The sequence below is a fragment of the Phaenicophaeus curvirostris genome, chromosome 1, assembly GCF_032191515.1.
Source record: "Phaenicophaeus curvirostris isolate KB17595 chromosome 1, BPBGC_Pcur_1.0, whole genome shotgun sequence".
Classification (NCBI taxonomy): domain Eukaryota; kingdom Metazoa; phylum Chordata; class Aves; order Cuculiformes; family Cuculidae; genus Phaenicophaeus; species Phaenicophaeus curvirostris.
The window spans coordinates 46,402,299-46,546,477 of NC_091392.1; the positions used below are offsets into that span (position 1 = coordinate 46,402,299).

At 39.2% G+C, this 144,179-nt stretch overlaps 4 protein-coding genes across 9 annotated transcripts in view; all 4 read left to right on the forward strand.

Moving 5' to 3' along the window:
* Positions 1 to 396: 396 nt before the first annotated feature.
* Positions 397 to 31,365, forward strand: SLC17A8 (solute carrier family 17 member 8). The gene is made up of 12 exons (XM_069849804.1): positions 397 to 903; positions 7,710 to 7,965; positions 10,967 to 11,085; positions 16,969 to 17,083; positions 17,537 to 17,624; positions 20,395 to 20,481; positions 20,998 to 21,137; positions 22,648 to 22,797; positions 24,852 to 24,984; positions 26,402 to 26,512; positions 27,990 to 28,117; positions 29,518 to 31,365. Exons 1-12 carry the CDS (start codon positions 761 to 763, stop codon positions 29,854 to 29,856), a joined length of 1,809 nt encoding a protein of 602 aa, XP_069705905.1. The 5' UTR covers positions 397 to 760; the 3' UTR covers positions 29,857 to 31,365.
* Positions 31,366 to 40,877: 9,512 nt separating this feature from the next.
* On the forward strand, positions 40,878 to 88,504 carry NR1H4 (nuclear receptor subfamily 1 group H member 4). Of its 4 annotated transcripts, none has more exons than XM_069857037.1 (10): positions 40,878 to 40,911; positions 55,525 to 55,664; positions 63,657 to 64,019; positions 68,568 to 68,720; positions 72,954 to 73,087; positions 74,664 to 74,762; positions 75,815 to 75,914; positions 77,096 to 77,242; positions 86,580 to 86,693; positions 88,091 to 88,504. In XM_069857037.1, the coding sequence occupies exons 2-10, from the start codon at positions 55,580 to 55,582 to the stop codon at positions 88,327 to 88,329; spliced, it is 1,434 nt and encodes a 477-aa protein (XP_069713138.1). In that variant the 5' UTR covers positions 40,878 to 40,911; positions 55,525 to 55,579; the 3' UTR covers positions 88,330 to 88,504. The 4 variants fall into 4 exon arrangements, with proteins under 4 accessions (XP_069713138.1, XP_069713133.1, XP_069713146.1 ...); XM_069857032.1 differs by lacking the exon at positions 40,878 to 40,911 and adding an exon at positions 49,684 to 49,787; XM_069857045.1 differs by lacking the exon at positions 40,878 to 40,911 and adding an exon at positions 49,684 to 49,787 and having other exon boundaries at positions 68,568 to 68,708; positions 88,091 to 88,503.
* Positions 88,505 to 94,272: 5,768 nt separating this feature from the next.
* GAS2L3 (growth arrest specific 2 like 3) lies at positions 94,273 to 109,220 on the forward strand. 2 transcript variants are annotated; one of them, XM_069857068.1, is made up of 10 exons: positions 94,273 to 94,318; positions 95,263 to 95,308; positions 95,449 to 95,496; positions 96,463 to 96,631; positions 97,032 to 97,150; positions 98,582 to 98,723; positions 101,985 to 102,048; positions 102,714 to 102,852; positions 104,285 to 104,392; positions 105,127 to 109,220. In XM_069857068.1, exons 3-10 carry the CDS (start codon positions 95,467 to 95,469, stop codon positions 106,510 to 106,512), a joined length of 2,157 nt encoding a protein of 718 aa, XP_069713169.1. In that variant the 5' UTR covers positions 94,273 to 94,318; positions 95,263 to 95,308; positions 95,449 to 95,466; the 3' UTR covers positions 106,513 to 109,220. The 2 variants fall into 2 exon arrangements, with proteins under 2 accessions (XP_069713169.1, XP_069713161.1); XM_069857060.1 differs by lacking the exon at positions 94,273 to 94,318 and having other exon boundaries at positions 95,155 to 95,308.
* A 15,176-nt stretch (positions 109,221 to 124,396) lies between these two features.
* The window catches only part of ANO4 (anoctamin 4), a 212,602-nt gene continuing 192,819 nt past the window's right edge, over positions 124,397 to 144,179 (forward strand). Inside the window, exon 1 of one of the 2 annotated variants that reach the window (XM_069857110.1) lies at positions 124,397 to 124,468. The gene's annotated coding sequence lies outside the window, so the exon portion shown is untranslated. Of the gene's footprint in view, positions 124,469 to 142,027; positions 142,507 to 144,179 lie in introns of those variants that run through there. The other variant, XM_069857086.1, reaches the window with a different exon arrangement.

Below are 144,179 nucleotides of genomic sequence, written 5' to 3' on the forward strand. Positions count from 1 at the left end.
CAACGAATTTATTTTATTGCCAGTCTTTCATCACTTATTCAAAGAGCATCACATCAATGCACCTCTGCATCTTTTTGCCCAAGGGCCCAGGAACATCAATAATGAACAGTCTGGGGAAGGTGGTTCTGGGTTCAAACCAGCAGGCGCATTGGGGTAGGAGATCTCATCTGGGCAGGGGGTGCACAGTGAATGGGAACTGTAGCTTGCAATAATTCCCTGCCTGCAGAAAGGACTCATAAATGTTTAATAAACTTCTTACCCTTGCCATAATTGAGGTCTTATTAATGAACTGGAGTGACTCGAGGACAGGTATTGTGTCCGTTACTATAGCACCACCTTGCACAGGATCTCTGTGTGAAAGAGGCAGGGGAGGGAGGGAGGCACCGAGGATGAGCCCCAGCGAGCCAGCCTGAGGTTTGCCCGTGGAGCAGGCAGCTGCTCCAGGGATACCAGCCCTCAGCAGCACCTCCAGCTTGCCAGCTGCAGCCTCTGGACTAGCTGCCCTCATACAGGTACTCGACCTCGCACGCACGCACAGCAGAGCCACTGCAAGTGCATTGCCGAGTCCCTAAGTGCTTCCAAGGGTATTTCGCTCCAGAGCTCTTCCCAACTGACTTTCTGGCTTTGGAAGATTTGGTTTCATTTTTTGCTTTTCCTTCCATGCTCCTTTCTTGAGCAACTGGTTGTTATTGCAGAGGTCACCGAAGGGACTGTCAGAGGCTCCTGTGTCCAGCATCGGGAAATATGACAGCAGAATTGAATGCTTGTTAACATACAGGATTTACTGAAGAAGAAAGACAAAATGCCTTTCAAAGGGTTCAGTTCACTGAAGGAAAGATTTTTTAATCCAGGAAAGGAAGAGGTGAAGAACGTTGTCAGTGACTCGCTGGGGAATCTGAGAAGGTAAAATCCAACAGAAAATTCCCAGACAGGTCCATTGGTTCAATTTATGAAAGAGAAATGAAGTGTAGAGAAATGTATAAACATAAACCAGCATTTAGGCTCACAAAATTAATATCTGAATTCAGATAGTGAGAGACACCTTGCTGTGAGACAGAAGATGTTTAAGGAGCACTGTTATAACAGCATATGAGTATAGATGATAGAATACTTATACTGAACAAAAAAAAAGAGATGAAAATAAATTTTAGAGTAGTGTTCTAGTATTACAAAGAGCATTAAAGAGTGTTTTGTGTTTTAACTGAAAAACTTCTAAATAATTAAATGTGAATAATTCTGTGGTTTAACTTGCATGAGAAAACCTGATGATTTAATGGGAATTAACATTCCCAAATGATGTCACTCTTGACATTAGACTTAATGTTCCTAAATTACAGGGGCTTTTTTGAAAATCTTGTTCTGAATCAGTAAGAGAAAATGTATTAAATAGAGGTGTGTGTGCATGTTTTCACTGACACTAACAAATGAGAAAGATAAAAAGGTGAAGCAGCTGTTTGCTAGCTAAAAGAGAAAAAAGATTAAAGATTTTTATCCTTATCTGCTACTTTATGAAACAACAAACTGAAAGATTTTTATTTTTTCATAAATGAAAATATATGTAACAAATAACCTGTTTGATAAATGGAAAGAGATTTCTCATTTAAATGGAAGATTATTTCTATTAGTAATGGCACTGACAATGTTTTCCTATGTAATCAATTGATGAGAGCCAGAGGGTTCAGTGGTGTTTCTTGCATGCTTGATGTTAAGTGTTTTAAATCTCTGTATGGATCGGGACAACATTTCAACTGAATCCATTTGTAGTGATTGAAGTATACTTGCCTTCACATCCATTCCTTTACCTGCTTTCGGGAATACTATTTTGAGTCAAGACAGAGTTCTTGGCAAATCTAAGCATGCTTTTGATCACTAGAAAATATATGACAATTTACATGTACTGGACTACAGCATGTATATGCAAGAAAATAAGCATGTAGACCTTTAAAGAAGTTACTAATATGCACTGGTAGAAGGCCAGTTACGCTATTTCTATACCATGTGAACAGAGTATCTGTGTCCCACACAGTTTATCCTAACTTTTCTTCATTGACAGTGTTATGGGTGAAGCCAGACATTTTGCTTTTCTTACTTTTATGATACTCCACAGCAAATTCCGGGGATCCTGTTTTTCTTTCAAAACTTGAAGTTATGCAAGTCATTTATTCAATCACAAATTCACTTTGCTCAGAGCTCTGCTGGCCAATTTGACCCAATACATGTAGCTTGTATTCAGTGAGTATGTGATGTAGCAGTGCACTGGGTTTGCTATGTAGAGATGATATGCAAACTTTGAAATATCCAGACTACTCTTCTCCTGTGGCCACGTATCAAGGATATCATGCTGGTTGCTACACAGCTCACAGTACTGGCATCTAACTTCAACAACACTGCTACTGGATCAAACCAAACCAAATCTGAGCTGTGATACAAGGAAGTTTGCTGGACTTTCTGTTCCAAACATGTATACCAATGCCTTTCTTAGATATACTGGCCTGTGGATGAAATAATCTAAACAGAGGAAGTTTTTTCACTACATCTGCAATCAGCTCTAAGGAAGAATAGCTGCAAGTTGAGCAGGCTCATAGGAAATATGCAGTCATATACAAAGGGTCCTGTAAGGAATTAAATATGCATGGTTTTAACTTAAACTTCATTCACTACAGCTTAGCTTACAAACAAGAGCATAAACTTCTGTTTTCACGTGACGGCACATATGTACCAGCTGCAACCTCGACTTTGCTCTTCATCCAATCCAATTTGTTTTGATATGGTATAAATCAGCAAAGAATTCAGTTCCTCTTCTAGTATTTAATAGGTGATTAACTGTATTAATGCACATTCTTGACTGGGCTTCCAAGTGCGATTTCACTGACAACTATGTATGGATGTGGGATCAAAACTAGGAGAGAGGGTAGAGAAATACTTTTAAACTTCCTGCCACATTTGCTTTGTCTTGCAATAACAGCGCAGATTCAGAAACCAGTGTCTGGCAAAGCCAGCTGCCATGTATCAGCTGTTCCATAGCGAATGTCCATTGACCAGTTTAGGTGCTAAAGCACAAGCAGCATAAAGCGACTGACTGCCTCCTCACAAGTGTGTAGCAAGCTCGAATTATTTTATGGGTGCTGCAAAACAAAAGTCTGCCTACAGGAGGTTACTTTAGGGTAGCTGGATCTTGGAAGGGATGAAAGGGGAACCGAACTAGTGAGACCTGAGAGCTTTCCTTTCTTTAGATTATTGCCAGTAGTTTCATTTGTGAGATCTTAGAAGATATTTTAGAAAATGTTTTAGATGTTTTGTACAAACTAATGCAAAACTGGATTTCTTCTTAAATAGTTAAATACAGTGGGGCAGCCAAAAAAAAAAATGTATTAGAGGATTCAAGGCTTGGGGAATGGTTATCAGAGCTGGGGTTCAGCAAGCCTTATAAGTTTCCCAGGAAAGAAAGGATTTCTAGCAGGGCTTCTTGGCATGCCACAACACATTGGTCCTTCTGTGAACTTAGTGTAGTCAAAGAAAAACTCATGAACTGAAGTAAAACTTCAGGTTCTGCGTACTCTGAGGATTTCAGGAGTCTTGGACCAGTCAACAGCAACTAGTTTTAGTCTCATTTTTAGTCTCACACTTTTCCTTTGCACACAAGTACAGAGACTTTAGTGCACTGCAGACCATGCAGCACTGTGAATACAATGTGGGGGGTCCAGAGTCAGCAGTTCTGCGAGTTGTGCAAGGTCCCTTGTACCACAATGTCAATGCAAGGGCACAATACACACGTGCAGTGCTGCACTGCAGCACCCATGGGGCATCCCTCCAGTGCATTGAGGAGAAACTGTGAAGCTGCCCTGGAGCCTGAAAGTGCATCAGCTGTGAGATGCAGTCCCATGACTGCATACGTTTGAGACATGCCATGAGTTTTATGAAAATACCATGCAGAAAGCAGCTAGAGAGGTCCCATGCACTGAGCAACTTAAGAGGGTTTGCCTGTCTGCAGTGTGACTTTGTGCCAATGCATCAACAGCAGGATTCAGTGTGGACAGTTATCACCTAGGCAAATCCCCAGGGAGTAAATGAGATCTCAGATCATATCTGCTTTTGGATAAATGATATTTTTAGATAGTCAGTGTGTAGGTGTCTGAAGTTATGCCAAGATTTTGAATAATTGTTGCATGTGATGAGCGATTCTGGATTTGTAGAGGTGAGGTCTGAACATTGCATATGACTGTGCATCTGCTGCCCAAGAAAAACTGTAATATCTGGTAAAAGCCATTCTACAGTGTGCTCTAACATATACCAAGTATTAACATTTGCCCACTATTGTAGAATCTGTATGTTTTTAATTAAATGAAATGAAATTGTATGATTCTAGCCACTTACTTTATCATTTGAAGAAATAAGTAATTCCTATGCTAAAATATTATAAATACAGATTGCTGAATGTACATGTGTTCTTGAGACTGTATTTATTACTGATAGGAATTTTTCAAATTTCTTCCATTCTTCCAAAATTCTGCACACGCCAGTCATTCAATAAAAAACGAAAATTTCACATAAAGTTATTATGACATGCAGATATCTTCAAACAGCCTAGCTCTTCTTACTTGCCAAGCAGTGTATGGTTGCTCAGAAGAAGGAAATATATTGATATAAAGACTGAACATTTCCCGTGCAGCAAAATGCTGTCCTGCATTAGTGAGATAATTAGAAGTGCTGGCTCTGGAGCCATTTTCTTCTAAGTTGTTGGTGTAGAGCAAGTGAAAATTTACAGAAACATACAGATCAATTGGAAAATATTTCTCATCTTTTCATGGAGTTGCCGTACCTTCATTATATATTTGATCAATAATATAAAGCCGAAAAACTAGGTCAAGCACTGGCTCTGTGAATGTCTGTGCTGCTAATGCTTTGTCCTCACTCCATTTTTGGAATGCTATTGCAAAATAGTTTTCTCCAAGATGATTTTTTTGTAAAGGGGTTAACATTGAGCCATAGGGGCATGAAATGTACCATGTGCATTTTGGATCATGGATCAGTCCTCAACTTTCTTTTATAAATGAGTAGTTGAATACAACAGCAAAACAGTTAATTTCTCCTCAGTGGCAATGTTGGCCCACAGTGCTGGTCCTGGCTTACCAGTTTTAGGAATGAGTTTGGAGCAGAAGGATGTTTTCATGCCTATCTGAATTGACAGCCAGCTGAAAATGTCTGGATATGAACAGATGTTTTGCCTTTCCATGATTTATCTAATCTTTGCCAGCTGTCCAAAACAATGCACCAGTTAAAGTCTAGTGTCTCTCTTATAAATAGAGAGCCTGGTAAAGGTACTTCCAATTTGAGGAACTGTGCTTTGATTTAATTCAATCAGTATCTCAGATTATGTTAGAGGAAGTTAATTAAATTCCTTCTTTTGGTTTGTTAATAATTGTTTTGAGATGACAACTGTTCTACAAATATAATTATTCATTTGTCTTTTCACTTCCTGAGGTCTTTATTTTTGATATTTTATTCATTTTACACCTATCTATAAGAGCACACAGGGTATGGAATATATGGCGTCTTCTTTTTAAAGTGGCTGACTACCTTAGTCTCTGTACTCTCATTTCACTAACAAAAGCTGTTTCCCTGCCAGTGAATCATAAGATCTCAATCCCCTTCAATAACACCACAGTAATATCGGATTTCCTGTGTTACCTTGCTTTAATGCAAAGTCTTCCTTCCAGCCTGACAAATAGCTAATGATCTAACTTTGCAGTTACAACTGCTTTGAGCAAGGGGTTAAATAAACTAAACCTCAGACTTCCATTCTGGCCCAAAACACTTCATTTCTAGTGTTTCTTGGAAATGTGAGCTGATGGACTGTAATATGCTTTTTTTCTTGTTGCTAAGAAAAAAGGCTGGAGGAATGGTTTGATGACATGATGTAAAAAGGAGGAATACATCAGATGATGCAGCAGTTAGTGTAGCTCTAAAACCTAGAAATGCTGAGATTTTTAAGTGAAATTTCATATTGGAAAGATATATTTAAGTCCATAGGAAACACCCTAGGAGTAATGCATACCATGTATTTGTGAAAACTTTAGTATGGAGCATTATGCGAACTATTAGGTTATGAGAAGTACATTTAGATTTACACAACTGGAGAAAGCTGTGATTAAATCAACACTGTTTTCCTAAAAATCCCAACCAGCTACTGTGCAAGTCGGCCAGGTGTAGCCCATCCATATGTGCTCTGGCAAGATTTCTTTATAGCTGATTTTTTGTATGGAAATTTGAAGCGCATTAGATGTCAAACGCATTCAGCCAGATGTGTGGAAGAAGGAAATAAGTTACTCCTTATCAGAAAACAGTGAATGGAATCATTTCATCATCTTATATGGCAAGCTGGGCTTCCTTTAGATTAAGTGACTGTTCATATTTTCACAGTACTGAGAGTAACACCATGGCAGACACAAAACGATCTGGATCCGGAGCTCACTGCTTCAGAGCAATGCTGAAACAGAAAGGGTTCATAATGTAACTGCTGATCGCAGCCATCCTTTGAACACTTAGTCTTAAGCTCAGGGGTAGTGTTTTGTGGGGGAGTCATGTATTCACAGCTAATCATCTGCTTAAGTGTTTCAGCACATCAGAAACCCATATTCTGCATTTAAACCAAAGGTATGGGAAGCTAATATGAGGAAAGAAAGTATTTAACTGTGTTCAGTTATTTCTGACCTCACTATTTCTACCAGAGACATTCCCTTGTCCTACAGCATGGGCTGTTAATATCATTAATCAGGCTGGGAGACCAAATTCATTTTTAAATGTACTATCATACAATGCCAGATAACAGGGAAGTGCCATTTTGTTTGCATCTCTCAGCTGGAGTGCTTGTAGGAAAAGGAAAATCTGGGTATGCAAAGCCAGAGGAGCAGCCCTCTCATGTTAGCAAGTAGCTGGTGGGCAACCTCTTACAAGCTAAAGTGGCTGGATACCATTTACTCCTATCCCTAGTAAATGGAAGAGCCCACATTCCTGGCCCTTTCCCTCTCAGTTCCTCTGAACTGCACTGCAGGTGTCGCACCAAATTTGAGAAGATATTTCAGAGAAGAAGAGAATTGTGGCTTCAAATCCCTTCAGGCAGAAGAAGTCTGGGGCTGGCTCTTTTACATCTTAAATTGGTACTTTGACACCAGAGTCTCTTCTCCTCTTCAATGTAGCCCTGATTTTTGTCCCAGTGGTGAAAACAAATTCACAGAGAGTTTTTGGCTCAGTGAAACCATACTGTATTTTCTCTTTTCTTGAAACCTACTGCGAGCTCTGCTTAGTGGAATAGGTAGAAATTATGACAAATGTTTTCCTATGTGCATTAACTCTCATAATAAGGTCAGGAATAGCCTATGTACACTCCTCCAGCTAGCTGTCCAGCCAAGTGTCTTGGATTTACAAACCTCAGAGTTCTAGTGAGGCGTGTCCCTGCCCATTGCAGGGGGGGTGGAACTAGATGATCTTCAAAGTCCCTTCCAACCCAAACTATTCTATGATTCTATGATTTATGAAAAAGTGCAGAATGCTAACCTTTCAAAGCCTGCCCAGCATTAACTCATCACACCGCTGAGTGGCAAACATCTCACAAGGAGATGATTTAGCAGCTGGCTGGAGCACAACTGTGTTTCAGCAGATTTTACTGAGATAGTAAGGCTTTTTAATTTTCTCTTTCTTCACCTGTTTAGGAAAATTGATGGCACTAACGTAGAGGAGGAGGATCACCTTGAGCTGACGGAAGAGGGCCGTCCCGTGCAGGCAAGCACCCGCAAGTTGGCACCTTGTGACTGCTACTGCTGCGGGCTGCCCAAGCGCTACATCATTGCCATAATGAGCGGTCTGGGCTTCTGCATCTCCTTTGGAATTAGGTGCAACCTGGGTGTTGCCATCGTAGAAATGGTGAACAATAACACGGTTTATGTTAATGGAAAACCAGAGCTACAGGTGAGAAACTATCTTCCTTTCACTGTTCTGAGCAGACTCCATTTGCAAAATCATCGAAGTGACATATACCAAAGAACTGTATATACATAGATAAAAAACAGAGGCAGGGAAACATGTGAGTCTGGATTCACATAGATGTGTAGATGCTTAGTTCCTATTCAGGTCTCTAAGTCACATGAAAATTTGTAAGATCTGAGGATTTGCAATGTCTTACAGGATGTAAATAAAAATAAGAACTCAGTCGGCTTGCATGCCTATAAGTACTAAATGGATTTTATTGTGGTAACTGTCTCTTGGGGATGTATACTTTGATGTTGCTGCTGAAAGAATGAGTAATTGCTGTACATAGCACTGCACTCACTCTATTCAGATCAGTAGATGACTTCCAAGATCTTAAAGTAGTCACTGGCTATAAGACAATAGGTTTTTACAGGTTATTGACAGTGTGGATTGCTGTCTACAGGTATTCACAATTAGGTACCAAGCTATTTTCAAAATTGCAGTAGATACCATGTGGTGCACAGCCGAGATGTCTACAAACCTTTAACAATGCACCCTAGGAACTGCAGGTTGAATCCATACCTTAGTTTCCCCAGTATCTGCCCTGGTACCTAGCTGTGATACCATGAGTACCTTTAAAGACTTTATGAATTTAAACCTCATTTATATTTGCTCTCCTTGCTGACTTTTTTTTTGCTATTTTTTGGATATTTTCATCCTAACAAATTATTCACAGGAATGCTGACTCTTACCTGATAATTCCTCATGTGCTGAGGTCTAGGAGGAAAACCACTACAAAAGAAAAAAAAACATCATAAGGCGCCCCCATGGAACGAGATCGCTCAGCCCTGGGATATTCTTTGCACATTCCCTAAACCAAAATGCATGTCCCAGAGAGGTAGATCCCTTCTGTCATGTCTCTAGAGATGAATGAAAGTCTGTGCAATTATCCATACATTTTTCTCTGTAATATTTTAACTTTTGGTAAAGAAAATTGCAGGAAGTGTCTATAGCAAGTTTCCAAAGTTATAAGTATTCCTGCCTGAACAACTCATGGTCATAGTGGCTATTGATCTTCAAAGACCAGTGATGATGCTTATGATTGTCAGGCTACAGATTAAATGAATCTTCCTTCTCATCCCAAATTATGCCATAGTCAGTACTTCAGTGTTTTTCTCTCCCCTTCATAGCTACCAAACGGATTGTTTCTAATCAGACTCAGTAAATCCCAGAAAGATTTACCCAAGCCAATGAAGAGTTTTCTAGTTCTTAAGCATTTGCAATCTCCTCTGACCAGCTCCTGTTGCTTAGACTTGCTGCTGAATTTGTATCTATGCAGTCTAATTCTTGCTTTCTGGGGTTCTCTCTGTGACTTCTTGGTTCTGTGCTTCACCCTGAAGCAAGAGAAAGGATGTGCCTGCATAGGCTGCGAGGCTCAGAAGAGGTAGCTAGGAAATTAGGACAAACGCATCTAATAAATCTCAAGCTACTCTGGGCATGAGCACCTCCTGATACAGGAACTTTTCCCATCTTTTAGTATCTTTCTGCTATCAGAAATTAACATTACCTAGAAACTAAGCTGGAAATCACTGGCAAAAAACTAGATATTTAAATCAGAAATGTAGCTTGGCACAGGAAAGTGGGTCTCTTGTCAGAAGGTATACTAATAGTGAGGGATATCCTTTAGTCCCTTGTAAACATACCTGGCTAATTAGTACCATCTTTCTCCCCTCAGGTAAAATGATGAGCTATTTCTTTAGTTTGTTTGTTTGAGAAAAAAAGAAATAAACCTACTGATGGAAAAAGGTTCACACAGAGAAAGTAATACAGAAAACAGAATTGTTAAGTTTTATCACTTTAGTTTTCATATTTCTTTAGTATTTTAGTGACAGTTTTCATTCAGAATCTAAGAGACATCTGTGCTGCTTCCTCATATCATGCTTAGCCACCTTTCCTTACTATGTAGATAGCATAAAACTGATCATGAAGCACAGTGTCACAGTTCTCTTTGCTCCGAAACAGCTCTTCTGAACTGAGAGTTCAAGGAAGAAAAGTTGGCATTGACCTTATATTAATGTGTTTATACTGAGCCAGGCCCTGTCTGAACATCCCAGAATGAAGGGCAGGAGGGACATCTTGGTTCCACCTTTCTTTTCTTCACTTTCTCTGTTTTGCCCTGAACTTTAGCTGTCCACCCTCTGAAAAAAGTATGTCAGACAGGCTCATCAGAGGAATGTCCTTGTTCAGGAAGAGCCTTGAGAAGACTGGAACTGCTTGGTATCTGAGGATGACATGTATGGCAAAAGCATTTCTCTTGGCTGCAGACATTTTTGGCTAGGAATCATCCATAACCAGCCTGTGGATGGCTTTCTGTATCCCAGTCCAACCCTACAACTGGCTTCCCTTTTAATAAGAGAGAAACTAATCAGCTAGCTAGCGCTACCTAGTTTTCTTTTCAGATTTCCTTTCTTCCAGGGGCCACCCACCCTCACACCCGCTTCCACCCCCATTTTCTGTTCCCACACCACTTAATGCAGATGGTGGATGGTTGGAGTTTGGTCCTGACAAGGGCAACTACAGATAACACAGGACCAGCCTGAGCAGGCAGCTGATCAGCCCAAAGGACCTGGGTAACTTTGATAATCATAGGAAAATGGATGCAGTGATTAAAGGCATTGGATCCTCGTTGTAATGCTGAGCATGTTTCAGGACTAAGCAGCCTAGGAAGAAGCAGTGACAAGTGGCAAAGATGAAGATCCAGCATTTGCTGCCTTCTAGCTGAAAACTTTCACACCTCCTGTGCACTTGACTGAAAGATAAGAGCAAAAGCATGGGAATTTTATGTCCCTTTGCCTTAACTGAGGGGTTTCAAGCTCAGCAACACTGGTGTAAAGAGTCTGCCTTGATACAGAGGATGAATGACTTCTGTGTGACTTCAAAATAGCGGTTATCTTGCAATTAATATGCTTCATTTAACAACATTTTTCTGATTCCTCTACAGAAAGCCCAATTCAACTGGGATCCAGAGACAGTGGGACTCATTCATGGCTCTTTTTTCTGGGGTTACATTGTGACACAAATACCAGGAGGGTTCATCTCAAACAAATTGGCTGCTAACAGGTAAGAAAACAATAATCAAAAGAATTGAGGTTTACAGCCTGATGACTGTTTTACACTGTTTAAATTATAACTACCCATATAGTGAATTAAAATGTTTCAGGAATACATATCTAAAATTGGACACGCACTATTTTTGTTTATAACCAAAAATGGAACTAGACTTTCACTATGGGTCTATTTCTGATTCTCACAATATAGCTTTTTCACGCCAAATATTTGCACATTTCTTGTTCTATAAATAACAATGCTCTCTGGTGAGTGTTAGGACAATCAAAATGCTTTGGATAAATGATTGTATTATTTGCCTTTCAGAAGTTGTCTTAGTGCTTTTTAGATCAATTTAACATGAAAGAAAAATTTTCCAACAAATGTGTCTTTTCCCCTTTAAAAATCCCCTGTGGACTGAAGCTGGGCATATTGGTATTACAGAATTATTTATGTTCTGAAGGCACAAATCCATCCTCACGCACATGGATAGCCTCACCCTGGCTGGATACAGTACTGATGTCTGTAGTTAGGATTGCCCTAATTACTTCTCATAGACCTTTATGATTTCTGTTTGGTGAACTTCAAGCATCTATACAGATTTCTTCTATGCTTGTGTTTGTGAGCTGACTTTTTAAATTAAACTGCTTTCAAAAACAGAGACAAGAGAAGTAGTTAATTTTGCCTAAGCTAACTTTGGATTTGGGATTTACTTCAAAAAGTCTTCAGAACTTGGAATATAACCACAACAGAGAGAGGCAGATGGTCCGAAGACAGCTGGTTGTGAATGAGCTTAAGAGATGCTTATGTTAAGGGTATTTAAGATCTACAGACAAAAAAGATAATTGGTACTCATTTCATTCTCTGTAAACAAGGCATGACTTATCTCCAAACAATTTCAGAATTGGAAAAGGTCTTTAAGACTAGTCATATACTGTTCTGCCCCAAATCAAACTGCCTTGCTCTCTGCAAGACTGCCCGGGAGATCTTCCCAAACAATGCCCTTATGGAAATTACTCCAGAACAGAGTCATCCCATAGAATTGCACAGAAATTCAGTCCCAACTCCTCTCTGTCCATAACCAAAAGTTACTTAGAGTTCAGTTTGCACTGCTTCTTCAACACTACTAGCATCCTTAATTATTCATTTCTCCACCACATAAAAATGCGTTAAGTACGGTATTTTTCCATCTGCTGAATAAGTCAAGCAAATTGGCTAAACTTAATCATTTCCTTAGCCTTTCTACTCCTGCTACAACTTTTGCAGCAGAAGGGCCTCAAAACACAGATGTGCACACTGTTGGCTGAATAAACCAGCATATTATTAGTTTGATGTTTGTTTCTCTAATTTTCTTGCAAACAGTAAAATCAACCATAAATACCTCGCAACTCAATGAATTCTGTCAGTTGACTACTATGTGTTGTGCGTATGACAGAGAGCTGTATTTCTGTCCCCATGAGACTTCCAGATTCAATCTAATACTGTAATGCAACACCGTAAAATAGAATCCATAAAATTACGGATTCAACTATCGTAACTGGGATTAGGAGTAGAATTTGCTGTGGAGCAACAATTTTAAAAAGGCTAAGTTCAGAAAGAAATTCTGTTTGTACCAGTAATATTCACATGTCTAGCTAATACTATGTTTTGCCATAATTCCTTGTCAAACAAATCAATTTCAGCTTGGGTATCTTCAACAATGGTGCTTAGTTTCTGTTTCGGAGGGATTACTTGCTTGGTAAGACACAGGAAACCAGGAGATCTGGGACCAGTGTGTGAACCTACCTCCCTCAGAAAGATAAACATTTTCATCCCAGCTGCACTCTGGTAATGAGATATATTATTATTCTATCCTATTATTGACATTATAGGTTTAGGTATTGAATCTTTTTCATACGTTTAAATCATGCTTGATACTGGGCAACCTTGAGCATATATGGATGCCCTCACTCCAGGCACTCCTCTAATGCAAGAAGTAATGAGGGCTTCAAATGGATCTCAGAACAGCTGAAAATATTGAGTCCTTTATGGTTTTGCTGCTAAACCATTAACACCATATGATTTGCTTCATATATTTGTCAAAATTAGTGTAGGTCTGCATTCCACCAAAGTTCATGAACCGTTTAGTGACAATGTATCTTTAACATGCTGCTTATTCTGAAACATGCATTCAAATGTAATTTCATCATTGTTTGATGGTGACAAGGATATGTGAAACATAAGGCATCTGCTGATATCGGTTTTCAGTAACAGCATCCTGCAGGGCAAAGGAGTCCATCACTGAAGAAGTCTGTTTTGATCCTAGAGTGGCAGCTGGCAGGGGATCATGACAGAGAGGAGTGAAGAATTCGTGAATGAATTGAACAGAACTGGGATATTTTCAGTCATGGTGGGGACCAACATCTTTGGGATAAATGTCAGTGAACTACTAGAAAGATGCTAGCTCTTTATGGAAGCACTACTCACTCTCATAAATAGTAGCAGGAGAGTGGATGGTTCTAACTCAGTATAAATGATGCATTTACAACCTAGGCATCTTAAAAGCTGGCACTAAATGAAGTAGCAGAGATTGGAAATTCAGTCTTCAGAGCCAGCTGTTTGGATAATTAAACATGTTCACTTTCTTATGGTTTATTCTTTCATGTGCTTATTAATTTACATAATTTGCTGCAGTTCCCTGAGACTGTCAGTAGCATTACAATAATCTGATACTTCTATAAATGGCAAGGAAGCAAGGTGCAAAATTCTTTTCTTCACTTGTCATAATAGAGAGCTAAACAATACTTATTTCTCAGCTAACTGTTTACTTGGCTTTGAAAGCAGTCTCCTAAATGTCAAGATATGATCATAGGTTTTGTATTCCAGTTCAGATTTTCAGGCTGCTTTCTATATAAATCCATTCTTTTGTCACTTCTCTCAGTCAGCATACCCAGCCTTTTTGCTGTTGTGTCCATCTGTTGAGTGCTTTCTTGTCATTCAGATTATGAGCTGTCTAGGCATGGACTGTTTTGTCAATTGGTATACAGAATACAGACAAAAGAGTGTTGATCTCTGACTGTATATTCTTCACGCTATAATACTGCCATTAATACTACTGTGAATAAGAAGCCCAGATTCAAAAAATGAGGTGGCATATATTTCCTGTGAATAAGTTTTCAAAAAGAGACTGAAAAGTAAACAACTGAAATCCTTATTTAAAAAACAATAATAACCAAAGAATGGCAACAAAAAGTTTACAAGTTTATAAATATTTTGAAGCACAGCATTCTAAACAGCTATGCATAGTAAGATCTGTATCTGTCTTTGGCAGAAAAATCAAAAGGGAGATGTTGTTGTCCAAATGTTGTTGTCCAAATCATATGATTTCAAACCAAAAATATATCTAATACCATTTGTATATCAGAATGAAGCTTAATGTATCTTTTTGAAATGCCATACGCATAACAAGGCAATTCAAAACTCCTTAAATGCTGCTGAATTTGAGTAATTTGGAAAAGGAATATAAGTGACAGTCCACAAACAGCAGCATGCTGCTAGCTAACATCAGTGTAGCTAGGATTTGAGGGCCTTTAACAAAATGGGCTGCTTTATTCTCAGGGTGTCACCTTGAGTCTTGGAGCATGATAGGGCAGTTTTGGGTTGACCTCCTGTTTCCTAAGTGTTGTGATCTCCAGGGACACTAACTGCTGCTATTTTCTATCTGCAGAATGAAAGATTTTCCTCATGAAGGCAGGCTGTAGGAAGCCAGACATGGTTGCTTTGATTGCAGACAACACAAAGAAGACAATAAACTACTATGGGTTAGCAGTAATCCATTAAATCTGAATGGTGCTTGGTAGCTGTGGAGAACTCCTACTCTCCTATTGCCAGTTCTGATATTTTCAGTGCTGTAGCAGGACCTTAGAGGAGATTTTCATATCTATCAGCTTCTACAGATGGCGGAGTAATGAATTCTTGATACTCAGAGAGTGTATGATGCAGCTATCAAACTCCATTCATTGCACAGAAAGGAAACCTAAGGTTTCAGTCAACCAGATGCGATGATACATGAAATCTAATAAATCAAGAATGGATCATTTCTACTAATGGTAGTAATTTCAATGACAGTTTCAACTGTTTGTTCCCAGTCTCTTGGTTTGCAGTAGTGTGTTTCATATTGCAGCCTCAGTTTTCAAATATGCTCCCCGGATATCCTTTCCTGAGCTGGGCACGCAAGGACACTTTTTGCTTACACTGCAGCATCAGTGCCTGACAAACCTACAGCCCATGCCGTACTGAAATGACTGCCCTGTAGCCCAGCTATCTTTCACACCTACTGTCACTGTTGTTTATTATTGATACAGGGCAGTAAGTGTGTTGCATTCTTCAGTGAAACACAGGAAAGTGTGTCTGTGCTGGGAAAAGCTCCCACTGACAGCAGTGAGTCAGGCAGACATAGCTTTGAGACCTACCCCAGTGTCTCTGAGTGGCCTGGACATTCAGGAATGCTGATTGGATCCTTTACCGCTACACAGAGGTTTCTGCTGCCTATTTCTCTGACTGGTGCTAACATTTGGGAGGCTGCACATGACTTCCCACAAGCACTGGGGCTCAGGTGCATTTAGAGCTTCAACTGACTTGTGCCTAGCTGACTTGTGCAGCAGCTGCAGCAAGTGCTCTTCCCAAGCAAGGCAACAAAATGTTTATGCTTTGTTTTTCACAGAATTTGTCTTGTAGAAATGCCCTTTCTATGTCATAGTTACAAAGGATACTTGTAGCTGTTGTTTAGAGAAGTGAGGTTGGTAAGGAGCTGGTCTTAAGCAACCACGTTTTAGCAACAGCAAGTGGAACTAACTAGCACATGCAGATGTTCAGAGAGGGACTTAAACCTGACTTTACCTGATTTCATAGAATCGTAGAATCATAGATTGGTTTGGTTTGGAAGGGACCTTAAAGATCATCTAGTTCCAGCCCCCTTGCCGTGGGCAGGGACATCCCACTAGATCAGGTTACCCAAGGCCCCATCCAACCTGGCCTTAAAAATCTCAAGGGGTGGGGCATCCACAACCCCCCTTGGTAACCTGTTCCAGTGTCTCACTACTCTCATGGTAAAGAAATACTTCCTAATGTCTAATCTAAATTTGCCCCTCTCCAGTTTATACCCGTTCCCCCTTGTCCTATCACCACAAGCCTTTGTAAACAGTCCCTCTCCAGCTTTCTTGTAGCCCATTTCAGGTACTGGAAGGTCACTATAAAATCTCCTAGGAGCCTTCTCTTCTTGAGGCTGAACAAGCCCAACTCTCTCAGCCTGTCCTCATAGGGAAGGTGCTTCAGTCCTCGGATCATCCACGTAGCCCTCTTCTGGACCTGTTCCAACAGCTCCATATCCTTCTTACACTGAGGATTCCAGAACTGGACACAGTACTCCGGATGAGGTCTCATGAGAGAGGAATAGAGGGGCAGAATCACTTCCTTCACCCTGCTGGCCACGCTTCTTTTGATGTAGCCCAGGATACTGTTTGCCTTCGGGGCTGTGAGTGCATGTTGCTGGCTCATGTTGAGCTTCTCATTGACCAGCACCCCCAAATCCTTCTCCGCAGGGCTGCTCTCAATCATGTCATCCCCCATTGTGTACTGAAAATGGGGATTGCCACGACCTAGGTGTAGGACCTTGCATTTGGCCTTGTTGAACTATGACCTTTGTTTAACTATGCATAAAACTTCTGTTTCTTACAGAGAAAAAAATATATTTACCATATGGGTATTTATCCCCTTTTGCCATTAAGGAAGCTTTACAAGTCTTTGGACTGGTGAGATCGTGTTATAGAATATTGCCACTGCGACTGTACCCAAGAACAGCATCACTTCTGAAAAGCAGACATTAACTGTATTCCCTTTCACATTACTTTTTTTCCACAGGGTTTTTGGAGCAGCTATCTTTCTAACATCTACACTGAACATGTTCATCCCTTCTGCAGCAAGAGTGCATTATGGCTGTGTGATGTTTGTAAGGATTCTGCAAGGTCTGGTGGAGGTACGAACACTTGCCATGTTGGTCCTTTCATAATCATTTGGATTTGGAGATTTGGTTGTAAAAAATCAAGATCTGTCAGTCAAGATTTCTGACCAATTTACATTTTTACTTGTTATTCATACTTATGATGACAATTTTTTAATCATAACAATTGACTTTCTAAAGTTTACTTAAAAAGAAATTAAAAGTTTAGGCTTCTGGTCTTGTGGTTTAGTCTATTTTAGTTTACTTTTGTCATCCACTGCATCTAAACAGGATTTTTATCCCAGAACACATTATCCAAATTAGTATTGACATCGTCATACCCAAACAACAGGGCTCTTCCTGGCCCACCTCACCCTCCCTACATTATTCCACGGTGACAGAAAACTAGGCAGGGTGGACAGTATCAGCAACTACTTGAAGTAGGAATGTAGTTAATGCAAATTATATGATGTGTGAAATGTCTGCCAGGGTGTCACGTACCCAGCCTGCCATGGGATGTGGAGTAAGTGGGCTCCTCCGCTGGAGAGAAGCAGGTTGGTCACCACATCATTCTGTGGTAAGTTGACTTACAAGGCTTATGTAAGTACATATTTCCATTAGACTTATTTTATTCATTTCGCTATTTAAGAGAGAAATGCAAATGCTCTGCCCTTTGTGGCATTCAGCTTCTACCCCGAACTCAAGCATTTGAGAGTCTTTTTGTTTAGCATGTCACCGTTTTATCATTTAACGCTAGCACTCAGAATGATTCTCATAGTAAACCAAAATGGCTCTAGATGTGCTACATGAGAAAAATCAAACCTTCTTTTTTCTTTTTCTGTTTGCTCTGTCTGTAGGGATTCCATTTATTATACATATTGAATTGTAAATTCAATAAACAAAAAACAAATATGCACTTAAACTCCTAAACAAATATGCACTTAAAAAAATATTTTAAAAGGATTTGGGTACTTTAGGCTGACTGCTCAATATGTTGCAGTGCCAGTGATGTAACTTGTTGCCACTGGCTATTCTGCTTCACTTTGTTTTGAATTATAATCGGGCTTGTACTTTGGTCGCTTCTCTGTGTCCCTTCCCAATGCTGACAGATGGCCTTCTGGAAGATGGCTTGTGGGAAATTTCAGAAGACTTTGGGGAGAGAAACTCCATGGAAACTCCATTCTCTCATTCCATTTGGAATGTTTCTAACTTCTGGCAAGAGTCTTAAACCTTGTTCTGAAAGAGAGAACAGGAAAAATGCTGAGGTTTTCCACCTTATTCTTCAAGAAAGATACCCTCTTCTTTTGCCTACAGACACAATAATAAAAAGGAAAACAAACAAACATACAGCAAAGAGTTTCCTGCTTTTAATTCCATCCTTCAGTTAGCAGTTTTTGCCATAGGTTGCTCTGTGCTATCACAATTTCTGGCCTGAAAAGAGTACTGTGAGTGTCACATCTGTCTGGTGACACTCTCCCACCTACTGTCTTCAGCTTCTCCTGCAGTCTTCAATTAAACGCTAATTCCAGGAAAAATGGTAAATGCTAGTATCTCCTTCCCAGCTCCAGGCTGGATTTAGGTTGATGCCTAAATGTAAGGAAGGTAAAGCATAATCAATATGTACTGCCTCTACATTTTTACCCTAAAAAGTACAGATATGCAAAGTACAGGGCAGAAATGATTCTGCTGTAATTTCAAATGCACTGTGTTGGCAGTGAAGGAAAAGGCACTGCCTGTTACTTCACTCTATCACTTCCCTCTAAGACACCCTCATCATCTGCCTTTGGTGTGTTCCTTCCCATTTGTGACAGGGAAATCAGAATGGTGAGTGGATGTCTAATAATACCGGAGAAAGATCAAAAACAACAGGAATTTGAAGAATAAGCAGTTGAGAAAGGTGGAAGAGAAACCAATAAAAATAAATGCAGGTTGTGGGGTAAACCCAGCTGAAGATGAATATCTGTAAGAGTGAATATTCAATAGAAAATATAAAAGTCAGTGTTACAAACAGTCTGTCCACCAGCAATGGAACTGAAAGGCTAGGGAAAATATGGCACTAAAATACAATAGAAAGGGTAAAAGGAAGAGTGAAATGAGAAAAAAAAAACCATAACTTTTCTTATTATGAGAATTATAGTTTTACTACAGACGACTCTGGGATTTCGTGTTTAGGTTTTTCAATTTTCTGTAGAAGAACAGATCAAAAAAGAAACCCCTCCAACCTCAATGTTCTCTCCTTAAAATCCTAGCACTGGGTAGAGAAAGATCTGCCCTGCAGCCAAGCACCCATGCCAATTCTTGCACTCCAAAACTGTACAGGAACAGTGGAAATATTAGGAAACACCATGTTAACCAGGTTCCTTGTTTCTCTCACTATGTTCTTTCCTGGGGCTTTGCTATTGCAGTAGGAAAAATGAATTGCACAGGGATGAGGGGAAAGGGTCACTGTGAATCATTGCAGAGACTTATTTACTAATGAGTAGAGCATTAACAAACACTCATTAACAAAGTATGTTATACTCTCAAAACTACAAGTATCTCATTTCCTAGAATAACTCAAGGCAACGTTTCTCGCATGTGACACCGCTGGAGCTGTCTTGCACTGGACCCAAATGTGCAGATTGCATGAATTCTCCCAAGGGTCTTTGTGAAAATTCCTTTCCAAGCACTTAAGTACTCAACTCTTTCTACAAGTCACTCAGAAGTATGTTTCACCAGTATTATATATTTCCCAAACCTTGGCACAGACCACTTTTTTATCCTTTATTTTTTCCCTGTCAACTTTTGCCTATTTATTCCAGCTGTTTGTTCATGCAGTGGATGTGAACTAAACATGGTTAAGCAGACTCAGGGTTGGTCTGAACACTCCCTCCACTAGTAGCGCTTGTGGGATAATGGAGCTAGAGCCATGACAGGAGCTTCCCAGCATACCTGCAATCATGAGGATTTTTTGGACACTAAGAACGTTTCTGGAATTTAGGCTATTAACTTCTCTGGAGCTCACCTCTTATGCCACAGGGTTAGGAGGGATATCCCACTTCAGTGCATGTATTTTATGCCTGAGTCATGGTTTACCATGAGTTTCAACATTGCAAATCCCATTCACCTACAGGGCACAGCCCTTCTGGAGACTGGTGTTCCTACACCAGTGAGGGCCATACCTTCCCACCACCCCAAGCTAAATTACAATTGACATCCCATTCCACATGCTAACAAGAAAGTATGATGCCAATCAGCCACAGGAGTCCCTCCAGTTCTGTCCCTGAGCACCTGCCTGATCATTTGCACTTGAGGCTAGGCTCACTTATCACAGCTGACATGTTTTCATAATCCTTTTTTCTCCTCAGGGTCTTATGCAGGTGCGGTGGTTGCCATGCCACTGGCAGGTGTGCTGGTACAGTATATAGGATGGTCATCAGTCTTCTATATTTATGGTGAGTTGCTTAATATAAAGGATCTCTGCAATTAGACTGGCACTGCTAGCAGTCTTATTAGACCTGTTTAGCAAGTATGGATCAAAGTCATTTTGGGAACTGAAGACATTGTAGATGGATATTCTAATTTATTCCCTACTTATTGCAGCTTCTAAAAGATTTCATTTTTTAATCATCTGTTGTAATATGTTTTAAAATTGTAATGACCAGGCTACAGCCCCCCACCCCCACCCCACCCCCACTTTCTTCCTTTCCCAAGCCCCAGAGAAAGCTGTGGCTTTGCCTTTTCTCTGCCCCATGCATATCATGTACTACAAGTGACAAAATGCACAAGCACTTTGCAAGCAGGCATGCAACACACACAGAGTTAGTTGTCATATTTTCTTACTTCCCTGGGCATATTTTCTACATAGATTTGGTTTAATTTGCTCTTTAAACAAACTTCAAGGTCTGCAGATACTGAAGTGTGACTCTATTGGCTTTTAAAACCAAGCTTTGCTTTTCCTCCCTCTGCAGGAATGTTTGGGATTGTTTGGTACATGTTCTGGTTGCTTCATGCCTATGAGAGCCCTGCTGCACATCCATCAATAACCAGTGAAGAAAAGATATATATAGAAACAAGTATTGGAGAAGGAGCCAGCCTAGCTAGTGCAAATGTAAGTAAAAAGGATTTTCTGGTTATGATTTGTGAACACTTGCACAATATAAGCATATGACTGGATAGGTACTGTTTGCTGTGTAAGAGCAGCAGAACTATTTGCTGTTGATGTTAGGGGCTTTTCCTTTTATGACAGGATGAGTTCAGCTACAAACAAAAGACAGTGCTGTTTCAGCTTTCAGAGTCTTCATAATCTAGGGAGGGAAAGGAGTAGGGAAAGAGAGAATCAACACATTCTGTTCTCCTGCTCTTGCGTAACTATCAATCATGTGTGTTCTAAAAAATATTAATGGAAAGAACTAAATAAGAAACTGGTTACAGTTGTTAAATTATCCAGCTTGCTATTTGAGCACTTGGTAAGGAGGACTGAAATGCTCATTGTTTTAAGACTTCTCTCCTCTCTCTGAGATACTCTCTCTGAGTATCTTCTCTCCTGGAAGATACTGGAAACTTAAAACTAAAACTTATTTTCCCATCAAACTTCTCTCCATCTTCTTAGATAACTCATTTTGACTAGTGGTGAAAACCAAAGCTGTTTCTTGATAAACTGTTCCTACTTGGCTTTTACTCTAGAACATTGTGGAGCAAAGTAACTCCTCATTCTTTTCTCTACATGTTTTGTGTATTAGCCTTGCTGACTGTATAAAGTATCAGAGTCTCCTTAGGCATACTCCTGAAGTTTGACTGAAGTCAGTCAGGTCTTGGCTGGAGACATACATGCTTGTTCCAGGTCATGGTTTTCTCCTTGCTGTACAGAGGGTTTACTGCAGAGGACACTAGTACCACCACTATGTGTTTACATGCAACCACAGGCATACAGTTGCCTGTAGAATGCAACTACCACTTCAAAAAAAAAAAAAAAAGAATGTCAATGTATATTGCCATGGTTACGTATTTTGGCTTCTAATTTGAATTCTCTTATAAGTGAATAGGGTTCTGAAGTGTTTTTTTGTTCCTGCTGTATGGAGTATCAAGGCATAAATAGAATCTGGAAACGCCAAAAGCAAGCTACAGAAATTAAATTCTCTACCACAGACTTTCTTTTTGCTGAAGAAAATCAATTGGGTTGAAGCAGGTAGCTACCTGTTGCTGCGGTACCACATATTTCTTAGCTTGGATAATCCATCTTTCACAGTTCTGTGAGTGGAATGTCTCAAAGTGCATCATGCCAAAAAGTGGGGGATGGCACAAGGTTTTCTCTAGTTTTTGTAGAGTTTGTTATTGATCCTGTTATCCCAATAGCAGGATTCTAGAATACCTTGTATAATTTCAGTAAGCAGAGCAGTAATAGTACAGTAGTCATCTTAAAAATCCTAACTATTCTAAGAAAGTTTCTCTACTTATCTTGCACCACTAAACAAGGAGACATCTTTCTCTTGCATTGTAAGTGATTTGCAGTGTAAATTGGATGCAATGTACTGGATAGTCCTTACATTAAAAGATACTGGGCTCTTTGTCCTGCTTTCTGCCTAATAAAAAATGTCTTCTAAATCTTTTTTTTTTCCTAGAAATTTAGTACTCCTTGGAAGAGATTTTTCACTTCAATGCCAGTTTATGCAATCATTGTGGCAAACTTTTGCAGAAGCTGGACCTTCTATTTGCTCCTTATAAGTCAGCCTGCTTACTTTGAAGAAGTCTTTGGGTTTGCAATAAGCAAGGTAAATGTCTAAGATGGAATGGTGACCTTCAGACCTCACCCTAGGAGATGACAGATTTGAAGATCCCCAGATATCTCTGGAGTCATTACAATGGTTTGTTCACAATTGGGATGAGATACTTCTGGTGATTTGATTAGAAATAAAAGATTGCTTGCAAAAAATAATTAGCAAAATGAAAGAACTGAAAACTTTTTTTCAGGAATGAGTTGGTTAAAAAACAATTATCATGAAGACCACAAGATAAGTAAATAGACATGTATATTTTGTTTAGTGCTGCTTGTTTAGTATTACTAATATTTATTCCAGTAGAGATTTCCCAACGTTCCTTTAAAAAACCTATTTGCTATATTGTAAATAATTTTCAAGCAAGCGTAATCCCACAAACTGATAATGAACATGATGTGATCTGGGAGCACCAGTGTGCCCAGTTTCTGCAATGCTGTTGTAGCAGCAATGACTCTCTGAACAGCCAAGCACATCATTGAGATGAAGAACAGGGGTATTAGTCAAAAGATGTTTGTTTATCCTGAATCACCTTTCTTAAATGCTAGAGCTGCACCTTTGTGTTGCCTCACTAGATAAAAGCTACTGTACACTGACCCAGTGTCAGTCTGAGGAGGTTGCATATCCTAGAAAATAAACTCAAACTTCTGACTAAATAAGTTCCGCAAGGACAAGCTTCTAGAAGGTGACGTGCTGATCACTAGAACTCTACAAAATAGTCTTTTTGCCTATCTGGGATAAGTACCAGGGCTAACAGAAACAGTAATAACACTTTAGCAGAAAATTCACCAAAGGAAAGTGATGCCTGACCAACTTAATAAATTTCTATGATGAAATGACTGGCCTGGTAGACAAAGGGAGAGCAGTGGATATTGCCTAGGTAGACTTCAACAAGGCCTTTGACACAGTCTACTGTAAAATCCTTGTAGACAAGCTTTTGCTGTATGGGCTGGTTGAATAGACTGTGAAGCGGATTGAAAACTGACTGAATGGCTGGGCCAAGAGGGTGATGATCAGTAGGATGAGGTCTAGTTGGAGGCAAGTAACTAGTGGTGTACCCCAGGGGTCAATACTGGGCCTGATCCTTTTGAAATCTTTGTTAATTATCTGGGTGATGGGGCAGAGTGTACCCTCAGCAAGTCTGCAGATGACACAAAACTGGGAAGAGAGGCTGATATGTCAGAGGGTTGTGCTGCCATCCAGAGGGACCTCAACAAGCTGGAGAAATGTTCTTGTCAGGAACCTCATGACATTCAACAAGAGTAACTGCGAAGTCCTGTGTCTGGGGAGGAACAAGCCTATACACCAGTACTTGCTGAAGGGCCACTTAGCTGGAAAGCAGCTTTGCACAGAGTTCTGGGAGTCCTGGTAGACAGCAGGTTGAGCATGAGCCAGCAATGTGCCCCTGCAGTAAAGAAGGCAAACGGTATCCCATGTTGCATTAGGGAAAATATTGCCAGAAGGTAAAGGAAGGTGATCTTTGCCCTTTGCACAACACTGATGAGGCCATATCTGGAGTACTGTATCCAGTTCTGGGCTCCTTAGTTGAAAAGAGACTTGGACTTACCAGAGAAAAATCCAATGAAGGTCCTCAAAGATTATTAAGGAACCAGGACTTTTCCAGTTCCTATGAGGAAATGCTGAAAGCTGGAGAAGAGAAGATCTCATCAATCTATACAAATACCTGAAGGGAGAAGAAGACAGAGCCACACTCTTCTCAGTAGTGCCTCATAACAGGACTAGAGGCAATGGGCACGTCCCATCTGAACATCAGGAAACACTTTTTTATTCTAAAGGTGACCAAGCACTTGCCCCGGTTGCCACAGATTGTGGAGTCTCCATCCTAAGGTCACCCAGGTCTGGATTGCAGGTTCTGTTGGAGGAAAGGTCTGCAATCTTCCCCCACAACAATCCAGGATAAAAAATGTGTCCAACGAGGGGGATGGGGATGACAGGGGAAGAGAGACGAAGAAAAGGTATGATTTCTGTTCTCTTCCCCATAGATCTCAAGGGAGGACACAAGCAGTAAGTACTCATTTGTTTAATTGCAGGTTGGCCTTTTGTCAGCAGTTCCTCACATGGTCATGACAATCATTGTACCCATTGGAGGGCAGCTAGCTGACTTCTTACGGAGCAGGAAGATTTTAACCACTACCACTGTAAGGAAGGTCATGAATTGTGGAGGTACTATTGGATTCTGAAAATACGATACCTCAATTGTATGCTGGAGCTGATGCAGACATCATAGTTCAGTCCATTTTACATTGTAACAAGAGACTAATTACTCTAGATTGCATTTGCAGCTGGTTTGTCTGAAACATTTAATGGAGAGTTAATGTTAGATGGCCTCATGGTATAACCCTGGAGGTGTTTAAGGCACGGGTGGACGAGGTGCTGAGGGATATGGTTTAGTGTTTGGTAGGAACGGTTGGACTCGGTGATCCGGTGGGTCTCTTCCAACCTGGTTATTCTGTGATTCTGTGATTCTGTGAAATCCTTACTCGTATGAGCACACTTTTAAATAGGGAGGAGGCAAGAAGCCTGGTTAAGAATGAGAAGGTTAATAAGAATTGACGCGGAAGACTACTGTGATGAAACAGGCCTCATCCTGCAATTTCATAGGCAAATGTAATGAGATACTTTGGTGCCAGAGAGAACCTTTCCCACCTGATACAGCCTTGCAATAACTGGCCATGTTCCCATGTGCTATTTCTAGCAGAACCCATTGGCAACTTTAGGCCAGAAGGGCTGGGTAAAAGGAAGGCGGGGGATGGACAGAGTAATTTTTACTCAGCACAAAATAATTTGTTTCCAGTTCAGTCACTGAACTGAAGAGTCAATGACATCTACATGTAAGGAAGATGATAAATTAGGCAAAACTTTCAAGCCAGATATCCCATGGAGTTGCTCTCCTCTGCCAGTTCCTGGTTTACATTATTTATGCATGATACAGGCAGCATGAAATAGATGCCTGCAGTCAGAGAAGCCATGAAGCTTGGCTGTTCATCTTCAAAAAGGGTTCTCAGATTCATTGTCTTTTCAGGGCATATTTACAGTGTCATTAAAAAAAAAATAAACTGAAGGTCTATAATGTTACACACTAGAAAATGTTAATTTGCAGTAATGGCAGAGACTGGAAGTTCTCTGTGATACTCAGGGATGCCTTGTTGTCCCAGTGGCACATTCCTCTGGAAAATGTTCTTTTGTTCCACTTGCCAAGAATATCTCACATCAATGCAACCAAGAGAAATTGAAAGCAAGAAGTATTTTTTGCCTTTCCCCAACATGTTTGCGTGTTTGTGAATTTTTCAGAACTTTGCAGAGTCATTTTCTCCTTATTTTCCTGTACTGCTCAGTGAGTTAAGTTTTCAAATTGCTTGGGTCATTTACACAGCAATGAGGAGAAAAGAGTATATTCTCAAACAATAAATATTCAAATATTTCTGCTAATCCATAAAGCTACTAAATATGCTCAAGAATGACTGTAAGAGATGAAATAATTTTGGCTCATTTTAAGCTGCTATTCTGGCTAGACCTTAATAGTATCTCCATGACCAACAGTAGCTTAAATGTAATTTATTCCTGTATGTTTTATTTGAAGGCTTTGGGATGGAAGCAACCTTGCTTTTGGTGGTTGGTTATTCGCATACAAAAGGTGTGGCTATTTCCTTTCTGGTGTTAGCAGTAGGCTTCAGTGGCTTTGCAATTTCGGGTAAGAAATAATACTATTGGTTTTATCTTTGTGTTAAATGTGGTGTTATTACCCTCACTGTTGTTATTGTCACAATTTCTATTATTCTGTTTGCTCTTAGTGTGATTGCTTATGAGGTACTCCCTGTTTCTTCCTATATCCAAAATAATTTACTTCAGTATCTATGGAATGTGTTGCCCATAGGACTTGAAACTTTGAAAAACCTTTGCTTTATTGATTCCAGTATATACCAGCTTTGTGCTGTTATTTTCTAATATGCTTTCACGGTGTCAGCCACAATTTCTTCTTCCATAAACAGTATGCCTGAAAGGGGAGAGAGATAACTACTCTGGAATGAATAGTTACTCAGAAGCTGTCAGTCACAACCCCACTTGCAGCCCTACCTGACAGTTTCTGCTTTCTAGGTCAGTCCTCAATTCGTTGTGTCATGTAACCAGCCCTTCTCCAGAACTGCTTTTTTCTAACAGTTTCATGGGTCTCACCAGTCTCAGACTCACTTGTGTAGATCCACCAGTACCATCATCTAAAAAAAACCCCTTTTACTACGAAGATGGAAGGCCATCAGCTAGCAGACTGACAAGAAGATGGATCTATTGAGCAAAATTGACTGGCAAAGTAACTCCTGGTCTTCAGTTTCAGGATTATGCACATGGGAAGTAATTTTGCTACTCTGTTATGATCTGCTTTCTTAGCAGGCCATTTCTATCAATCAATTTTTTATTGCAGGATTTTCCCAGCACTCAACTTTCTACTGTGTTTATTCCCATGGACTTGGAATTCATCATCTTTTCTTGTGATTATCCATAGCTCATATGACTAATTTTCATTACCTAAAACAAGATAATTATCTGAGGTGACTTTTACTATCATTTTTTTTATTTCTTAGTAAAATAGATAGTCATATGATAAGCTTCACTAAGGGTAATTATTTATTAGGTAATTTTCATTGCCTAAAACAAGATAATTATCTGAGGTGACTTTTACTATCTTTTTTTATTTCTTAGTAAAATAGATACTCATATGATAAGCTTCACTAAGGGTAATTATTTTTCCTACTGGTTTATATTCTGGTTTTTTTTAATCACGTTGTTAAGATGCTACTTAAAGTGCAAGAAAATGTGTATTAAAAATCACTGCTATTTAAATAAAAATATATCAGACATTTGAAAAACATGAGGCTTTCATTCCTTAATTAAAAATATTTGCTGAGTGAATTGTTTCAATATGAGAAGATAGGAATCACAGACACTTTTAACAAGGCCAAAACAAACTATATTTCCTACACAAAATGACCTCCATAGGTGGTGCAAAAAGAGGTTTTGAAAAAGAATAGAGTTGCAACATATCTTCCATCTGTTTCACCAAGAAAATACTACTTTTCTTTCTGATGCATATGGTAATAGGGTTTCCTACAATTTTCAGGCTTGCCTGCTAGCACAAAACTCTACAGCTGACTGTTTTCTCTCATTTGTTACAGGATTCAACGTGAATCACTTGGACATAGCCCCACGTTATGCCAGTATTTTGATGGGGATTTCCAATGGTGTGGGGACACTGTCGGGCATGGTGTGCCCGCTCATCGTTGGTGCAATGACAAAACATAAGGTAACATTTCTCAATGTTTTCTAGCAAAAGGATTAGGTAATGCAATTAGGCTGGATCAATGGGCTGTGACCAATGGTATGAGGTTCAACAAGGCCAAGTGCCAGGTCCTGCATTGGGACACAACAACCTCATGCAGCAATAAAGGCTTGGGGAAAAGTGACTATAAAGGTGTCTGGCAGAGACAGGCCAGGGGGTGTTGATTAACAGCTGGCTGAATAGGAGTCAGTAATGTGCCCGGATGGCCAAGAAGGCCAATGTCATCTTGGCCTGTCTCAGAAACAGTGTGGCCAGCAGGACCAGGGAAGTGATTGTGCCCCTGTACTCAGCACTGGTGAGGCCGCACTTTGAATACTGTGATCAGTTTTGGGCCTCTCAGTACAAGAAGGACATTGAGGTGCTGGAGCGAGTCCAGAGAAGGGCAACGTTACTGGTGAAGGGGCTGGAGAACAAGTCTTATGAGAGGCAGTTGAGGAAACAGGGTTGTTTAGCCTGGAGAAAAGGAAGCTGAGGGGAGACCTTATCACTGTGTACAACTACCTGAAAGGAGGTTGTAGTGAGGTGGGTGTTGGTCTCTTCTCCTGAGTCACAAGTGATAGGATGAGAAGAAATGCAAGTTGCACCAAGAGAGGTTCAGATTAGACATCAGGAAAAATTTCTTCACCAAAAGGTTTATGAGGCACTGTAATAGGCTTCCCGGGGAAGTGGTTGAGTCACCATCCTTGGAGGTATTTAAAAGATGGGTAGATGAAGTGCTTAGGGATCTGGTTTAGTAGTGGACAGATATGGTTGGACTCAATGATCTCAAAGGCCTTTTCCAACCAAACTATTCTATGATACTATGAAAAGAAGGCATTTTGAAGTTTCCTGGGAACTCCATTTCATCAGTGATCTTTGCAGCTTTTTCTATTATTGCTTGGTTTAGATATTCACTTTTACAATATCATGGGGGGCAGATTCTTTGATATTATAAACTAATCAGCTGTGTAGGGAGATATTGTTGTATTCCACCTGAGGCTAGGTCTCTGTAATACCTCCATGCTACTGAGCACTGACTATAGGACTTAGGAAACTCCTCTGCAATGCATCCCTGGTAGGATCCTTAAGCAATCACTGATCCACAATAAGATAAACTTAGTTGTTAAAGAAATCCCTGGATTTCCAGCTCTCAATTATTTCACATGCAAGAAAGAAACTTCATTGAGAGAAACATAATCCTGTGTTTTATTGTGTTAGCCATTGTTATGAAGAAAAAATCTTCACAATGACTCATAAATTCTTCTGTCTCTAACATCAGGAATCAAATCACGGTCTTTGTTCAATATGTGCTAATTCATTATTTAATTCATAGGGTAATATCTCTTTTTACTGCAAACTTAATGAGACCTGCATCATTCTTTCAGACCCGGGAAGAATGGCAAAACGTCTTTCTGATTGCAGCCCTGGTGCATTACAGTGGAGTGGTATTCTATGCTATTTTTGCTTCTGGGGAGAAGCAGGAATGGGCTGACCCTGAAAATCTCAATGAAGAAAAATGTGGTATAATTGATCATGATGAACTAGCTGAAGAAACAGAGATGAACAATGAAACTTTTGTAAGTCCAAAGAAAATGTACGGTGCTACCAGTCAAAACAGTGAAGTTCACAGGAGGGAGTGGAGAAAGCAAAAGCAAGTAACTCAAGACATGGAAGAAAAGACTTCTTACTATTATGAAAATGGAAATTTTCAAGATTTGTCATAATACTTGAAATTGTAAGGTTTGTATATCAGCTATTCCTGTACCCCCTTCTGCCTAGATGCCCCAAATCATCTGGTATCCATATTTATTTCCTTATTCAACCATGTAACATCTGGCCATATGGCTAGATAAAAGGTGTGCTAGTTCCCTGCTAATAGCATGGAAGAGCGCTAACAACAATGGGACTGGGACAAGTGATGCTAAATCTTTGCCTTGGGAGGAGCTCCTACATCCGTTAGGAGATGATCATTCCTGGCAGGTCTCCTGCCTGGTACAAGCCTATGACTGTAAGAGCAAGGAGTGCCTTCATCTTCTTGCTTGAAGAGAGAAAGGAGACACGGTCATATAAGATGATGGATCCACAGTGATAAATGTAATTACTGGGGCTTCAGTGGCAACAAAATCTGCCCTGAGTTGCCCTGCTTTGCCTTTTTAGGATTCCTGTAGGTTGTCACTTGAGCTGCTTGACCCACGTCAAACTGCAAACTCATTCAGAAAGAAAAGTGGTCTTATTGCAGTAGACTGTAATTAACTATTAGTGGTCACTCAACAACAGGAAATGAGAGTCTGCTTTATATGCATAGCCCACAGAGTCTGGATAAGGCAATAAAATGGATACTTGTAAGATTTCTCCCCCTCCAAATATTTTGTGCTGGCATGAAATAATTTTGAATACAAAATCATCGTTAGTGATGCAATATTATTAATCCTTATGAAAGGAAATCTTAGTCCCATTGGATTAGGTTTCTCACTCAATTCATTATTGTGAAGTAATTTAAATATATTTTTCTAGTATTATACTGATAGAGTTCCTGGCCTCAACCTCAACAGTACTCACCTAGGTGAATGAACCTACTTACACAAGAAACATCTTTAGTTCTGGATCTGTACCTTCTCAATGCTCAGTCTTGCTGTTGCTAGAAATGAAATGTTGTACCATTTGAGAGATAACAGAGTATGTATGTCTGAAAGTAATTTGCTTTTGCCATCGGTATATGTTTGACAGCGTAAAGTGGTTTTGGCCTTTTTCTACCATTTTTAGAATCAAGCAGTGGAGCATGCTGTATCATCTCTTTGCAGTTAGCTGCAACTCAGAGACTTACTGTGGCATTAACATTCTTTTCCGAACGGAGACTTTCAGAAAGCTGTGATTTAATTCGTCTTTAATGATAATTACTGCTTCATTAAATTCAAGTGAAAGCTATCCTGCCTAGCCTATGATGTGCTTTGTGATGTTTCAGTAGTATTGTTCTCATGTGCCATATATAGCCACTCTGATGCACACAAGATTTGAACATTTCTAATATGCATTTTGCTATTTTCAAGTGCAATTGAATACCATGAGTGGAATTACACTTTTACATTTATTTGAATCCATGGATGATTTATCTTCCCTACAAATGTAATTAAACAAAGAGACCCGGAAGTTAGCTGATTCTCTTCTCACGTCTGATTCCTTTTCTACTCAATGAAACCCAATCTACAACTATATACAGATGGAAGTAAAGTAAGGTGAATGGATGCATGCCTAATTTGACTCCAGTGAGGATTATTTAATTGATATCAGCAGATAATTTAATAGTATAGGTATTGTTATGGTACAGCTCAATCCTACCTTGACACATTGCAGTTTATTAATAAGCCACTCAAAAAAGTCTTATAGCTTTATTCTGTTGGGACAGAAATCACCATTTTTTGCAAAGTTCTAAAGATTCATTTAGTCTAGAGTTACTTATTTCACTACTGATTTATAGAACAGGCATAAAAAACGTCTTTCCTGCAGGGTATAGTCAACATCTAAGGTTTTAAATGGCAAGAGCTTGAGTCAAATATTCTCAACAGTCTATCAGAAAAGCTGGACCAACCGCTGTTAAACTATTTTGCAACATCCACCACACCTTATGAAAAAAAAGAGGGGCACTTCTTTGCATATGTGCAAACCAAATAGCTTCTTCTCCCTCTCCAACCATGCAACATACATATAGTTACTACAGGAACTCCTAATAGGGAAAATAGTGTTATGAAAGGATTGAATATAAAAATCTGTATAATATGGCAATAAAGAAAGAGTAAGAGAATCAACTGGCCTTAGTAAAGAGAAGACCAGACAACAGACTGTTTTAGAAATGGTAATGATTTCTGAGAAGAAGCATTTTTTTTTCCGGTAATGATAAAGAGTAATTTTCCTGTTTTGCTAAGAGGAACACAAAGGGGGTGAATGTTGTTGTTATGACAAACAAATACAAATATTCTGAAAGTCTGGGGAATGGCCAGCTAGCACATGAGAGCTCGGTTGTCTCTCTGGTGAATGTAGCTGTTACAGTTACAGTTACAGAAATGCACCACAACTCTCAGAAGTGACACACGGTACATTGAGGAGCTCAGTTTAGTGGGATCATTTTGTATCCTTAACAAGACTGCATTGATTTACTTCAATAGAAGCTTGACTTCAATGGGGATCTGAGCATTATTTAATGCCCTGAAAGAAATAGTTTAAAAACATTCAGACAAGCTTTTGTATTTAAATAGGCACTTTCTTTCTTTTCTAAATTTACCTGCTTCCAGAAGCAGAATATCTTCTCTGACTTTACGTACAGATCAAAGTGCTTTTCCAGGCAGGTGTTTGGGCTGCATTTCTCTCTTGCCTTCTCATGTGTTTAAATTGTTGAGGTGCACTGCATGAAGTGTAAACACCAGCACTTGTTGGAAGTTAGTTTTCTTTCTCGGAAATCTTTATTACTTACAGTGGCTTCCACAACACTGCATGACCAAGAATAAAGGAAACTTATTGGGACCAAACAGGCTTTGTAATTCCAATTTTGCTGGATGTCTCCATCTGCAACATGCTCCGACAACCTTTTGTTGTGGGATCTAAGAAAGCACAGTCACCAAGTTTGTTGCTTCTAAAATTGTCTTCTTAAAATATGTTAGAATTTGGAACATTTAAATAGTCAGAAATAGCCAGCACATCCCAACCTGACCCCAAAAAAGTTACAGCTTTAATGCTAGTGGATGCGAATAATTCAAATTATAATTTCTCAAGAGAAATATTACCTTGATTCAGCTTAATTTATTGCATTATTCACATATTTTTCTGTCCCATGTACAAAATAACTTCTGCATATTTTCAAATATCAGACAGTTTGATTTGATTTCTGATTGCAGAGGGAAGCAAAATTTGGTTTATATTGGAAAAGAGATTATAAGCAACCTAGAGGAAGAGTCAGCTCTCCATAATATGAAGTGGTGGAATAGATAGACCACAGAATATTAATTTAAGTCTGAGGAGAGAAAAAGTAGGACTGCTAAGTCCTAGGTATATGTTGTTAACCACTGACCTTTCCTAGCAAAGAAAGCTGCAAATTTTATTTCCTTGACACCTGACGTATTCAAGGCACTACTAGCAGAAGCTTAATGGTAACTACTACTTCTCTTATATTTATGTAAGCACTAAACAAAATGTTCCTTGTAATAAGAAAGGAAAAATCAGTGACAGAAACAATAAAAATTCAGCTGAGCAGAAACTTAACCAGGGAAATAATCAGTCCAAAAGAAAATACAGACTTTGGTTAAAAACATAACAAGGGTATCCAGATGTTAACAAAGTGCCAGGAGGAGTCTCATGCATGTAACATAATTAATTTGAAAGTAGCAAGGCAAAAAATTAATTCAAGGTCATGTAAAATGTATCATAGCTTCACAAGAGTGTTTCCAGTTGCTCCTTGATGTTAGATAGTTACAGAGTTCCTCAAGTTTAGTTATTATTTTAAGTAAATACTTGTAAAAAGCAGATTTTTTTACTTTTTTCCCATTTTCCATTAAAGACCTTTATTTGAAAGTGCTATTTATTTATTCATATTTTAAAAGAGAGGAATAAGTATTTCTTGTCATTAAAAGAACCGAAAAGGGAAAAGAGAAAAAGAGAAAGCAAATTGCCACTAAGCACCAATGTAGACAGAGGGCTGACAGGGATAAGAAATCAGCTTCCAGATTCTGGAAAGAAAGAAAACTTGGAGTTCTCTGGGTTTTTGAGTTAAAAACCTCCAGGATGAGTCCAAGCCTGATATTCTGCATCATCCCAAGATTCAGGGAGTTCACTTAGGTCTCATTTCAAAGCTCAGCTCTCAGGAAATCAGGAAAAAAATAAATGGAGGGATTAAAACCTCCTCATTCTTGGGACATCCAAATGCTTATGTTGGATTAGATAACACTACAAGTGAAATAACACTATTAACACTACTGAAGCTCTGTATGTATATGCAGAAGATAGTCTGGCAGACTTCTTTGTAAAAATGCTTTTAATTGCATAATGATATCAGTTATTTCTTAACTTCCATTTGATAACAATGTTTAGCTGTTACAGGAAAAATTGTCCCTTTTTTATCTCAGTCTTTTTTGGTTTTGGTGTTTATACTGCTTATGATTTTTACAGCTCTTCTCCATGCAAAATTACTTAAGTAAAAGATGAAATTTATGTAAGAAATGTAATATGATTGTACTTCTTTGTACTGGGCCATCTTTAAAATAACATCATAAGAACCAACTCATTTTTCCCGAAGAGCATACCATTTGGGTATTTTAAGTCTTGATCATGATGAAGATTGACTCATTTAACTTGTTCTTTCCCCTCATTTAATTAGTGTATTGGATATCTGGAGCAACCAACAGACTACATTTGTTTATGTATAAACATATTTACTGGCTCAATAAAGTCAGTGCTCAGACTCCTGCCATACAAACTTCTAGCACCCACTTTGCTCCTTGTTTTAGACTTAGTTCTACCTGCACAATGAATTCAGAGCTCCTTTGAGCAGGTGGTGGCTCTTTTGTTAAACACGTGTTAGAAAACACTGGAACTCATGAAAATTAAATCTCCATTGGCTCAGAGTTGTGGTTGTTCAGAGGTGTCTCATGAAACTTTGGACCACCAGCCTTGGGAAAACAACTTTTGTAAACCAGGAAATATTTAAGGCACCCAATAAAGATAGCTCTGCTGCCAGGAGTTGGCAGTCATCACCAGAAGCACCATACCAGGTGTCTTCTCTCTGTCACCGAGGCTGTAATGAACAGCAAGAGAATTAGTCAGCGAAACTTGCTGATGCCATGATTAAGATAGAGAGAATGGGACTTTCTGTTGTTTTAGGGAGGGGACTTTCATCCCATCTGCTTGTCCTCTGCCCCCTCTCATGTGTGTAATAGAAAGAAAAAAATCTGCATTTCCTAAGAGTCCCAGCCTATTTCCTGACTGTGACCAGTTCTGTAGTTTGTGCTGTTAGAAATCTGCAGGGGAATGGAAGTGGCTTATGGGTCCTTGCTGATCCATAGACAAAGGGAAATCATAGTACTAATGTGCAACTTGAATTTAGGCCTGAATGACACTAAGGACAAAAACAAGTGAAAGATAATTAGACTGAATGGGTGTAATGTTACTCCTGTGGAATAACACTGCTGCACAGGGAAGGCAGAGGCAAGCGGGAGCAACACCAGCAGGTAGGTTTTTCCTCAGCAAGAGAACACAATATCCTCTGTCCTGCACTGTTTATTTTCCATTTCCCATTGCTCTGCACTGGCTGCAGGTTTACCTGTTAAAAAGCTTTGGGCACTATATAGAAAAGACCTAGAGTTGCACTAGGCTCTTATCTTTACTTTGTATTCTCTTCTTTTCAGGTGTGGCTTCTCCTGACCATTGCTAACTCATGGAATGGTACATGAGATACCAGGGCAATACAGAGTCAATAACAGCAAGGGTCTGCTTTTTAGCAAATTACCTATTGCCTTCTTTTTGCTAGGAAGGGGAACACTTTGTGCTGAGTTGCAGCAGCAGCTGGAGCAGGTGAGCTGTGGCAAGTAGCTGAGGTGCTGTCCTGGCTGGCTGAAGGTCAAGGCCATGCTGGCCTGCTCTACACCCTCTGCTGTGCCAGGGCATAAATGGAAATGTCCTGCTTGGACAGAGCTGGAGGCCAATGTTGCTGACAAACTGGGAGGGTAACTGCAGTCAGTCCCCTACCCTTTTTGGCTGCATCAGTTACAGGAATTGTCAGAGCATGAGAAGAGGCTGGTACTTCTAAGCAGTTTTCTGCATCCCTCATCCACATTTTTACTATTGTCAAGCAATGACCTCTATTCCAATTTCAGGAAAAGGTCTGAGCAGCTTAAAATGCCCCTTGCTGACTGGCACTCTCTGCCATTATATTTACGTATGACAAGGAGCTGTATCCAGAGCCCAGAGTCCATTTTCAACAGTGATCCCAGTCCATGCCTCCTTTTACGCTCTTGAGCTGTACCTTAGATCAATGCACCTCTTGGCACCTACACCCTCCCACATGTGGAGTGGGAGGACATATTTTCATTCCTGCTATGCAGGAGTTTAAATTACTTCAGCCAACTCTGGTGGCTCTTCTCCTCCTTAACACTGTAGAGTCCCCACAAACTCCAGCATGCACAAGGCAGAGGTTTGGGCAGACCCAAAGCCCACTAACCTTCTGGTTCTCTCCCATTATGACTTAGGCAGATGGATTATCTAGCAGAAGTTCTTGGGGAATTTTATGTCTTTCAGAGAAGATATGGCACTGACTCTTGCCAATTATTGGGAAAAACTTACCTAAAGTTTAATTAAAGAATTTGCCTTTTCAAAAGACACATAGGAGGTTTGCTAACAGGTTGTTCTCTGGTTTGTGTCAGTGGTTTGGACTGGTTTTAGAGGATACAAGCACATGCTAGTTTGAAAAAAATCACAGATGTTTCCTTGAGCCATCAAACTACTGCAGCAGCTGAAGGTCAGCAAACCATCCAACCCAACACAAGTGCAGATTTCCTCATCGGGAATGGTTGGTCCCAATCCTTTGAGGGAGCATAGTGTTTCCTTCATTAATATTTTCATTAGTGCTTCCCCAAAGAAACTATAAAATAGCTAAGGATGGGCAATTAAAATCTGCCAATCTTCTGCAGAGTGTGAGTTTCCTCGCCTGATGTTTTCCCTGAAGTGTGAGTGGGCTTAACACTTTAATTTACTTAGTAACCTTACATTTTCTTCAAGGAGCTGGATTTCTGTCGGTAGTGCTGTAGTGAAAAGTGCACGGTTAAATTTGGTTATTCTACAACACATCACTTCTTAAGGTATCACCAAGGGTATTGGGAGGGACCTCTGGAGATCATAGAATCATAGAATGGTTTGCATTGGAAGGGACCTGAAAGATCATCTATTTCCAACACCCCTGCCATGGTCAGGAACACCTCCCAATAGATCACATTGTTCAAGGTCCTATCCAACCTGGCCTTGAACGCTTAAAGGGACAGGGCATCCACAACTTCCCTAGGCAACCTGCTCCAGTGTTTCACCACCCTCATCATGAAGAATTTCTTCCTAATATCTAGTCTATATCTTCCCCTCTCCAATTTATAGCCATTCCCCCTAGTTCTATCACTACATACCCTTGTAAAAAGTCCCTCCCTAGCATTCTTGTAGGCCCCCTTCAGGTACTGGAAGGTCGCTATAAGGTCTCCTAGGAGCCTTCCCTTCTCCAGGCTGAACAACCCCAACTCCCTTAGCCTGTCCTCATAGCAGAGGTGCTCCAGCTCTCTGATCATCACTGTAGCCCTCCTTTGGACCCATTCCAACAGCTCCACATCCTTCTTATGTTGGGGATTCCAGAACTGGACACAATACTTGGAGTGTGATCCCGCAAGAGCAGAGTAGAGGGGTAGAATCATCTCCCTCAGCCTGTTGGCCACACTTCTTTTGATGCAGCCCATGATAAGGCTGGCCTTCTGGGCTATGACCACTCATTGCTGGCTCATAGTTAGTTTCTCATTAATGAGCACCCTCAAGTCCTTCTCTAGTCCAACCATCCACTGCTCAAAGGTCAGCTACAGCCAGTTTACCAGGACGGTGTTCAGCTGAGTTTTGAGTATCTTCAGATGTGGAGACTCCACAATCAATTTGAGCAACCTACTCCAGTGTTTGATTGCTTTCACAGTGGAAATTTTTTTTTGTATGTTTTAATGCTGTTTCCTGTATTTCAAATAACGCCTACTGTCTCTTGTCCTGTCACTGGATATCACTTAGAAGTGATTAGCTCCTTTTTCTGTACTTCTCCCCATCAGGTATTCATACACATTGATGAGATGCCCCTTGAGCCTTCTCCAAGCTGAACAGTCCCGGCTCTCACAGACTTTAACCCCTTAAATATCTTTATGGCTCTTCGCTGAACTCATTCCAGTAAGTCTATGTCCTACTTGCACTGGACAACCCAGAACTGGACCCTGCCAGTCTCACCAAGACTGAGCAAGGGGAGGGATCACCTCTCTTGACCTCATGGAAATGCTCTTCCTAATCCTAAGGCTGTTGGCATTTTTTTGCCATGAAGGCAGATTTCTGGATCATGTTCAACTTGTTGTCCACCAGGATGCCCAGGACCATCTCTGCTAAGCTGCTTTCCAGCACACCAGTGTCTCCTAATGCATGGGGTTATTTCTTCCCAGACACAGGACTTGATTTTTCCTTTGTTGAAGGTCGAGTTTCATGTCTGGCTATTCCTCCAGCCTGTCAAGGCCCTTCTGAATAGCAGCACAATGAGCTGATGTAATAACCACTCCTCCTAGTTTTGTATCATCTGCAAAGTTCTTGTGGTTGCCCTCTGTTCCATCGTACAGATTATTGATGTATGTATATTGGTCCCACTATTGAGCCCGGGAATATACAACAGATTGTTGCCTCTAGCTGGGCTTCATGATGCTGATCCCAGTTTAAATCCAGCTCACTGCATATGTACCTGGTATGTACTTTATCATTTTGTCAATGAAGTTGCTGAAAGTCTTGCTAAAGTCCAGCTCTCCCCTTGTTCACTGAGCCAGTTGACTTATTGTAGAAGGCCTCCTTAAATATGGAAGTGATGTTTACTTTTTCCCCCAGTCATAAGGAACCCCTCCTGATCGTTATGACTCCTCAAAGACAATTGAAAATGGCCTCATAGTGACATCAGTAGCTTCCTCAGTGCTCTTGGTACATCCCATCAGAACCCATAGACCTGTGCATGTCCAATCTGTTTAGGTGTTCTCTAAGTTGATTCTCTTCCATGGTGGGTAATCCTTTCTTGCTCTGGACTTTCACACTGATCTCAGGGACCTGGGATTCCTGGAGGCTGGCCTTATCAGTGAAGACTGAGGCAAAGACACTGATTGCCTTGGCTTTCTCTATGTCCTTTGTCACCTGGTCCCCTGCCCCATTCAGCAGCAAGCCTAAATTTTCCCTAGTTTTCCTTTTCCTGCTGATACACCTATAGAAGTCTTTCTTGTTGCCCTTCACGTTTTTCACCAGACACAAAGTCAGGTGGGCTTTCTCTCTGTTTACATCATGTCTGCATGCTTTGCAAGCTCTACATTCCTCCTGTGTCATGTGACACTATTTCCACCACTTTTATCCTCCTTGTCTGTATTTGATTTTAGTTAGAGCTCTTTGTTCCTCCATGTGGGCCTCCTGATGTCTTTACTTAAGTTCCTGCTTCTCAGTATGGACTGTTCTTTAGCTTGGAGGAGGTTCTAACCAGCTCTTCTGGACCACTCTTCTCTCCAGAGCCATATTCACAGAACAGATTCAAAGTACTGGCTCCAAAGCACTGGTAAAAAATCATGCTTTTCTTTCAGGGCCTATGTACATCTTGGAGCTGGACTGGCCACCTCCACTGGGCAACAGGGGCTGTGATGGGAGGTGCCCCCAGTCCAACTTCTCACATTTGTCTGAAGAAATCTTTTTTTTTTCCTCTTAATACAATCTGTAGGAGACAACCCCCACAACACTGACCTCATTGATTTGCCTCTAATCCTGACCTGTTAAAACTCTCAGCTGGCTCAGACTCGATCTTTGGGCACTGGAACAGGCTGCCCAGGGAGGTGGTTGAGTCACCTTCCCTGGAGGTGTTTAAGGCACGGGTGGACGAGGTGCTAAGGGCCATGGTTTAGTGTCTGATAGGAATGGTTGGACTCGATGATCCGGTGGGTCTCTTCCAACCTGCTCATTCTATGATTCTATGATTCTATAATTCTATGATCTTAAGGCAGAACTCCATGCATGCTCGCTGCTTTTGTGTACAGGCTAATTCCACCTCCTTACTGACCTAATCTGTCCTTCCTAAAGAGCCCATATCCATCCAGGGCAGCACTCAAGTAATATGAGCTATCCCACCATGATTCTGTGATTTCAATGAGATCATATGCTATTGCATATAGGCTTCTAATTTCTTTTATTCCTTTCCCTACCTCCCTGTCCCTAGAACCCCCACTCCTAGCCATCATCATTAGGGAGAGCTAACTTTTTAGCAGGAAGTGTGTAAGAATCTGCTGTCTAAAGGCAAAAAATGGAGGTACCCAAAGTTTTTAATTAATTTATGGACTAGAAAGTAGATTGCTCAAATACTGTTAAATTGTGTTATTAGGTAGAGAGATCAAGGGCAAGTACAGGTAAACAGTGCTTTTTCACACCTCAATTATTGCCTTGAAATAATACAAGGTCAGGTGTGACATCAGTCAAGGTCTCATTTCATTTTAGTACCTGTTGGCTGACATTCCTATTACAGAAATCATCATGCCTCTGCCCACTTTTACCGGAGATCTCAAAAATGAGCAGGGCTGTATCCGAGTCGCTATAGGTCAAGCTTGTTCACTTGAAGAAAAGAGGAGCCGTATATTTACAGAACAGAGATTCATTACATTCAAGAAGCCTAAAGTATCTGGTTAATTAGAGTTAAATTCCTGGAATAAATTGACAATATTCCAAACAAGGCTTTATCAGCTTCTTTGCAATACAGTCCATTTTACTGGCATGCTGTTCAAAGGTTTCTGTTGCAACTCATATGTAGCAGAGTTACGTAAAACTTGATGTAGGAATGAGTGACAAAGGTTTTATTTATTTCATAGTATTATCTGTTGACTTTTAAAGATCTAAGTAACAAGACAGGTTAAACAACAAGTCAATGATTAAACTGATAAAATGAGAATCAACTATGTTAGTTTTAGAAGAGATTTAGTAAGTATGAAGTAAAAAAATAGTCCTTGGAGTTATAAGTAAGTTCAAGTACTGAGATTTTTTTGTTCTACTGCTTATTTACAGTATCTAATAATTATTAATTATCCTTTTTCTCAGGCAATATATCTTTGTATAATCTTTAATGTTAGCGGAGAGGCACATGTTTGGTAAAATCCATTTTTACATGAACTTTACAACAGAACTGGCTTATGCTTTGTCAAATTTTCCTGAAACATTTAAGAATTTATGTTTCTAAAGAGCACATACTTTTGAATATAGAGGTCTTTGTCCTATGGCAGTGACATCAAGGTCTTGCATAGTTCAAGATTACAGTTCATCACCTACTTGAATAGCAGTTCCATCATTGGGAAAACAGTAATTCCTTCACATTTTCTAATTTTCAGGTATCTTTTTTGGACTAAATTGAAAGCAGTAAGAGTTAGGTATACCCTTCCTCTGAATGAACTGGATGTGGATCAAAAAAATGCAGCTCCAAGGTTTATGTACATTTTCAGGTTAATATCATATATCCAGGAGAAAAATATTTTCTGTTTTTAAAAACTGATATTGTCCCATGAATATTTTTTTCCTCTATCAAAATTTTATTTGGCAGGATGTGTGTTTATTGGCTGCACATTAATGAGGCACAATCTGAAATACAGAATCATCTGCTAGTATCTGAGTAATTTCCATGCATACAGGAAGGAATCCCTTTTGTTTATGTGAGGATGACTTTCTGATAGTATGCATTACATGTTGAAAATCATTAGCTTAATAACATTAGAATGGCATCAGTTGTATCTAAAAATCATATTATTCCAATATTTGCTGCTTTTGATGCCCCCATCAGCTTCTATTCTTTTGTTTATCATCATCAGATAACACGGGGAAATACTACTGGGGGGCATGAAAGTATGGGGCATGATTTTTGCCCCTAAGTTGTTAGTGACATTAATTTCTTTGTTAATCATATGTGAAGTTTTTGTTTCCTTTGAGAAGAAATAGCAACACTTACACATCGGCACACACGTATGCTTCAGATAAAAAAAAAAAACAAGTGTAAGTTTACTGCGGTTAAGAGTGAGCTGTAGTCCTCACGACAACCAGAAGAGCAGCCTTTCTGGTTATCAATACTGGTCATGTCTTGTTTTATTTTTTCACTTAAATTTAAGAGAACAGAAACTGGAACTTCTTTCTCCATGTTAGATGGTGACTGGTTTGTGTGGGCTGGGGATGTCTTCATTAAGTATTTTTGTACACCAAAAAGGTTGGTAGAAAAGCTCTTTATTCCTGCTTGAACCCATTTCTCTGCTAGTTCCGGCCAGACAAAAGAGTTAATACCAGGGCTGTCTGCTTGGCACAGCCATTGCTCCGAAGAACCTCCTAGCCAGTAGTTCTGTAACAGTAACACCCTCCTTTCACCATTTGCCATTGTGATAATTAGTTTCTATGCCCAGGAAATATAAATATGGATAAAATGGGCAGGTGAAACATAGGGACTGATCCCACAGGCTCTTGAGGACTTATTCCACCATGGGTTAGCAGCTGAGAAAGGGCTGTCTCCTGTATGTACATGACACATCCTCTGGGTGGGCAACTCATTTGCTGATGGGAAATATTAGTTTTGGGGTAAGGTATTTCGAGGCTGTAAATACAGAGAGTTATAGCCACAGTCCCTCACTAGCTTGATGTAGTTATGAGGAAACCTTGAAGGGAACATTAGAAACCTCTAAGTTGACTCCACATGTGTGAGGAGCCAGTGCAGAAGGAGGCACAACGGCTTATGCTGCTGAGTAGGTGAACTGCCGTGCTTTGAACTGATTTTTGCCCTTTTTCACATAACTTGTCTCATTCTACACAACTATTTAGAGGAACAGTTGCAGCCTAAAATTAATGAATTTGTAAGATTTGTAAGACTCCCTTCCTTGTGAAGGTTTGGCAGGACAAGTCACCAAAGACAAGAATCAGAACTAGACAGATTTCCCATGCATGTAATGTACTCTATCACTATTCTCTAAATAACTTGCTTTTGTTATACATTTTCTATCGTGAGATGAGATGGGAACATGAAATGTATCTGTCAACTGAGATTTGAGATAAATGAGGGATCTGCCAATGCAAATGATTCAGCTTTTGGGATATGACCCAATTTGGGACAAAAAGGGTATTCAGATTAGATCTCAATAAATGAAGCTTTTCTTCAGAGTAAGCCCAAGTTAATATCATGAGATAAGTAACCTCTCCATTTCCTGATTTGTGTTGTTTACATTTAATAAACTTTATACCACATTTAATTTCTGTCTTCCAAAAAGGGAAAGAATTTGTTTTCAGAATGCAATGATGTAAACCGAAGATTAGGAAAGAAAGGAAAATAAACTAAATCCTTTCATTCTACCAAGATCTATTGTTTAACATCCCCTTAACTTTCTCTTCAACCAATACACTTTTCTTGGCCTTCAGATCCCTTTCTCTTGTCAGTACCAACTCTTCTCCAGGTGGAAACCAAGAGGATGATCTGACTGACCTGGGCCCTGTGCAGGGCTGATCCTATGCCTAGTTATTAATGGTCTCCCTGACTCTCCTCCATTTTTCCCCTATGTTTCTTACCCTCACTACAGAGGCGCTGCCTTCTCATTTGCTTGCTACTACTAATTATGACAGTAAGTACCTCGTCCATTTTTTGCACCTCCATGGCTAAGGAGACCATTGCAGTAGGAGAGCTGTAGCCATTTCAGAATTCTTTGTAATTTGCCTAGGAACTCTGCACCATTTCCACCAGTCATCTCACCAACATCTTCCACAGTGAGTTGGGAAGGACTCCACCAACACAATCATGGCTGACTTTGTTGGAATTAAGGAGGAAGCAATTGAAAGAGAACATGATAAAATTCCTCACTTTTATAAGATTGGCAATATCTAATGTTATCTAATTTCCAGTCCCTGTCATTTTTTCTAAGCTGGGTGGAGTCATAAGTACTCTTCAGCTGAACTTATGACACTGACTTTTTAATTGCTTGGTCTTTCTAGTGCAAGTTGGACATTATGGGCTCTAGCTGTGCTGTTGCTCCTCTTGCCTGCCACACGTAACCATAACTGTGGTCACCATTTGTCCAAATTCTGGTAGGTAACAAGGAAAAACCAACAAAAGCTTTAAGGGCTGCTCTACATAAGAGTCCTCAGGACACTAATAAGCTTGAACAGCACTGATCAGCCTCACATGGAGCCTCCCACACATCTTGCTAATGGGCTCAGGATGCTATTTGAGTTCGGCCCTGGGGCTCTAGTTGTGGTCTGTGGTGAGCTGGAGGTATGTGTTGTGCTGCCTCCTCATGTCCTGGTTCACTGGTGGATTTTTCTCTGGTGGGCTGCAGAACTAAGCTGTAGCCTGCATTGTCTCCAGTCCTTATTCTGCTCTGCCTCCTGGGTGGACCTCAGGCTGATGCTGCATGTAGTGTGCCTCCAGTCCTGAATCTAGCACTATCTCTTTCTGCTGCCCTTGGTTGATCCTTTGATGGTTTCTGACCCTGATTCACCACATTGCTCCCTCTGGTCCTGTTGCTGTCAGCACCCTGGCCCCACTTAGATACTGTGGGACTATACCCTGTGAGTAGGGCTATCTTCGATTATTCCTTATCTTTCCCATAGAGCAGCCCTGCTCCTGCTCCTTTCTGGTGTACAAATATCTTCCTTACAGAAGGAAGAAGGTAGCTTTTTCTAGACTGGGTCCTGCATGGTTTCTTGTAGCCACATCTCATGTTTCCCCTCCTCCTGCATTTATAGGCAGGTGTAATGAGCTTTTTTCAACTGCGGAGCATGTGGGGTGCTTATCTTCCTTGAGTGGTCATGGATATCTTAGGGCAGGGTAGAGCAATACCCCCAGGCTTTGCTCTGGGTTCTTGCCTAGGGTCTAATGCCCTCCCTCTAAATAAGCAATGAGAGCAGTCATCTGCCTGTGCCGCTTCAGAGCGCAGTAGACCCTCCTCCAGAACACTGAAGCATAGAACTGAGAGTTTAGAAACCTCACAGTGACTCTGGCTTGTCAAATAGCATTAGCAGAGACTCCTCCTGCATACCCAATGGCTTATAGTGCCCATTCATATGATGTCTCCACTACAGTTCCTCTCTGTGGATTCTTGTTAGCTATTGAACTAGTTCTTTTAAATGGCTTTAGTTTTCCTTGATGCTAGACACAGTATGAGAAACAAGTCAGGGTTGAAAAATCTGCAGAATTCATTTACTTAGTGTGACTATTTTAGCAATTCAAAATCCCATCTAAAAATATCCCAATATTTATTTATTAGTAATACTTCACTCATCATCCTTGACATTTAGTTTAAAATAACTACTTATTAATGAAAGGGCGCTGTATGCATTTGTTGGAATAGATCAACATTTCATAACATTTTTATCTCTCCAAATATTTACAAAATGAAAGCTAACTGTTATTGAACTCATCACTATCATACTGTACAACATCAAAATGTCAGGAAGAAAAAATTACAAAGAATAAAATATGTATTTACTGCAAGGCCACTAAAAGAACTTAGCAACTAATACTGTACTAACATGTTTAACTTAAAGCTGTGATTCCTGTAGGAAATTTTAGGCTTGTAACCTTTAGTAGAAGAGGGGAGAAAAAAACGCCCACATGTTGTAACAGTGCACAAATTAAAATTTAAAATAATGCGAGGCAATGTAACATGGAATAACCAGAAATTCTTAATAGAAAAATACATAATGAATTTCAGTTGAAGTCAACTAGAGGGAGGTACACCAAGTTCCCCATACAGAAATTCAGTATCTGACACCATAGCTGATTCCAAATATACTCAGCTATTCTCTTGCGCCCAGGCAGCTGTAAGCTGGTATCTGGTCAATAACGTTTATGCTCTTGCTAGAGCATGTTGGCTAACTATTAACTGCCTGCCATCAGTGAGGAATTACCCCTCTTAGGACAGATTCTTCCATGATAATTTTGCCTTCCATGACATTCCACTTTAAATATGTAAGTGATAAAGACAGAGTATTGGATTTCATCAGGGCACAACATAGGTTTGTTGGATGAGTTTTGCCCTGTTTGGAAACTGAATGATCAGAGAGCAGGTTAGAACAAAGTGGCTCTGATTAATGAAAGGCTTATTGACTAAGCTAAACTAATCTTAAAAGCAGTTATTCCTGTGCATTTGAAATGCAGGAGAAAAGCAAAGACAAACAGCTACTAGAGTTAACTCACTGAATGTTTGCACCCTGTTCCTTTCCTATTTTTTTAGCCTATACAGAAGCAGCCTTATCTATTAAGATTGCTTAATTATCTTCATATAATAAAATTTATTATAAGCTGGTGATAATTTTGGTCATCCTTCAAGAAATCAAAAGCTTCCTTTAATCATTAGACTGGTGAATAGTGGTATTTCTGAGAATGCCTAAGAATAAGAAATTACTGGTTTGAGGAGACAGACCATGACCCAAAGTGGTGTAGATGATATGTGTCCTCTGTGTAGCAATAATAGATAAAAGGTGCTGCAGGGATGAAAGAAAAGCTGCAGGTGACTCTGTTTAGTGTCAACTGTTTATAATCAAGTCAGGACTACTTTCTGAGTTGTAGCCAACGGCTTGTGCTGAGGCATGGTTTGGTTCAATTGAGCTCTCAGGTGCCTGCAGTAGCATTCACGTTGGGAGCTGTTCTTGGGAATGTATAGTTCTCAGTCAAGACACACATCCCTTGGCCTATCAAGCAAACACAGATCCAAAGTCTTTCACTAGGTATGACTGGTTGTTATCTGTACAATCCTACTAGAGTTCCAAGCAACTGACTGTGAGTAGGCAGAAAGTTGTATTCCTGTTAACAAGGTTTTCCTGCAAAAAGGAGAAGGTACTGCTAATTTGTGGGTATATTGTTTTCTTTTTTTCTTAAATGTGTGGTTATGCATTCATAGAGGTATGAAGAAAAGAAAATGCTGAAGATGAATGCCCAACCTACCTTTTCTTCCTTACCCCTTCTCTTCTTCTATGCTAGATTTTTCCATCCATGCTTTTAACGACAAACTACTTCATTGCCAGGATTTGTCTTGCCTTGCCAAGGCTGAGGTCATGGAGCTACTATGTCAGTGAAAGTGTGGGATGGCAATTATTTCAGTGGATAAAAAGCAGAGTAGAAGGAGGAGGTGAAAAGGAGTTATGACAAAACCTCTAATTCTTTCATGGGGTATGTAGTTTATGAAGTGGTATTGTCTAAGTAGATAGACTTCCAGCCCTGAGTGTAATACATACCCCTGGTTTTGTAGCTGAACATGTTTGTGCTCATAATGGCATGTATGTATTTTAGTATGTGTGCTGTTTGTCAGTTACAGAAGTAATCTTATTATTGTCTGGGGAGATTTTTGGATGTCAATTAATTTGCTGAAGTCTTAAAAAATATAGAATACAGTGCTACCATAAAAAAGATATTATATGTAACTGGATTTGGATATCTTTCCTTCCTCTTCTCTCCTTTAATGCTGTATAGGTAGTCTCTCATAACACTGCAGAAGATATATTTGATTTGCTCTAATTCTTTTCTGTTCAATTTTCATTTGCACATCAGCCACAACAAAATATGAACACCTGGCTTAAACTAGTAATTCCACATGCTGTTGCTACAGGCAACATCTCCTCTTTTGATCATGTGAATTCTTTCTTTGCTTTTACCAATATGTCTTGGAAGTATTGATTAGTGGACAAAGCACCACTTTGCCATTTGCTTTTTTATTATTGTAAGGAAAGTAAAATATTTCAATGCAACAAATTAATTACTGAATAGAGGTATTAAATTCAATTTCCTTTGTGGTGAGCTCTTTGCTATCTGACAAACAGCATCCACATAGAAAATGTATTTTGAGGAAGAACCTTTATTGAAGGTTGATCTCTAGGGACTTCTAAATAGCATCAACTATCTAGGACCAATGCTGCAGGAGGCTGAAAGCTGAAAATGAGATTTAAGGTCTTGAGAACTGGCCAAGAGATGGAAAGCTCTATCAGACATGATATGATGTCTTTTGGTCTTTTTGGCTCAGCCTCCACTTCTTCACCTGGTAAGGAAAAAATCTCATCACTGGCCTTAAGGTGACTAAAGGCAGCGGGGGAGGGCTGGTGTGTGTTTCCAAGGCACTGCTGAAATGGGCACTTACTGGAATGTGCCAGATGGGACACCAGCATATTTGGAATTGTGGAGGCCACCTGTCTCCTGAGGGTAGAGTTGTTTCGGAAGAATTCTGTATTTGAAAGTGCTTAATCAATTTTGCTAAACATTAAATTGTAAAACAGAAATATCACTGTTTACAGAAGTGATGGCTTTCAGACTGTCAGAAATGAGGACTGAGAGAACCTTAGTTTTAAATATACTTAACATATGGCCAGTGCCTGATGGAATAAACTGTAGGCATAAATTCCCCCAAAACAATACTCCCTTGAGCATGTTAGTGTCCAGTCCCTATAGCATCATTTTCCCATTAATCTCTTCAGAAACAGGTCATACAGTGTGTGATCGGCTGGCTACCAGGTGAATTTGCAAGAAACAGAGTATCTCGGAAAGATCCTTTGTTAATAACATTTTTAAAAAAAGGTCAGAGTTTCAGTTTCCTTGATGTAAGCTTGTGGATGAATATACTTTTTAAAAATATTTTTTTCTTTTACACTGGCAGGAAGTAAAAGAATTTTACTCTTGGTAATATCAGGGCCAGCAGCTGTCACCTTTCTCCTACAGAGGACTGTGATTGCTGCCCAATGCCTCTTTTTTTTTTTCTACAGTAGGAGGTACAGCTTGTGTTTCTGTGTATTCACTCTTGATCAGACAGTGTAAATATGTAGAGGACAGAGAGCATATACCATGTGGCAGACAAGTATTGGCTTACCATGAGGAATACTGCCAGCTGTCTCCTCTGGCTGAAATTTGCCTCAATACCACTGCCAGTTCAGGTCAACCCCACCGGATATGTTTAGTAATGCAAAGCAGGAAATTATCACCTTTGCTGTGTAGGTAGGATTTTGAAACAGAACACCCTGGATTCATTAAACTTTACTTGAAATCACTTTACTGAGTAAGTGGGGATGTAGTGGTTCAAGGTCCCCTTTCCGTCAGTGGCAAGAGATCAGCATTTTTAGATGCAGTGCAGCCCACACAGGATGTGATTCACAATCTACTGGCACCAATTTCTTCCCATGGTGCGCAAAAGGTGCATGAGTCTACTATGCTTAAAGTTAAGGCCTTCAGTTTCATGCCCAGAGCCTTATGGGATGAGCCCAAGTCAAAATGATAGTTATTTAAGAGTGTGGCAGATCCAGAAAATGAACTTTAATGTCCCCAAATCCCTGACATGCTATAATTGATGGTCTATCCTGCTTCTTCAGTACTCAGTTCAATGCTCAGTTCCCCTAAAAAGTGTAAAGAGTAACAGAAATACTTAGAGGTCAAGTTTATGTCTTGGGATGATATCTGGACTCCTTGAGTGGGAAAGACAAGGAGGCTGAGAGTGTCATAAAAATGTAAATGTGTGAGAAAAGTGTTATAATCAGCAACAAGGTACTATCACCCCAAGGAAACTTCCCTCTGCGCCCAGCCAGGATATGATCGGGCATCTCAAGTCTCTGTGCTGATGGACAAGTTGGAATTAACAATGTTTTAATACAGCTGGTGTTTGGAGAGTTTTGCAAAGAAGGAATTGTTAATGAGTAATCCTTATCCAACAGGGCAGTAAGCCAACAAGCACAAGCTTTGATTCATTGTGTTATCACTACAGGCTTCTGCTAAACCAAAAAAAAAAAAAAACTACAACAACAACAAAAAAATAAAATGTTGCTATGTGAGAATTGTTAGGATACTGAACTGAGTGCAGAACTGTCTTCCATCCTGCCATCCGCAGTCTTCCAGAAAAGAACAGTAAGTAATAACTCCTGAAACTGCTAGTTCTTGCTGTTGTGTAATGTTAAAGCAATTTTCTCACCTGAATTATTTAGTGGATATTAGTGGATTTTTGACCAGAAAAAAAAGAGATTTTTGAATCATGTCTTTTATTGAAGAATAAAATGTGAAGTAATTTTGTCTACAAAATTGGTGCAACAGCAGGAATTCCCCCCTGGGAAAAATGTTAAGGTAATGAAAAACAATGACAGTGTTTGATTTTTTTTTTCTTTAAAAAGCTGGCTTCTTTCTTTGTGTGTCACTGGAAAAGAAGGCGTAACTTTGTTACTTAGTCTTTCCTGCAATAACAGTATCTAGTTGATTATGTGTCTCAGCTCTAAAATTGTAGTGGTTTGTTAATGTTTTATTCTTTTGGGAAGAGAAAATGTTTTAAATGTGATTAATGGGACAACAGAGGGCAATACAGAAAAGCAATGGTTGCATTTGTTGTATGTAATTTCTGTGTTCAATGGTCTTGTGTACAGATTACAGGTGCTTCTTCTGAAGTCCAGGACTTTAGCATTTATTTCACATAACTAGCACAAGCAAAAAGGAATTTCACATTTCAGGTGATTACTATTTGATTCTATTGTCATTTTCTAAAAAAATACAGGTTTGTTCTGAGAGTTCCTGCTGGCCAATTATCTTCAGAATACTATAATACTGGTAAGACACATTTGGTTTTGTGATTCTTATGGCTACTGTTTGTGTTGCAGAGAACCTAGAGATCCCAAACTAGATTGGGATCCCACTAGGCTAGATGGGAGTCCAAAAACTGTTTAAGAAAGGAGGGTTTGCAGTTTTATCAGCTGAGACATGAAAAAGAAGCTGGAGACAGCAGGTTATCCCAGGGACAGTCAGAAACTGATCTCACTATGTGAAGTTACTTGCCTACATGTAGAAATGTCATTGAGATTTCTGTTAGTTCTCAGTTTTTCTTGTGACTGACTTAAAGGTATTTATTTTTGCTTCAGAATTAAGCTGTAAGAATATCCTATATTTTTTGTGTTCCATGTCTCTTTGTTGCTCTGATTTTAAACATCACTTTAAAAACTCCAAATAGTAAATTTCAAACACGCACAGTAACATCAGTCCTGCCTCTGGTTCTCAAACCTGCTCATATTGTTTCTTCTATTTTGCATCAGTTGCTGTGTTGCTGCCTGTGGTGCCACACATGCTGAAATGACCTGGCAGCAAATGGCTAGAAACAAGGAGCACAAATCTTCCTAATGCTTTCATGTCTCTTTGATACACTTTAATATAAACAGGCAAGCAAATAAAAAAGCCTCTCAAGTAAGTGAGGCACCGCATTAAATGTTCTAAAAAAGCCTATGAGTCCAGATCAAAAGCCTTTGAACCAGATTTGAATCTTTCCATTGACGTTAACAGTGTTTGGGTAGGGCATAGACTAATGATGTTATCAAAATACCTCTTTGAGCAATTGGTAGCCAGATGTGTAAAGAATAAGACAACATTATGGGACAGGAGAGAAATGTACCTCACTAATATTTGAGAAAAATGTTGTCAGTGCTTTGATATATCTTCTTCTACTGAGTAATTGAAGTAGATTCAATCATTCTTCTTCTGAAGGTAAAATGCAACTAAACTATCATGGAGCTTTCCTGATGATCAAACGTATTTTTACTTCTTCTAAAAGTATGGGGCTATGATGCTTTTGTCTTTTAGCAGGCCCAGTTGATTTTAACTTTAATTATTTCATTAAAAGGCTTGGCTTTGCTTGCACAGAAACCAGGGCTTTACTATTGACCATAGTAGGGTCACAGGTAGTCCACTGGTAAGAGTCCATAATAAATATGCAACTGACACTCCTGTGCTTATGTGTATTTGAATGTATTTGTATACACCCATGAACATATAGCCCTTAAGAAAGCTGAACAAGCATTCATATGTAAACATACGGTGAAAGAATGAGCCACATGTAATAATATACACCTCAGTTTTCTGTTAAACATAGAATTCATAAACATGCACTTATTGACTGTTCAGTAGTATGCTAAGAGATACCAATAACAAAGTATTATGTAATTCAGAGGTCTTGATACACAAAAATATTCTTAAGCAATTGGGCATGTAGTTTACTTCATACATACAGACCTCTGTTTTTCTTTGCTGTTTGGCCTATGAAAAGAATCTCAAAAGGTGGCGGAGTAAGTAGTTTTAACAAGTTCATTAAAAAAATTATTTGGAGAGCAATAGTTATTTCCTTTTGCATTTATTTCATCTTTTACCTCTCTGATGCTTTTTTATTTTTACACCACAGGATGGAGTATCAGTAAAGTTGGCTGAGGTAGTCTAGATTCATCTTGGTAGCAGTAGCTAAAAGATACACTTCATACAAGGAAGCAAGCATGAGGCAGGAATACCTGAATTGTACCAAAGACACCTGCAAATATCAAGAAGCATTCCAGAATTATGTTTTGGTGGATACAGAAATCTGAATTAAGAGAGTGGCTGCTGACCCCAGTTCACGTAGATGAACTTATTCTGGAAGCTGAGATGACATAGCTTTGTTACCAGCCAAATAATAATAAATGCCTCAGACCCTCTATCTTTGGAAGGAATGATTCTGCCAAGAGCTTTTGTGTGTAGGTGCTGCTCCATGGGAGTTGTAGCCAGCTGAGACTGGTATTGTTCAACAACCCAGGAGGATTAGGCTGAGAAGAGGTTAATGATGGGGTATGCATTGTGGAACCAGCTCTTTGAAAGTGGAGTCCATCCCTGCTGCTTTGATGCCTTGTGACACTAACTTGTGATGACCTATACTGTTTCCCAGAACTAAACAATATATATGGAATAAATGGTACTAAAATGCTCTGCATTGTGTACCTTGTGTAGATCTGAAAGTTGGAAATCAGTAGTTGCTGCTTATAAATAACGATTAAATTAATTGAATATATCTAAAATAGGATAGATGGCTCACAGAAGTCTGAGTTCAGGGGAAAATCAAAGCAAAATGTCAATCAGTATTTAATTAAGAGTTTGGTGTTCAGACAAATTTACAGTAGCAAAGCTACATGTAATGGAAAACACATTTCCAGCCTTCTTAATGTTGAACATGTCTTGTGCCTTGCAGAAATCCCCAGAAGATAAGACTAATTTCTTCCACCAAATCCAATAAACAGTCTACGTTAGCTGAATATATTAGAAAATTAAGTATTAAAAAAGATCAGAACTGCAATGTTATCATGAATAGTTGACTTAAACTGAATCCATCCAGATCAAAATTAAAGTAGCAGGAGGGTCAGAGTTACAAAACCTGTAAAGTCCTAGCATACTGGGCAGCTGTGACCAATAAATCCTCGTTTCTTACTATATACAAGGCAATATTAATAGCACCAAAGTTTTTTTGTGTGTATGCAAAGAATAATAGATTCCAAGAAGTCCATCTAGAGATTAAAGAGTGACATTATCCAATGATGTGCTAAACAATGGAATAGGCTCAAAGAAACAAGAAAGAAGTTTATAGATATTTTGAAGAGACTGTAAAAACACAGACACTATTTTAGCTTTTAAAAGTATAGCCTGTTTGCTTTCTCCTTCAGTTGCAGTAGAGACTAAAAGGATGCAGGATATACACCTCACAAGCTAAGAAGCTATGCAAGTCTGACCATATACTGGCAGTCTAACAAAATACTTTAAAATGGATGTAGTCTTGGGACTGTCTTTAAAGTGTTTGAATACAGCATCCAACATTCCCTAGGAAGATAAGTTCTAGGTTCTGTGTGAACATGTAGAAATACACAGTCCCAATGCTGACATGTTAGCCACTGCAGTGTTAGCTCCTCATATAGAGTCTGAGGAAGAAGCATGAGAGGTAGCAGTATGAATGGCATATAATCTTCAAGTCTGGCTGCGTGGACAGGTAATCCTACCAGGAACTTCAATGGCTGCACACCCATGGGCTATAAGAAAGCTACTGAAGGGCCTGGAAATGAAGAGAGGGTGGTGATGACATCTCTGGTCTTCAGCAGGAAAATCCATACATGCATTTAGAAGCTCTCTGAAGATACCTCTTTTTTAATGTTTCTTTTACTGAGCGTTATAAGGGTCCTGACTATCTATCTCCCACGTCAGAACCCTTGCAACAGGCTGTAAGAGGAACCTCCTCCCAAGGGTCTGTCATGGGCAGATCATGAGAAAACCGGCTATCAGAACTTGTAAGCCTTTTACAGCCATGTGGGCAGCCTCACCTCTTGAGTCTAGTAGCTATCTTCCCCAGCAAATGTAGTAGTGAGGCAATAAAACAGTTGGAAGTTGACGTGGCTAGTTGCCAACTCCCATCCCACGATACATGGAGTTTTTTGCTGTTGCAAAACTGTGTTTCTGAGCTGGATTTGAGATTGTGTGTTTACATATTATTTGCCACAAGAATCTTATCTGGTCTGTGATACAAGTAGCTTTTGACATTTCTGAGTAAACTGTTTAAATTATGTGTAGGCATTAAAATGCATCTGTCTAATTAGAGGGTTTTTGTTTATGTTAAGAAAGAACTTAATGAATCCTTATGGACTAATCCAAATACAATTACACAGTGTACTTGCCACTTTGACAAGCTACTTCCTAGCCTGCTCAGCACTAGGAGTTCCTGCTGCATTCATGTCTGGTGACTTCACTTCTCGAGAAACATGCTGAGCCCTCACTGGGAAGCAGACTAGGGTATAACTTCCAAATTCCTTCAGTGAGTGGAAACACAGTTCTAGGGACAGTCACACAGAAACAAAACCAAACAAAGGATTAAGATTATACAACAAAGCAAAACAGACTTCTCTGATCTTTATGCAGTCTTCTTGCTGTCAGCATAAACCCTAGAGGCATCTTGCTGGAGCATTATGTTCTCCTGTTGCTGATGGTCCTGCCTCAAGTGCCATTCTTGAGTTGCCCCATCCCACCCTCTTGCATGCCCTCCTCCTGGATGCACAAGTGGTTTAGCTATGGTCTCTGAGTAAAAGGGCTATTTGCTCTTATTTAACAGCCTGATGGTCAGAGCAGGAAGGAGAAGACCTGGGTACAAGGCCACTGTCAGCCTCAGAAGCTGAAAGCTGCTCCCTCTGACCTGCCAGGAAAATATGCTAATGAGTGCATACAAGCATCTTCTAGCCTTCCTAAAGCAGAGTTATATGACTGCTTGAAACTACAGAGGGAGCAGGTAGGCAAGCCTGGTTATCACACCAAGGCTTTGCTTTCTGTTTTTGACACCATTAATTGTGCTCAGACTGTAATTTCTGAAGGCAAGATAAAGAACAAGTCACTGGAAATTAAACTTGGGCTTCCTGGATTGGTTCTTCTGACCTAACTATTAACATACCCTCTTTCAGTAAGCAAAAACAATGAAATTGTGAAAAGATGATGAAAAAAGTAATGCAAACGACTGGTATTCCCTGGAAGGGGGGATGACCTGCGTGCCTTCAGCAGGTCAGGACAGTGCTTCGGTCTGTGGATATTTGAATCAGGTGGAGCATAAAGTCCCATTATTTTTAAATGAACAGCAGAAGGATGGAAAATAAAATATATCACAGCAAGGAAAAAACAAATTAGATGCAGCCTTTTATTTGAAGGCTGAATTAGGCATCGAAAGTTCAAGCCAATGTTTATTACAGCAAATATTGAAACAACCTTCTGAATACTGTATTACTGTATAGATACACAAAAATAAGTTATCTTGTTTCAAATATTCTTTTTGCTTAACGTTTTTCAGGGTCTCCTTTCAACCTCTTTCTGAAAGGACATATTTCTCCTGAACTGAAGAATAAATGGGATCTGAAATTAATTTAATAGGACATCACCAGCTAGCCACTGCTGATGGATTTTCTCTCGTGGAAGGTCCTCATTTGTTTGGTAAGTCACCACATTAGGTTAAAACAGCAAGCTATCCTTTACTCAGAAACCTAGAAGAAGATGCGCTGAAATCTTAAATCAAGGATGTGGTTGACATGTGCCAACCTGATGTCGAGGCTCTGGAGCGAGTCCAGAGAAGAGCAATGAGGCTGGTGAAGGGGCTGGGGAACAGGTCTTATAAGGAACAGCTGAGAGAGCTGGGGTTGTTTAGCCTGGAGAAGAGGAGGCTGAGGGGAGACCTCATTGCTCTCTATAACTACCTGAAAGGAGGTTGTAGAGAGAAGGGTGATGGCCTCTTCTCCCAAGTGACAGGGGACAGGTCAAGAGGGAATGGCCTCAAGCTCCGCCAGGGGAGGTTTAGGCTGGACATTAGGAAAAAATTTTTCACAGAAAGGGTCATTGGGCACTGGAACAGGCTGCCCAGGGAGGTGGTTGATTCACCTTCCCTGGAGGTGTTTAAGGGACAAATGTATGAGGTGCTAAGGGGCATGGTTTAGTGTTTGATAGGAATGGTTGGACTCAATGATCCAGTGGGTCTTTTCCAACTTGGTGATTCTATGGAAGGAATAACAAATAATGGGGCTGTGATGTTAATGTGATCCTGCACGCTATTGCTTTCATCCCTCCTCATAGTAGGTTGCTTCTATAACACTATTCTAATACCTGAAATCATTCAGCAAAGACAGACCTTTTTATCTGGGACGGATGTTATATTCATCCGAGTCATTTAAATCAAGCTGAACAGATATGTTTTCAGTTAATTTGTAATAAAATTGTAGAGCAGTGTATTTGCATTGCCATATTATGCAAATTTATAAAAGTAATTTAACCTAAATTAAAACCACTCTTTTATTGAGACTATTAAAAACTTCTGCTATTAATTTCAATGCACAAGAAAATTTATAATGCAAGCTGGGAAATTCTCTTTGCTCCAATTCCACTGAATTTTTCAAGACTAAGTATGGGTTTGTGAAGAATGAAGAATTCTTGGTCAATATTATATAAGCAGGGGGAAACTCTCTTCTGTTATTTGTATTGCTAAGAAAAAAAAAAGAGAATATTACATGTTTTAGCTTTTCTTTTGGCAGCAGAGGGGGACCTTTCTTGAGTAAAATGACATATTCAGGGTCTCACACAAAATACAGACCCCCACAGAAAGCTGTAACACTTCAGAAGTTTCCAGTCCAAATAAGACCAGAATTCTCTCTTTTTGAACGCTGGAAAAATTGAAAATATTTCTGTTTCATCTGTCTGAAACTAGAATAGTGGCTTGGGCATGGTGGGACTCTGACATGTGAAGCCATTTCTGCTGCCAAGAGCAGAAAACCTTAAAAAAATAAAGTTTTTCTACCTTTCAGTTGCTGGAAATCATATGTTGCTATATGAACAGTATATGTCAAAAGTAAAGTATCTCTTTATGCCATTGGAGATAGTGTGTTTTAACTAGTTTTTCGCTTCTGTGGTTATGACTTCCTGGAAAAAAAGGAGCTCAAAATGCAAACAAAGAAGCATCTTTAACCTGGCAGGAGTGAGGGTCCTTCCCTTCCACCCTCTCTTCCTGGAAAACTGCTTCTATTTTTCTGCCTTGCTACTCAGGTGATCTAGAAGCTTCCTAGATCTCAGAAAATATGTTTTTGAGGAAGTGGCCAAAACCAGATGCATAAAATGATACATCATCTGTAGTATCTGCATGCAAGATTGAGTTTTCCTTACTTGCAGCTCTGTTTTTTCCATTGAGGTAAAGGAACTCCTGATAACAAGAAACCCCAGAGATGCATGAGTCTCCATGGGATATGACATGTAACAAAGGAGAAAAGGAAGCAATACATCTAAACTTCTCTTAAATATTTAACAATGTAAGAACAGCAAAATGCCATTGGAAATCGTTGTAGGCATAGAAGAGTGCCTAAGATGAGCTTAAAAGACTGACTCCTTTTAGATAAATTTCTATTTGTTACATTTATACTTTTATTTAAAAAAATGTAGTAGGATCAAGTGTCCAAACTGATTAAACAACTTCGAGATCATAAGATATGTTAAATAACTATCTGTCTTTAGCACCACCTGGCAGATGATGCAACATCTGGCTTCATCTGTGCAGTGAAGTTAATTAGGCCCACAACAGACCCCCACATCAAAAGGAAACAAACCAACACAAATTAAAGCTGAAAATCATGTATGTATAATAATTATGAAGAGAATCAAATCAAACTAAGTGGCAATCTGGGGAAAAGAATAACAAGAAGGAATGAAGATGAATGGAGCTCTGAAGGTGAAGGTTGCCCCATTGAACAAGGCAAAACCAAAATGCATCTGAGTGATGCTTTCTTTTGTGCATGTGTGAGTCATTTGTGGATGAGAAAGGAGACTGTTTTGAGAAATAAGGGGAATCTTTCAGTCTTGGGCTTGTTCCTCTGCCTGTTTACTTCCAGATGCGATCCTTAGACATAATCCTGGTCACAAATCTGATGTTGACTCTTAGTAAACTCATTCACAGTGCTAAATCAAAGTGGCACAGCACCCTTGACTGCTCCTTTTGATGCTACTCAACTCTTATCTTGCTTTGGGCTCTGTTTTGGATTGCTTTAGTAGGTATCTTTAAGAAACAGGCTTACACCAGGAACTGTTCCCAAAAAGGTGGCATGGGCAAAACTGCAGTAGGCTTGGATCATTTTACACTACACTGTCCTTTAGCACCATCTCAGTGAGGTCTGAACCTTCCTACCTTAGCTGCCATCAAACCAAGGCATGCCGCACAATCTTCTGTCTTCACGCTGTCCCAGTAGTGCTGTGGTGGCATCCAACGCGATGTTACAGATGCTTTAAACTGAAATAACGTATATTAAACAATAATATCTGAGAGGCACAGGGCCCAGAAGAACAAGAGAAGACAACAAACAGTATGTAGTGCAGAGAGTTAGTTTTACCCCTAAGCCGCGTAGATGAGAATTAATCCTCGATGTCTGGCCTTGGGGCGAGGACATCTCTCTGGCATATCTTGTCATACAGATGCGTCCAGGATGGCCTGAGCACTTTGGCCCTTTTTTGAGAATGCAACATTTCTGTGCTTAGAAAAACAGCCGTTAATCCAGTCAGCCTGTGCTTCTTATGTTACTGACATTGGTAATCTATTGCACAATGACCTGATATTACTAAATATTTATTGATAAAAAAAATTATTATAATTAAACCACAACAGATACAAAATTACAATAGTTAGGCTACTCAGAGACATTCTCTGGGATGGTAACCAAATTTCATCCAGGTAAATCCACGCTGGGAACAGACATCGCTGTTGCTTTAGACATTTACAAACAAGTTTCTCTTTAATGAAGTTAATCAGTAAACTATATAACCTCTGGCCTGTGTCATTCCTTTGCTAATCTTAAAGAAAGTTCTCACAGTGAAGAAATCAACAGGATAGGCACAAAGCAGAATTAGGAAGTTTTATTTATACGTCGTCTTTAAGGGAGAAAAAGAAAAAGAGAGGAAAAGTAGGACTGGGTACCTTAAGAAGAGTATTTTCTTCAGGAAATGGTCAGTCTGATGACAGCCTAAGGTAGGATATTGTCATGTCCTCTCTTTGGTTTGTGTGCTATCTATTCTTGCATTCTTCCCTGAAATCATAGGATGTTAGAAAGTTGCTTAAATTAAATTATCTTTAAAAATCTACAAATTAATTTGTTTGAATTAAATCAGGATTTCATTCATGGTTATGCTGTGGTTTCCAAATAACTCTGAATCTTGTTCTTAATTCTTTAAGTTCCTTCATGGGTATCATATGGAGAGCCAGAAGTCCGTATTTTAAAACTGCTTAGTTTTTTCCTCTTCAGTTAGATTTATATCAGTGGAACAATATTTTTTATGTTGAAATTTGATCTCATTGTAGTTTCTATAATATTCTGGATTGAAACACCTTAAATCTGCACATAACCTCAATATAACTCTGAAATCACTTTAATTAGTTCCTACCCAGAAAATTCCTTGTTGTTTCTACAAGCACCTTTTCAAGTCTTATGAAAAGTATTCTGTGTAAAATTTAAAGGAACAGAACCAAAACTCTCCAATGAGCTTCAGTTCCAAATGGCATTGTGAAAAAAAGAGTTGTAAAATGCTGATCACATACATGTGAAGGTTTCACTTTGATACTAGTAAGCTTTCCAGACATATGTAAAATGTTTTTCATAAAAACCCATGGTTTTTGCAAAACATTATCTAAAACGTCTACTGATATAAGTAGATATTTGTGTGTGCCCAAATAGTTTTTATTTAAAAACATAAAAAGTATGCTTCCAAAAGGAAAAACAGATAAATGTTTCAAAATAGTTAAGACTACAGAAACATAAAATATCACTGTATTCCAATGAGCTTGTTTCTGATTTCACTTTCACTGCTCATACTACTGCAACTCCAGTGATTTCAGTGGGCTGGCTTTACAGTGGTGTTGGAACAGCCCATCTCAGACTTCCGCTAATATATAACTGGATAAAGCATATGTATGTTCTGGTTGGCAAGGTAAGATTAATGTTTTTTGGTGATAAGAAACTGTTTGGTCTAGGCCTGAATGTACTTTGCAAAGTGTAATTAAAAAAAAACAGTTCAGCTTTCAAATGTCACATAGGACAGAGCAATGTATACCTCTGAAAGCAGAACCCCTTCAGCTTTTGCTGGAAGCCTTGTGCACGCAGAGGCTGGAGGAATATAGCTCAGAACATGCTTTTTTCATCAGTTCATAGAAATACTCTGTCTCAACAACTCCTACGTGTCTAGTTTCTATTTCAGCCTCATTATTTGCATTCAAATCTTTAAGATAATATTTCAGGATGACATTTCAACTAAAAGCATAAACATTTCATTTTGAAATGAACTTTATGAAACACCCTCACAGTTTCAAATAATATTTTTAGCAAATATTTTAGGTCGCTAATACTTTGGAGAAGACTATGTCTTGCAAAGCTTAATTCTAGACTCACTGATGATTCTGGGGGAAAAGAAAAAACAGAAAAATAATTTGACCACTGTTTTTGATCTGCGCTGGGTGGAGAATGGCACCTCACTCAGTCATCACAAGTTGGCTGATTTCAAAGGATGAAACAAATGCCACCAAGCCCTTCAAACAGGTTTACTTAAAGAAAAAAAAAACAAAAACCCAGAAAAACCCCACAAACCACATGCAAAACCAAAAATACCCCAAAACCTCCAGCCTTCTTCCTTTAAGCTAAAATGGGAAAACCTACATGGTTACAACCTAATTATTAACTTAATTATCCTTAAAAATCACTCTGGTCTCCACAACTAGTGCCTGAGCACTTCCCAGAGTTTTAGCTGTAAACCTGTTTTATGTGAAACAAGACCATGTTTTCTCAGTCCCTGCCAACCCTGCCTATTCTTCCTTTTCACTTCCTTTGCTCTGAGTATGGACTCATCACAGCTGAATTCTTAATGTGCCTGACACAGAAGGAAAAAGAAAGACATACAGGCTGGTTGGGTTATTTCCCCATATTTAATTTCATACATTACCACTCAGACTTTTTTTGTTTCCTTCAGAAGCAGAATTATTGACTGTGAACAGTTCTAAATATGTCTGTAACCCAATGGATCTATAATAGTTTAAATAAACATCCGATATTGTCTCAGGATGTGTTGCAGTTCTTTAGCAGTACTGAGTATTTTAACAAGCCCTCAGAATATTTTTTGACTGTTGAAGGAGCATCGCCTTCCTTCCTTCTTGCTCCTTAAGAGTCCCAAGAAGTTCAGGTGGAATATCCTGTGGATGACATAAAGTTAAGAATCAACAGTTTCTTCCCTTTCATTTTGGGATAGTCCCGCTTTCCTTTAGCAAATCCAATCAACTAAGTAATTACTAACTAGAAAATGACAACTCCATGATGAAGACATTAATTTTCAAAGAGAGACTGAATGATTTGTATAACGATTGTGCATCTCGCAATTAACACCGGTTTTTGTACCTGAAGTACCTTGACCAGTCTTAATGAGGAGCAGTCTCACAAATGGTAAATATAATTAAAAAAAGAACATCATTAAACATATACTGAACAATAAAGATCAGCATCAGATCATTAATGTCCTCACCCTTTATGTGTTTTGTCACCACTGCGGCTGGCAGGTATCAGTAAGTGTTCACATTTGATGCATGAAACCTTAACTTCACCTCCAGGCTCTTCCACAGAGTCCCCTACATGCTTGTATTTTGTCTCAGGTCTCCATCTCACATATATGCTGTTTATTTAGAGGGCATAAACTCGGGTTTGAGGAGTGCCTTCTGCTGTTCTGCTTCTGCCAGTGTAGTACTTGGGGCCCTGCCCTCTTCTGGAGCAACTAAATGCAACCATAATTAAACTAAATAATAATAAATGGCACCATTATTCTTAATTCCATTTGTGTCACACTTTTCCAGATATACATCTTACTGCTTATCCTTGAACTGAAACCTCAACATTTGCTATTGGCAAAGATGTGCTGTGGATGATACAGTAATCACACAAATCCAGGCACTTGTGTGAGTGCTACAGCACTGTAAAGTAGGAAGGGCAGAAGCCTCCAGAGCAAAAGCATTGAGACTTCAGAAATGAAAAAGTAGGTGAAATGAAAAGGTTAATTTTTGGCACTATTTGAAATGAGACAAAGGAGTGGGAAGAATTCCCTGCTATAGACTTTAATTATTGTTGTCATTACAGATGTTCCCTCTTATTAACTGTTAGCATTTCTTCATTGTTACTGATTCATCAGAAGTGAAGAAGACTTGCAAGGGAACTGATTTTATGCCAGCAAAAATGTTGTTGTAGTGCTTCTGAAGCACTGTTAAGTAATGACACCAAAAAACATTAAGCTACGATTTCCTTGTAAATACTGCTGTTGATTCCAATAAGTGGGACTCAGCATCTTCCTGGAAACGCGCACAACTTTTCTTAGAGTCTCTTCTTGGAACTAATGAAGGAATTGTGTCAGTGTTTTCATGAAACAGCAAGATGTGGCTTTCTTCAACAGAAAACATGAATTAGTTTCCAAATAGCATTTAAATTACTTTTCAGCTGTTTGACTTGGGCTTGATTTTAATTACACCATCCTGGGGCCACTAGTTGCCGTAGTATTTGTAATACAGAAAAAAATAAGACTTAAGCTGTTTGCATTTTAAAACCTGCTGTTTAATGGGAAAAGTTATGGTAGCCACCAGATACTGTGTCAATCCCAACAAAGAAAGGTTGTCATTCCTTGTATCACTGCCAAGTTTGTGAATAGTGCTGCCTTAACAAGGTGCTTTGTGTAAGAACTGCAGAACTCTACTGAGTGCCACAGGCTTGCAAGGGTTAGGAACTTGGCTTCAGAGGCTGTCTGGGTGGCCAGTGGATGCTGGATGGCGAAAGGGTTGCATTTTACAGCTCATATTAGGAATATCTTCTCTGTGCCTTCATGGTAACCTCACTTCCCCCTTTCAGGCTCTTCTTGAAGGTTTGTTTCACATGCTTAGTCTTCTAAGTAAGCCTCACGCTTTCCGCAGTGCATTTTCCCCTATTATGATGTATTCATTCAGAATTAAATAGAAATTAACATGGAGTCTTGATCTAACTTTCATCAATGCCATAGCACTTTCGGCTTTTGCTTGTATTTCTTTTATTCTGCTGTGAGACCTAATTCAGATTGCTAGCTTCCCTGTGGTGTGAGTTCCTCTTTCTTGTAAACAGAACATTTATACAATTAGCTGTACAGTATCTTTCAAGATTTTTTAATATAAGTGCCAGTGTCAGACATTTCCACCAATAATAAAGGAGCAGCTGAGACTGGTTAAGTTGCTTCTAAAATATCTTGTGGAGGATTTGTGTAGGAGCAGGATCACAGCAAATCTGAGCTCAGATAACATGGGCTTTATGATTATGCCTTGTTTTTGAGATGGATGTGTGGAAGTGGAGACTTCTCTGATAACTGCAGTTTCATAGTAGTAATAGCAATTGGTTTTGCATTATTATCTTCCAGGTGTCCTTTCAGAGCCAATGAGTTCTCCAGTGCAAGAGGCAGATGTGTCACCTTATACACAGTACAACAGTGTGCCATTTCCCCAAGTTCAGCCTCAGATTTCATCATCACCTTATTACTCCAACCTAGGCTTCTATCCTCCACAACATGAGGAATGGTATTCTCCTGGAATGTACGAGCTGAGGAGAATACCCTCAGAGACATTTTTCTCAAGGGAGACAGAGATAATGGATATCCCTGCAGCCAAAAAACCTAGGCTGAGTCACTCCACAGGAAGAGTGAAAGGAGAAGAGCTCTGTGTGGTCTGTGGTGACAAAGCCTCTGGGTACCACTATAATGCTCTTACTTGTGAAGGATGCAAAGGTAGGATGAAAACAATTACTCGATATAATTCAACTCATGAGCATAGCAGATTGTGATTTTTTTTTCTTTCTTGTTAATTTTATCTGAGCTATTAATAATTTTAGATACTTACTGTTGGATCTGGTGTACGCTACTTGTATTTTTCCCAAGACAGATTGGTAGTGTCTTCCACCATTGTCCTGTGAATACAGAGCACAGTTGGCCAACCTACAGCTTGTAAGCCATACTTAGCTACTAGTAAACTGAAGAACAACTTCCCTATGGGGGCCTGGCAGCTGGGCTCTGCTGTTCTGGAGGCTATTCATGCTGATATCTGCCTATGGAAGGAAAAAAACCCGTGGAGACCCCTGGAAGTAAGGCTGCCCTAAAAATCAGCTGCAAACCAGCCCAAATACCTCATGTGGTGCATGTTGGGGGTTTTGCTTTGTCTATTACAAATTTGTTTCTGAGGGCAAAACAGACCACACTGGTCAACCACTGACCCCGAGTACAGTCAAAGATCATACATTTTATCTCAGTAATTCTAATAAATAAGAGATCTGTTTCTTTATGCTGTTCCTGTCAGTAGTCTCAAAGTCAAAACAGATTATTACCAAATATGAATACTGTCATTATAAACCAGATTAGACTCAATTTTAATGTAAAGATTCCAAGTAATGATACATTTACTCTGTTAGTAGGCTATTTCTGCTGTTCATTAATTTAATTAATAAATATCTTAGCAATTTTTCCAAGACTTAAAATTACAGACTACGGAATTTCTAAAGAACATTTCTAGGAGAAAGGTTAAAACTCAGACTAAAACCCATAGTGAAAGGAAACGTGTTCATCTCTACTGATTCAGTTTGATTCACTCTCTGTAACCATAATTTTACTGCTTTATTGCGATAATTTATTTTATGTTTTTGCTCTGTTTCATGACTGCAGCATCAGTTACAAAGAATAGCACCCTTGATCAAACATAGTAAAAGTTGGATTATTTAAAGATAATGCATTCTGTTTCTACAATAAACCTCAGAGGTTAGTAAAGTACCAGCTGATTCAGTAAAAAGATGTGCTGATGATAGTAATTCTGTTTGACAAGGTGAAGGGGATATTATGTTTTCTAGAGCTCTGATGCCTCTTTTCACATACGTTGCTCTCAAAGCACAGTAACCAAAATTGGGCTTGGTACTTCAGTTGTGCTTCTATCAGTGCAGTCCAAGAGGTCTCACACATCTTACATCCAAGTATGAGATTAGCCTTTCTTTATGAAAACAAGACTGTTAATTCACACTCTGTGTGTGTCCAAAATAATACACAGATCCCTTTCTGCAGTACCAACGCTCACCTTGCAGCACCCCTGCTCCACTGATGTTGTGGGTATTGTTATTCAACGGGGAAGGCTTTGTGCATGTTTTTATGAGATTCAGTCCTGCGATGAATATGGTTTGGGTCTTTTTTCATTTCTTTCTCGGGTAATGCATTCAACAACACCCTCCATTCCTTTTGTTCTTCTTTCTTAGGCAGAAGGAACAATACTAAGATTTTATTTATTATCCCTCATGACAATAATCTAAAGATAGGGGCAAGAGTATACACTTCTATATATTTTTAGTATATTACAGTCTGGTAGCAAATAAGTATTTATTATTTCATTAATATTTTACATACTATGCAAAAGCAGATTAAACAGAACATTTGCTCTCATACAACATTTGCCCGTGGTACTATGAAAAAAATGAAAAGGGTTCCTTGAGATTTATCTTACCTCTAATATATCACTTTAGAAAATGCTGCCCTGATTAACAGTAACAGCAACACAGTAGTGGTTCATTAAGAATGAGGCAGTTCAGGCATTGTTACAGTATAGTGACCAATACACAAAGCTTTAAAGCCTGCTGCTGTAAAGGTCATTTCTGAAACAACCTTTGCAGAGAAACAAAGTTAGTAATTGTGAACTTAAAAAAACCTAAAGCAGTTGGTCATCAGGATGGCAGACAGAGATATTTACAAAGCTTTCATCTACACTTTTAAGAGCTCTTTCAACTTGCACAATTTCCATTAAAAATATTGGCATCAGTAGCACTGGTGTAGCCCTAGCCGTAATTCATTATATTCACACCTATCTAAAAGAACAAAGCAAATTCAAATTTTCCAGCCAACGTGAGCTTTCTGAAATTTGGCAAGATAACACAAAATTATTAGACTGTGCCAGAAATACCTTCAGCTTTCAGGGCTACCCCTGCATTATTTTAACAGATGTCATTTCTGATTCATCTCTGAATTTTTTTAAAAATCCACCTGATACAGAAAGTCACACATAAAATATTTCAGTCAGTTTACGTTCATATTGATTTATTAGTGAATAATACATATATATAAATTCTGTTAATATGAAAAAGCTAATTTCAAAATTAATTATGAAGAAATTTAGTCAAGGAAACAATGGTTCAAGAGTCACTTCATGACCAAACTGAAGCAAAAGTAGGCTTAAAACTACTTTTGGCAAAAAAAGTAATTACTTTTCATTTCACAATGTTTCACTCTTTCAAAAACTTTATTTTCAAGAGAAAATGTTTTACTGCTTGAATCTCATTTGTTCCTATCTTTTGCACCCATATTTCTGTATTCTTTTTTTTTCCACATTCTTGTGTACTTTTAAAAATTTATTTACTAAAGCTCTTTTTCTTTGCATTTCCATGAAAAAGCAAATGCAGACCTTGTGGGGAGGGTGAGTGATAAAATCATCAATCAGACTTAGAATGTCATAAATATTTGTGCAGAGCTTTTCAAAGTTTACTACTAATTAGTGTCATATATTACAGGATTTAAATTTAACAAATAAAAAAATCATAAATGATGTAAAGCAGATGCAGTTTCCTTTAATTGGCACTGAGAACCTACAGCTTATATCCAGGCCTTTTTCTCCTTTTCCTGTCCAGTAAATGGTAATGTATTAAACACCATGTGAATGATGAATAAAAATAATTCCTGGGGCTGGTGGAGGTTCTAAGTAATCTGCATTTCAAAAGAGACTGATGCCAGTCAACTTTACTTATCTGAAAAGCAGGTAATAAAACAGACAGCATGGAAGAAATTTCAAGTAGGACTTACAGCAGATCCAGAGAAATGCCAGATTTTTTTTGACCACATAGTGGAATTGTTTTACTGTTAGCTATGCACTGGTGCTTGGAAAAGATAATGCAAATATAAAACCGTGGGCAGAGGTTAGGAAATTGTCATCTGACAATGGCAAAATCATCACATTACCTGTTATCTTACCCAGATTCAGCAGAACAATGTTTTAGCTAAATGCATTCTGAAAACACACACAAATCCTGTAATGAAAAAAAATTCAAATTCGCATCTGAATTTGCTCTACGATTTGAGTATAGGAAACTGGCTTCTATGTGGTGCTTCTCTCAATGCATCAAAGTGCCAGGCTTGAAAATGATGGTGGTTTTATTGTGCTAGCCAGTGGTGATAAGAAAGTCAAAGCTTTGTGAATATCTCTGGTTAATGCAAATTTACACGGAGCTTTAGTTTGAAGTGCACTATAAATCAGCCAAAGCTCCCAGGAGTCTATTTCGGAAATCTGCCCTCAGGTGGGGAGAAGAACTGGTTCCCTCTGTAGCTGATGATAAATAGTCTCTGCCATATGAAGAACAATGTAAAAAGATTGTGATAGCACAGTGAGTCACACAAAAAATTCAGGAAACATTCAAATCCTCATTGGCAGCAAAGACTCTGTTTGATGACACTCTTATTCAACTATGTTTAGTATCTTGAGCATTCCACAATTTGACCACAGTGCTACTCTCAGAGGTGTGCTAGGCAGCAGCCAAATAAGAGATTTGGATAAACTGAGGAAAGGTCCTCTCAATGTCTTGGATCAGTTGCTGTTTGCAGTTACCCCTGTGCAATTTTGAAGTGATTGCAGTGGTGATACTAATAGAACTGCCTGAGCAGGTGAAACTAGGTTACAGCTGAACTGATTAGCTAGAAAATATTTAGTGAATGAGGCTGGAGGATCTTGCAAACAGGGGAGCAGCCACATGTATAATAAACAGATAAGATGTGACTCCCATATTAAACTTGGGTGTGAGCTTCTCCAGCTCCCAGGAGCTGAGAGAATTGTGATGAGTTACTCAACTCTCTTTCTGCACATTCTGTACCTCAAGACACTTAAGAGACTCACATTTTTATTGCTGGCTATTTGTATGGTACCACACTACAGCCTTAGTGCTGGTGCTCAACTTGTTTCTGGAAGGTTTCAGATTTGGGTCTGAATTTTCCCAACATCAGAGTTCTAGGACCTTCTGTTGGGATAATGTCTAATCTTTGGGACCATGATTTATCATGTTGATTTATTAAATTATATTACTTTGATACTGTTATCAATAGAAATAGCAAGAATGCAGTCATGAAGGTACTGTGATAAACTTTGTGGTACAGCAGAACACATACCGCTCAGCAAATGCAATGGGGATGGAGGTAGTCTTCAACTTGATTACTTTGCTTCTTTGAGATTTTTTTTTTTATCTAAGTCATTGCTGTGTTGTGTAGGGTTCTTCAGAAGAAGCATCACAAAAAATGCAGTATACAAGTGTAAAAATGGAGGCAACTGCGAGATGGACATGTACATGAGGAGGAAATGCCAGGAGTGCCGCCTAAGGAAATGCAAGCAAATGGGCATGTTGGCTGAATGTACGTATACAGGTATTTGCATCATACATTCAGAATGTGCATCAAATTTGCATTTTTTTAATTAGGTTGTTTTAAATAATGAAGTTATAAATGATGTCATCTGGCAGGTGGAAGGCGCATTAAAGTTGATGCTGTGCCTGTGCATCAAATCCTGTTGAAAAAGACAAATGCATTTATAAGCAATGGGACTTAATTGATGATCAGGGACAAACATGTGTAAGAGCTGAGCAGAAAGTGAAGCATTGCAGAAGTCAGATAAGGAAAGCCCTGGTACACCCCTTTGCTATCTTCACAGGGCTCTCCCTGTCAAGTTCTTGCTAGCCAAGCCAAAATTTTGGCATTCAAACAATGCCATTTTCAAGAAATGAGGGAAACTATCACTAGCAGGAAGTTTCTGTGGACTTTTCAAGTGTATATTCCCAGACCTCACCCAGCAATCGGGCAAAACCTGCTAAGGGCTAGCCCTTTTTTATAGTCTCATTAGCTATTCTTATTGTACTATAAATTTTTCTGCCTTGCATATAGAATCATACAATCAAAGAATAGTTTGGATTGGAAGGGACCTTAAAGATCATCTAGTTCCATCCCCCTTGCCTTGGGCAGGGACACCTCCCACTAGATCAGGTTACCCAAGGCCCCATCCAACCTGGCCTTGAACACCTCCAGGGATGGAGCATCCACAACTTCCCTGGGCAACTTGTGCCAGTGACTCACCACTCTCATGGTGAAGAAATTCTTCCTAATGTCTTATCTAAATCTGCCTTTCTCCAGCTTATATCTGTTCCCCCATGTCCTATCACCACAAGCTTTTATGAATAGTCCCTCTCCAGCTTTCCTGGAGGCTCCTTTCAGGTACTGGAAGGTCGCTATAAGATCTCCTCAGAGCCTTCTCTTCTCCAGGCTGAACAAGACAAGCTCTCTCAGCCTGTCCTCATAAGGAAGGTGCTTCAGCCCTCTGATCATCTTTGTAGCCCTCCTCTGGACCCATTCCAACAGCTGCATATCCTTCTTATGCTGAGGATTCCAGAAGTGGACACAATACTCCAGATGAGGTCTTACAAGAGAGGAATAGAGGTGCAGAATCACCTCCCTCAACCTGCTGGCTGTGCTTCTTTTGATGCAGCCCGGGATACATTTGGCCTTCTGGGCTGCGAGCGCACATTGCCGGCTCATGTCAAGCTTCTCATTGACCAGCACGCCCAAGTCCTTCTCTGCAGGGCAGCTCTCAATCACGGCATCCCCCATTGTGTACTGAAAACGAGGATTGCCTGACCCAGGTGTAGGACCTTGCATATAGGCATGTAGGTAGAACCATCTCCAGAAATAAAGCTGATGGATTTTATTAATGTTTCATATTAGAGTGTATATTCTATTCAGACTAACAGCTTATAAACTTCATTGAGCTTCACACTGGATGACTTAGAACACAAGACTATAGGAATGCAACTTCAAAAATGTTTTATTTTCCATTTTTAGTAAAGTGGTTGCCCATTTGTTATTTTTTACAAGCTTGCTCCTGAAGGTCTGTAAACATCTGCTCTTCTGCCTTCCATGAACAAGGCTATAATTTATTTTTCTTGATGGCTCCAATCATTTTAGCATACATGTATGTGTGAAACCAATTTAGGTTCATACAGGAAATTAATCTACTTGGAATTTTTAATATACTTCTATCCCTCAGTAAAATCAGATGATGCTATATTAACTGTTGGTTTTGTGAGAAACAATAAGCTTTATCAATATTTGGAATGCATTGCCAGCATAATGTAATTAATCTTTCATTCTACAAATTGAACAGCCTACAAAGATCCCGAGATATGGCATATTCTCATGCAATACATAAAATATACGAGCAGACAACACCACTGCAATGACAGCACTCATTGTGTCCCTAAGTGTCAGAGGAAAATAACTCTCCCATGGGTTGATCCCAGAACCATTGTTCCAAACTTTTGTGGCTTCAAAATAGCTTGACTGACTCAATGCAACAAAATAAATGACCCATCACTGAAAAAAATAGGTCAGCGTAAATTATACTGACTGGACCCACATGAAACTTTTAAACTAGCCTATCATTTTCACAAAGGGGCATATGTGAAATAAAAGCCAGTGAGTGCCACTGCCATCCGACTCTCTCCCTGCAATGGAAACACTGGGTATCTTGTTTTGCTCATGACTTAACCATAACCATGCTCTAATGCACTGCAATGAGGATGTTTGCAAGGTACTGTTTAATGGCTTTTAAGTAGGAGTGTGCTGTATAATTGCTTTTAGTTCAAGGCAATCCAGGACAGTAAAACATGAAGCTCCTCACAGTATAGAACATTTATTGAAAAAAAATTGCTAAGAAATAAAAGGTTGCCTTGAACTTTGTTTCACTTAGTCATTTTGTAGGCTTGTAACTGCAAGTTCTGTGGATTCTTTTTTCCCTCTGAAGAAGGGTAAAGTCTTATAAATACTTATTGCATGGCTACTCAACAATCCTGCCCTTTATAGACAAACCACAGACAGATCAAAATTAGTAACCATCAATTTCAGTCAATTGCCATCATTTTGACATAAACTGCAAGTTTTTTAAGTGAAATGTCTACCTAGGGAAGACACAGGTCCTGCCACTCTCCCTGGAAGGTAATACCCATTTAATACCCATTGAAACCCAGCTATCCCTGAGGAAGGAAGTAAAGTCATGTCTCTGACATGAGTTTTCCAGCTAATTTAAATGTAGCCAGAATAAGATCTCAAGGTACTACTCAGCAGCAGGCAACATGAGAAAAAAACTGTCTTACTGCTTAAGGCAAACGTAAACCAAATTTCCCCATGGAAGGTAGTAGACCAGATCCTAAGCTGGTGGAAAACAATGCAAGCCCATTACTGCTGCCAAAGGATGCACTGAATAATTTAGAAAAAGAAATCTACAATGCTCTATGGCAGCACAAATTACATGGCTCAATACCAATTATTATCTCCATCGTTCCTACTCCCCTTTTCAAGGTATTATTTGCAGGTCTTATTTTAATCATGTAAATTTCCTCTTCTCTCAGTGGTTCAGGTAGGTTATTTTATATAGTGCTTAAACAGGAAATTAAAAACATTCACAATGAAATTCACTGTTTTCATGGTATCTTCCTCCACCATCATATACTTACTGAATGAGCCTCTTTTCCTGCTCTGCATTTTCAAAGGCAACAAATGGGAAGTATACTTGAAAGACACTAAAAAAAAAAAAAAAGAAAAGAAAGAAAAGAGAAGTCCTAGTCCCGTGCTGATAGGTGCATTTTTAGATGAATACTTAGCCGTTTACTTTCTCATCTGAGCTTTCTGGCTGTCTTCCAAAGGTTGTGCAGGGTACCTACTGTCCTTTTCTTTTGTTAGCACAAGCAAATTGCTTATTTTTATGACATCCACACGTGGATGCTCCCTGGTTCAAGGTATTGAAATGTAGTTTAAAATAAAAAAAAACCCAGAAATGCAAAGTTCCTTTCATTTGGGCAAGTGAAACTCTATAGTAAAACCAGGGCTTAATTCAGTTCTCTAATATAATGAAATGCAAAATAGCAAGACCAACTGGATAACATTTTAAATAAATATATTTTAAAGGTACGTTTGTCAGCCTGAGTTATTTCTGAGCCTGCATTTTCAGGTGTTGGGCTATCTGTATAGTGACACTGTAATGGCTAAAGCTCTGTTGAGTGGGTTTTCTGCGAGAAGATTCTGCATGACACACGTAATACTGCTTAAAAGTTACTGAAAACAACTGGTGCTCTTTGCATGAGAACAGCTGCACCTTGATTGCCCCTTTGGATTAGATGAGGAGTATGCTTTTGATGACAGTCCTCCAGTTGTTCCCATTTCTTGTGCTTTGGTTTGGTTCTTGGAGCACATGAAGTGGTTTCCTTTTGGATGAAACTAAACCAATACAGATTCCAGTGCACTCCCATTACTATTGGGTTTTCTTACTGCAAAACCAGATTAGAAATGGCCCAAAGCAAGACTCCTAACTGTGTGGGTGCTGGGTCATCACAACCAACTGTTGTGCTCTGCAGATGGGTTTCTGCTGGGCTAGACTACTTATTAGTGTGTACTTAATATGTCTCATTAGACAGATAATGACATGTTCAGGAAATGATCTGCACAGGTAAGTGGGTTTGTTAGTGTATAGGGCATTCATGGGCACCTATGTACCTATTCAGTGCCTGAGGCATATATAAATCCAATTGCTATCACCTGTTGTATTATGTGTTCTAGGTCTGTTGACAGAAATACAATGCAAGTCAAAAAGGCTACGGAAAAATGTGAAACAGCCCCCTGATCAATCACCCAATGAAGATAACGAAGGCCATGACGTGAAACAAGTGACATCTACAACTAAAATGTATAGAGTAAGAAAATTCTTGTAATAGTTTGTACACAGATGTGATCTTTGAGCTAAAGGTGGCTACTGCAGTGAATATAGACTACTTGCAAACTCTTTGGAGCTGTTTTTATTAATTAAAACTCCATTTCCCACCTAGTTAATGAAATACCTTGAGCATAGAAATAGTTGTGGTATATTTAGTTAAAACTCCACAAAGCAACAATAAATCCACAAAGTATTTCTGTCTGTGATATGTATCATAGTACCATATAACAGTTTGGATTGGAAGGGACCTTAAAGATCATAGAATAACCAGGTTGGAAGAGACCCACCGGATCACCGAGTCCAACCATTCCTATCAAACACTAACCCATGCCCCTTAGCACCTTGTCCACCCGTGCCTTAAGCACCTCCAAGGAAGGAGAATCAACCACCTCCCTGGGCAGCCTCTGCCAGTGCCCAATGACCCTTTCTGTGAAAAATTTTTTCCTGATGTCCAGCCTAAATCTCCCCTGGCGGAGCTTGAGGCCATTCCCTCTTGTCCTGTCCCCTGTCACCTGGGAGAAGAGCCCATCACCCTTCTCTCTACAACCTCCTTTCAGGTAGTTACAGAGAGCAATGAGGTCTCCCCTCAGCCTCCCCCATGCTATGGGAAGGGACATCTTCCACCAGATCAGGCTGCCCAAGGCCACATCCAACTTGGCCTTGAACACCTCCAGGGATGGAGCATCCACAACTTCCCTGGGAACCTGTTCCAGTGTCTCACTACCCATAGCCCCTAATCCTATCACTACAAGCCTTCGTAAACAGTGCCTCCCCAGCTTTCCTATAGCCTCCTTCATGTACTGGAAGGTCGCTATAAGATCTCCTCAGAGCCTTCTTTTCTCCAGGCTGAACAAGCCCAGCTCTCTCAGGCTGTCCTTATAGAGAAGGTGCTGCAGCCCTCTGATCATCTTTGTAGCCCTCCTCTGGACCTGTTCCTACAGCTGCATATCCTTCTTATGCTGAGGATTCCAGAACTGGACACAATATTCCAGATGAGGACTCACAAGAGAGGAACAGAGGGGCAGAATCACTTCCCTCAACCTGCTGGCCACTCTTATTATTGATGCAGCCTGGGAAACGGGTGCCCTTCTGGGCTGCAAGTGCACATTGCCCGCTCATGTCGAGTTTCTCATCAACTGGCACCCCCAAGTCCTTCTCCGCAGGGCTACTCTCAATCACATCATCCCCCATCCTGTGTTGAAATTGGGGATTGCCCCGACCCAGGTATAGTACCTTGCACTTGACCTTGTTGAACCTCATCAGTTTCATAAGGTATCTATCACATCACATACAGTGAGGTATGATATTAAAGTTTGAGTGCATCTAGTTATTTGCTAAACACTTCCTTATTTCTAATACCGAAGCACATGAACTCATGCAGTTTATAATCATTATACACCTCTCTGCTGTACACTTCCATAAAAATCTCAGTGAAAAGTAAATCTCTTGTCTGCTTGGTCTCCAAGTGATAAATATGTCTATAGATTTTGCCTAAAGAGTTGCTAGATTATTTCTATGACTGCATTTCAAGATGGGCTTTCTTTTTGCCAGTATAGGAGAAAGTAGAATTTACCCCAGAACAACAGAATCTTCTTGATTACATCATGGATTCATACAGTAAACAACAAATACCACAGGAGGTGTCAAAAAAACTAGTAAGTACGTTGAGGATTTAATTTTTGAGATGCAGATAATGAACCTGAGTATTACATGGCAGAAGATACGTGTACTCAGCATAAGTGTGTGTAGTAAGTAGTAGAGCAAACTATGGGCAAAAGCTTACAGTTAAAACATGTTGCATGTGGGGCAGGATCTCTCCCCCTCAGTCAACAGTTAGACCACATCTTTGTTTATCAAACTTAAACATTAAAGAAAACCTTTCAACACTGGAAATACATTTTTATGCCCAAATCAAACCTTTTCTGATTGTATCTTTGGGTTTTTTGTATTATCAGTATAGGCAGTGATTTGAGTTTGACTTGCAGACAAGCTTCTTTTCTATAGAGTCACCTTGAAAATATTTCTTTTTTTTAAACCAGATTCCCAACATTTTCCAGGTTTGAATTTTTGTTTCATCCCCTCTTTTTTCCTTTTCCTCTCTACCTTCTAGAATTTCCCTTTTCTCTTTAAGAGCTCTCAGTTTTCATGGTAGGATGGAAAAAGTTTGGGAAGCAAGGAAGAGAGTAAAAAAGTGTTTGAAAGATAATTTTGGGGTTTTTTTAACAAAAATTACATGTTCAATCTTAAAAACACTCTCAAAACCAAAATGACTTTAGAAAATTATTTTCTAAGTCCTCAACTTTGAAAACTAAAAGCAAGACCCTAACAGGGGTAGAGTTTAGTAACCCTAATGTGTGGAACCTATTTCCTTAGGAGGCTGAAAGCGAACATTGTATTAAAACCAGAGTTTGGTTAAATATTCTGGTACACATAGAACTTCTAGCTGAGAAAGTACCTAAATCATTGATTGCTAGATATAACACTGAAAATGAGACAGATATTCCAGAGCAAATGGAAATGTCTACATCTTTCACTTCTTATTTTGCCTTCCAAAATACCTGGTTTTGTCAATGACTGGTGACAAATCACGATGTTAGATGGACTTTTTGCCAGATATGATCCAATCAAACAATTCTTGTATTTTGTGCTTTTAAATGTGAAATGACAAAGACTATTAACAGATTTTGTTTGGTTTTATTTTTAACAGTTACATGAGGAATTCAGCGCTGAAGGAAATTTTCTGATTTTAACAGAAATGGCTACAAGTCATGTGCAGGTTCTTGTGGAATTCACTAAAAAACTACCAGGTATAGCCAATGTGATGGGGCAAATCTTGTTATTGCAAAGTTTAGATGCCTTTCAGTTGTCGTTTGGCAATTTTTTAATGTATTTTGAAGACTATGTAAAAATACTTTCTCTTCTGACACAGGTATTCTGCATACACTGTCTAAAGAAAAGGAGCTTTGTGCTCAGAGGACTAATATGTTGAATAATTCAAACTCTGCCACTCTGAGCTGTGACATTCTTTACCTGTTGACCACACTGCTCAGAGAAGGGGTTGTGTCTCTAGAGAGATTTTATTTTCATATATTACTGTAAAGCCAAGTCGTCTGCCTCTAAATTACCATTTACACTTGCCAGACTCTGCTTCACTTGCTTTGCTGACTTTCTAGCAAAGACTCTAGGTCATCACATCCACTGAATTGTGAGTCCTAAGCAAGAACTTTCCCTAGTTAGTGGCAACAGAATTTACGGTTCTTGTATGGTGTGTTATGGACAAGCATTGAAAACCTGACTTTATCATCAGGGTTTTTTTGTAACTCCCTTGCAAGTACCTGCACCGAATGCAGGTACCTGCACTGGCAAGTATGAGGAGAGTTTCTGATGATCTTTAGCTTCCCATTCTTCTTCAGGAGAGCAGCTGTGTATTCATACAAGTTACCAAATTTCTCATGATTTTTTCAGTGTGTTTTAGAATATTGTCCCTCCAAAAAGAAAAACGTATATTTAAAACACAGATGGAAGTCTCTGTGTAAAACAGTATATTACACCAAAGGCAAGGTGAAATATTTAAAATTAGATGCTACAAATGCTGATTTTTGCCATCTGAGCATGGAAAGAGCTAAAAGCAGTATGGTAGTTGAACAGCCATATAGAGAGCTCTGGTGGAAACACAGCAGAAGATTTTAGGGAGCAGCATCAGACTAGCCCCACAAAGTCCCCACTGTTGGTTATGCTTGCCATTAGAATTTGCTTATCTTGTTCCTCTGTAAGTACTGTGAACACTGAAACACAAATTTGACTGTCATAAATTTCAATGAAGTTCAAATCTGTAGTTTTCTGGAATCTGAGTTTCAGTTTTTCTACCATTTGGCAATGCTGCTGACACCAGCATCAAAATTACAAATGTGTAGCATGTTCTGTGCAAGAATTTCAGACAGAAAGGACTTTTCTGTTGCTGCCTTACTTATCTTTAATATCTTCCCAGGCTTCCAAACCCTTGATCATGAAGATCAGATTGCTTTGCTGAAGGGCTCAGCAGTAGAAGCCATGTTCCTCCGTTCAGCTGAGATCTTCAGTAGGAAACTTCCTACAGGACATACTGTCCTTTTAGAAGAAAGAATTCGCAATAGTGGTAAGTATCTCATATAACAAGGAAAAGTAAACCACACCATTGCACTTCTGTGCCAATATTTTGTCCCTGGAAAGTCAGAAAAATTATTTATTAGCACTGACATAGGTTTATAATGCTTTTTATATTAACTAGAACAAATCTAACTCAGCCTTGAGTCTAAAGGTTGTAAGGTAATGGTTTCTTTATAAACATATTGCAAGTATTATGAATAATGCTATATTGAATACACCCAGCACAAGTTTTCAGTGATAGGCATGAAAGAACAATGAAGAAAACATACCAGAATTTCAAATTATTCACATAAAATATCAATATTTATGCTTTCAAAGACAATCACTGTAAGAAGGAAAGAAACAAATGTTGAGGCAACTGGAGATGACTGAAGGGAACCAACTATTCTTAGAGTCAGTTTGGTAAAATCAACCCAAATTGCACAAGGTGCATACAAGAATTATAAACATGACGTGTCCTCAGTATGTTTTCTGCTTCTTAAGGTGCATCAAAGGCTCAGTAGCAATGATAAATTCTACTAGCTCCAGACATAAATCTTAGTGATTATGAAAAGCCAAATAGGACTAGATATTCTTTGTTCCTTAAAGTAGACAAAGTTGTGGTTTACATTGTTATGTATTCTTTGTGCTCCACTGATGCAATACTGAATGTTTTGCAGTTTTCTGTATTTATCAGCAAGCTTTATCCAACCTTCAGCTACCTATCACTCAAAATTCAAATGTAACAACAATTCTGAACCAGAGATTCTGTCTTTAGATTCTTTCTTCTGGCCTTCACTTTTTAACATTCATAAGAAGGACAGACATGAGAACAATCAGCCTCAATACTAGCCATAGAAATGGGCTTGAACTCCATTCTGAAACCCTTAAAATCAGTAATGTGAAGATGCCACTGATGTATGCAAAATTAGGCCAATACATATATAACTGAAACCCTGAATAAAAGTTAGGAAACTTGAGAATAACTCGCTTGCTGAAGGTATGCATTTACTTTGGCTTAGCACACTCATTTCTAGGTTTATATTTTTGTAGGGATTTTTATATTTCCTTCATGTTGATTTATTATAAGAGGCTATTGTATGATGAACTGGAAATGGTGACTTTCAGAGTGATATTAATGGCTTCTGGTTCAGGTTCTGCAGGCAGAGAAACATGCAAAGAAGGCCAGAGACAGTTCCATGAAATTGTAATGAGCTGTCATGGATCCAATGTCTTCATGAAGAGATTTTCTGTTGGATTATAACCTACATTTTCAATAAAAATAGGTCTTAGAAAATTGTATACGTATGAATACATGGTTACTGAAAGCTTCTCTCCTATAATCTATACAGTGACTATCCATCTTCTTGTTCAATGTGTCAACAAAAACCAGAAGCATAAAATACTTCGATCCATAGCATTGCATAAGCCATTAAGTAATATCAATAATTTTTCACTTACTCCTAGTTTAAAACTAGCCTGTTAATTCTCTGCAACTATTGAGTCCAGATGAGACACATTATTATTTTTTCAAGTTTGTATGAGACTTAAAGATAGCAATCATAACATGGCTAGCTGGAATATGACATTGCTTCCTGCAGAATATTATTTACCTGTCATGAAGCAGATTTAAAAAAAAAAGCATTTTGTGTAGAAAAAAATGTCAAGAGAAGTAACAATTTCAAAGGAAGATTTCCTGCAATTCTTTTTTTCTGTGGGGAAAAATATCCTCCAAAGTAAATAAAAAATCAGCTCTGGATCAAACCAAAATACAGTTTGCAAGAAATGAAACACAATAACTTTTTCAGTGTGTATAAATATATACATACATACTATCTTGTTGCCTTTGGAAAAGGCTCTACAATATACTTTCCCTCAAGCCAGGATCAAGTTGGGGACACAAAAGGACATACTGCTGCTAGAATTGCTCCCTCTCTATATTACAGGATAACAATGGTTTTATCTGGCTTGCTTGCATTCTTTCCTTTAATAGCCAGAATACAGGACAAAATACCTTTTTTCCATGTATTTTATTTCTTCACTTTGTGCAAATTTATGCCTACTTCAAAACATTCTCCTTGACTGCACTTAATGGGGCTGTGATAGTAAACAACAAAAACAGCTTGTAAATATTTGCATTCATATCAGTGTAAATTGTCACTACCAATGTTATTTAACTGTTAGTGCTACCGCACAGACCTAGAAGTCACTGAAGATTTCCAGAGTCTCTCATTTTGGACTTACACTGCTGCATGCTAGAGCGTATCTTTCAACCTGGCAACGTACCCTGCAGGAAAATACTTAAATATAGTTTTTAAATGCCACTCTGCCTATGTTCTCGGTACTGGTAACTGCCTGACAGTCAGTGGTATCACTTCCTTTGCATCAACAATTGATTGGTATGTAAGATTTGTAATTGATTGGTTTGTGGAGTTTTGCAGTTTGCCTCTTTCATGCTTCCCAAGTGTATTTCTCAATGTTCACTGAATTTTCATAGGAATCCTGTTCATCCTCACACTAGCTATCAGTTTTTTGGTTTGACTTTATGAACTTGCATTGGCACAATTTAGTTTAAGATAAATTTCAGAATTACACATTTAGGAAAATTCAATAGTTGTTGGAAAATAACTACTACTGAAATACATTATTTTTGTCGTTTAAAACATGGTTGTATTCAGGTGTCCTGAGTTTAAGTGAAACAAAAGAAAGGCATCCAAATTCTTTGGCTATCATTGCTTCAACGTGCAACTTTCAAAAATGTTAAATATGCAGATCATAGGACTCAAACTGGGCTCTGGATTGAATAAGGTACCAAATGTGATATTACCAAATGTGAGGAACTTAAGCAGCCTCTTCCAACCTTAACCCATAAAGATACATGCTATTAGAAACTGCATCTGGCCATTATCATGTTATAGACCACTTCAAGATAAAATGGCCAGAAGAGATTAAACACAAGTCAAATAAAGAAGAAAACCTAAGAGAATTATACATAAATTTGGAGATAGGGACCTCCTTTTTTTTCACGTACACTTCACTGAAAAACAAGACTAAATACAGTAAAGGTAGAAACACTCTGTAAAGACAACAGACTGCAGGAGAGGAAATGCAGCAATAGTTGAGTGAGAGTTTATAATTTAAATTTATAGGTAATGAATAAAGAAGAATCATCAGGATTATTCATGGATCCTAGTGAGATGCCAAACACTGTCAGGCCATCAGCCATTAATTATTGCTGTTAGTCAGAGCTTCTGTCCACATATTTTTAGGTACAGACAATTGAATGTCATGTAAGTACTACTGTCAAACCTTTACGTCTGTATCCACAAAATTGGGGATAAGGATCCTGCCTAAAAGTCACAAACTGTCCAGACTTCTGCCACCCGCCACCATATGCCCTTGGAAGCTGCTCTCATCTATTAATATTTATGCCTTGCCCAGACTGATTGTACAGAATGGACTCTTCTTTTTTTCTTTTTTCCTGATAAAGAAGCCAGAGATCTGGTGGTGATGACCTTTCAGCATTGGAAGCCTTCGTTTTTATTCTCATGCTGATGAGGTGTATTTTTATTTCTTAGCTTGAGCATATTGCTCCAGTCCTTATGCATCTCAGTGACTGCCTTTGTTTGTGCCCTTATGTTCTTTCTCCATAAGGTGTTACAAAAATTCTTTCATTAGCTGCTTCTGAGACTGAAATCCCCTTTTACTCATTGTAATATTGAGCCTTAATGACAGACATTTTATTTAATCTTAACAAGAGCTTGTGCCACTGTCACACCCCGGACTGTGACGGCCACTTACTCATCTTATTTGATGCTTCACTACACATACACCACATTGTGACTGATTCATTCTGTGAAAGGTGGACATCCTTGTAATTTAATGCTTAGTTTCTTTCTGTTATTTTGAAAACAAACTCTCCATTATCTAGCTTTACAATGTTTTTAAAACAGTGTTCAAATACTGGATATTTTCTCAGTGAGCACTTATAGCTCGTTTTCCTAAAGACACTTGTTTTCAGCGGTTATTAAGAGCCACAGATTTTTGTTCCATCATCTTGTTTTACAAAGCAGTTCTACTAATTTCAGGATCAGAGAATAAGACAGTATCTGATATGTATGGAAACAGAAGAATTTGGGCCCAGATTTTAGGTTAGCAAAGTTGGCAGCGGAACACCTGACACTGTGAAACACAATGTTGTCTTCCTGAATGGGTTACAGGTGCTTTAGTATAGTGAGATCCAAGGAAAAAAAAAAAAACACAAAAGCAAATATCCACAATTTCAAAGCACTGGAAATAGGCCACACTTTTGCCCTTGAATGTGGGATATAAAGTTCCCATTGGATAGGAGACTCCTGCAACGAAAGGCAAAATTGGGCACCAGAACAACGCATACCCAATTACTTCTGTTGCCTTTAGTCTTTATTATTTACTAGTACTGAGTAATGGTGATACTTCAAAACCCCATTATGCTGAGCTTTGTGTAGAGAAAAAAAATTAAATTATCTTCACTGCTGAGTCCAAATAATCTAAGAGAAAGCAACCTGGCCAGTACATAGCCTCTTGTTTTGAAACATACCTGCAAGTTATAGACATCTAAGACTCAAAATGGTCTTATGCATCCACACAGAAAGAGACAATTACCATCCCGTGACTCAACCCAGAGCACATTGCCCAAAAGATTTAGAAACTAGGACCATTTTGAATTACAGAGCATAGGAAAGAGCTTTTCTATTCATACGTGGTACTGCACAATCTACCATACTGAGTAAGCCATGATCGTGTCATGATCATCAATTACAAATAAATTTGATAGAAGTGTTTGAATCATATCTACAGAGTTAATTTATAGCCATGAAAACAAGAACAGATGTCAGGAGACTCAATCTCTTTTCTTCTGTGTAAGTGTACTTCTGCAGGCCAAAAACTTATTTGAATAGGCTCAGCCTATGAAGACTAGCTCAAGGCAGTGCAGATGCTGCTGCTGTCTGCCAGACCGCACTTCCCTTATTACTGCAGGCATTCAGGCCACTGCCAAAGATGTGGCAACATCATCTGCATCCTCCTTGCAGGTTTGGTTGGTTTGGGGGTTTTTTTGCTCTTTTTAAATCAAGGTTTCTTTGCTTGCAATGATGGCTTCACAGTGCTCCTACTGATAATTCTTGAGAAGGTGGGTTTTTGCTATCCTTGGGAGTTTTTGTTGGCACATGTTAACCTCTCATTTAAGTTGGCTTGATTTGGTCCATATTTATAGGGCCACTGATCCATTTGAACACGTTAGAAGGCAGAGCTCATAAGCAGTATGGAAAGCAGTTCTGGTAGATGAAAGACTGTAAAAGATAAGATATAACTTTGTGAGTAATTAATACATTTTATTTTCATAAAACAGCTACTAATAAATGCTTCATTTAATATCCACTGGCACCTCCATGTTTATCAAGAAAAAAGATCTCTATCTGTATTAATTACACAGTGCTAGTTACTGTTAATTAGTACTTACTCTCAAGATTTCCTCCTGCAGTAGATTAATCTATTCAGTTTTAATCAACAGCCAAAATAGAATAGAGAATACTGCTCTCAAAAAGATGGTAATACTGACTCAATATCACAGTAAACCATATACTCCAGTATTATATTAACCAGATAATTATTTATGGCCTGAAACCGTGAATCTTATAAATGCAACAGTCATCCTGCCTTCAGAGAGAAATCATAGGAACAAAACCTTACAAAAAGTCAAGGTCTGAAACAATGCTGTGTCTTAAGCTACAGATAGGAATGAAATTGTGCAAGAAGCGAGGGATGCTGAATAAATAATGCTCACAGGTTTAAATCTGCTCCAGTCTAATGCTGCAAAGCCATATTCAGCAAAGCTAGCATTTCCTGTTGCCTACCCTGGGATTTAAAGCCAGTCATCCATTAACATACCAAAATCAATCGAATGAATTGCAGTCTCTTCTGCAGATGACAGAATCTGGCAGGTGGCTACATAGAAATTTGTGCAGTTCAGGATGATGCACAATGAAACACAAAGGAGGAGCATGTTCTTATTTTTGTAATACTTCACAAAACAAAGTTCTAGAAACCTTTTTTTAAAAAAGTAAGGAAGGAGGCACCATTAATACTGACCAGGAAGCTCTGTCTCTCCGACACAGTACGGTGCAGTGCTCTTGTCTGACCTAAATAAAGAGGGCCAGGCAGAGCTAACTTTTCTAGTCTCACCGAGAAATATATTATAACTTTATCGATTGGATTTTTTTCACTTTTGGAGTGTGATTTGTAACAGTGACATTCGAAAAATCATAATAGTAATTTCTAGTCTATCTTTCCCAGTAACAAATACCAAATGCCTTTACTTCTTTTTCTGGTAATCTGAGTTGAAGTGACATCATCTTGTACAGTAGATAAGAAAAGGAAAAAAAAAAAGCAAGAATTATAAACATGTGTTTCCTGCTTTTTTGCTTTCTAGGGGAGCTTATTAAATCCAAAATGAAGTGTTTTCAGTCCCATTAGAAAACAGCCCCCTCTTGTGATGGAACAGCGGTTTGTGTAACTTGCATACAGGATGATGAAATAACAGAAACTCCACCACAGATCGGATAAGAGCAAAACTAGTAACCAAGGAAAAATTCCATCATCCTAGTCTGAAAATTACTCTTTTTGGGTGGTTCTGTTCATCATCGTCTTACGACGCATATCTATTTAAAGTTTTCAAAGTTATGTTGTCTTTACTAAAACCAGTATATCAGTTGCATTGCTGAAACATCCCTTTTTACTCCCTTTCACTTCTTCCTTTTTATTCCTCTGGAGTACAGTGATGTATAGAAGCTCTCTGACATAACTTCATTTGCTACCATATCTACAGTCATGTTTTGCTTCATCCATCCATGCTTTAGTTTCTTAATGTTAGATTATAAGCTTTCCGGGGCAAAGATCATTTTACTGTATGCTTATACAGTGCCTGGACCTGTGAGGACTTGAATTAATTATTCCACTCTTTGTTCTCCAGCATAATTTTCATCTTGCTTCTGCTATATTGACAGTAGGACTTAAGGAGCTTTGTGGTCAGCAAAAGAATTAATTCATCCTGCTGAAAACTAATCTGACCAAAAGAAAAAGAAGATAAAAAATCAAATTATGAATAATTATGAATACTAGAAATAAATGATGGGAGTCTTACTCACAGCCCACTTCCTTCCATTTCCTGCTTGCTGCCAAAAAATCACTCACAGCAGCGCAATACCTTTCACAGAGACTTCTAAAAATATCCAGTTTGTCATGGACTATTTTTCATGTCATTGCTGAGCTATTCGCTTCCGTGAAAGGAATCTGTTTGCTCTGCTTTAGACTCAGCTAGATTTATTTTTTTCTTCTGTTTCTAGATTCATGTGAATTTTAAAAAGCTTTGGTGTGGCATGTACGTGTGTTCCTTATATATGTCATATTGCAAGGAATTTGGCATTTAAAACTGCCTGAGAGAGAGGCAGTTCCACAAAAGTTAGTAATAACAAGTGTTCAAATAGTGTTTAAGTAGTTAATACTGATGACTAACAGCATAAACCTTGTAGAGCATTTCATGCTATGACTATTGTTTGCTCTATATAAAGCTTGAGCTGTGTTACTAACTTCTACAGGGTTAAATAACTGGCAGTTCATTTACTTAGACTCTTCTCAATGGTGTTGAATTTGTTACAAAAACAAGATTTATGGCTTGTAATCTGAAGTGAACACAGCTTGCTTATGTCACATGTTTAAATACGTCATTCAGCCACAAAATAAACCACAGCCTGCAAGATCCTACTTTCAGTCTGTGGGGACCCACAGCTATCAGACCGAATGAAGTAAGTTCTCACTGTCACAACAAAATGTGACTTGTTCATAGTTAAGTCATTCTTTGAGTTCTACATGCGGAGTTTGGTTTTAAATTTCTCCTATTGGAGACACTCCTAACCTTACTGGTCCTGTACTTCAGGTTTGTGTTGCATACAACACTCAAAGTCACATTATTTCATGTGGTTTCCATACCAAGTTGTAAAGTCTTCTCCCAAAACAGCTCAAAATTCTGAGCAAAATTACAAGAAATCCTACGGCCCTCACCTGTGGGAAGGGAGGTTTCCATCCTTTCAGCCAAGGAAGACCAAAAGGCTGCAGAACCACTGGTTTAGGTCTCTATACCTCGTCAGTGCCCCCCCTCAGAGTTGCAAGCAGCTGTTGCTGACAATCTAGTGGCTGCTCTGGGTGACTCACCAGCTTAAAAAAAATTAAATTTGATGTCACAGGACCCACTTCTCTTTTACACCAAAAAGCAGAATTAAATATATCTGTAATTAAAGGATAAGTAAGAACATTGTGACCTGATGACAAAGTCAGTAAGAGGAAGCCCAGTCAGCATGCCCCAGTTCAGTAATCCCAAAGGGTTTTGCTGATGGTGAGAATCACATGACCTCATTCTTAAACTGGGCTATATTTTAATTATTTATGGCTCTGTATTTTATAAGGGAGTAGTTTATGCTTTAAGACAGGAGCAGTTGTAAGCAAGTTGATCTGGGACTACAGGTAATCCTAGACCTAGTTAAAGTTTCAGGCTACATAAAGGGAGCAATTAAGTCTCTTTATGGAGACAACTGAAGCAACTGCCCAAAGCAGTTATCTAAAGAGTTGGGCTAGGATTAAACCATACACCCTGAGAGGTTTCCATATATGAATGTAAAGACAGGGAACATGGGGACTATGGGTAGAAACTGGAGAGGGGCAGATTTAGGCTTGATATGAGGAAGAATTTTTTCACCATAAGAGTGATGAAGCATTGGAACAGGTTGCTCAGGGAAGCTGAGGATGCCCCATCCCTGGAGGTGTTCAAGGCCAGGTTGGACAGGGCCTCGGGCAGCCTGATCTAGTGGGATGTGTCCCTGCCCACAGCACAGGGGACAGACCTAGATAATCTTTAAGGTCCCTTCCAACACAAACTGTTCTGTGATTCTATGATTGTATGACTGTTTTGCAAAATGTGCATACTGCAAACAGCTAGAATATCAGCAGACAGCGAGACAAACATATGTGAGACTTGCCCTGAAGAGATAGATGGACAAACCTGTAGGGGAAAAGGAGTTGCTTGAAAGAAAAACTTTGTGTGACAAGAAATTGCCAGCACTTGCCTGTAACTACTCTGATCTGGAAAACAAGGATGTGCTCACACCTTTGTAATTAATTGTCTTGCATCAGGCCTGATTTGTGTAGAAAATTTTTCCCATCAAGTCAGTCAAGCCTTCAAATACTAAATAACTACTTTGTGGTAATAAACCAGATTAATTTAATAATTAAAAAAATATAATTTTTTTCTCTCACAGGTATCTCAGATGAATTCATAACTCCCATGTTTAATTTTTATAAAAGCATTGGAGAGCTGAAAATGACACAGGAGGAATATGCGCTGCTCACAGCCATAGTTATCCTGTCTCCAGGTAACTTCTAGTATAGAATTAAATATTAGTGGTTTTGGAAAGAAAGCATGAGGAGTGTCACCTGAGACTTGTAAAAACTTATATTCTACATAAAGTGAGTGAGCATACATGCATACTCAGTATAGTCAATTGTTAAACCAAAATACAAGCACACAAATCCAAACTCTAAATGTCCTGCTACACTACCTGGTTTTGCATACAAGGGGGAAAAAAGTGCCTAAATACCCTGCTGAAAAAAAAACCAACCAACTTACTGGTATCTCTTCACTGCTCAACATGGCAAGCATCTTCCTTCAGAAAATCCCAGATGTGGTTACAGATATACACTGAGGTTTCCAAATCAGGTTTCTTGGAAGATGGGAAGGTGAAGCAATTCTATCGCTCTGAGACAGTGCAGCTCAGAAAATGTTTTTACACCAAAAATTTCAGGGGAAAAAAACCAAACCCATCCTCCTCTTTCCTTCCCTCTCCAAATACTCAAATGCATCCTTCCATATGAACAAAATAAAAAGACAAGTATTTTCTAACAAAGACATTTAAACAAGGTTAAAGACATTTGATTTCTTCCTGATAACCTGTACGCACACTCTTCTTTACTTGTCAGATTCCCTGATTGAACTCATCTCCAAGAACTTACACTGTACTGCTCAGTAGTTGCAATGCATTACAGGATGTACTCAGGCACAGAACTGCATTGGAAGATGATGATACAACCCCAGAAAAACATTTCAGAGTCCAAACTCTACCATTTTTGTGAAATTTGAAACTTTTCCCTAGCTAGAAGTGGGAAGCTTATATGCAAATCCCAAATAAAAAATATGTTAAAGTTTTTTATTTTGCCAACCATATCCTGGGCTGCATATAAAGAAGAGTGGCCAGCAGGTCGAGAGAAGTGATTCTGACCCTCTGTTCTCTCTTGTGAGACCTCATCTGGAGTATTGTGTCCACTTCTGGAATCCTCAATGTAAGAAGGATATGGAGCTGTTGGAATGGGTCCAGAGGAGGGCTACAAGGATGATTCGAGGGCTGGAGCACCTTCCCTATGAGGACAGGCTGAGAGAGTTGGGGGTATTCAGCCTGGAGAAGAGAATGTTCTGAGGAGATCTTATAGCGACCTTCCAGTACCTGAAAGGGGCCTGCAGGAAAGCTGGAGAGGGATTATTCATAAAAACTTGTGGTGATAGAACAAGGGGGAATGGACAAAAGCTGGAGAAGGGCAGATTTAGACAATTCTATGATTCTACGATTTTTTGTTCCCTTGTAATTAAAAAATAAATAGGTGTGAAGATCAGTGTCCAGATTTGAACAGTCTTATACTCATTTATCAGTGTAAATATTTACATTGCATCAGAGCATATATTTGCTAATTACTTCTTCTCTTTTAAAACCATAACCAGATCGACAATACATAAAGGACAGAGAGTCCGTGGAGAGGCTTCAAGAACCCCTGCTGGATGTTCTGCAAAAATTCTGCAAAATTCACCACACAGATAACCCTCAACACTTTGCATGTCTTCTGGGCCGCCTTACAGAACTACGGACATTTAACCATCATCACGCAGAGATGCTGATGTCATGGAGAGTGAACGATCACAAATTCACACCTCTTCTCTGTGAGATCTGGGATGTGCAGTGATAGATACTTTTTATTTTATTTTAGAAAAATATCTTTTTAAGGGACCACATACCATTTATATTCATAGAAAAATATCCCACAGTGCACTAAATTTTCTTTACTGCATTTTTATACAAACATGTCATGGATTCATAAAAGTTCACTATGCACATAATAGATATTGGATCTTCATATGTGAGTATAATTTTCTCAGTATTTATATTCTCTGGTTAGAAAGAGTCCACCAGCTCCTCAGAGGAACCATGTTAATTCGTGCTTCAATTAAGCTGATGGTAGTTACAGTTCCTCTTGACAATTGGGGAAATACAGGTTTCCATTCATATTTTTTCATTACAGTGTTTTTGTGCCTGGCCTCCCTAAAAGAATATATTCTGAATGTTTGGGGTAATAAACCAACTGAAATTATTAATGGTGCAGTTGTTTGCTGTTCAACTGTGAAATGTGCTCACATAAGATGTACAAACTATTGTTTCTTCAGAAGATGAAAAGTCATGTAATAGGGAAAAGCCACCCCAAAATACCCTTTTCATGATATAAACATGTAACTTCATTTGCATTATTATTTCAAAGTAAAAATTATACAGTATCTATACTTTGTGAAAGTGCATCACAGGTCATTTTACTTCATAACTTTTGATTTTTGGTGCTTAGCGGCTCTGAAGCCGTCAGCAATATCCCTGAAGCAGGTAAGCGTTTTTGAAGGCTTTGGGAGCAGTGCAGGCTCCCCAGCACTAACAGGGGTGGTGGGCAGGGCGAGTGTTCTCCTTGTGCCCGGATCTGCTCTGAACAACCTCAAACTGGACAGCTAGGACAGCAATACGCCGACCATGGAACTGTACTGCTGGCAGTGCAGGAAAGCCACCGGGCACTGAAGCAGCTCTTCGCCCTGCTGAAAATATAACCTAATGAAACAGAACAGAGGTTTAAACTAGATATTAGGAAATACTACTTCACTTAAGTCCTATCTGGATGAGGGATAACTGTTTTAAGCTGGGACATGGTTTAGTGGGACGTGGTTTAGTGGGACATGGTTCAGTGGCAGATAGGAATGGTAGGACAGGATGATCTAAAAGGACTTTTCCAACCTAGTGATTCTACAATTCTATGAAGTAGAAGGAGTGGAGATTTAGATATTAGGAAGAAAATTTTCCTGTGAGGGTAGTGAGGCACCAGAACAGGCTGCCCAGAGAAGCCGTGGATGCCCCATCCCAGGTGTTCAAGGCCAGGTTACATGAGGCTTTGAGCAACCTGACCTCTTGGAAGTCATGGGAGGTTAAATCTGAACGATAAAGGTCCCTTCCAACCCAAATCATTCTACGATCCTCTCATTCATAGAAAGGTTACAAAGCACAGGCACAGGCTGCCCAGGGAAGCGCTGGAGTCACTGTCCCTGCAGGGATCTAGAAAACGCCTAGATGTGGCGTTTAGGGACATGGTTTAGCAGGGCGGACTTGACAGCGTTTTAACTTAGGTTAAGGATTCTATGACCTTAAAGGCCTTTTATCAGGTCTTTAGCAGGTCCAGGGAGGTTATTCTCCCTCTGTACTCGGCACTGGTGAGACCGCTCCTCGAATCCTGTGTTCAGTTCTGGGCCCCTCACCACAAGAAGGATGTGGAGGCTCTGGAGCGAGTCCAGAGAAGAGCAACGAAGCTGGTGAAGGGGCTGGAGAACAGGCCTTATGAGGAGCGGCTGAGAGAGCTGGGGTTGTTTAGCCTGGAGAAGAGGAGGCTGAGGGGAGACCTCATTGCTCTCTATAACTACCTGAAAGGAAGTTGTAGAGAGGAGGGTGCTGGCCTCTTCTCCCAAGTGAAAGGGGAAAGGACAAGAGGGAATGGCCTCAAGCTCCGCCACGGGAGGTTCAGGCTGGACATCAGGAAAAAATATTTCACAGAAAGGGTCATTGGGCACTGGAACAGGCTGCTCAGGGAGGTGATTGAGTCACCTTCCCTGGAGGTGTTTAAGGCGGGTGGACGAGGTGCTAAGGGGCATAGTTTAGTGATTGATAGGAACAGTTGGACTCGGTGATCCGGTGGGTCTTTTCCAACCTAGTGATGCCATAACTCTACGATCACCCAAACGATCCCACGAGTCACCGGCAAACGCCCCCCGGGGTGTGGGCTCCTGGCGGGCCGGGCCCCGCCCACGCCCTATGGCCGCGCGAGCCCATTGGCGCTTTCGAACAGAGCGCGGGGCGCGGCGGGCGGGGAGCGGCAGCGCTCGGGAAGGCGAAGCACCGCGACGCAGGGCGAGGCGGCGCGCGGCACGGTAAGGCGCGGCAGCTGCTGCTGTGCGGCTGCGGGGCGCCGCTGGCCGAGCGTGGGGCGCGCAGGTCCAGGGGCGGTGGCGGCGCAGCGCCGAGAACGCGTTCTCAGAATCGGATGAACGGTTTGGGTTGGAAGGGACCTTAAAGGATCACCTAGTTCACCCCACCCCGCTCCTGGGATACGTCCCGCTAGATGACACGTTGGGTGTCACTGGGCTGTACTGGGCTAAGGCTGATCCCAGGATGGGCTCGGGTCACCCTTCCAGGGACAGGAGCTCCCATCCACCCGAGTTTATCTCTCTGGAGTTGATGTTGCGAGCGGAGTGCTGCGAAACTTACTCTGGGGAAGGGAGAGGGGAGAGTCTTTTGCATACTGCTCTTCAAACCGAGTCTCTCCTGCGCTTCCCGCAAGCGTTTGGAGACGCGATGCTGATTTTGTAGGAAGTTTACCCTGTTGCTCTTGGCTAAAATATTCCTATTTGTTTAGTAAGCTGAAAAACATCTGGCTCCTTTCTTTGCCCAAAAGCTGGCTGTATCCCTGGGATGCCGTGTGTCACTTTTGCTCAAGACATAAGCAAAAAATACACGTACGCCTTTAGGAAGTGTAAGGCATAGCTGGCCTGTGCATTTGTAATTCTATATGTACTGGGTGGATCTTTCATAATAAGACAGGATTTCATATCTTAGTCACAATAAACTCCTCCTGACTATGGCCAGCCTGCTGCCTGGGCATCAAGTGACGCTCCCCTCGCTGTTGCTTTGCTGTAAGAAGCATGGGGTGGAAACGGGAGGGGCAGAAGAGTTTGTGATTGTGGCAAGGGCAACATATCTCGTGCTAACCAGCCTCTCCCCAAACTGGATGGTCTTGTGGGAAGGGAGCCGTCTGCACGTCTCCTGTGGAGATGCCAGCCTTTGAGAAGTGCTCCTCCCTGATTTCAAGTGGGTTTCTCTGCCCTGACAGGTGAATCCAGGACCTTTGCCACCCTTTGGAAGAGGAGAGCGGTCTTGCTGCTGTGTACACTGTCACTGAGAGGTGCAGAAAGGCTGTTCCTGAGGAGAGCTGTCAGCGTGCCTTAATGTAAGGAGTTGGTTGCTACCTTAAAGCCCTTCACCTTGGATGACTGGTTCTTTCTCTTTTGTGCCTCTGAGGCCTCCTCAGGCAAGCAGAGCTCCTGCTGACTCAGTAAGGCAACAAAAGGGCTCTGTAATTGCTTTAGTGATGAGAGAGAGTAGCACTACATGGTTCTCTCTTCTTGTGCCTACATCTTTTCTTCTGCATGTTAGGATATGTGTACAAAAAAAACCCAAACCAAAACAGTCTTTTCTAGCCTGTAGTAGCTTTCAACAGATACTGATTTGACAGCTTCTTTCATTTCAGAGTATTTAAAAATGTGGGTTTCAGTAGGTACTGTCAAAACTAATCTACAGTTTCTGGCTGCTCTGGGTTAGTCTGTTGTGACTGCTTTTGGGTGTTGATTGAATAAAAGATGATGTGTTATATATCGTAAATATAGGGTGAAGATGTAAAAGTGCTTTTATGCAAGTTTTTTTTAATGAGTCTGTGAATCCAAGGGTTTTTAATAAGTCTGTGAATCCCTTTAAGTTCCACTTAAGCTAGGTCAATGGCTTCTTCATCTGTGTTTTAGGAACCTATGGAGCTGTGGATTTTTTTGTTGTTGTTGTTATTTCTTGGTAAACTGTGCAATTGAGTAAAATGGGACTTGGGCTCGGTTCATCTTGTGCTACCAAATGGCTTGTAATTAGTGTGCACGGTACAACTAATACTAATCAGGCTATCTTGTGTAGAATCTCAGAGCATGTGTTTAGCACCCTGACATATTTGCGTAAAGTGCTTTAGTATTTGCTGACTTTACTGTTTGTCAGATTGGCTGGGAGCAAAGTGGTGGACATCTCTAGAGAGCAAAAGCAGACTTATGGTCTTATGAGGCTGTCCTGTGTGGGTGATGTCCAGGGTATGTCTGCACCCCTTTTCCTGAGAAATGCATGTCCTTGCACCATGTGTCAGTAGATAGGTACATTTTCCCCGCTTCCCTTTCCTAATGCTGATCCATAGGTCTAATTATTTATTGGAGGCTTGACAGATGGCCAGCTGAATGTAGCTCCTGCCTTCCCCAATATATCATTTGGGGCTGAGTGCCCATCTCTCAGTAAATCAATGTTGCTCTATTGATCCAGATGTAGGGTGTTATTAGGTGACGTCTCCTCTCCTCCCATTTCACAGAGCCTGTTGGCAACACAAGCTCCAGCAGAAATGAGTTTTTTTAAGAGCAGTGCTGGTGGTGGCAGACCTCTACACTTGCTAAGCTTGGAGCTGGGCTAGTCACTCCCCTGGTGTGAAGTGCTTGAAAACTTTTGGTGCTTCCCGTGTTTTAAGGGGTGAAGTGAGTAGAGAGCCCGCCAAGGGACCTTGGGGATATCAGCTGGCCTGGAAATGGGAGTGGCATGGTCTGAGGCTACGTGTGGGACTTGATACAGTGCATTTTCATTCTGGGGTCTTTTCTTTCACAGCTGTGATTCCTGAACACCAAATGCCTGTTGAATGAAGGTGAGTTGATAGAACTGGCATGTATAGAAACTGATGTGAGTCTAGCTGGACCTGCTTGAATTCAGTATCAAGCACTTTCTTCATTCATTATGTAAAGCTTTCTGGTGCAGGGAAACCGACTGGTTTTAGAAGAAGTCAGATTTGGTTATGACTCTACCAGGTGCTCCAGTATTTGCCTCATCACAGCACCTTCTGCACCTTTGCAGGCTGTCTACTTGAAGGTGGCAGACTTCTGGGTCTTCTCATCCCGTACCTCTCCCTGTAAGTAACAAGGCTACATTAATCTATATTCCCTGTGATCTCAGAGCTGGATTGTTTAGGATCTGAAAATGGGTAATTGTTACTACATTAATTTTTCAACTCAAAATTTGTGCAGCGTAGTTTGTATTATCAGAGGATTTTTTGTTAAGTGTTGCTCAGATGCTCTGGTAATAAGTGAGGAAGCTTGATTTTCTAGACAGCCCTTTGGCATATGGGCTTACAAAATAACTTGTTTTAGAAGAGCAGACTGTTGAAGTTCAAGTGCCACAATTTTCCTCCTCCATCTCTTTTTTTTTTCTTTTTCTTTTACTTTTTCTCTTTTTTAAAACCAGTTTTCATCTGGCGTGCCATAAAACTGCAGATGCTGGGCATTCTTGTGATAGTTGCTGTATGAATATTTTGCTTTGTTTGTGTTTTGAGTGCTCCCCGTGAATTAGGCTGCCTTTTGTTTTTCCTTGGCAGTTTGTGTGCTAGAGCTCTTGTTAGCCTATATGGAGCTCCTTATTTTAATGAGACCAACTTCTCTACTGACTATTCTGCTGTTGTTTTATTTATTTTTTTAATCAATGAAGCCTCTTATTGTGACTCTCTTGGGACAATAGCTGTCTTATGCTAAAGGAAAATGTATTCCCCTGGACAAAGCTGTGGGAAGCATAACATGCTCATTAGTAATGCTTGGATATACTCTGCCCTTCCCTTGTTCATTCATTGAAGGAAAAATGACATCAAGGAGAGGATGTGTCTTTTTTTTTTTTTTATTATTTCCCTAGAAATAAAAAGAGGGGACAAAGACAACGCTTGGAGTGTCTGATAAACTTTGAGAAGTGCTGCTGTTCCTGTTAAGAGAAAGTAGCTTCAGCCTGAAAGCAAGCTGATTGCTTGTTTGCTGATCACAGAGGTGAGTTGTTTGAAATGCCTGACAGGTGTGGTCCTACGAAGCATGTGAGGTTCAAGGCAATGGAAGGGAAAAATGGGGAGGAAAGGGCACTTTCTGTGTAAGAGGAAGCAGGAGAATTTTTATGAGAACTGGATCTTCTGTCACGGACTGTTTGGCCTTTTGTCGTAGGAAGGCTAGGTGTGCAACAGATGGAGGAGGAGAGAAGAACGCTATCTAAGTATGAAGCTTAAACTTCTGGGGCAGAATGGGGGAAGTTAGTTATTTTTAAAGGAAAACAGATGAGTTAAAGCTGACAATATCTGCAATCTGGTTTCCAGCTTAATCAGCAAGATGAATTTTTATTGTAGCTATTAAGTAACAGAGCAAAAAAGTTGGTTTTAGCTGGCTTCTGGGGTTTCCAATGATTGAAGGCATTGCTGGAAACTACTGTGTTGGCTTCAGAAGAGAAGGTGTTCACAGCTTGTCATTAAAACTTTCCTTAAGGATTGTTTTGCCAGGGGATTATCCTGATGACCATATTGCTGCAATAGGTTTCAACACTCTATTGAAAACTTGGCCACATGCCAGCTGCCTAAAACCCTAACTCAAAATCCCAATAGAAATTAATAAAAACACTTACTTCTCTCATGCATCTGTGCAAGAAAAAAACCCTCATTCTTCAAAATAATTTTCTTACTTTAAGATTTTCGTAACCTTCAAAGCATTTAATATAAACTCGGGCTGCTTAAATGCATATGCACATATGTACAAGATATACTTGTGATAGCTGAGAAGGGAGGAGTGAATGCCAACATTGTTAAATCCAATAATTGCTTGAAGTATTAATGTCTGTTTGGCAAACTTAGTGCCTTACAGCTCCTTAAATCATGCAAGCCTTTGAATATTATATATGCATGCAAAGTTAGTTGCTACTTTGTGCTGTAATAACTACTGCTTTATTTAAGGGCAAATAACTGGAGTTGACTGAACACTGGATCAAAACCTTAGCTGGTAAGATACTTGCCTCTTTCTATCCCTCCATTCCTAATTAGACTTGCTCATATTTTGCTAAAACAGCACTGATGGGTTTTTCTTTGGATTTTCACAAAAGCAGGAGGAACTATGTTAAAAATTTTCTTCTCTTTCCTCAGGGGGAGAAACTAATGTAAATGCATATGACCATGCAGCATGCAGTTCAGGTAAATGTCTTTTGTAATGTTTGAATTCTGTATAATAGGTTTTTTTATTCAAAGGTCTACCCTAAAGCAGATGAAACACTAGTATCCCCAGTTATCGCTAATTTAAGGAAAAAAAAAAAGGTAGTAATTTTCTCATTTTACAAATGGAGCAATGTGACAAGATAGATAACCCACTGGTATACCGAACAGGTGACTCTTTCTCTTCCTAGATATTGTTACCTAAGGTGGATTTGAAGTCAAAGGCTGAGCTTATTTATAAACTCGTTTGATGGTTAAAAGTTGTTTTTAAAAGCCTTATATTCTAGTTAATCATTAAAGTATAAATAACAAATGTATTTTATACATACATTAAACTGAAGGATAGTAGTTAAGAATACCAGAAGGACTCTGTCTTTGGGAATTTTGTACATGAAATTTCGATATGGTAATTTTCTTGAAATGTAAACGTACCTCTCAGTTTGAAAATATGATGTCCTTAAGAGAAATGCTAAGGGCTCCTGTTCAAGAAGTGTGTTATATTCTTGCATGGGAATTTGTTTCCTCTTTTTAACATCATCATTTTAATGATTTAAACACAAAATGCCTCTGATATTTGATCAGGGAAATTGGTGGTCTGTAATGGATTATATGGTAATATCCAGATTTCATTACCAAAAATATGCTGAGGAAAAAACATCCACAAATTTCACGTGTATATTTTTTTTTTTAGTTAATATTCAGGAAAGCATGCAGTCTTAAATCCAAAGATGTCAAGAGAATAAATCTAATAGTACTTTTTCATATAGAAGATACTAATGAGAGCCGCATTGTTTGTGATTGCTGTTGTGTGGGTTTGGTGTATCTGTCTGAAGGGGAACAAACACACTTTGAATAATAGATCTTTAGCATAATTAAGAAGAGAAGTTTTAGTCTTCTGACTGCAAATATTAGAGCTCTCTGTCTCCAGTTTACTGAAAACTTCTGCAGGTGTGGTTTGGAGATGACCTTCCCTTAAGTCCCAGAAGTCCTCTGACTCCCAGACATGGGCCAGGTTTGGCAGATGTGTGTCTATACGACCAATGGATATCTGTGCGACATGAAGCAACTTTGGTGCCTATGCAAGAAGATCTGTCAATCTGGCTGTCTGACTTGCTGGGTGAGGTTAAAAATACATTACTGCCTAGTACCTGCAAAGCTCTTTACAGTATTCCAGTCAATGCTGGCACTTAATATCTACGGTGCTGTTAAGATCTGATGTATTTGAGCCTGAATGGCTAAAAGAATTGCATTAAAATGCATGCTTCACTTTCAGTTTTTATTAGCTTTCATGTCTTAGAGGTGGGATGATTAATCGTTTTAATTTATATTTCTGAATCTTGCTAGTCTAATTAAAATCTAATTAAGTGGATATTTGATTTTAGTTTACGTATGTATTTCTACTAATTTTCGGTCTCAGACACTATAGTAATTACATGATGGGTGTTTGAATTGCCTCTAAGTTTGTAGGAAGCTTCTTTACCTTCTGTGGAGTAACTCTAATATTGATCTTTTTTTAGGAATAGAAGTCAAAGCAGAACAACTGCTAGAAGAACTTGATAATGGGGTACTACTTTGCCAATTGGTTGGTGTTCTTCAAAACCTAGTTAAAGAAAGTTGTAGCTCAAATAATTTAAGGGTGAGTCATATTGTGTTTCCTAATATGTCTATGAAGTCTTTATTTGTAAGTAGTAGTAAAAGGAAAGCAGATGAGTTAGGCTTCCCAAAGTGGCATTCTGTGCACTTCATATCTGGAGACTGATTAACAGCAGCGTGGCGTTGTATGTGGATAAAGTGTCCTGATGCAACAAATGAATTAGACATTTTGTTAATCAAATCCTAATGTCCTTACTAGTTTGCTTAGTTTCATTTCAATAGTAGTTTGTCAGAGGAAGACCCAGTCCAAGTCTGGTGTTTGTTCCCCTGATAACATCAGTGTGGGTTAGTAACAAGATAGCTACTGGCACTTAGTGGAATGTTTAATTCCAGAAGCTGCTGACTAAACTCTAGTAGATAGGTTAGCCGTGAAAATATCCAGACGGGCTTCAGTGATTTTGTTAGGAACCAAGTCTGAATTGAAATGTGAATCTCAAGCAACTTGAAGTCTGTGTTTGTACAGTGAAAAGCATTGATGTGTCAGTTTGGAGTATAAAAATACGTAATTCTGGTGGAGGGAGCATATTTTCAATGTTCAGGTACTCAGTATAGCTACGGCAATGATTTCTCAAATAGCTGGTCACCAACTTATGTGCCCTCATTTGGTTGTGTTTCCCTTGGGGGCAGGAGGAACTGTCTCACTGTATCCAGACTATTTATTTTGCATTTACCTTTTACTGTTTTATCTAGTAAAACAGTAGCTTTAAATAATGGATGTTTACCAGTAAGTAATAGAATTACTAATATTAGAAGAATTACTAAGTGGAGCAGGGCATAAGACAGCAGTCTTAGGATGCTAAATGGTGTTTATACAAGAGCCGTATGAATGCTCACATCCTTAGGAATTTTTTTAAGGTGGACAAGATGCCCAATCTGTGCACTTCGAACTGTCTTTAGTTTTGAAGATACCAATTTAAAAACAAATAAGTACCGAATTGTTTTCAAGAAAACTGCCCTTTGCTCCATTCTGATTCCTGCAGCTTTCTAGAACAGTCTCTAAAACATTAAAATCTGGTAGAGAAGTATAGTTTAATTGGTTGGGAATTCTCTCTGCTCATTCTGCTCCTATGAACAGAACTTGAGAATGGGGAATAATTATCTAGGCTTGTGAAACCACTAGTGAGATTTACCTTAGCGTGTGGGGAAATGGGAAGGCAATTGTATGGGCAGTTCAGGGGGAGGGCTCAGAACTAAGGATTGTTCAGTCAGTGACTGTTTCTAAAGATAAGGTGGGATGTCTTCTACATAAGCAAATTTTTTTACTAGAATACGTGGTGGGTTGAGCACAAAATAGTTACTGACCACTGTTCCTATACTCTAAATTTAGGGTTTATTTTCCTTTGCAAATATGCTGTTGAAATCTGTTGGCAATGTTGATGTGCACAATGTACTTTTTGTTTTCTTCTGTTGCCAGAATTTTCCGATGAGAAAAGTTCCATGTAAGAAAGATGCTCCAGCAGGATCTTTTTTTGCCAGAGATAATACAGCCAACTTTCTTAACTGGTGTAGGGCCATTGGAGTTGATGAGACTTATCTCTTTGAATCTGAAGGTTTAGGTAAATTTATGTTTTTGTAAGACTTGCTTTGATCTGTACGTGGATAACTGCCTGGTCAGGGAGATCTCTTCTGTGTAGTATGGTGAAGGCTTTGTCACACCTATATCTGTCTTGTGCAAGCTACTAATGCTTTTATTAATTTTAAAGGCAGTGTTCACATAAAAGCCTTGAAAAATCAGTTCAGTGACTGCATGATGCTTTTCCAACATTCTGAAATTTGCTGTGTGGGAGGAAGGGAGGAGTGACAGCTGTACAGAAAACTTGCAAGCTTTTTTTCAGTAAAAAAGCGCACTGAGAAACAACGGAGAAAAGCATGGTGTGGGAAGACCACAGGGCCATGGAGTCAACTCACAATAAGATCCTTTATTTGGTACTAGAGCTCATTCTTGTTGCAGAGAGCCCTCAGAATAATGCATTCATGACTGCTAAATTTGGTAACTACATCGGGGCGTTGTGCCTGAAGTGACAACAGTCTGTTGGTAACTAACATTTACTTCGGGACCTGCTTGACTTGATTCTAAACCATTTGTATTTTCCCATTTAATAAGATGGTTATAAAAACAAATATTGCTAAGTGTGTGTATGCCTGCCCTAGTGCATAGTCTGTCCCTTGTAACAAACAGATTTTAGACTGGTAGTTCCAGATGGAATAAATTTTTTTTGACTGTTAATTAAGAGGAACTGTCCTTTCATTCATGGTAAATAATGAAATGCTCTTCTGCGAGCTATTACATCAGTGAAAATTAATTAGTGCAAACTTCTCTGTCGTAAGCCAATTACTGTTTTTTGAGTGAGGGGGAGGTAGGTTTTTGTTTTGTTTTTTTTAAAGGCAAAATATCTGCCTGTCAAGCAGAATACAAAAATTGCAAAATACCTTTAGTTTTAGTTATCAAATTAATTTGTCACACTATATACTAGATTTTCTTGAAGTCTTTCTGCCATTTAAAGCTATTTAAATGGGAGGCACTATTTTCATTAACTGCTTTTCTTCTCAGCTCTCCTCCCTGCTAGGTAAACTGTGCATGCCTACTCTACTGGATAAGTCATCTTTTAAAATATTGAGAAAATATTCTCATTTGCATCTGTCTCATTCTGATTTAACTAGGGAGTATACGTTTTTTTTCAGTGCCATGAAATGCAGATAAGTAGGAGAACTGAGCTATAAAAAATCAGTTGTAATATTTTTCTCAGCTCAACTTGGATGAATTGCTTTGCTTAAACATCTTGCTTCCTGGATGGGTAACTAGAACCTGTTTAGCCTCCCTGAGATAAGCAGACAGGATTTCCTAATACTGAGCCTTTCACTCACAGCCAAGAAGTGTTTTGAAGTCTTGACACAAGCTTGCTTTGTGGCATAAATGTCTTCTATGGGCCTTTTTGGCAATTGAAATGAGCAGACTTGCAGCCTCCCTGGTGAAACACTCTTTCCGCTGATGTTCTCCATCAAACTTTCAAGCCACTCTTTATGAAACAGAGGAAAGACAATTTGACAGTTGACCTTTTCCCATTAGATGCACATAGCCATCCACACTTCTCGGGACCTGTTGCTGTGAGGGAAATAGATTAAGTGGCTCCTGAGACAGCAGAAAGGGAGAGCGAGAGCAGCCATCATGGGATGCCCTTTGACTTCAAGCCAAATGTCTTGATGTCTGCTAGAGATTTTTGTCTTCTGGATTCAGGCAAATTATGACACGTCTCTTGTAGCTTACAAAAACACATGGGAAAAAAAAAAAAAGAAAGATGAAACGAGCTCTTAGTATCTTTTAGATTATGTTCATGGCCGTGCCAGCTTTCTTTTCTACATTTACCCCTCATAATGAGATCTTTTAAGAAGTAGACATATAAACTGGAGTAGGTGATATAAACAAGAACATGTGACTGCATACTCAGCTTATACTTTAGGAAACACTTCCACCTTATTTAAAGCAAAGTAATTTAAATATCAAATTGAACATCAGAAAGATGTTAGATTTCATCAGTAAATACAGAGGTGGCTCATTAGGCTTCTCCTCAGTGAATTTCCAGTTTCTACTGAATATTGTTACTGCACAGTATGAATAAAATCACACTTTATGAAAATTATATCTGTGATTTTTCACATTTCTTACACTTGATGGTGGTAGGGAAAAGAACAGCGCCGTGGGTGGGTGGAGGACAGTTGAACCCAGAAAAACTCCCATGGTCACCTACACGCCCATCTCATTCTTCAGCTCTCATTACATGATTTATTGTGTCTACACAGTTAAGTAACTGCTACTGTTAGAGCTGCTCTGAACCAAGGGATGCAAACCAGCCTCTGCGCAGGGCACTAGCTGGGTTCTGTGGGCACAGTATGTGTGAAACAAAGGCTAGGGTAAAACTCTCTGTTACTAACATATCTGAAATAGTGTTGCATCTTTTCTGTGATCATAGCTAGGATCTGATGTTTGCACCTGAGTGTTTGCCTCTTAAGCCAATGTCATTCTCACCTCATTATTGTCAGGTTTTGACCCTCTTTCTCAGACAGATCCTCACAAAGATAGCAAATTCTCAAGAAAACCTTTGGGTGGTGGGGACTGATAGGGAGGGGGTAAAAGGGGGTATAGCATGGAGTAGGGGAGTTGCCACTGTATCAGTGGTATCTTCTAGTGCAATTGGGTGAATCTGACAAGTGGATGGACCCTGCTTGCACCCAGAACTTTGAAAGTGGTAAGAAAAATGGATCTATTGCTTACTGAAATGGTTAACACCTACACATCGTTCTTTTGCAGCTAAGGATTTGAACTAGTTAGGCTGACTGGCTGCATAGCTATCCACTTGTCAGCTAATTCCCTTGCAATGTATTTGTTTATGTTTTTTCACCCATGGAGTGTATCTTTTTGCTCAAGCATGAACAGACGGGTGTTTTCCTATTTGCAGTTGTTGAACGCTTTTCACCTTTAAGACTGCTATAACACATTTGGGGATAGGGAAGGGAAAGCTCTCCGAACTTTCTTTCCAATTCACATCAAGAACTGCATAAAATCAAATAGACGGTATTTCTCTTAGGAGGTGGAGAAGTTTGACTTTGGGGGTGCCAGGATGTATTTAGACGCTTACGGAACAGAAAATTAGAGTTGGAAAGCATATAGTGATTTATCCATGATAGTGTAGCTTGCCCCTGATTAGAATGATGGCAAAGTTAGTCATCTATTCCTTATCTTCCCTGCTCTGTACCTAATTGCACAGTCCTCCCCACAGTAAATGTGAGCTGTAACTGCCTTTTATTCTCTTCCCTTTTAGTTTTGCACAAGGATCCAAGACAAGTATATCTTTGTTTGTTGGAAATTGGACGCATTGTATCAAGGTATGTGATCCGTACAGGCTCTTAATAAGAAATTGTAGAGCATATTCTATTAAGTAAAAGCTAAGACAAAGTTAAGACTATCTGAGGTCAGTGCAGTAGATGTCAATTCCATGCAGAAAGTAATGAGTAGCTTTTCTAGGACCACCATACAATGAGTATTTTTCTCAAATATTTATCAGACCGTTCATGGAGAAGTGCTGACCCGTGGTTTTTTTTCTGGCTGTATGTTTAAACACTACATTCAGCAAATGTGCATATGCGTGCATCTTGGAAGAATTCACTGAACATTAAATACACTTTTTAGGTCTTTATTTTTTAAGCATTTTGGCAGGTATCTCTTTATCAATCTCTTGGTTTCAACTTGTAATTTATTTCTAGTGTAGAGTTGGAAGTTTTAAGGTAGTTTATCAAAATGGATATGAACAGTGTAGTTTTGACAGTATTTTTTACTGCCTTCTCTTGTAGCTCCAAGACCACCTTTGTGAGGAGTATGAGAAACTTAAGAGTTGCTCCTTCTCTTTGCATTGTCAAAGCAGTTATTCCTCTGACTGATGTAGAGTTCTTCCCTTTCAGTCAAACTACTCAGAATTTTGCATGTTTGTTATCAGCAGTTTCTTTGTGTTTGCTTTAGCAATTAAACTTTCTAATTTTGTGTTTGTGTTGAGTTATGGAGTTGAACCTCCTGTACTGGTAAAACTAGAGAAGGAAATTGAGCTAGAAGAAACACTGCTGATGACCTCTGGACCACCATCACCTATCACCACAGCAAAGTCATGTTGTCATAATGGGGAGCTACACGAGGCAGTAAGTAATACTTATTAATGGTAATATGGGCTTTAACTTAAACTCTAAGTTTAATACTTGTATGATCAGGCTCAATAAACATAGGCTGTTTATCTTCTAATGTTGGTGAACCTCCCTAAGTAGAAAACAGAAGGGTATGCTCCTCTTTTGAATAAGTATTTTTTTAAAAAATATAAGCAAAATACTGTCATATATATTTTGGAGTTAATGCATCTGTGTATATAACTTGCCTTGGTTTTTCACTCCTGCCATTCTGTTGCTTCTTTGAGTATAAGAAATACTTTAATTCAATTTTTCTTTCTGGTGTGTTCAATGTTCTATGACTGTAATGTATGCCTGTCTTCAATTTGATGTTTTCATAAGACTTCGTCAAATATTAAGGTAGACTTTGATGAAGCTATTTTGGAAAATAATTTAAGTAAAACCTCGTAGCTGTACCAATTGGAAATGAATATGTATGCAGAAAAGGAAATGATCATTTGTACGTCTTGTGAATTGGTCCAAAAGAAATTATGAACAACTTTCCTATTTTGCATAAAAATGCCTGATGAGACTTTAAAATTTATTTATTTTAGAGATCCTCTGTGTTCTAATGTAAAACTTATGCTTCTTTGGTAAAGCAAGCCAACAGATCTTTAGTGCCTCTGAAAAGTTTCAGGTTTTTTCCTGCTTGGCCTTGACCTTCCAGTTTCTTAAGTGACTGTAAGAGGTACATCTTAGAATCATAGAATAGTTTGGGTTGGAAGGGACCTAAAGATCATCTGGTTCCAACCCACTGCCATGGGCAGGGACATCCCACTAGATCAGGCTGTCCAAGGCCCCATCCAACCTGGCCTTGAACACCTCCAGGGATGGGGCAGCCACAGCTTCCCTGGGCAATCAGTTCCAGTGCCTCACCACTCTCTAACCCTGGACTAATTTGGGGACTCATTTTTTGGTGTTTTTTGTTTTTTCTTGAGTGTCACAAACATAGAAGATTAACTTATAAAAGCCTTACAAAAGGTTAAGGAGAGGGCAGAAGTAGCCTGGGGTCAGGTGCAGCAATGGATTTGGTCACAGGAGAGACTCAGGCACTTGTTTCAAATCCTAGAGACCATCTTTACAAGGTCGTGGCAGGGATTTTATACTACTATGTTATGAACAAATCTTAAAAAGGAAGTAAAAATAACATTGAAGAAATTTTGAAAATGGACTGGAGCAACAATATTTGTCCGTACCCATAGATTGTTCTTTTTTTTAATCTTTTATTCTACATTTTGAAGCTCTATGTAGCTGAGATTTTCTTGTGAGGGAATAGAATTCTAGTGTTTTCTTAGATTATGAAATAATGATATCAGTATATTTTCTTGTATTAAATATCTCAAATATCTCAAACTAGTTGACACATGCTTCTGTCAAAATACTAACTCATGCTTTCAATTTTAATAACTAGGTTAAGCATATAGCAGAAGATCCTCCCTGCAGTTGCTCCCATCGATTTTCAATTGAATACTTATCAGAGGGACGTTATAGACTGGGAGATAAAATACTCTTCATACGAGTAAGTGGTTTGTCACAATTACAATTTATATTCATAGTGGGGATATAAATGCTTTTGAGTGGAATACCTTGTTTTTATGGTATTGTTTTAGAATTACAGAGTTATTTTGGTAGGGACAGCATGTCATCCAATCTTCTATTCAAAGCAGGTGTAACTAATTATATCTTACAACTATTGATTTTACAACTACACTAAACTAAGCAAGTTAATACTTTTCTGTGATGTTTCTAAAATTTCAGTAGCAAGTTGCAATATAAATAAGAGTGATGCAGTAGAATACCCTGAGAATGTTGCTTGTTCAAAATCTGGATGCTTGGCGTTTATGTATCATTTGTAAGTTAGTTGAGTACTGTCTTCAGAAGCCATAAGAGCTTCTTGGATTAAAATGTAATGAGGACATCCATCATTTGAACAAACCCTGTATCCAGAACTCTAGTATACTAAATTAAGACACTGACAGAATGGTTAAAATGCCTTTTGTATACATGCTTTCATTATTTCCTAATGCATAATGACTGTCTGCAGGAGAAACTATCTAATAGAAGAACTGGGAAATATAAGCCTTATTTACAACACAATTTCTCTTTTTAAAAATGTTTCTCTGTAAGAAAAGACATCCTACTTTTAGTTGATTTCATGATAATTTAGTGTAAGATGAAGACGTAGTGCAGCCTAAAACAAAGTAGAAGTTACTCTTGTTCTTGTGCTTCCTTCCCCTCTTCCCTCATTCTCAGATGCTACATGGCAAGCATGTGATGGTACGTGTTGGTGGAGGTTGGGACACTCTTCAAGGTTTTCTGCTGAAATATGATCCGTGCCGAGTGCTTCAGTTTGCAACTCTGGAACAAAAAATCCTGGCGTTTCAGAAAGGGGTTACCAGTGACAATGTCCCCAGCTCATCAGCTAGAACTCAGGAGCCTCCTGTCATGAACCCAATGTCAGCTGTCAATATGTTTCAAAAGCAGCCAGCAAAACCCTCTACTGCTCTTTCAGCTCACGGGGCCACTGCCAACAAACCTTCATGCAAACGTCCTCAGTCCCCTGCCTTGACATCGCCAAAAGTGCCAGTGCCCTCAGCCTCTACAGCCAAGTCATTGACAGCCAGGTCCAAATTAAAAGGGTCTTCAGCAACAACTGTGCAGTCTCCTTTCAAACCATTAGCTGGCACCTCAAAGAAACTGGAGCCTCCTGCACGCAACTCACCAGCTGCTGCTCCTTTGCAGCCTGTAAGCAAAAGCTCCTCATCTGCAGGAATGAGAACAGCTCTTGTTCACTCTGAAACATTACGCAAGCGTATTCGGTCCCCTGATGCTCCCAAGGCAAAATTTCCCCTGCCTCAGAGCTCCCCAGGACCAGTGCTGCATCCTGCCCCCTCATCCTCTAAAAAACAGCTGTCTCGCTTGCCTGGAACAGCTGAAACAGTGGCTTCAAAACAGAAGCATGGCCCTGCTAAAAGCAAACCTGTATCCGTTGCTAAAACCAAAGTGAATTCAGTTGCTCCAAGAGCTACTCGGCAGCCTGTTACCAATCTGCGTGCTGTTGCCAAGTTTGCACATTCTCAGCAGCTCCTCGCAAAACCTCTTGAGAATGCTATTCAGACCTCGGAAACTGGGTCTCAGCATCCTCAGAAAGCTCCACAAACAGCTTCTGACCTGACAAGGAACTTGAAAAGTGCTTCAGTCCTGAAACATTCAGCTTCTGCACCTTCCCTTGCAGTTAGTGAAGCATCAAAATCACCATCTATGCTGGTATCTACAAGCAAAAATTTATCATCAGCTGTCAATAAGCAGCCAAATATCAGTAAAACCCCTCGGGCTGGATCTGCTTCATCCAGACCTCCTGAACGCACTCCCTTATCTGTCGTACGGCTTCCCCAAACTGCAGCCAAAGCAACAGTGACCAAAAAGCCAGCACAGCTTTCCACAAAAGGTCAGCCTTCAACCAAAAACTTGCAAGCAAATGAAAGCTCAGCCCCAGCAGCCAAGAAGCCTCTCCCTAAAGGAAAATCAGCAATGGCATGTAACAAAGGAATGCCTGCTGTATCAAAAGGCCCTGTTGTGAAGAGCAGGCAAGATGATCACTATTTTGTTATGACAGGGAGCAAAAAACCCAGAAAGTAAATTTATTTGTTATTTTCTGTGGGAGTCTTAACTTTTTCAAGTGGGTCTCTTGTATCTGCTACTCTAAGAACAAGGGGAAAAAATTTAAATAACACTACATTTACTATGAGGTATTAGGTTATTCTTATCCTTATTCTAAGTTATGCAGCAAAATGTAAAACTATTTATTTTGTGGTTTAGAAACTTCTAATTGAATCTATTTAGAAGTGAGCTTGCTTGCTGTGTAGCGCTGTGTAATAGAGAATATCCCTGTTTGCTGCTAGCCTGACCTGCTGCAGGGAAGGCAGGAGGAAGGAAAGGGGAGCTGAGGCTGCTGCTTTTGCTGCTGCTGCTCGTTTTCAAGGGAGTGAAGCATGCCCAAGAAATGTCTGTCCGGGGTGATTCAGGTGCCTGAGTGCTTCTGACGGTTCTGGCACATGGGCATCAGGGCCTGTGGCAAGCAACAGAGCTGTGCATGAGCTGTAAAATTTTGAATACCTCAAAAAAACCTGAATTTTTATTTCACCAGTGGCCCAGAATTCACATTTGGGTCACCTGCATGTATTAGAAAGAGAAAAAAATCTCTAGTCTTGTTTAGATTTTTGAGGGCTACTGTTACCAGTGTTCACTGTGCTCCACATATGCCTTAAAGTGGCTTTAGCTTGCTTGGAAGTGGAGCCTTCTTGTTTTGTGTTAAGTTGAACATAGAAAATCGTGGCCTTGATTGCTTGCTGTCATTGTGCCTTAGTCTTTCAAATTCAGGACAGATCCTTTCAGTGACCAGTGCTACTTTAAAAACCCTGGGCAGATAACCTTGCTTAGTTAATGTTCAAATCTGCCTATAAGCCCAGTCTTTCCTAAAAAGCTCCTGCTGCATGGAGAGAAGATGCTCAGTTGCTGGGATAGTGCTTTCCCTTGGGATGGAGCCTCAAAACAACTCCTGCTGCTGCAACACAAAGCTGGGAGTACTCACCTGCACTGGCAGAGCCTTACTGTTTTGCAGGAGTGGCCTTTAGATATAAAAGTGAATTTCCTAAATATTTAGCTTGGCACTACAGGTTAATTTTTGTGGGCAGTATCTGTCTCCAGTGGCCTTTTTTTGTTTTATTTATGGAGTCCTTATTACTGGCTCCTCTGTATTACTTTCTGGAGTTGAGAAGTACTTTCTCAAGGTAGCGAGGGACTCCATTTGCCTTTAAATATCTGAAAGTGCCAGAAAGCTATGCAAAGTTTATGCTCTCAAATCCTGAAGGCTTTCAGTGCGTTAAATATCTGTGGTGCTCAACACTTTACCGTAAAGGAAAGTGAGTTTTGTGGTATGTTAACAAGAGCTACTATTTTGGGGAGTAGTGTTGATTGTGTTATTTTGGATTTAGTGAGCAGTTGTTTATACAAGCACGGAGGAGCTCTCAAGGTCTGTGAAGAGACTTTACTGACTTCCACAGACCATCACTTCTGTTTTGTGTTCCTAGGATATTTACTTATGGGCAGGAGAAAGAGATGCATGGAAGCTGTAATTTCTGATGTTATATACTTAATATTTTCCACCCCTGGAACTAGAGTAAGCAAGCATAATTCTGCACATTCTCATCTGCAGTGGCAAAGCCATTGAGCTGCCTTTCTGAGCACCTTGTTAGCTTTTTTAATTTATGATTCTATTTATGCATATCTACTGTACAGTACTGCTTACAACCTGCAGGTAGTAAACAGTAAAAACCAATATCCAAACTGTAGGAGCAAAAACTGATCAGTTTTACTAATGTGGGTGCAAGACCCACAAACTCACATAGAAAGTTGTATGTTTGGGGAAGGCCTTAGGCTTACTTATTTTATAAATACACTGGTCAAAGACACTACTAGAAATTTTAAGAATAGTATTGACTGTAGTGAACCGCTTTCAGGTTTTATATATTTGACGCACATTTTCATATGCTGAAAACATTTTACAGTAGAAGACTTGCTTTTGATTTTGCACTTCCAAATAATGAGCTATGATCTCATGCAGATTAACAGCTGAATTCTAGGGTTTCTTTCTGTACTGGGTCTGGCTGAGATGAAGTTAACTTTCTTCACAGCATCCCATATGGTGCTGTGATTTAGATTTGTGAGTAAAACAGTGTTGGTACCACACCAGTGTTTTGGCTGTTGCTGAGCAGTCCTTGTGCAGGGTCAAGGCTGCTTCTTCTTGCTCTCCCCCCACAGTGAGTAGTCTCAGGGCGGGCAAGAGTTTGTGAGGGACATGGCCTGGACATCTGACCTGAACTATTCTATGTCAGATAACATCATGCTCAGCAATAAAATCAGGGTAGAGGAAGAAATATGTGAGAAGGGCTGGCTTTCGAGGTGGGTGCTGTTTGCTAACTGGCTGAGTACTGATCTGCATGTGGGAGTTAGTGAGTTGATTGCCTTTGGTGGTTTAGTTTTTATCTCTTTCCTTCACTTATTAAACTGCCTTTATCTTTTCTAGCTTTTGCTCTTCTCTCACCCGTCCTGCTGGGGATGGAGGGAAGAGGGAGCAAGCAGCTGTGTGGGTGATTGGCTGCTGGCTAGGGTCAACTCACCACAGTTTTTTAAACTTTTACAAGTTTTTTAGAAGTAATTTAAACACTGGGAGTATCAAATCTCAGAATAATGCTATCTCAGCATCTACCTTTTTGAACTATAACTTGAGAAAAGTGAGGTGGATAGCTTCATCTTTGTGATCCGTTATCTTATGCGATAGACTGAATTTTATGGTTCAAAATGAAATAAAAAACATAAGCTGGAAAATTGGTACTGGAAAAGGTAAAAGAATTCCTTTTACAGCTGCAACCTTAATCAGCTAATCTAAAAATGGTTCATGTGGTACACATGGGGAAGCTTAATTTGGTTTTATTAAAAAAAATAGCGTATTTGAGCATGGTCCACCTTCTGAAAACATCACTGCAACTTTATGGTTATATTCTACCCAAAGGCTTCATATAACATGAGGTAAGCCAGGAACTGAAATGTAACTAAGTACTTCCTAATGGAAACGCGTACTGTTTCTGTAATGTTTACATTGCCAAATAGCGAGTCTAATCTTCAGCTTATATTACTTTCTGTGAGAGGAAGATAACTTGCAGCAAGAATCTGACTGAATTCTCCATGTGTTATCACTATCCTTCTGTATGAGTGCTTATTTTTAATAAACGTATACTGCACCTTTTTACATGCATACTTTTTTTTCCTACTGTCATCTTTTTGCAGGGAGGCAAAGAAAATGTATTTCAGAAAGCTTATATTTTTGCTTTACCACCACATAAATAGTAGCTGCCATCTCAGGCTGTTATAAAGACACAGACAGCTGCTTCTAATCCCTTGCTTTGTTTGAAGTTCAAGACCTGTTTATTCTGATTCTGGTTGAGTAGAAGGGGCTTCCTACTCTTTCTTAGCGGACAGTGTGCCTGAGTAGTTTCGGGTATCCCTCTTAGAGTTTATTTTTTGTAGCTCTGCTTAAAATATAATCACTTGTTTATCAATATTTCCTTTGCTTGCATCTTGTCAAAAAATTTTAGACTCATCTCTGCTTCTGTTGCCATCATTAATAGAAACTTCATTGGTTCTATTGAGAAGAGAATTGGGTCTTATTGAAGTCACCTAATTGACATATTTCTCCCTATTTGATTTTTTTAAAAAACATTTTAATACCTGCAGTTGTCTGCCTGTTTCAAAGTGGGTTCAGTTCCTGCCAGTCTGATGCTGGTGCCTAATCATATCGATATACTTATCCTTCTGCTTCAGATTTGTCTAGTTGGTGCGTTTGGGCAGCATCTACCATATTCATTCCTACAGGACCAAGATCTGCAAATATGTTAGTCGTGGCTTTCTTTTAATAGATGGTGCCATTACAGCTGGCCAATGAAATACAAAGGCAGCTCAAGAATCTCTCCGGTAAGTATCTCGACCATCAGACTACAAGGTCATGCCTCCTTGTCCCAACAAATGTTAAATCACTCACTGACTGCCATTAAAGCTTTAAAAACTTCCTACTCCCAGAGAGCTTCCTACTCCCAAACTGCCTTCATTGGTGCTAGATATTACACGTTCTGGTGAAATTGCATGTTTTATTCTGAATGAGGATAAAGTAAGGTCTCCTTCCTGTGTTAACTTTCTAGCATTTAGATCTTAATAGAGAAGATGGGATTATTCACAATTTTTGTGGGTACGTATATAAGATTCATATTTATTTTTTTATAACAGAGCTTATTTCAAGTATCCACAGTCCAAAGCCATTCTTTTAACTCAGTGAGAGGCATCCCTGAAGACTTAAGCTCTTGCTTCTAAAGATCCATTGAAGAGTGCAATTTCAGGTTGTGGCCCTGCTCACACTTAGGCAATGAGAAATGCCAGTTCCTCACTACACCTATAGGTGCATCAAAATTAGAATAGTGTCTCTGGTGCATTCTATGTGCTGAACTTAGGGCTCTGGCTACTATTCCTGCATGGAGTTCCGAACCCGGGGAAGCTAGTTTTTCTGCACTCTACCTTGTGCTGACACTGGCAACTCCCCAACAAACTGTCCTGCAACCACGTAGCCATCTCCTTTGCCAGAAGTGTATTGCTCAGTGCAACTGTCATGCCGTTCACAAAGTTATACAGACATACTTTTATAGAAATTGCAAGGCTGTTTATCTACAGATTTTCTAAAGTAGATGCCAAAGTGCTCTATTCCTCATTAAGATACTGCAAGTCTGGCTGTCAGAAAAGCTCTTTTTTTTTCTTTTTTTTCATATTGTGACAATTTACTGCATGTACTCAACAGAAGTTCAGCTGTTCTGTCAACAGGATGCTTTTTCTCCGTCTTGTTCTCATGATTCCAATGTGGCCAAAGTACATCTACATCCTGTATGCCCCATGGGTTTTGTACATCTAACTGCAGCCCTTAAATCTGGGATCTGGTGTTCTGAAGAGGAGGAAGAAAGGATGCTTAAATTTGCATCTACACTGCCTTTACTTGCTAGCGTTTAAGCTGGTGAAGTGCCGCATAGAGTGATCCTGCTTGTCATAAAGAAAATAAAGTTCATGATATGCTTTGGAAAGACCAGATTTCCTTTGCTACAAAGAGAAATCCCTGCAATACTCTAATATTTTCTTCTGGAATGACAAGCTGGATTAGATCCTGTTCTTCATGTTGATTAAGTGTAGCTAGCAGTGATGTTTATGGGCAGAAAACTTGAGGGAGTCCAAACATGGTCGTGCTAAATCTTCCCATCTTGCCACCTCAGTCTAGTTCTATCATCTTCTCAAGTCCCTCACAAACCAGAAGAATTGCTTTCTTTGATGCCATTACTGTCAAAAGTCCTCTGGTAGCAAATGGTCTGTCACCCATTGAAAATGCATGAACTGGATGAGGTACTCTGAGGACACTGTTCTAGAACCTTACTGAAGCATGTGAAAGAATTCACGTGAAGCTACAGATCAGCCTTTCTGGTTTGGGTTTGTTTTGTCTTTTCCCCCCAGTCTCTACATATTTCACATAATGAAATCTGTCTGTGCTGCTAATGGGTGTTTTAATAGACAAAGCCAACTGGACCATCCTGAAGGCAAATTCTGCTTAGAATGAAATAAGCAAAAGTCAAAGGCCTTTGGACCCCATAAGAAGATGCTTTGAGACAGCTAAAATGTACCTCACTTAGGACTGACAACAAAAAGCTTGAGAAACAGCAGAGAAGTCACTGAAAACTCAAGCATACACATAGGCCCCCGAAAGCTTTGTTTGCATGTGGCTGATACGAAGACCCTGCAGACCATGTCAGGGACAACCCCAAAATATGAGCACCATATACCTAGTAACAATGGAAAACTAACAAATTTGGACTGTTGAAGATTATGTGCATGAATGCACAGTAAAACGTATACAGTTCGAAGATTGTCAGTTAGGGCTCAGCAGTTTCATGTATGCACGTATATATATGCATACACATATGTAAATCCGATAAAACTCAAGGCAGTTTTCCTTCTAAAACTTGAAACTGCCATAGCTTTGACCATTAAACTATACTCATACAGTTCGTTTATTTCCCTTCAAGAAAACAGGAATTGGTTTGTTAGATCGGTGAGTGCTATGGGACAATCTGGTGTCCATGACTTTAACAGAGGCTACTTCGGCAATGTAAGACCTTTAACTTCTCTTGCAATCAGTAGGCAAAACCTTTCTCTTTGATTCAAATTAAACCTTTGACTAGCAAAATCTGGATGTGATATGCAATAAATAATGCAAAAGATATTTAATTTTCTTAAGACCCTTTCATTTCATTCAAATATATTTTTGAAAACTTACTTTTCATTATCTTCTATTTTTAAGAGCCAAGATTGAAGATCATGTCCTTATTAAAAGTTTTGAGAAATAAATTGTGTGAAATGCAAATAGGCTCAACACTTCCATACATTTCAGATATTTTAATAAAAGCAAAATATTTGAGAGGTGAGATCTGCTTACAGGACAGATCTAGCTAGCCAGAAATCTCCATTAACTCAGATATGAACTCTCAGGTGAGTCACAGGTGGGAATGCCAGCAGCAGATGGTTTTGTAGTTGGGGAGGGGAACTCGTCTACATCAACGCTGTTAGGGCACTTTGTGCAATGTATCATGTTCCAGAAAAGAAAACCTTTACAGGACAGGAGCAGCTGGCCATTTCTCTCTGGAATGTAGCTAGGCAGAAAATATGGACAGATTGATTGTGCTAAGAGTTTTTATGAGGTAGGATTGCAGCATAGAACTTAGACATCAAATTGGCCTTTAGTGCTGAGTCAGAAAGTACCGTGCAAAGCTGAGGTCCTAAAAAATAAAGACAAACTTGCATGTTTCCTCAGAAAAAGGACCATGCTTGGATAGTCACACTTAAAGCTAGCATCTATTAGTGTTTATCAAAGTACTCAAACATGGCATCTCGTAAGAACCATATTAAGATCAGTTACATGCATATTTACAGTGTGAAAGCATATGCTTTACCCCTCCTGCGTTTAAAAATAAAATAGTTGAAATTCAGGATTAGAATCTTGTGATTTTTTATATAAGCATTATTATTTTTTATTTTCCTGAAGTCAGGCTGCTGTAACAGAGAGTTCCTTGTACTGGAACTTATATTCTCAAAAGAACATAAATAATTACCATGATGTGTCACTCTGATGAACGGTACACTTCTTCACAGCTTTTTTTTTTTCTGCTGAGTATAGTATTCTATAGACAACTATGAAGTAAGACCATAATAAATTACTTTTATTGTGTACACACTGCAGCATTGACCCTTGCAGTACCTTGACATTATTTATTGCTGTTTCCAAAGAAAAGAGCAGCAGAATGAGTTTATTTAAAAATCAAACTGAATATATATGCTTTATGTCTCTAGTCCTGGAAGTAGGCTACTGTATCATACATTATATTTGGGAGGGTTTTGTGTATACACAGTTGTATGGTCTGGATCCTTAGCTATAGTAGGATATTCAGCTATGTAAAATTAATTACAAATATAATATATGCATGAGGAAGCATTTTTGGCATCCAGGGATCTGTACAGAAACAGTCATAGGAATGTCTATGTTAGGTTATGCCTGATTTTGACACATATAGAAAAATTTTTGTAAGTTTTTTGTGATTTCCTGCTTAAAAACCCTCCAGTTTCCTCCAAGGCCTTGCATTCTCCTTTTTCACCTCCAAAAGAGTCACAACTTAGAACAACCTCAGCCATGTAACATACTTTGCTCTCTGGGGCAATAAGCATTATCACACTTGGAAAATCAAAATACTGTATCTCCACAGCAATTCTCAAACCCCAAAACTAATAAACTAAGAAATTTTGACCAAGAACAACCTGGTGGCCAGGTGACTGCCAATGGGTTGGATTAGAGGGATGCTGCCTTTGTGGAGCTGCATGACTGGGTGAGATCTCTGTAAAGCAAAGGCATGTGGTTTGCAGGTGAGCTTGTTCCGCTCTCTGTTCAGCTTTTTACTTCTCTGGGAAGACTTCTTTGGAAATGCTCATCACCAAATGTTCTAGTAGGTAATGAATTAAGGTAGCATTTGGCTTAGCTTGCCTTTCAGTTGACACAGAGAAACACAACAGAATTTTTAAAAATGCATTCGAAATCTGGGTTCTGGGAAATAATGTAGTGTCTGCAAAAATGAAGCAGTATTGTGACAATAAAGCATTTGGGTTTAGCTGAACAAGTAGTGCCCTCTGTAAAATCCAATTCTGCACAGAGAGATGAATGAAAATTCAAGGGCATGTGCTGTTACAATGCCTGACTTTTCTCAGATTTCTCCATTTCATAAAGTATAAGACAAATACGAGATGTAAAGATGTCTCTTGATGCTAGGTCAACACAGTGTAGCTGGACATGTAGTGGTGGTTTGATAGGCTATATGGAAACAAGGATCAGACTCTTTGCATGCTTTATTCCTATACAAGAGTTCTCCAGCTACCTTCAGGCCAACAGGATTGTTTCCTGCATAAACTAAAATCACATTCAAGAGGCTGCAAGAATGTATCTGCCAAGTGAGCCAGCCCTCCTTTCATTTTTTTCCCTCAAGTGATACCTGTGCAATAACATATAAGGAAAATTTTGGCTTGCCATTATATTCAACAGGTGTAAGTCTGTAATAACAAATGTGAGCTTTAAGCTGAAAGCAGCTCTTTTGCTCTTAATCTTATACCAAGAAGAAGAAAACAATCCCTTGTTTTTTTCTAACAATAAAAAGTGCCTAAGGCTCAGTAATTTAGGGCTAAAAGACAGAAAACCAGGACAGAAATACGTATTTTTAGACAGAAGTAAAAATACCAGAAGTCTGTGTGTGTGATTGTATGTGTGCTGAGATCAGGAGGGGGTTCAGGAAAGCAGAATAATTATTCAAATTTCGATGAATTTACAGTAAGACTACATTACCCACCGACAAAGAAAACCAAGCTGCTCTATTAGCCACCTATCAAAATATGCATTTTACCATGGCAGACATTATTGATACCTTATGAAACCTGCCACATTCAGATGATGCTTCTCTTGCAGAGCAACAAGAAACATTGTCCTGTGTTCAAATGGCAGGGTCCAAAATTTTTGAGCGGATGTACCTGAGCCTTTTGAGGCAACCGAGACTCTTCTTAGGAGCTTGTAGTGAGGAGTCTGTTGCAAGCCAGGAAATGGGTAAAAGTTGTTCACCTGAGGAGAGAATCTGTTCTACACCAGGCAATAAGAAGGCTTTATCTTAGTCTGTCTCACTGTCAGAGCAAAGTGGTCTCTTTTTTCAAAGGCTTAGCTTATACTTCAGTCTTACATCTTCTGTAAGGAGACTGTGCTGTGCAATTCAAAGCCTCTTTGTGTCTCTGGATGCACTCATTTCCAGGTGAAAGTAAGACCTACGGTGCCAAGGCTCCTGGGGCCAGGACATATTTAGGGAAAATGAGATATCATAAGGAATATGAAAGAATCTGAAGCGTGGAGTAAGTGAAAGGAGAGAGGAAAGAGGATAATGCACAGGCAGCTAACCATATTTTAGGAGCCAAGGAAGGAAAAAGAGGAGTCTCTCTTTCAAGAAGGAGAGTGAACCATATATAAATTTTACTTGTTAAAATCATGAAGGGGGAGCAGATCTTAATGAAAAGGGTCATTGGGCACTGGAACAGGCTGCCCAAGGAGGTGGTTGAATCACCTTCCCTGGTGGTGTTTAAAAGACAGGTGGATGAGGTGCTGAGGGGCATGGTTTAGTGACTGATAGGAATGGTTGGACTTTATGATCCTGTGGGTCTTTTCCAATCTAGTGATTCTGTGAAAAGAGATCAGAAGGGAAAAAAATTGAGGATAATTTTTCAAACTACACAAGAATTTATGCCAAGGTAGATTCTTTTTTTCTTCTCTAAGTAAAAAGTTAGCTTTAAACTCATATTTAAATAACATGTGATGATGTTGCATCATATATTGCAGTAACTGGCATTCTGCATCTAACAGGAATGAAGGGTGAGATGAATTAGGGACATGCAATCATAATTTACATCTAATCTACAGTGAGATATCCCAAACAGATTTTAATTGATGTTCTTACTTATTTTTTGTCAAGATCTATAGCAATCACTGTGTCATCCATTTGTCAGCCCTTTTCAACACAGACCTTCTTTTTCTACTTAAGTTACATAAAGACACCTGGGTGAATTTCATGCTTCTATGAAGCCCAATCTTTTATTCTCCTCTTCCAAGGTAAAAAGTAAGCCTTCTAGTATTTATTCATTTGTTTGTTATTCAGCTAAGATATCACAGTTTCTGATGGGAAGAAAAGTTGTTAGACTTGCCCATTTTGGTACTGTTAGACATCAAAGCATTTAAAGGTTTCTTCCTGTGTAGGCTACAGAATGCAGCAAGCCAGTATCTTCTTGAACTACTTGTCTTTTCATTAAAATTCTAATATGTATTACCAATAAAATATTTTAAAACAAAATAATAAAAATAACTTAAGAGTTTATAACCAACTACAGGGAAAGAGGATGACCTTGTCTTTTGTTATCTAGGTTCCAGACCCTCCGAACATTTCCTGCTGAGTGTGTCCTTCAGCACCTTGGCCTTACTTGAATGCATCTAGCAAGTACATGCCACATGTAAGGACATGAACAAAAAAGAATTAAAATAAAACTAGCAGAATTCTTTTTACTGTTAAATGATTGAAAAAGCCAGTGACCTACAGGTTGAGTGATGACTAGATAAAGAATTAATGAGCTCTGTTCCTGCCTGGGCTCTAGAAAAATGCATGCATTTGTACTTGGGACTGTTGAACAGTGAGAGAAAAAAAAATTGAGAGGAAGTGCCTGCAGTGATGGAGACTTAAGTGGATTTTAGCTCCAGCATAGGAGAGGAGTGAACAGCTTTCAGAGACTCTCATGGGCAGTGAATGTTATCTCTGTGAGATGTGAAGGATGTAAGAACAACAACATTAGGCTGTGCATTAAGCATTTTCAGGGAGGATGTTTTTAACGATTGCCCTCAGGGGCTTTTTCTGCAGTGGAGATTTTTAATGAGTCACCGTCATTAATGTAAACATAAGTTATTGTGGTAAATTAAATCTTTTCCCATGCAGTATGCTCAGTCACTCTCCCTAGTCACTCTGTTATTTTATTGTGTATCTATAGGAGGGACCTGCGGTGCTTCTATCGCATCAAGTGTAGCTAAAGAGACTGCCAAAAATATCCATCCTCTCAATCCCACCACTGATATAGTGGACATTCACAACCATCTATGTTATTGCAGTAGTATGAAAAGACTCACTGAGGACTCTCAAGTTGAAGTTATCTGGCAGATAAATAGAGTTGCTGAGCTGAAGACCCAGCCTTTTGTTACTGACATAGCTCCTTCTATGTTTAACCAGAGCACTTTTAGGTGTTTCCAAAATTTCTCCTTCAACTTTCTCCTTACATAGGAAGAAATCTTGAAATCTTTAGGTAAGAAGACAAGAAATTATTTTGTAACCTCACACACACACACAGGTTTTTAACAGCCAAGTGTTCTGTCCTCTGCTCTGCAATGAGACCTGGTGAAACAACACCTTGTCCTTGGTATTGTATTTTGCCTTGAGCTGTATAGCCAACACGATCTCCATCATCTGTTTAGGATTTGCTTTCTGTCCTGATCTTGATGCATCCCCTGTGCAGTGGAGGGCAAGCTGTGATGATGGAGGCTGGTGCAGCTCTTTCCCACAGAGCTGGTAATTGCACTTGTGGAATCACCTCTCCACGAGCTCTTCAGTGCTTATTGAATCCAGCAAAAATTGGAAGGGGCCTGAAACACAAAATGGGTACTTGGGGTGACAGCTTACCCTGCCTACCCTCAGGAAACTAATTTATCCAACTAAATTAAGTAGCTACTTACTTTGTTCTGTATCTGTACTTAACAGAGAGAGAGAAAAGCTCTTACTGAGAATTATTCACAACCCACAGTTATGATCTTGCTACAAATTACTCTTGAGCTGACCCTTGTTCTCTCCATTTAGTAGAGAAACGTATGGAGACCAGCCACCTTACTCAGCTACCTGAAGTTAGGCAGTGAGAATATGCCCTTCTGCTATGTGCCATACAGTGTTCTCTGTGCCTTTCTCTGTGGCTGAACCCAAAACTCAGTCCTTGGATATGCATGTGTACTCTTGACATGAACCATAAGAAATTACTCACATGTCAGTGGGTGCAATGTGGCCAAGGTATACAATTATGATATTTTCTAATGTTTTTCTTAAATGCCTGCATAAATGAAACTTAGCTCTGTAGTAGAGGAGATGTAAATTGTGATGCTTATTTTCTACCTAAAGTTTGCGTAAATTTCAGGTTTTATCTAGTCTAGACGCGAAGCAATTAATAACAACCATGGGAAATCTGACTCTCCCTTGAGAGTATATGTCCAAATGAGAGGCAGCTAAAAGATAATTCCCTTTCCACAAAGGGGAAAGGATAGAGTGATTGCAAGATGGAAAATAAATTAATCGCATCAAACCCCAACATAACTTGGTCAAGTTGTTTTTTGTAACTGGTTTGGTGTTAGCCATTCTACCAGCTAACATGAGTATTTGAAAGCTGGGCAAGGAGAAGTTAAGCTCAAAAGCTTGAACTGGGGCATATATAGATAGCACAAAGCTAAAAGCTGCTTTTCCGCATAACACAAACTGAAAAAATCCCATGTGTGCACGTTCAGTTTTATGCCGTGTGCAAATGTCCAATCTGCTTAGCTGGAACAGAATTTCTTGAAAGTAATTATTGTCATCCCATTTGGCTAAATATATATCTATGTATATACCAGAAATATGCAAGACTAAAAATTACTGATGTATACTTAAGAGATATTTTTCTTTTATTTAAAGACTGGTACTATTGGTCTGTTATTGTGATTTTTTTTACTGTGCAACCTATATGTCATCTGTTCCCAAACTGTACCTTTCCAGTGGGAAGAAACACAAATGTTTATTCAGAATAAATTATTTCAAAAAAGGAAACTAAATTTGAAAATAAAATGTCTCAACCTTTTTAGTTGTTTAGAAGGGCCAGAGAACATAGAAAACATTTTCTGGTGAAGGTGCACCAAGAAAGTATTTCAGGTCAGGTCTTTAAGCAAGCTGAGCAGGCATCAAGGCAACCTCTAATCCCAGGCATAGTCCTGCTCCTGTTTTGCCCTCCTTCTCTGCCTTGCAGAACTTTTAATTAGCCTCCTGGGACAAACCCAGATCTGTTGTTACAGTCTGGGGGAATTTTACCCCAAGGAGTGGCCAGCAGTGGTGGGTCTTCCGCAGCATGTTGATAGGTTCAGTTGGATGGTTAGAGAAGGGCTCTTAAAAGTTTCCAGCAAGCTTCAAGCTGGGCACCCACAGCCAGGCTTAAGCTTTTGGAGGAAAGCAGCAGGATGTGCAACTCAGGTGGCCACAGTCTCCTTCCCATGGCCTCAGCAGAGAAGAGGAACAGGCTGGGGCCTGACCTTGTCCCTGCCCATCACTGCAGGCACTTGACCTCATGCCCAGGGCTTTTTGCCTCCTGCCCTGAGCAGGAGGTGAGGTGGAAGAGCGTCTCAGGTTGTAATGTAGCACTGAAACTTGTCACCCAAGACTCTTAGACTCTGCTTTGTTTTGTTCTGATATGTACTATGTGGGAGCTTGTTCTGCATATAGACGTTTCTTTTTAATGTCCTGTCTTTCATGTGGATGCATTCAGCCCATCCTGCAGCAGCCTCATGTCCCTGTGCAAGGTGACTGTCAGGTTACCCTTTACCACGCTTGCTCAGGTTTTGCACCAAGAAGGTGTTAGCTGAATAAACACACGTGAGTATCTGCAAATCTTCATGAGCATATTGGTGCCCTCCTCCCAAACCTGAGGGAGTTTGGTTCCCTATGGAGCAGCCCGGCTGGAGCAGCACCCGCACCCACCACGTGAAGAAACAGCAGCTCATTCTCCACCTCAGCAGCAGGAGGGGAAAGGTGTGCCTGGTATCACTAGGGTCAGGACTACCTGGAGAAGTGAGAGAGGGGAGGAGAGGAGAAAAAGAGAAAAAAAAAAAAAAAGCTTTAAATGGCAAGACTGAGCATATAGCATGTGGCCAGTGTGTGCCATACAGGCTTCAGGAGGCAGCAGGAGCGCACGTGAGAGGATCTGGCTGGGCAGGAGCAGAGGGGAGCAGAGGCGTTGAAGGATGGGGGATTCCTGGGCACCAGAAAACAGGAGGGGTCTGCAGGTGCACAAAGCACAACTGACGATCTGCTGTCACCCTGCAGCAAATTCACCCTGGAGCCCAGGTAGGGTGGGTGCATGGACTGTGCAAGGTATTCATTATTTTTTCGTCTCTCTTGAACAGTTTTGGCTCGTTACGTTATAAGACAGAGGAAGCTTATACGCCGTGGTTGTATGGTATTTCTGCATTCATGGGGGAGGAGGATATTAGAGATTGTTTTTGAGGGTTACTGCTTCAGGAGGGTATACAAAATTCCAGGGTTTCAGGGAGAATTTTTGGGCACTGTGGTATCTGTGAGAGAGCAAGCCGGGGGCAATCCCAGCACAGCAGAGAGAAAATTCAGAGATACAAATTAACCACTTCACAGAAAACTGCAGAGCAGTCAGGGGAGTGCATAAAAAGTGGTTGCCTGATAGGAAAACTTGAGGAACTGGGGTAGACAAGTTTGTATCTATTTTCAAGTTTTAAGATTCACTCCTCAGGGCATTGTACCTGCAACGCTCTGAGGGACTACCAAGCCTCTTTCAGTTTTCTTCATTAGGAGAAACAGTTCCAGGACACACGATTTAATTTAATTTCCATATTGCTAATAAAGGGTGCACGTGCTTGTTTTTCAGAAAAGCCTAGTTGTATCTAAACACCTGAGAAAGGTATTAAGCTTGCAGTAGGAACATTGTCTGCAGATTCATAAATGTCTGTGTTCCCAGTCACAAATCTTGTTACACTGCGAAGCAGCCTCCTTCAGCACACCTTGAAAACCCTTCCCCTGCCTGTTCATTGAGAAGGTGTGTTGAGAGCTGGATATTGCTTTCCCTCATTGTTATGATTGCTACAATCTTGGCACAATTCAATAAATATGTTATTACTGCAGAAGTTTCTTCTTCAGACATTTTCTTCTGTTTCAGCTGTTGAATTGTCAGCTGGTAAAGCAAAGCAGGCAGCAAGAGCCCAGGCAAGCATCGTGCTGTCAAGTGCATTTGTCTATTCTGCTGCAGGGTTAGCCAGTTCTGTACTTTTTGCAATGATCCACGCTGTAGCACTTACCTCCAAAGATATGTTTTTGAACTGTGTCAACTTTTTAAAGTAGCTTTTGTTTTTTTTTAAAGTGAAATGTAATCATGGCTGCCCTTGCTTTTTTAGGAAGAAAAAAGATCTTTCTGCACTTTCACCAAGCACAGCAGAAACTATTGTCACAGCTTCACAATTTAATAACCTGTATTACATTTATTTTCTGAGTGTCCCAGATTCTCATAAATTCACACACTTTTGTGCTTTCAGGGGCATGTGTGAGTATGCGTATATGTATCTTCACGTCTAGGTACATGTATATGTATCATCAACACATATGTATTTCTGTATGTACTACTTTTATTAGACAGTTATTCTATTGTGGCTACAAGAAGTAGTTATGGTGAAAGTTGTTAACTGATGGGGCTAATGAAATTAAAGTCAGGAGTTCTGAGTAGTGTTATTTAGAAAGTTTACATAGTCTAACTTAATTTTTCAGTCTCAGAGTCTGTATGTTATATGCTTACAGCTGCAGAGTATGCTCCCTTGCAGAAAACCAAAGTGAAGGTGAAGGTCTGAGTATAAGCAAAATGGCCTTTCACTGGTGAACAGATAGCATCTTTGGTATGATCTGTCTGTGTTTGCTATTTTTCTCATAAATTATCAATTCCACATACTTTCAGATGAGTTTATGGAATGATTCTTTATTGGTAAAAGTGAAAATCAATGTTTACTGGAAATGATACTGGAGAGAGGATTGACTGCTAGCATCTGAACATAAAGTAGAATACTAGAAGTGCTTATGGGACTTTTTGTGATTATATCGACAGTTAAAGAGAGACATAAATTTAATATCCTATATGCACAAGTACATATTAATGCCCTCATTTCCCTGAGCATTCAGGATAAAGCAATCAGGCAATATAGGATATGCGTAGTCTTTAGTTAGTGGATATCTACATACAAAAAATTCATATTACAATTAGGAAAGTAGAGTAGAAAGCTGTGTCCTTTTGTGTATAGCCAGACAAAGCCACATATTGCTAGCTCCACAGCCACTGTTATTGAGAGGCTCAAATATTTTGGATGTTTGCAACAGAAATATAACCATATATTAGAAGCTAACTCGCTAGAAAATCCATCAATTTTAGGTTTCCAGAAAAAGCATGAACTGAAGTCTTGTATGAAGAAAAGGATGAAAGCAGGAGGATGGAGGCTTGTTTTTAAACATGCCTCTTGCAATACTGAACAATATTTTACTACAGTTCACTGAACTTTCTGCAGCGCCACTCAGCTCTTTCTCTGGAGTGGACGCTTGAGAGTGATGTATGTGCATCTGTCTAGTGGGCACCTCAAATAATGCTTTTAATGCATACACATTTATATAAAGAGGTTTATTTCCTAACTCCTGGAGGCTCCTTGTCTGAAATATCTGACGAACATTTTCTATTCTTTTGTTCCCTTTTAAGGAATCTACATTTAGTTAATTGCCACAGTTCATATGCATTTGTTGGATGCTTAGTTATAGTACAGGTTGTGTTTAGAGTGACTAAAATGTAACATTGCATTAGACACTCTCATATTGCTCTTGCAGAAGTTATGAGCAAGCTACATTCAGGCCTGCTCTACTATTAAATAATTTCTTTTCAGTAGAATTCATTACATGATCATGTCTGTAGTCTGAGTCGTTGCATCATATTTCAGTGATTGACACAACAGCACTTGTAGTCTCAAATGAGCATTGCCAGAACTGCTTGAAGGTGCTTATAGGACCGTCACAGACTTGAAGCTTTTGTCTGCATTTGAGAGCCCAGTTTTGTGGATGGGACATTTTGTATTCAGATGCTGCCAGTCTTGCAAGTATCATGAACCTAAGAGTTAAAAAGAAAATAAGACGGTATGTGTTTTCCTTGCAACGACTCTATAACAAGTATATACGACTCTATAAAAAGTAAGAGACTATAAAAAGTAAGAGAATACTTGTAGGAGAGTCATATTCCCCTATTTTGTGATTATAGGTAATTTGCACAGTAACACTCCAAAGGCAGTGGGGTTTTTTAGGGGTTTGGGGTGGGGGAGGGAGGCCAAAGGGGCAGGGTGGTTGTGGAGGAGGGACAGTAGAGGTGACGTTGCTTGCAGCAAAATAATCTCTACAAGACTGCTCTCTCCTGCATGGTCTCACGGCATACCATCATAATAAGCCCTATTTTTTTAATCACAATGCCATATCCAGTTGAGCTATTAGTAAGACAATACATAAGTCCTCAAAAAGGGCACAAATTTTTAAAGAACACATAATAAGGAGTACTTTAAAGAAAATGGTGTTTAAGAGAATTGCTGAGGACTATAGCAGAACAGAGAGTTGTACTAGGGCAGAGCCAAACATCTAACTAGGGCATTACTTTTCAAGGGCCAGGCTAGCTTAACACTCAAAGCAGGAATTGATGTTACCTTATTGCAGCTTTCTTCTGCAACATTATGAGCTGCTACAATACAAGGTCATAGATTTTAACTCTTGGTGTTTGTTGCCAGATTCTGATGCTGTTGGCCCCCTTGCAATAGGAATGCTTCGTTGGAAAAATCCATACGTATATGGGAACCCTCACCTGCCTCTCACTTTCTCTGAAGATTCCTGTGTTCCTGTATTTCAATGTTTTGCAACACAAAATGACTTATCATATCCATTATCCTGCCCAGCTTCACTTTCTATCACTCCAGTGCCTTCTTACAGCAGTAATAGTCAAGAAACTTTGAGTCAAGACTCTACAGGTAAGTGATTATTTCTTTTTTACATGCTGGAACTTAGTTTAATCAGCAGTTTCAGTGCTCAACTTAAATAGGCGTTTCTGCTGCCAGACTGCTTCGGGTGCTTCTAAGGACCGATTAGACCACAACAACTTCACAAAGGAATTTATGCTTATGCCAAGTAATCTTCATTGAATCAATTTGCCTCACGGTTTAAAAAGCATCAGAAACAAAGAGCATCATATTCTCTGCCACAATCATGTAATCACTGTATGTTTGCTTTAAAACCGGTAGATCAATTTTTTCATAAGGTTGAATTCATGATAGCATATGGAGGCATTTGAGGACAGTATCCTCTCTTCTGTGCCTGTCATAAAAATACATTATGGAGGATGTCCTGATATGTCCATCATATATTCAAAATGCTGTGAGCTCCTGGCTAATCACAAAATAAGATGTACGAGAAGCATCCAATTACATTCATGGGAATGCATTTGTGCCCCCATCCTCTTACAAGGCTTATGTCTATCAGAAACTATCAGACAGCAATGCTGGTCAGTGGTGGGATGCTTCCAGTATGAGGTTTGGAGATCTCTCAGGGTCTGCAGGAAAGATGATGGCTGAGAAGGGATTGTGGTGTTAGGACAAATCGCTTGATCCATAGTCTGCTCCAATTTGTACCCGAGTCTTGGATCACAATAATAATAGGAAGTGGGTCATGAGCTCAGTGAGTTTTTTCTGGCTGCCAGATGAGGCCCTGATCTACTTGCTTCCTACCTGAACCCCGGTGACTCAAAGCACAGAATGACACAATCTTCATCTTGAGGAGTTAATGTACTAATTTCTTTACCAGATGAAACAATTTATAATCCATGGGATTATGTTAGATTTAAATGTCTCCTGCAACAGAAGAGAGAGTACTGGATGCAAGTGAGGCGAAAAGTCTTATATACTGATTAGAAGTGCTTTACCCCATTGCATAGGGGTAGAAGGGTGTTGTGTCAGCAGCTTCTCTGCATGGCTGGGAAGTTGTCTGCCACACCAGTGATAATCCATAGCACCAGGTCTTATTATAACACTTCAAATACAAAGATTCCTCAAGTTTTTTCAGCTCTATCAGTTTTCAGGGACTGCCTTGGTGTGATTGAAAAGGTTGTTTGCAGCGAAGGTAACAGCTGTTCAGCAGTGTACAGCACGTCTGTGGAAGTTCAGGCAAGAGTACTACATCAGCTGAAACAGGGAAATTTTTGAAAAGGCAGAGAGTAATTTAGAGATTGATTAATGAGGTAGGGTATGTCTTAAAGTTATATCCAGACTCATTTATGTCCAGGACTACTTGATCAGCTTATTTAAAGGTACTTAATATGCAAGAGAATACCATGATTCAGGGTTACTGTGCTGCTTCCATCTTGTAAATTTCCATCAAACTTTCTATAAAATTTTAATAATAAAATCTTTAAAATCAAACCACCAGTATACAAGGCTTTCAATACATGCATTGTAGTTTCAAAAGAACTCTTTTTTAACTATCAATGGTGGGAAGAATTGTGGCTCTTCCTCCCAAGCAGGGCATGTTTGGGGCCTTGTAATAAGCTGCACTTGAGGATATCTGAGCTGAATTTCAGTCTTCAGAGCAATAAGATAGTGATGTAGAAAATAAAGTATCAACGAAATAAAATTATGTGTAATAGGATATGCAGTATGAAAGAGGTAGAACTGCAGGTAGTAGGATTTGGGGAACAAGTCTTAGCAAGTGCTTTGCATCCTTTTTAAAACACTAGTCTCAATTTCATTCTTTTGTTGCTTCACAGCATTCTGTAATACTAGGTAATTAAGAGTAGTGTCAAATTTTGTCCTTGGAAGTAGGAGTATAACTTAGGTCAGAATCCATCCTTTTCATGTATTCTAGAAGGGAATTCTTGAAATTTTAATATTAATTATACTTTAAAATAAAATTGTTTGAAAGGATTGCACTGTTTAATAAAAACTGTGCTTCTGCCAACAGTGGCATAAAACAATGAGGAGTTAGTCTGCACTAATTTCCTGACGTGGGAATCTAATAGAATCATTAAGGTTGGGTGAGGGATTACCAAAGAGGACATAAGTTTGATAACTACATATTGGCTTTTGAACTGGATCCCAAAGAATTCCTGTTGATTAACTTTCTTCTTATGATCATTACCTATTGCTTAATTACATTGAACAATATATTCTGGAATATCCCGAAGATTTTGCTAGGCAACACCAGCTGGACTGAGAGGAATAGATTTGCCCTGGGCAGAAATGAGCTGGGAACTGAGCAATACCTGTCAGTTTTGTGTCATATGCAAATTTTAAAGAAACACAAAATATCATATTCTTGAAAATATTGAATATAACAAGACCTCTATGTCTTCCTGAAATGAATTCCCATTTTTGCTAATAATAATCTGAATCTTTTCTTTCAACTATTTCTGACCTGAAATTAGTGCATGTTCATCAAGACTGAATTTCTGCTGTCTGTTCATTACAGGGACCTAGCCCCTTGTATGCTAGATCAGCTGTTTTGAAAAGAATTATATTGATTTGCCATGAATTGTTCCTGACAAATCTGTTTGCTCTTTGTTATCATCTTGTTTTCTTCAAGGTGCTTACAGACTGCTTGATTTATTGCTTGCTTACTAGTTTGTCACTTTCTCTTTCAAATATTGATGTTAGACTGACTGGACTGCATTTACTTTGAAGCATTTTATTTGCCCTTCTCTAATGCTAGGGGACCTTACTCCATCCTTACTTGGATGGGGTCTTTAAAATATATTTAGGTTCCTAAATACATATGAAACAATCAAAATATGAAGCAGGCCTTTTCTGGGTCTCTGCCTGAACCCTGGTATGTGAATATAGAGAACAGAATTATTTCAGGAGAAATTGTATTCAGAGACAGAAAAAATGCAGAGGGTTCAAGTCACTTGAACCTCTTCAGGCTTGCACCAGGGTGTCTCTTATAGCTGGTCAGAAACATGAACTTCTGGAAAAAATAGTATTCTTACAATTTTAGCACATAATTTTTGGCAAACATGAGAAAATCTTAGTGTTCCAGCTTCATTGCTCAAATCTGTTCAAGTCCGGCTGCAGCTGAAGTTCCCTGTTTTGTTTATGTAAATTACTACAATCCCTCAATTTTATTTAGCTGATGGGATCACAGCAGCAAACCTTTTCCCTTTGTTCCTACACTGCAAGATGTAGTTTCACAGTAATATTGCCACCTGCTGTGAATGCTGTATTTGACACAGACAGAAGTAAAATTAATTTGTTATGTATTTTTTGATTTGTATCTAAGTGCATATATAATGCACGCTTAAATGGATTATTTGATTTTGCAACTTCCATATTTTCTTTTTTGACAGAGCTGTCTTGTCTCATGCTGCTTTTAAGGCTTGTTTTAAATCACACAGTATCAGTAAAAAGCTATATAAAGAAATAATTTGTGACATTGATGACTTATAGTGTAGGACTCCAGTTAAATTTATTTGATAAGCTAAATGCAAAGGAAGTGAGTGCAATAGATGTAATGTTAGCTGTGTTTGGTAAAAGGAATGGTGTCAGCTTGCTAGGAAGTTATTTGATCACCTGGAGAAAAATGAGACTTAGGAGAATTATAATGTGAATGAGGAGATGATTGAAGCGGACATGACAACAGTCTTGGGAGGGGCAGTACTAGGTAGATTAATAGTGGTTTTCTCAGTACTGGTTTGGAAACAAGGTTAATATTTTTATGGATTGCTTCTGCCTAGAAAGGAGTGCATTGATGAGATGTGCTGATGAGTTTAAGCTGGGAGACATCGTTACAGAGGACAATCTGTCAGGTAGGAATGGATAGATTTGGGAAGAGCGTAAGAGAAAAGTGATGAAATACAATAGTGCAGGTTTCAAAACTGTGCATAACAAGAATTTTTTTACCTCCTGTGAGCTGGGAGTCCTCAGCTGGAAATGGTAGATTAAGATAAATACAGCTACTAATCAGAAATGCGCTGCAGCTGTGAAAAAGCAAATGGAAGCCTCAAATGTCTCAGCTGAAATATTTGCCACAGAGGGAGAGATTAAAGTTGTTTACCCAAATTGACTGCTTATTTTCAAAAAAGGATAGAGATATACTGTGACTTCAGCAGAGAGTAACTGCCAGAAAAATATGGGAGATAAAAGCTCATCCTAGGAGAGTAAAAAATATTCTTAGACTAGAAAAACAAAAACTATTCAAAGAAAGCAAAACCAAGATAGTAGGTTTAATTTTCTGTTTATATAATAATTTAATGTTTATAAAGGTTGGAAAATAGCTAATTCTGAACAACAGGCATCTGATCTCTTCACATATCCTGACTAGCAGCCTTCAGAGATTAAAGAAAGAACTAAAGGACCCTGGAGATGCAACTGTTGGTGTTAGCACTTACAGTTAATGGGTTCCAGTTGCAAATCTTAATTTGAAGGCCTCATAAACTGCCTAACTCCTGGGGATGGTGTACAAAAGTGAAAGCCACAAGATGGTGCTGATGCTCCTTGCTATGGTTGAATGCATTATCAAAGATGCCTGGCAACATACAGTGGCCTCGGTGTAACAAGGTGAAATTTTCATGGGGCATGGTGAGTATTAACCATTAAACACATAATGAACTCAGTGGCTTAGTTTGGTTTATGGTATGTAATTATGTATTGATATTTGTTAAGAAATCCTAATGCACACTTTATTTTTGTGGGAAAGAGACAGGTGAAGACACCAAAAAGGAAGTTTGAAAGGTCATGATTTTTTTATGATGTTGTACTCTCATTTTGCTTGGTTTTCAGCTACGAAGAGATTGATGAAATTAAAACACTGAGAAGCAGAAAGAACACGTCTGTGTTATCTCTGATTCGAGTCTTCACTTGAATTTCCGTGCTCTTTAACAGCTAAGGGCAAAATCTGCTGTACCTACAGTGTTGCTGACTGCTTGTGCTTCTTTTCATACTTTTGTTGAGGCAGGGAGCTTTTGGGGAGGTTTGTCTGGTATTCCAAGTACAGCGTTTTAAAAAGGAGTGGAATAGAGGCAGGCTTCTGCAGTTTATGACTGTCTATTAGAGAGCTCTTAGTGAGGTTTGTAAAGAAGAAAAATACAATTTACAGAAATGTTACTTGGAAACTCTGAAGTCAGCTGAACCCAAGAAACTATGCAGCCCAGTTGACAACACAGTCGCAGTGTCCTGACAGCTAACAGCCTGCCTTTGCTCCTGTCCTCTCTGCCAATACTGGCATTGTGTCTCTGTTCATTAATTACCGTGGCCATGAAGGAGAGGTTTATCTTCTTCAATTCTTTCATTCAGCCACCAGCAGAATTTCCCAGTGTTACGAATGGCAACTGCTCACTACTTCTATCAAAATTATGGGGGCGTGCAATTTGCTACAGAATGCCTTTCCTGCACTGCTGTGTCATCTTTTGCTCCTGAAATGCAGTGTATGCATTTTTCCCTCTGAATAAAATAAGACTAAATGTGTTTAAGTCTAAACCTGAAATGGCTAAAAAGCATACTGTCTTCAATAAGTATGATGAATTATGAACTTAAAAAGAACATTAACTATTTTGGTAACGTTAGTATCCTTGCTGACTCTTGGGACAGAAAGTGCCATTAAATCTGTACTTCCGAAGATCTAAATATGCGTACTTAACTGTTTTCAAGGCTCTGGCTACGAACAGGATTGCTTTTATGAGTCAAAGGTGTGTAATATTGTTTACTTAAAATTCTGTCTTACAGTAAGTGCACAGATCACTTGAAAAAATTGTGTTAAAAGGAAGGAATGAAAAATTGTGTAACTTTTGTAGTCCTCTGACCTTATTGTAGGATCAAGCCTAGAAGCTGCTGAGCAGCCTGATTCTGATCCAGCAAAGCAATTAAGTATATGCCTAATTTTGGACTTGAGAGTTGTGCAATTGAAATCAATTTATCTGATTCTCTTATGGTTCTTACCGCTTACCAATGAGAAAACAAAATTGTCCTAAGCAAAGTAAGTTGGCAGTTCCTGTCATAATGTGTATTTAGAAATGCTAACCAGCACCGATCATTTTCTTTTTATTGAAGGCAATTAGCACTAGTAATGCTAACATGTGCCTGCTGTAATGCTGTATCAGTGTGCTTCAATCTTGTATTTGGAGAGCATCTTTAGAGCTGAAAGTGTTGTTTATTCTCTAGCATTCTCTTCTGCTAATATTTCTTTTGAAATTAGCTATGAGGTTTGGCCCTCCTTTTATCTAGAATGTGCACGTTTGCCCTTTTTGCTGATCTAAGGTTGGCACATCATTGCTGAAATATAAGCTAGAATCTGATGCTCTCACAATTTTGTTCATTGTTGGTATGTGAACTTAAACCCAGGAGGGTCTGTAATATGCAGTCTCCTCAAATTGCTACTTGGCTAACACAGACTTGGATTCATAAGTTTTTGTTCTTTTTTGTTTCCTTGTATTTCCTGAATATATTTCTGTAACATCCAGGCCTCTTCTCCCAAGTGACAGGGGACAGGACAAGAGGGAATGGCCTCAAGCTCCGCCAGGGGAAGTTCAGGCTGGACATTAGGAAAAAAAAATCACGTCAAGGGTCATTGGGCACTGGAACAGGCTGCCCAGGGAGGCGATTGAGCCACCATCTCTGGAGGTTTAAGAGACGGGTGGATGAGGTGCTGAGGGGCATGGTTTAATAGTTGATATGAATGGTTGGACTCTATGATCCTGTGGGTCTTTTCCAACCTTGTGATTCTGTGACCACAGCTGGCGCTACAAGATTTTATTTGAATGTTACCTTTGTCTAGACAACATTCTGGTTTTATATGCTAGTCACTTAATACAGAAAAGGGTTAGGACGGTCAGTGATAGAACAACTGCTTTTTTTCCATAAGGATGTATCTTTATCACTCTTCCAAGTGCAGCTTTCTAGTGCCAAAGAATCTTTAAGACTTAGTCCAAGAAGGAAATGTTTAATTACCTCTTTAAATCTAAGAGAGGTTTACTGATGTGAAAACCAGTGTTGTTTCACTCTTCTGTCAGTAACGTGCCTTTCTTTGTGAACAGCATACCTATTTTGCAAATTTTAAAACCAAAGTACTAGTGTACAGTAAAAGACAAACATAAAACTACCTTCTTGTTACATTTACAGAATCAAAATAAGGTATTTCCCAAATTTATCTCCAGAGAAATTGTGTCTTGAAATAGAATGCATTTCATTTTGCTATGCATTAGAGAAAATAGCACAGCTAAAACTTTGAAGTATAGTATCTGTAAGTAACTGATATATCCTTGTGCTGGAAAAAGCTATTTTTTTAAAAAAAGAACCTTCTAATAAATCTCCTTTTGATAGTCATGTTTAAGAGAGTTAACCAGAAAAGAAATAAACCCCAAAAACCCTACTGTTGCAAGACCATAAAGAAAACATGATTTTTTAAATGACCTTTTCAGTTTGATATGGATAATGAAGTCTTAGTCCTTTGAAAGAGAAATGATGTGTCAGAGTTTCAGATGTCAAGTCAGAAGCATTCATGTGTAGTGCTGCAGTACAAGACTGAGAAAGAGAGCAAGAGCTGTATAGTTAAAATGGAATGAACTATGCACAATAGCTCTAATAAAGCCCCTTATTTTCTTCTTCTGTCTTTAGAGCTCCATTCAAGATAACTTGTTTTGTTTCTCATCGCTCCACCCATTAAAAGAACAACAATCCATTTCCAGAAAAAAAGCCTGGAGATGCCAATTAGAAAAATGCAACCATTTCTACTCTTTCATCCAATTAATTTCCTTCTCTTCGCTCATTTTTCCTTGTTTTTTTTTTCGTATTTCTTCTTCTTTAGCCATTCCCCTAACTCTCATTGCATACCTCTGAAAAAAATCTCTATTTTTCTTCTTTCCTGCCCAGCTCTTAGTCTGTGCACATACCGTGAATTTGTCCTTCCTTTTCTACCTCTTATTTTCCTTTACTCATTTGTACAATTTCCAGAAAACAGGCACTTCCAGCTATGTATCTCCTTTTGTCTTCAGCCTCTTTCTGCTCAGCTCTGAGAAGGAGATAACCAGAGAAAGTTCCAGGTAGCTTTTTCTTTCATGCAGGCTGATGTAAGAGAAGGGGTTTCCCACCTCCAGGCTCACAGGCAAGGTCCTTTGCTTAGCTTGTGGCTTCAGGAAACTGAAAGGTTAAAACTGAAACTGATAAGGAGAGCAAACCATGGTGTTGACCGAGACTCTTACTGGGTCAGGAGTGATGTCCATGGGCCACGGACGTGTCAGGCTACTGAACTGGCTCTTTAGAACTGGGGGGTGAGTGGATCACCATGCACCAGAGAGCTGGTCTGTATCTGGCTTCTAGCTGCGAGCCTCTGTTTCTATAACAGGTAAGCAAAGGGCTTATAAGGCGCTTTCTTATCTAGTGTCCAGTAGGTTATCTGCTGCTTTGTCCTTGTGTCTAATGGGTTTTAATATTTCCACAGCATTTATGTGTAAGCAATGTCTTTTGGTTGAGAAGACTGAGAAGCATTTATTGTGGGGGACAAAAAAATCTCTGAGAGAATTCCTAAGTCTACTGACATGCTTGTAGTTGAATCCTAATTACTAGAGTGTGGGAGCCTCCTTACTTTGACTTTGAGTTTGAAATCCACAACTCTGTTTAAACTGTTGGAATCCGTGGAAACACCCTCTTGCACTGCAGTATAAGGTAATATAACCCAGGGTGATCAAAACTGTTATTCAATTATAGCACAATCTGTTTACACATAGTTTAGAACCACTCCTGCTGCCTCTTGTCAGTTCATGCACTTGCCTTTGGTACTACTCTGTTTCTAGAACAAACCTCATTTTACTGTTGCACAACTGCTCTCTGTGCTTCCTTTTGTCCACTGTTTCCTACCCCCTTGTTTCTCTTCTATCCTGGAAATAAAGATCCAGAAATCCCCTGCAATGGGCACTTACTCCCTGTTGACTGCATAGGAAAAAAAAAAAGCACATATTGGATACCGCTCTGGGATTAGAGAAGTAATTGCTGTGACAAGTTCTCAAAGCCCAGTCCTCTTCTGCACATCAAGAGTAAAAACTGCAAACGTACATCATGCAGAAATACCTATATGCTTCTTATTTCTTTTAAGTACTTACCCTGGATGCTTCTTTCTCCCTTGTCAAAAAATACCGTCATTAACACGCTTGAAACACTTCAGTATATAAGGTGAAAATACTGTTGAATGAAAATTAATTATTGGAAATTAAGTTTATGGGGGAAAGGACAGTATCAGTGCAGCTCCAAACAAAGATAAGAATATGCTGCACGTAAAGCTTGTTGAAAATAGGTTTTTATTGTTTGTTTTTTCTTAGGTAGATATTACACTATGCCATTCTGTCTACAGTAGGTGAGGGAGGAAGTAATGAAAGGAGGAGCCATCATCCAACTCTCCTGCAAGGTCACAAGGGTAGTGTTTGATAGGATCAGTGCAGAAATCAGACCCTTCTAGGTGATCTTCAGGACAGTGGATTAAACTGTTTTCTCTTCTGTTATTAGTAGAGCTGATAGTTTAGAACCTGTACTAGTAGACACCCTCTGTTACACTGGAGTAAAAGGTGTCTTTGCTGTAAATTATCACCAAGCCATGAAGATGTAACAGTAAAAACTTTTAGCTATATGTTTTGCTAGATTGAGTTATGTAATAGACTTGAACTCAGACCACAAAAGGGAGAGAATGAAATTGAATGAGTCATTGTTAAGAATAGGATGTTGATCTGAATTGGATATTGAAAGTGCTGGGCAGCTGAATAGAGGATGCAATTTGCTGTGAGGACTAGGCTGTCTACACTATATAAATTTTGAATGCTATATAAACTCAAAGTGATAAGGGACTACTGGTGATTTTAGTTAGTTGTTGTAAAAACTGCTTGAAAACTGAAATAATCTGAGAATTGTGTGTATTGTTACAACTGGCACTGTAGAAACAAGAAAAGCATCTGACTAGTCCAGTGACAGGTGCTTCCTCCTATGGAAAGAGAGGAAACACAACACTTTTTAAACTTTCTTTATATTGAATATCATGAGTGGCAAGTAGGGATGTGGAAACAGCCAAAGTGAAATGCAGCTATGTTGGTGTGTATACAGGAAATCATGAGCTCAACGTGGTTTTAAACTATAGCTGGTTAGAATGGGGTTTCTCTCATGGATGCGATGGTTCAGTTTATAGTGTTAGGGAAGAAGTGATCACTTCTAACGATGCTAAACATGGCAGGAAATTATGTCCTCTGGCTATTACTGGGGTTAGAATGCTTCAGCAAGTGGACTAGAAGGTTTCTAGTCTGACCCAGCACTCCAAATTTTAGGTTATGGTCCTACACAATTTAAAGCTGGAGCATGAAGAGCTTGAACAGCAGTTCACCTGCTTGTCACTGTCACCCAGATGGCTTTGAAGAATTCCTTGATGAAATGTTTTCATCAAAGTAGATGAGTTTTCATAACCAGATGACGTTGATGTTGCTTTAGGCAAAAAGCACCATGTATTATCCTGGTGCAATGCAAGCATCTAAGTCATCTACTTAAGGGGAAAAAAAAAATCACACTTCTCTGAGCTTATTTTGCATCCTAATTGTAGGGATGGGTGAAACCAAGGAGTTAGGTCTTAAAAAAAAACAAACAAAAAAACCCAAACCAGACCAAACAAACAAAAAAACACAGCAGAGGATGTGATATATCTGATAATACTTTGTAGTGACTCCTGATTAAAATATTCGCATTATTTTTTCAAATTATTCCATTTCCTCTTTTGCTCTGTAGTATACTTTTTAGGTGATAGGAAGGAGGACACTGCAAAATATGGAGATTTGTCTTAAAAGTACAGTAAGATATATATTTCAGGAAAATAATGACTGATTTTAAGGTTTTTGTGTGAGGCTAGAACATGCAAATGGAAGCTATAGCAAAGGAATTCAATGCTTTGAAACTCTTTGGATATGCGCTAAGTTTAAAGGCAAATTACTTCAAAGCATATATGGAAAGTTTTCTGCTTCCCTTTCTTTCAGTCTATTCCTTTCTTATACAAAGACACTCTTACTCTCTATAATGCATTTGCTTAATAAATTTAATCATTCCTATGATGGCGACAAACGTGCTAATTTAATAAATGGGGCTAACTTTCTATATTAGCATGCCTTTTCACAGAATACTTCTGGGAAAAGAAAATAGTTAATCAGTTTAAATGTGTTAGTAAACCAGTCTGAAACTACTAATACCTCATTATTTGTGTTTACATTTTTTAAGTTATTAGAATTGTTGTTTTTTCTTTCCTAATCAAATAAAAACACAAGTGTATTTGAGGTCTAGACCTTGTGTTCACTCCTCTGAAGAGGCCCTTAATTTTCTTACATAAATAAGCCAATTAATTATACATACTGCTGAGACCGTTGTGGATGCTCTAGCAAGATATTATAGTTTATGTTCAGTTTTTAGCATTTGACTAATGCTTTTACTTGAGTGGTGCTTTTGTGTGCTTTAGGATTAGTGTTAAAATGTTTTGATCTATTAGGTCTGGAATGCTCAGTATCTTAATTCACGCCTTCCTAATGGAAGGCATTCAGTTCTCTGTGCATCACCTCCAATTGCACCTTTGCTAGCTGCAGTAGGTGATTTGAGGGAGCTGTTTTGGCAGCTTAAGTAATGAAAGAATTTGGTCTGCACTGAAATAGAAACAAAGACTTTTAATGATGCTCAGCTTTTTGCCAAGAGATCTCTTAATGGTCTCAAAATGCATTTATCCTCAAGAAGCTTTGACATCCTGTAAAGTTAGGTTCCTGCCAAAAAACTCACAGGCATTTAAAAATCTTGAAGTCTTCTGGTGACTGCCTTCCACCTTCAGACTTCAGGAAGTTTTTACCTCTTCATAGTAACAACTTGCAGCCGAGAAACTGGGCTACTATAGGACTAACTATTCTGCTGCTTCATGAAAACCGGACAAAATCTTCTTTTCCAAGCCCTAGGCAATAAACTGACTGAAATGTGAGTGAGGGAGGAAGGTGAAAGGGGAAAAAACCCTTTTATAGTAAGAGTTGATATTAATCGTTTGATTTATTTTCTGCATGTCATGGATGATTTTAGCCAGCTGATTAGAGTCTCATTTTGGTTTCCGTATGTGCAGGTGAAAAATCGTATTTTTTTCTGGCTTATCATTAGTTCTTGTTCTACAGCTAATTATTGTGAACACTTTTTTTCTTAAGTCACTTCCTGATGGTCTTTGTTTAGTGTGGAAATGGCCAACAATCTGAATAACAAGGCAATTACTTCTTCCAGAGCCACACTAGCACTTTCAAATCTACAACTGTTTCATATAAAAATGAGGCATAACAGCCACACTAGAAAATTACTGGTCTGAATCTGTGGCTTTAGAAAGGGTAGTGTGTGTCAAATAGTCTGTCTGGGGAATCTGTTGGTTTTATGGGATCTTTCTTGGGATAAGGCAGGAAAAGAGAACCAGAGCATGTCTAGGTACAAAACCTCTCCTTGCTTTCAGGGCTGTCTTCAAACAGTGTTTTACTTCAGATGATAATATTATTTAAGCTTAAAAAATACAAGTGCAAATGGCAGCTAATATTTTGAAGTGTGCAGTGGTTATTAATCAGTCTTTGGGGTATTGGGGAAGCTGAAGGTGGATCACAATGAACAAAGTGTTTAAGTGTGGTTTGTGTTTCTAGCCTCTCTTGCCCAATTATCTCCTGTGCTTTGCACAGGACATTTCCCCCACTGAGCACACATGGAGAGCTGCAGATGGAGCATTCTGATGTATCATTAGTGCCAGCTGGACACTGCTGCTTGCATGATGCTTTAGCAGCAGAGTAATCAACATCTAAGTCAGCAGTCTTACCACTCAGTCCTAGTTTCATACAATAGCAGTAGTTATCTTAAAGTAACACAGCATCTTTTTCCACTAGGGATGTTCATTTCCCTTGTATCTTCTTTCCTTTCATCATGACGTATTGGTCTCTCAGGAAGACCTAAAGTAGCAGTAATTACAGATATTAATATCAATTCTTTGTAGTCAGCTGCAGGAGCAGATCTATTGGACTGCGTGTGGATTTTCTTCCCAACTCTTTCTGTTGAACTGTGTAGGACTAAATACTTTTATTGTCTTCCAGGGACAGCATGTCAGTGTGTAAGTATTACACGTTGCCAGCAAGTGTTCTAGATTGAACTGCTTCCTTTTGCTCACTACAAATGAGAAGGCACTATAAAGTGGGTGAAATATTTTTAAATTAATTATGACAGCAGCTGCAATGAGAATTGTAAGAAAGTAAATAATTACAGGTTAAGCACTAGAAGGGATTTGGACGTATGTGTGGGGTGAAAAAGGGAAACTAAAGCAGTGAATACAGGTGAAATTTAGTGAATAATCTTATTTAAGCAGAACTGTTGAAATGTCAGTGCCTCTTTGCTTTTGTTTTCTGACCAGGGTGTTTATTTGGGAAACAGTGATGGTTCCAAAAACTTTGTTATTGTGGATGGTCTCTTTTCTAGACTAAAATTTTAGATATCTGACAGATCTCCCCGAGTCATTTGCTGTCCTGTGTGTCTGAGCAGCAGCTCTATGATTATGTACAGGACCTATTGCACTGCACATTTGCCTTCTTACTGCCATGAGGTTAATTCTCACCAGGCGCCCAGGACTGGTGCTAAAGGTGGATGGGCAGAGCACAGTCTTACATTATAGACGTTCTTTTGCAAGGTCTCTCTTCCAAAAATACATTCTGAAAATCTGAAACACAGTTGTTATACACATTTTGTTCAAAATGTTGGGTTGATTTCTTTTTTCCACATAAAAAAAAAATCCATCTAAAATAAAGAATAGGGGGAAGGGAGGATCAATAGAAATGCTTTGTTTGGCTCTTGGCTTATGAAAATCTTGTATTTGCTTCAGTCAAAATAGCTTACGTTGTCCTGCAAAGACTCTTTACTTAACTAGCCCAGTAGACCCTGTAAAAATGTTGTAGAAGATATTTCTCTTTTTTTCCTATAGCTCTTCTGTTTACCTGCCAAGAGTAAGAAAAAGTTGTGTTGATATCTTTAGGTTATTGATTTTTTTTGTAACTTCCTACACTGGAGAATTAACAGTGGGCTAAAAATACTGTGTATTTTATTTCACACACTTTTATGTGTCACTGTAGTACAGACAGGGATGGTTATCAATAAATACACATAAAATACTGGGTTAGTCACAAACGGATACTAATTTTATTACCTTTTGTCCATTATACTAGGTCTTAATTGTGATGTTATACCATTTATTTCTTGGTGGGTAGCCAGGTTTTTCTAAGCTCTTTTCAAACCTTCCTTTATAAGGGGATGTGAGCTGCTATTAAAAAGTTGTTCTGAAATACTGTTGTCAGTGGCTGGCAGTATTTATGAATGTGGCCTGCAGTGATGCATTCATAAGTATAGTTCCAACCATATCAGGTATTTCAAGATTTATCTTTTCATTTGCTCTTGCTTTCGATATTAGAGAGATTCATCAGGATTATTAAGAGTGATGTCTCTAGAATTTATCTTTCTTACATTGAAAACCCATTAAAAGTCACAAAACTTCAGTAAATCATGAGTCTCTGTGGTCACCTTATGTCTGCTGTATTCCTAACATTTCAAAAGCTGAATGTTTGAAAATGGAGCCACTTTAAATGCTGTTTCTGAATGAGCCAAAATAACGGACGAAGTAAAGAGTTAGTAAGTTAATTTTTAAAAAAGTTTCTTTCTGGAAGAACACTTAAAAATAATCCTATTACTAAGATGCACTTAATATTTCTATAGAAGAAAAACTCCTTTAAACTTTGATAAAGGATTATGATATGGGGAACTCTTCCCAGCCTCAGTGGTATTGAAAAGGTCATCATTAGATGGGGTCACTTTCCAAAGTCTGATCAGCCAATCTTTGGAATTTCTGGGTAGGTCCTTTTATGTAGGTCCTTGCTTGGAGGAAGAACCCAGAATAAAATCATTTTCTTTTCTTAATTCTGCCTGAAATACCAGGTAAAGATATTCAGTCTCTTTTGATTATGGTGCATGTATGTGTGTGTATATTCATCAGTGCTTATGATTACTATTGATAGGTATCATTATTAGTTTTGTTGTTGTTTTGTTTGGTGTTTGTTTGATGATGTTCTTTTTCAATTTAACTGGGTTTTTCGGTTGTGTGGTTTTGTATGTTTCGGGATTTTTTTAGAGCTGTAGAGGAACTTAACACAGAGGGTATCTTGAAATCATGTTCTCCAGCCCTGCGCTGAAAACAGGGACAGCTTAAATCAGTGTAGATTAGATTAATATCTTTTAATAAATAAATGCTTCCCACCTGCTTTAGATCTAAATTTATGTTGCAGAAATTAAAGTCTCTCTAGACGATTACTTCTCTTGTCTACCTGGATAATTTTAGCACTTAGAAATGGCTGTGTGGATGACTTAATTTCTGCCTTAATTTTTTTTATTAGTGGTAATTTTGATTTTGGTAATCAGCATCTTTTTCTCAAACTCCATCATGGTTTTTAGTTTTCTTCCTGTCTGTACTTGTAGTTCAGGACATCCTTTACCCAATTTCAAATGATGCGTCAGTAGCACAAACAAAAGCTTGTGAAACCCTCACTTTTCTAGAAAGTAAAGATTGATAAGATTGATTCTGCTTGGGTTGATATTGACATTTCCTGTTTAATCGTTAAGAGATTTGAAGAATTAAGTAACTTTTTTTTATAATTATGAATTGGGTATTTATCTGAAACTCATTTCAGAACATTTCACTTTTTCTAAGGAAATCACATTTTGAAGAGTGAAATCTTGCTAAGAAAATACTTTAATTTTATAACTCAAAGATTAAAATGATAAAATAGGAAAAATATTTTCTATATTGACAACCATGAATATTGAGTTTAATAGTGTAGAAAATAGGTAAGGTGCCTCACATAATGGGGAAAGACTTTATAGTGCATTAGGAATTGAACTTTTACTTAAAATGTGTTGGTGTGTTACAATGTTAAAAGTAGAAACATGAAGTAAATAGGTTCTGTATTTAGGGTGAAAATTATATCATAACATGAAATATCTCATTCCAGAAATCATTCAATAGTTTTTAACTGAAAACAACAAATTATTTTAGAATCAACACCATATCTTTTTCTAATATGTTTTAAAGGAATTGGTTATATTCCTGCTTAACCTAAAAAAAAAAAACCAAAAAACTTCTATCTAACAGATAATAAAAATAGCAAAATCAGAAAGTTGAAGGATTTTTTTTAAAAAGAAGGTGCATTTTGTGATGACCAACTTAGCATGTCATCATGGTGTTCTGTGAAGATCACTACTGCCTGCTAGTGGAATTTGTGTGCTCTTGCAAAATTTTCATGAAAACATTTCACAACGGATTATTTGTATTAAATAGCACTTCAGATTCTTGGTCTGCCCTTCAGGCCATAGAACCTCCGAGGTTTTGTTTGGTTGTTTTTACTCAACGCCCTAGGCTTATGTTGTTATCTGGTATGTCCTAGGAGTACTTGATACTGACCAAATAATATGGGTACCACTGCTGTGCATTGAGGTCTGATTTCATTGCATTCCCCCTTACACTAAATAGCCTTTTCATCTTTTGAAACATGAATATAGATGACTGATATTCACACTTTGTAATACAGCAGAAATCCAGGCTTGACTGTTTTTAAAACATTTTGAAAAGGTAAACACCTAACTTTGTTTACCAGGAGAGTGTCTGGTTTAAGTAAATGCAAATTTGCATACTCTATTTAGATTTGCTCCACTGTGGGTTGCATTGTGCAGTAGAAATAGAAGAATTTTTCCCCCATATCCAAATGCCATCATTTGTTTTTTAGACTGAAGAGCTTCCCTTGGAAGTTGTAATGTTTGGCAGCTTTAATGTTGACTGCACCACTTTGATGTGTAAATAGGTTTAATGGGTTAAATGCCATAGTGAATTTTGTCTCCCATATCCTTATTGCAATTAAGTTGAGGTCTATTTTTTTTAACTTTTTTTTTTTTGTTTTGTGGGGTTTTTTGTCCAACTGTATGATAGATAGCAGCAGAAACATTTAATCCAGTTGTTGTCTTGGCTGGGAGAGGGAGAGGGACCTTGGTTATGTATTCTGTGGAAATGTGCTGTTGTGGGTCTATGATGTCATCTCAAAATGAGCACTGGCTCTAACAAGGCAGCTCACAGTAGCAGGGCTGTCCTGTAAAATCTCTTACATTTCATTCTCCTCCATAAAGAAGCCTGTGAAGAAGGAGCAATGGTTAAGGTATGCTTTATACAGGGAAGCTACTAGATAATAAATTGCAGATTAAATGATGCTAGTATTTAAAGCTCCAAACTTTTCTTGCTTTGGTAGTATTGCACAGATGTAGAAAACAGCCTGTTCAGAACAGCAACCCAGAAAATCCTGTAGGTGTCAAAGCTTTGCTCCTTGGAGGAGAAGACACAGTGCATGAAGACAGGTTGCTTGTATGTGAGCACAGGAAACCTTTCTGGGGTTAAGAAGCAAATCAGCCCATCAGTGTTCTTGGGCAAACTGGGAACGTGCTGGTGGCTGGCATGCCAGGCTGCCCTGCGTAGGACAACTGTCACGCTGGCAGCACTCGGTTCCTGTGATTGGGTACTCTGAGCGACTGATTAAAAATGCTGATGCTGTTTCTGTTTCTGTGCTCCTTTCCACTTGGAGGAGAAATCTCTTTTCCCCACCCCCAAGCCCACCTCTAGGATGTAAGTAATGGTGAGAAGATGAAGATGAAAACAGTGCGGTCTGAGTGACTGGAAATACAGCAGTCTGTTTTAGCTGCAGTGTTATGTAGGAGTCGTCTTCAGACTTGTTACCTTTGTTTTTTTCAACACAAACTGCGTGCAGATTTTGGAAGGCTGTTAAAGGACTCACGACCTGTGCGTTAGTGTTTTATGTATATCATCATATTACCTTGCTTTTCCCTGGACAGCTGTGTTCAGAGCTTCATGTGGAAATCTTTCTATTGAAGAGAGATAAAAAGGATCCTTAATCTGATTCTCTTTGGATCTTTCTATTTTTATGGTAAGTGCCAGCATGTATTGGCTGAGCATAGCTTCTTTGCTGCAGTGCTCGTGCTCTCTCCCTCTCTTTCTCTCCCCCCCTTCCCCCATCTGTTTTTCTCTCCCTGTATTCTTAGATAAGTCTCGTGACCTTCACTCAATATCTAGTCATGATTTTTAGCATCTTCATAGCAGAGGTTGGCTAACTAAAATACAAGTTTTCTTTTTATTTTGCTCTTTTCCCTCTCTGACCGGGAGCTCCGAAGTAGTGATTGCAATCTGAGTCCTGCCTCTTTGTCCTTGAAACGGGAGGCTTGAGTGTTGCTTGCGATTGCCTGTGGCAGCAATGGGATAAGGTTCTGGAGAACTAGAATTGCAGATTTGGTAAAAGTGACTCAGTCTGTACCACTGCGCTGGAAGGTCACAGAAAGCCCCTGCTTGCCTAGCCACCTAGAGAACCGTGAAGCCCCTCAGTGTTCAAGTGTGGGGCTTACATGCAGTTTGAGATGATATTTACTGTCCTTGGCAGAGGAAGGACAGGCTCTTTCAGCATTTTCAACGTAAGCCTATGCCATCAGGTGTTTTTAAGCTGGACCTTCTTGTGTCTTACAAGTGCAGACTGGCTGGGACAAGAAGTTACAGAATAGGCAGCCTAAAAATGCTCATCCCTCTCTGGTCTATATAATTACTAATTCTTAGGCTTTTTAAGTGCTTTTACAACTTCAGTAGAAAAGAAGTGCATTTAAATATTTGAAAACCTGTGCTTGCTTAATTCATACTGTAAGCTATGTTAACAGCTCTGATTTTGTAAATAAGAAAGGTCATTATTTAGTCCACAGTAAATTGTGCCCTTAGATATCCTTCTCCCCCTCTTCCCTTTAGTTTGTAGCTTGAGATTTAAAGTAAATGCAAAGATATGAATTCTGTTATAGATTTCTTTCCTTTTGGTATAAGAGAACTATGAATATATTTATTTTAACTTAAATTTACAACCTGAAACACATTTATTATGTGGATGGAGTATGCATAGCCCTTGCACACTGCAGGAGTAGTAGAAACTTTATTAAATCTTAAAAGATCCACTGAAAGTGTAGATACAACACTGGCTCAAACTCATCAGAGATTGGTCTGCCTTGAGACAAAGAGGTGATGCTTTCTTATACCTTTGTTTCACTGAGGTATGATAAGAATAAAGCTTTTATTCTTTCTCTGCATTGCCTTTTCTGGGTTTAAGCATCATACATGCTGATGTCTGGAAATCATTTCTTTGTTTAATGTGTCTTACGTTGTGGCTTATGTTGTGTCTTAAGAAAACAACTTTGTTCCCAATTTATCCTCCAATTCAGAGGAGTTTGCTTCATATGAGCTGTTTAATTCAACAGTTTGTGTACTTCTTCCCCCTTCCCAAATAAGGAAAGAACTTCAAAATGCTGCCTTTATTTTAAATACGTTTCATGTCTTTTCTGTATTTGGACATAATTACTTGGTTGTATTGATAGCATGTATGTATGGCAGTGGGGGAGGAAACCCAGGATAGGGGACTGCTAGAAGTAAGAGGGGGAAGAGGAGACTTACACAGATCTGTAGGTGGAGGACTTCATTGTTCAGTGAGGTACCTGCTGCATTGCCTTTGCAAAAAAAAAAAACAACCAAACCAGCAGTGGCCAGCACATAGCCCAGATGTCAGCGATCCAA

Bases quoted from the DNA above. Each gene is read 5' to 3' on its own strand.
- SLC17A8 (XM_069849804.1), top strand. From the start codon at position 761: ATGCTTGTTAACATACAGGATTTACTGAAGAAGAAAGACAAAATGCCT. The intron at 20,482-20,997 runs GTGAGTTGCTTA...CTCCCTCTGCAG, and splicing joins ATCAGTCTTCTATATTTATG to GAATGTTTGGGATTGTTTGG. The intron at 26,513-27,989 runs GTAAGAAATAAT...CATTTGTTACAG, and splicing joins CAGTGGCTTTGCAATTTCGG to GATTCAACGTGAATCACTTG.
- NR1H4 (XM_069857037.1), top strand. From the start codon at position 55,580: ATGGGATCTGAAATTAATTTAATAGGACATCACCAGCTAGCCACTGCT. The intron at 68,721-72,953 runs GTATTTGCATCA...TATGTGTTCTAG, and splicing joins GGCTGAATGTACGTATACAG to GTCTGTTGACAGAAATACAA. The intron at 77,243-86,579 runs GTAAGTATCTCA...TTTCTCTCACAG, and splicing joins AGAAAGAATTCGCAATAGTG to GTATCTCAGATGAATTCATA.
- GAS2L3 (XM_069857068.1), top strand. From the start codon at position 95,467: ATGCATATGACCATGCAGCATGCAGTTCAG. The intron at 97,151-98,581 runs GTGAGTCATATT...TTCTGTTGCCAG, and splicing joins GTAGCTCAAATAATTTAAGG to AATTTTCCGATGAGAAAAGT. The intron at 102,049-102,713 runs GTATGTGATCCG...GTTTGTGTTGAG, and splicing joins ATTGGACGCATTGTATCAAG to TTATGGAGTTGAACCTCCTG.